We start from the raw sequence: 144,179 nt of genomic DNA on the forward strand, positions 1-144,179 counted from the left end.
TCTTGGGATTTTGTACTGTTTTATTGAACAAGTAAAATGGGTGCTTTTATGAATATTAGTGGAATTATGTTATATAAAAATTGAAAATTTTGTTTGAAAAAAAATCAGTGTTACAAATTGGTATCAGAGCCTTGGTTTGAGGGATTCGGGTACACCTTCGGGAGTATTTGAACTTAAACTGAGGAATTAAAGGGATATTTTCAAAAATAAAAACCAAAATTTTCTAAGAGTAGAGGGTTTTCCAGGAAGAAACGTGTGTACGATCAGTCAGCGCCCGAACGGTGAATTCCCAAAATACCTTTTGTTATGAAATAATTAATACTGTGATGTGTTTGCATGCTAGAGCAGGCTAGGTATTGCTGATAGGACTAGAGTGGCCTGTTTTGTGATGCCTTAGCTTAGGGAATGGTGAGCTGCTATGAGGTGCTAAGAGTAATTAGGTAGCAGCTAGGGCTTTGTGTGAGATTTGTTCCAGAGTGATTTGAGTATGATAGAGTACTTGGGGACTGGGATCCGAAGAGGACGATTTGGGGTGTGTACTGACACGGTGCGGACAGTAGTATTGGGCCCGTACTACTCAAAGCACCGGTGCGGTACACAGTCCAAATAAGAATCTGGGGATGCGAAGAATCAAGGAGGGATGGATTGTTGAATGTAAGAGTATTCGAGTGAATTCTAATCATCGCATGTTGTATTTCAGAGGTTGATCATGGTGAGGACACGACACATGCCGGAGGATGCCGGATCTAGTGATGAGGACATTCGGCAGATCATTCATGAGGAGGTGGCTGCGGTCATCAGAGCCGAGATACCAGAGATGTTCGGGTCTATTAAGACCGCCTTGATAGAGACATTCGACGAGCGCTATGCCACTCTTTCTGAGGCTGCGGTCGCAGCAGCTACCGCAGCGATTGCTGCGGCGAGACCCCAGGGAGGTGATGCGATGTTGTTCAGGGAGTTCAGCAACACCAAGCCACCAGAGTTTGATGGTACGCAGGACCCGGTGGCAGCTATGAGGTGGATATCTGATATGGAGGGATGCTTCTTCACTTGCTCGTCCCCTGAGCATTTGAAGGTTCAGTTCGCATTGAACCAGCTTCGCTTGGGAGCGAAGGACTGGTGGAAGTTTGTGACTGCGCATTTCACACCGACTGAGCTTTCGGCAGTGACCTGGGAGAGGTTCACTTCCATGTTCCGGGATGAGTATGTTCCTCAGGTGGAGAGGGAACGTCTGGCGCAGGAGTTTCTGACCCTCAAGCAGGGTACCGAGTCGGTTACAGCGATTACGAGGATGTTCCAGGAGAGGGCGATGTTTTGCCCTGAGCACGTGTCCACCGAGCAGGCACGTATGAGCCGTTATCTGAGCATCTTGAGGCGGGATATTCGGGAGTTCGCTGCGAACTCCTCGTACCGGACATTTGCCGAGCTTCAGGCAAATGCTCGGAAGAGGGAGATTGAGCTTGAGACTCAGGCCAGGGAGGAGGCGGAGTCTATGGGGAGGGATCGGCGACCGGCACAGTCCCAGATGGCAGCCAAGCGGGCTAAGCCCGCTGATCCCAGACCCGGGAGCCAGAAGGGCCGCACTTGTGGGAAGTGCGGCAAAGGTCACGATGGCGCCTATCGGGCAGGGTCTTGCTACAAATGTGGCAAGGAGGGGCACATGGCTAAGGACTGCCCCAAGGGATTTGAAGTGTGCTTCCACTGCAACCAGACTGGACACCGGAAGGCGGAGTGTCCGCTACTGCGCGGGGCATCTCAGGGGTCTGCTCCCGCCGCCATCAGAGCTACTGCTGCAGAGAGTCGGCCCGTGAAGGCCGAGGCACCGAGGGCTCGGGGAAGAGCCTTCCAGTTGACTGCGGAAGAGGTCCGCGCCGCGCCCGACGTTGTGGCTGGTATGTTTCCTTTTCATTATTGTTTATGGTGTTGAGATATTATGCTTATATCATGCTATGCTTAGGTACCTTCCTTGTGAATTCTGTACCTGCTTTAGTGTTATTTGACTCGGGTGCGAGTCGATCTTTTGTATCCTTGGCATTTAGTCAGCGTATCAGTGTTAGTCGTGGAGTATTGAGTCGGCCTCTGCGGGTTTCCATAGCCGCCGACAGGGTGATTTGTGCTACAGAGGTCTTCTGGGGATGTGTATTGGAGATATTCGGGGTCGAGTTTCCGATCGACCTGCTTCTGATTGCGATGGGTGATGTTTGTGTTATAGTGGGCATGGATTGGTTGAGCCGATTCGGTGCGGTTATCGATTGCGAGCGACAGCTGGTGACTATACGAGATCCTAGTGGGGGAGTTCTTTCAGTGTACGGCGAGGGTACACGTTCTGGATCAGCCTTTTGTTCGGCTGCTAGGGCGAGGCAGTGTTTACAGCAGGGCTGTAAGGGTTATGTAGCGTTTGTGATGGATACGCGAGTGATCTCCGAGAGACCAAGCTCTGTGGAGGAAGTTCCGGTGGTGCGGGAGTTTACTGATGTATTTCCCGAAGAGTTACCAGGAGTGCCTCCCGCGAGGCAAGTGGAGTTTGGGATCGATTTGGTTCCGGGGGCTGCACCTATTGCTAAGGTGCCGTATCGCCTTGCACCTCCAGAGATGCAGGAGTTATCCTCGCAACTTCAGGAGTTGCTGGGGAAGGGGTTTATTCGGCCGAGTAGCTCGCCATGGGGAGCACCCATCTTGTTTGTGAAGAAGAAGGATGGTTCGCATCGCATGTGTATTGATTACCGGGAATTGAATAAGCTGACGGTCAAGAACCATTACCCGCTGCCGAGGATCGACGATTTATTCGATCAGCTACAGGGAGCATCTTGGTTCTCCAAGATTGATTTGAGGTCGGGCTATCATCAGGTGAGAGTGCGGGACGAGGACGTCCAGAAGACAGCATTCAGGACACGTTATGGGCATTATGAGTTTGTGGTGATGCCTTTCGGGCTCACTAATGCCCCGGCTGTGTTCATGGACCTCATGAACAGGGTATGTCGGCCGATGTTGGATCGGTCGGTGATTGTTTTCATTGATGATATTCTGGTATATTCGAGATCTAGTGAGCAGCACGAGGAGCATCTGAGGGAGGTGCTTGGGGTTTTGAGAGCGGAGAAGCTTTACGCAAAGTTCTCCAAGTGCGATTTCTGGTTACGAGAGGTCCAGTTTCTAGGACATCTCGTTAACCAGAAGGGGATATTGGTCGATCCGGCCAAGGTTGACGCAGTGATGAGGTGGGAGGTGCCGAGGTCACCTTCTGAGATACGGAGTTTTCTCGGGTTGGCGGGGTATTATCGGAGATTTATTAAGGATTTCTCCAAGATTGCGGTTCCACTCACCAGGTTGACCCGGAAGGGTGTGGCATTTGCATGGGGTCCCGAGCAGCAGACCTCCTTTGAGACGCTTCGCCAAAGGTTGTGTGAAGCCCCAGTATTAGCCCTTCCGGAAGGTATGGAAGGTTTTGTGGTATTCTGTGATGCATCGATCCTAGGACTGGGAGCGGTATTGATGCAGAAGGGTCATGTGATAGCTTATGCATCGAGGCAGTTGAAGCCTCACGAGACGAGGTACCCCACACATGATTTGGAGTTGGGGGCAGTGGTGTTCGCCCTCAAGATTTGGCGGCACTACTTGTATGGGGTTCGTTGTACGATTTACACGGATCATAAGAGTTTGAAGTACTTGATGGATCAGCCTAACTTAAATATGCGGCAGAGGAGATGGTTAGATGTGGTCAAGGACTATGATTGTGAGATCTTGTACCACCCGGGCAAGGCTAATGTGGTAGCTGACGCGTTGAGTCGCAGGGCGGAGAGTGCTCCCCTGCGAGATGTATGTTTGAGACTGACCGTGATAGCTCCAGTTCTGGGTACCGTTTGTGGGTGGTACCCGTGTTACATTGATGGAGGAGGCTCATAGATCGAAATTTTCGATCCATCCCGGGGCCACGAAGATGTATTTGGACCTAAGGAAGGAGTATTGGTGGCCCTGTATGAAGAGGGATGTAGCATGGTTTGTCGAGAGGTGTTTGACCTGTCGGAGGGTATAGGCCGAACATCAGAGACCGCATGGCAAGTTGCAGCCATTGGAGGTTCCCGAGTGGAAGTGGGAACAGATCACTATGGACTTTATCACCAAATTGCCGAGGACTACCAGAGGAGTTGATGCAATTTGGGTGATCGTGGATAGGTTGACAAAGAGCGCTCATTTTCTGGCCATCAGTGAGAGTTCTTCAGCAGAGAAATTGGCAGAGATTTACGTGAGAGAGGTTGTATCTCGGCATGGGGTGCCGGTCTCGATTGTTTCAGACCGCGATGTGCGGTTCACTTCCCGTTTTTGGAAGAAACTTCATGAGGAATTGGGTACTAAGCTGCATTTTAGTACCACATACCACCCCCAGACCGACGGTCAGAGTGAGCGGACGATACAGACACTCGAGGACATGCTTCGAGCTTGTGTATTGGATTTTGGGGGTAGTTGGGACTCGTATTTGCCTCTAGCGGAGTTTTCCTACAATAACAGCTATCATTCGAGCATTGGTATGCCGCCCTTTGAGCTGTTATATGGTAGGAGGTGTCGGACTCCCATATGTTGGGGAGAGGTTGGGCAAAGGGTAATGGTAGTACAGAGATCGTGAATCAGACGACAGAGCAGATACAGCTGGTCAGGCAGAGGTTATTGACCGCTCAGAGCCGGCAGAAGAGTTACGCGGATGGGCGCCGGTCCGAGTTGGAATTTCAAGTCGGCGACTTTGTTCTCCTGAAGGTCTCTCCTTGGAAAGGAGTGATCCGGTTCAGGAAAAGGGGTAAATTGGGACCCCGGTTTATTGGCCCGTTTCGGGTGATCGCCAAGGTGGGCCGGGTAGCCTATCGGCTGGAGTTACCAGCAGAGTTGGGACAGATTCACAACACTTTTCATGTATCGCAGTTGAGGAAATGTATAGCCGATGAGTCGGCAGTGGTTCCACTTGAGGATATTCAGGTTGATGCAAGCCTGAACTATGCGGAGAGACCAGTGGCTATTAGGGATCGGAAGATCAAGGTTTTGAGGAACAAGGAGGTACCTCTGGTATTGGTTCAGTGGCAACATCGGAAGGGATCAGAGATGACCTGGGAGCCGGAGGATATGATGCGGGAGCAGCATCCGGAGCTGTTTTAGAGCAGGACTTCGAGGGCGAAGTCCAGTTCTAGTGGGGGAGAGTTGTAACATCCGGATTTTTACCAGGTATAATGAAAGTTTAATTATGTTATTTTGTAGAGGGACTCGGCGAGTCGGGGCTCAGACTCGCCGAGTAGAGACGCGGGATTGAGCGAAGGTGCGCGCTTGGACTCGGCGAGTCCAAGGTATGGACTCGGCGAGTCTGCGCTGTGTAGTGAAACCCTAAATCTCCGGGTTTGTGGCCTATTTAAAGGGCCTTATGGCCGTCATTTGCGCTCATCCAACCCCCCAGAGTGTGTCCCTAGAGTTCTTGAGCGTTTGGTGAAGGATTGAGAGCAAATCTTGACCTTGTAAGCGTTGTTTAGCAAGAAGAAGGAGGCTCTAGGCAAGAGGAAGCAAAGGAGGTTGCTATTTCGTGGATTTGGAGCTTGGATCATCACTCTAGAGGTATTATTTTCGGACCATTTCCTGTTTGATGAACTTGATGCAAGTTAGGGCTTAATATGATCATTTTTGGGGTGATTTGGTGTCCTTTTCATTCCCTCTTTGAGTTGAGACCATGGATCTGGATCCATAGAGGTCCAGAGGGCCTCACTCATCAAGCTTTATGGGTGAAAATGGAGTCCTTGGCCTTGTGTTGAAGTAATAGAGTCAAAATCATCATTTGTGGTCATGTAGAGGATATTTATGCATCAAGATTGTGACTTTACGTGCTAAATAAGCATGGGGGGACTGGATCTATGGATTAGTGGACTGGATCTAGCCTTTTGAGCAAGATTGAGTCAGTGCATGGCATGGACTCGCCGAGTCCGAAGAACAGACTCGGCGAGTAGCTTGAATGTTGCACGACCACTCAGTGAGTGGCCTCGCCGAGTTGGGATGAGTGAACTCAGTGGGTCAAAGGGGGAGTCAGGATGGACAGGAGGACCGATTCAAACTGGACTCGCCGAGATGTTCTTGAGACTCGCCGAGTTGAGTCGTGGTGGCCCCACAACTCGTGCCAGGAGAAGCTCGTCGAGTTGGGGGAAATACTCGACGTGTCAAGGGAGGATTCCAGGGAAGTTGGTGCATGCGCACGGACTCGCCGAGTCGCCATAGTGCACTCGCCGAGTCCGGTCAAAGTTGACCGTTGACCAGCGTTGACCAAGAGTGATTTGTTATAGTGTGATCAACTCTAGATTGGGAGAGTGTTAATTAGAGATGTATTGTGCTATAGGGGGACTACAGCTCGGCGGATCGATTGTTTAGTGATTTCAGGGTTACGAGTTACCGAGACACACGAGGTGAGTCTCCTCACTGTACTTTACCTTGAGTAGGTAACCAGAGTTATGTGTTAGAGTATTTGTATGCTATGTATGTTATGTGTTGTACTGCATGATTTATATGTGAATTATGTGGTGCATGTTTATCAGAGCTAGAACCTGAGGGTTCATAGAGTTTGGGTGCACGGACCCACAGAGTTATAGCCTCGAGTGGCTAATATGTGTTTTATGTGGTATTTTGGGGAACTCACTAAGCTTTGTGCTTACAGTGTTGATGTTATTTGTTTCAGGTGTTAGTGACGACCGCGGGAAGGCGCCGACTTGATCCGTACACACACGTTTGAAGTTTTACATGTTGATCTTGGGATTTTGTACTCTTTTATTGAACAAGTAAAATGGGTGCTTTTATGAATATTAGTGGAATTATGTTATATAAAAATTGAAAATTTTGTTTGAAAAAAAATCAGTGTTACAGGGGGGTAATTGTGGCCTGTAATTGCTCTTGACAGAGTTTTCCTACAATAACAGCCATCATTAGTGCATCGGTATGCCACCCTTTGTGCTGTTGTAGGGAAGGAGATATCAGACACCATTTGCTGGGGAGAGGTAGGGCAACGTGTGATGGGAAGTACAGAGATTGTGCTTCAGACATCAGAACAGATATAACAGGTTAGGCAGAGGTTGTTGACCGCTCAGAGTCGCTAGAAGAGTTATGCGAATAGGCATCGATCCTAGCTTGAGTTCCAAGTCGGCGACTTTGTGCTCCTGAAGGTCTCTCTTTCGAAAGGAGTGATTCGATTCAGGAAGAGGGGCAAGTTGGGGCCCCCTATATATTGGTCCATTCCGGGTGGTCGCGAGGGTAGATAGGGTAGCCTATCGATTGCAATTGCCAGTAGATTTGCGGCAGATTCACGACACTTTCCACGTGTTGCATTTACGGAAGTGTATAGCTGACGAGTCGGCGGTAGTGCCATTTGAGGTCATTCAGGTGGATGCGAGCCTAAACGATGCAAAGATACCAGTCGCAATTGTGGACCGGAAGGTCAAGGTTTTAAGGAGAAAGGAGGTACCCTTGGTTTTGGTTCAGTGGCAACATCGGAAGGGGTCCGAGATGACTTGGGAACCGGAGCGTGAGATGCGTGAGCAGCATCCGGAGTTATTTGTAGAGCGGGTTCCCAGGTATTAGTTATTTGTATTTTGTTGGTGATTTGTGAGGAGACTCGGCGACTTGCAGTCCAAACTTGCCGAGTATGATCGCGGTTACGGGCGCGGGTTCATGTCCGGACTCGGCGTGTCCATGCTGTTTAATGAAACCCTAATTTCCAGGGTATGAGACTTATTTAAAGGGGCTTATGGCCGTCATTTGCAGCCACCAACCCCAGAGAGAACCCTAAATAGTCTTTGAGCGTTTTATGAGAGAGAAGAGGAAGATCCTTGATTATTTGTGGGTGTTTTACTTATAGAAGAGGACCAAGGCAAGAGGAGACCAAAGAAGGTGCTAATCCAGAGATTTCTGAGCTCAGAGAGTTCATTTGACGTAATCATTCGTTCCTTTCTCAGTCCTTGGTGTAAATCATAGAGATAGGGTTTCTTTGTGGCCTTTTTGGAATGATCCATGGAGTAAATGGCCTCTTCTCGTGTTGATGCTTTAGATCTAGACCCAAAGAGGTCCAGAGACCCTTTTTCCCTCAAGCTTTATGAGTGTTAATGGAGGCCATAAGCTTAGAATAGCATTCTAGAGAAGATATCTTCAAATATGGCCTTTGAACCTTTCCATGAGCACCAAGATAGTAACTTTATGTGATGTATGAGCTTGGAAGGACTGGATCTCTGAGTTATTGGAACGGATCTGACCTCTGGAGTGAGTCTGAGTTGATGCATGGCATAGACTCGCCGAGTCTGAAGAACAGACTCGACGAGTAGCATGAAGATTGTCTATAACCACTCAACGAGTGGTCTTGCCGAGCTAAGGGGTTGACTCAGTGAGTCAGGGAGAGTCAGATAGGGTTGATGGGTGGGCTGAGTCAAGCTGGAACTCACCGAGTTGTTCTTGAGACTCGGCGAGTTGAGTCGTGGTGGCCCCGTAACTCATGCCAGGTGGAACCCGTCGATTTAGGAAAACACTCGACGTGTCGAGAGAGGATCCCAAAGAGTTAGTGGACATGTGTGTACTCACCGAGTCACCGAAGTGCAGTCGGCGAGTTGGGTCAAAGTTTGACCGTTAACTTTTGTTGACTTTTAGGGTTGGTCAACAATGTGGCCTTTGGGCCAACACGGGGGTAAAATGGTCTTTTACCCTTGAGAGGATGCCAAGAGAGGATAGAGTCTAGTCTCGAGAGTTATGTTCATGAGAGCATTTGTCTTATGTGATAGATGGTGGCGAGTTCGAGATGCAAGCGTGTGGATATCTGCTTCCTACTTGCCAAGTGAGTCTTCTCACTATACTTTACCTTGAGTAGGTAACAAGAGTTATGTGATAGAGTATTTGTATGCTATGTATGTTATGTGTTGTACTGCATTATTTCTATGTGATTTATGTTGTGCATGCTTACAGAGTTAGAACCGGAAGGTTCCGAGAGTTAGAACCTGAGGGTTCACAGAGTGTGGGTGCACTGACCCACAGAGTTATAGCCTCGAGTGGCTAATATGTGTTATATGTGGCATTTTGGGGAACTCACTAAGCTTCGTGCTTACAGTGTTTTGTGTTATGAGTTTCAGGTTTCTTTCAGGATCACGGAATGGCACCGGCATGATTATACACACCAGTGAAAGAGTCATATTTTGAGGATCCTGGTTTATTATGCAAGTGAAAACGGAGTTATGTTTTGTAATTTGATTATGAATGAGATTTTAAGAAAAGTGTTTTTAAGAATTAAACCATTATTTTTAAATGGAAAATTGTTTTGAAATTTACGGCGTTACAGTAATATGAAGAGATACATAATTGTATCTAATTAGACTTTGAACTACTAATTAAGGAAGATAATACACTCCGAGGTGCGAAAACACTTTATCTCAAGTGTTAGGAGTGATCCGGGTTTCATCTAAAGAGGTGTAAGGCCTAGATATGGCGTTTGCTCTTCAAGAGTAAACTTCTAAGGGAGATTACGACCCATAGACCATATCAGCATGAGTTTACGGCCGTAAACTCATGGGTGGTGTGTTCTTGGATGCTTAAAGGTCTTACAACACATGTGGAATTAGGCTAGGTTACGTTCTAGGGCATAGGAAGTGATTTGATCAACAAATGGACTATTTTAAGGAGTTTACGGCTGTAAACAAGGAGTTTACTGTCACACCCCGGCAATCGGCAGAAACACCGGGCAATGTAACATCATTTCTCGTATCATAGTTATCAACTTCCTGAAAACATATGCAATTTAAAATACGTCAACATAAAGTTTGTGAGTTCACAGGTTTTGACTCCATATGAAAATAATACATGTTCCAAGTTCAAAAGTATAGCTTTGAAAGTATTATTTTGAGTTTCCAATGTTTAGTATATATATCCTAGGTATAATGGTTTGCTTACCAAATAAGTATATACCTATAAGTCTCATATATCATAAATATAAGTGTTTGTAATTCCATACAAACAAAAGTTGCTACATATAAATCTTATTTCAATTCTATACGAGAAAAACCACTACGTATAAATCTATTTCAATTCTATACGAGTATGTGTGCTAGGTATAATTATCTACTTAATATAAGTAGTACCTAGGGTATAAGTAGGGGAAACTTATACTTAACATTAATACTTATATAATGACAAAGTATAATGTTTCTAACAATTTGCTACCATGAGTCCGTAACCACAGCTATATGAATAGCTTCAAACCTCTGCTTGATGCTACAAGTTTCGCATCTTGAGATAGGTTCCACACACTTCATCAACGTCGGAACAATAAACAAACAAAAGGATAGTTCGTCACTCGCACACGGTTTTGTTGTAGCTAGCAACCACGAGTGCGGTTGTCAACCCGTATCTTATTCATACACGACTTCCTCGCTCACTCGGGATTAACGGTTACAAGTTAGAGGATTCTCCCTAAGATTTCCAATCTTAGTTGATGAATACAATAGCTCATGTAGACTTGTCAAGTTCCGTTAATTCTAGTAGTAAAATCATATTCGTGTCTAAAACCCTAAGTTATTAGAGTAGGCTTTTAACATTGCTCTTAATATTTATAATACATAGGTAGTACAACAACTATAATTAGAATTAAAACCAGGTTTTATCTTGACATCAAACCAATAATAACAACATATAACGTTTATAGTTTTATCTTGACATAAAAATAACAATAACAACATATCCAATTTTATCTTGATATAAAACTAATAATAACAACATATAACTTATCTAGTTTTATCTTGACATAAAAACTAATAATAACAACATAACATATCTAGTTTTATCCTGACATAAAACTATTAATTGCAACATACTATATAACTTAACATATAAAACTTCCGAATATAACTTCGGAACTATATCGCACACAATATATATAGAATCTTAAGTATAACTCAAGATCTACATTAATATATCCGATAAGTTGATAATACATGTATATATTCAAAATACTATATTTAGGACAACTATATCTTGGCTATTATAACTATATATTATCATATAGACATAATAATAACATATATACAATGACTAGCATGCGTTTTCTCCCGAAATATTAGAAAGTGGGACCGTGAAACTCACCTTAGTAGCGTGATATTTATGTTATCTAAGCGAAACAGTCAGCGTGCGAGTTCGTCGGGGCCCGAGAAGCAAGAGAGCTTCAGCAAGTTAGAGAGGAGAAAGGAAATGGTGTATGGAAGTGAATGGGTCGAAGCGTCTATTTATAGTAATATTTTATGACGCTGACGTCATGAGTGTCATAAAACTCACGTCGTGAGTTTCATGATTCACTCCGTAGACTTGCCATGTGCGTCCCAAGCTTCGAAAGGTGGCCATATGACACCTCGCATCGTGTCTGTCATAAAGCTCACCTCGTGAATTTTGGATCTTATCCTCTCGCATCTTCTAGATTCCGATTTATGACAGAATTACTCCTCACGTCTTGAGTGTCATAAAACTCACGTCGTGAATTGGATCTTATCCTCTCGCAGCTTCTAAATTCCGAATTATGACAGAATGTCGCGATCGTCATAAAATTCACGTCGTGAATTAGCTACTTTAGGGTTTTTAAAAGCTAAATCTTCGGAATGCCATAACTTTTGCATACAAACTCCGTTTTTGACGTTATTTATATGCATGCGTAGGTATTTATGAGAACTACGACTCGCTTTTAGACTTAAATAGCTAATTCTAAGTCTATTTTAAATTCCTCTTATTGTAAATATTTATAGTGTTCGGTTTATCATAACTTCTTCATGCGAAGTCAAATTCAAACGTTCTCTATTTTTTTTTGGAATCGTGTGGATGTATACTTTGAGTTGTATCATAAATTATGTTTGAAAGTTCATACTTTATCATGAATTATATAGAAAGTTTGTCACTTTACTTGTTTAACAAAATCACATTACATGATTGGCATAATCACATGTGATTGTTTTTGACCTATTTTGACTGGTGTTACATTCTCCCCCCGTTAGAATAATTTCGTCCCAAAATTTATCTTGTGGATGGGAAATTGTTAACTAGTTTGGGGAAAATTTTGTGGATATTGGTTAGCACTTGATGTAACTTAAGTTGATATGCGACATAACCAATTCTTTCTTGAATTTAAATAGGTTCTATGTATCGCGGGTGTAGCTTGCCTCGTTTCCCAAATCAATTCATGCCTTTCCAAGGAGAGACCTTAAATATTACTTTATCTCCAACTTGGAGTTCTAAAGGCCTACATCTTACATCAGCATAGCTCTTTTGACGATCAATTGCTGCCTTTAATCTTAATTTGCACAAGCTTTTGAGTTGTATCGTGGATTATTTCTAGCACGGCACATAAGGTATCACCTATATGTTATCCAGCTGACTGTGTGTCTCCAACTTCCCAGTGTAAAAACTACAGCTCCAAGTTCAAGGTCATGGGTAGTGTAATGCACCTTAAGTTGTCGTGATGCGTTGGTGATAACTTTTCCTCTTTGCATCAACACATCCCAATCCTTGATTTGATGCATCGCAGTATATGAAGAAATCATTTGTCCCATCTAGAAGGGAGAGGATTGGTGCAGTTCACAACATTTGCTTCTGTTTCTGAAAAGCAGCTTCTTGTTTGTCTTCCCAGTTAAACTTCGTATCCTTCTGGATTAGTGTTGGCTATTTTGGAGAAATTCTCCATGAATCTAAGGTAATAGCCAGCAAGTCCTAGGAATTGACGCACCTCTGTTGGCGTCTTTAGTGCTTCCCAATTCTTAATTGCTTCAATCTTGGAGGGTTGGACATGAATCCATTTGTTGCTAACTACATGTTCTAAAAATTTGTACTTCTCTAATCCAAAATTCACATTTGGAGAATTTGGCGTACAACTATTCTTTTCTTAGTAGTTCCAAGATTATTTGCAAGTGTTGACCGTGTTCTTCCTTGGTTTATGAATATATCAATATATCATTGATAACTAGTATCACAAATTTATCCAAGTACGGTTTGCAAACACTATTCACGAGGTCCATGAGCGGTGGTCAATCCAAAGGCTTAACTAGGAACTCTTAATTACGATACGGAGTCCTAAATGTTGTTTTGAGAACATCATCTTCTCGTAGTCCGAGTTGATGGTATCCTGATCTGAGATCTATCTTGAATCTTCTAAAATCTTCAAATGTTTTAGTCTATCAACCACCGTATCCAAGTTTAGTTGTGCATCAGCCTGACCATAATTAAACATAGGTGATCAGTCTTCGTTTAGTTGTGGTTCGGCCCATGTACAATAAAACTCGACTAAGTAGTTTGACCTAAAACTTTGCATTGAATTATTATCGAGGGTTTGGGTTTTCTATATTTTTGGTTTATACATGTGTTCTCATCGTGGGATTGAGTTTATACATAACTATATATATTTGTGTTTGTTGTATTCACGAGTATTATTAATTATTGTTTGTTACTTTAGGTCTAGCTGATAAGGCACCGACTAGTCATGACAGTTGAAAGGGCAGGATCATTTTAGCATATAGCCGTTCTGAAATCTAGCAACCCAGATCAACGTGTCTATCCTTGTCACCGCTCCCATAAGTAGTCCTTCAGTAGTATAATTTTATAATAATTTTTATTTGTAAGTTAAGGGATATACCTAAACCTAACAGAGTAAGCCCTAAACTATAGTCGTGCTTTCCTACGAAACTACTAATTCACTATAGTTAATAGCTCTGATACCAATCTGTCACACCCCGGCCGTCGGCGGAAACACCGGGCAGTGTAACTTCATTTCTCGTATCATAGTTATCAACTTCCTGAGAACACATGCAATTTAAAATATGTCAACTTAAAGTTCGTGAGTTCACAGGTTTTGACTCCATAGAAAAATAATACATTTTCCATGTTCAAAAGTATAGCTTTGAAAGTATTATTTTCAGTTTCCAACGTTTAGTATATATATCCTAGGTATAATGGATTACTTACCAAATAAGTATATACCTATAAGTCCCGTATATCATAAATATAAGTGTTTGTAATTCCATACAGACAAAAGTTGCTACGTATAAATCTTATTTCAATTCTATACGAGAAAAACCACCACATATAAATCTATTTCAATTCTATACGAATATGTGTGCTAGCTATAATTATCTACTTAATATAAGTAGTACCTAGGGTATAAGTAGGGGGAAACTTATACTTAACATTAATACTTGTATAACGACAAAGTATAATCTTTCAAACAATGTGCTACCATAAGTCTGTAACCGTGGCTATATGACTAATTTCAAACCTCTGTTTGATGCTACAAGTTTCGCATCTTGAGATAGGTTCCACATGCTTCATCAACGTCGGAACAATAAACAAACAAAAGGATGGTTCGTCACTCGCACGCAGTTTTGTTGTAGCTAGAAACCACCAGTGGGGTTGTATACCCGTATCTTATTCATACACGACTTCCTCGCTCACACGGGATTAACGGTTACAGGTCAGAGGATTTTCCCAAATATTTACAATCTTCGTTGATGAATATAGTAGCTCATGTAGACTTGTCGAGTTCCGTTAGTTCTAGTAGTAAAATCATATTCGTGTCTAAAACCCTAAGTTATTAGAGTAGGCTTTTAACATTACTCCTAATATTTATAATACTTAGGTAGTACAACAACAATAATTAGAATTAAAACCACGTTTTATCTTGACATAAAACCACTAATAACAACATATAAAGTTTCTAGTTTTATCTTGACATAAAACTAACAATAACAACATATCCAGTTTTATGTTGATATAAAACTAATAATTACAACATATAACTTATCTAGTTTTATCTTGACATTAAACTAATAATAACATCATATAACATATCTAGTTTTATCTTGACATAAAACTATTAATCGCAACATACTATATAACTTAACATATAGAACTTCCGAATATAACTATATATTATCATATAGACATAATAATAACATATATACAATGACTAGCATGCGTTTTCCCCCGAAATATTAGAAAGAGGGGCTGTGAAACTCACCTTAGTAGCATGGTTTTTATGATATCTAAGCGAAACAGTCAGCGTGCGAGTTCTTTGGGGCTCGGGATGCAAGAGATCTTCAGCAAGTGAGAGGAGAAAGGAAATTGTGTAAGGAAATGAATAGGTCGAAGCCTCTAATTATAGTAAGATTTTGTGACACTCACGTCATGAGTGTCGTAAAACTCACGTTGTGAGTCTCATGATTCACTCCGTAGACTTGCCATGTGCGTCCCTAGCTTCGAAAGGTGGCCATGTGACACCTCACGTTGTTAGTGTCATAAAACTCACGTCGTGAATTTTGGATCTTATCCTCTTGCAGCTTCTAGATTCCGATTTATGACAGAATTACTCCTTTCGTCGTGAGTGTCATAAAATTCCCGTCATGAATTGGATCTTATCGTCGCGCAGCTTCTAGATTCCGAATTATGACGGAATGTCATAATCGTCATAAAATCACGTCGTGAATTAGCTAGTTTAGGGTTTTTAAAAGCTAAATCTTCAGAATGCGATAACTTTTGCATACGAACTCCGTTTTTGACGTTCTTTATATCCATGCATAGGTATTTACGACCAATACAACTCTCTTTTAGACTTAAATAGCTAATTCTAAGTCTATTTTAAATTTCGTTTATTATAGAGATTTATAGTGTTCGTTTTATCATAAGCTCTTCATGCGAAGTCAGATTCAGACGTTCTTTGTATTTTTGGAATCGTATGGATGTATACTTTGAGTTGTATCTTTAATTATGTATGAAAGTTCATACTTTATCATGAATTATATAGAAAGTTTGTTACTTACTAGTTTAACAAAATCACATTACGTGATTGGCATAATCACATGTGATTGTTTTTTACCTATTTTGACTAGTGTTACATTCTGTAACACCGTAAATTTCATAACAATTTTTTTTTTGAAATTTTTATAAAACATAATTCCATCAATATTCATCAAACAACCATTTTAATTATCCAAATAGGTCAATACAAAATCCCAAGATCACAATGTAAAACTCCGAGCGTGTGTGTGTACGGCTCAAGCCGGCGCCTTCCCGCGATCGTCACTAGTACCTGAAACAATAACATCAACCACTGTAAGCACAAGGCTTAGTGAGTTCCCCAAAATACCACATATAACACATATTAGCCACTCGAGGCTATAACTCTATGGGTCCGTGCACCCAAACTCTGTGAACCCTCAGGTTCTAACTCTGATAAACATGCACTACATAAATCACATAGAAATAATGCAGTACAACACAAAACATACATAGCATACAATACTCTGTCACATAACTCAGGTTACCTACTCAAGGTAATATAGTATAGTGAGAAGACTCACCTCGCGTATCTCGGTATCTCACAAATTCTGGAAATCCCTTGTGCTCGATCCTCCGAGCTCTAATCCTCCTATAACATTATATGCTTCTAATTAACACTTTGTATCTCTAAGGTTGACTATTTATAAGGAGTCAACACAGGTCAACTCTGGTCAACGGTCAACGGTCAACCCTGACCGGACTCGGCGAGTACCAAGGCGACTCGGTGAGTCTAGACGTTTTTTACCAACCATCTGAACCCTCTTACTACACGTCAAGTATCCCCCCCTTTACTCGACGAGTTTCACCTGAATGAATCGCGGGGCCACCCCGACTCAACTCGCCGAGTCTCAAGAACAACTCGGCGAGTCCAGGTTGACTCAGTCCACCCGTCACCCTCCTCCAACTCACCCTGACTCACTGAGTCTACCCATGACTCGATTAGACCACTCGCTGAACAGTCCCGAGGCAATCTTCAAGCTACTCGCCGAGTCGGATGAACAGACTCGACGAGTCCATGCCATGCAACCACTCCAATTCGCTTCTAAGGTCAGATCTGCTTCTATAGATCTGGCCTCCCTTGACTGATTCATCACGTAAAGCTCCTATCTTGGTGCTCATAACACCCCCTTTAGCTCCATAATGGAGTTTTTGACCTAAGGCATGAGGATTCCAATTCAAAGCCTCCATTGATCCCCATAAAGCTTGGGTAAAGGGACACTCTGGACCTCTAATGGTCCAGATCCATGGTTCCAACCTCATAAGGGACCAAAAGAGCATCAACTCTTGTCATAAAAGGGTTCAACAAACCCTAAATCTAGATAAGCAATAACAACAAAAGAGTAACTCAGATTTATTACCACCAAAATGATGCTCTGGACTCAAAACCCACAGAAATGGCTCCTCCTTGCTTCCCTTTTGGCTAGCTCTTCTCTTCCTTGCAAAGATGGCACCTCCAAGGTCAATAATGGCCTCCTACTAAGCTCCAAGGGCTCTCACACGATTAGGCTTTCACTCAAGAGGCTGGTGGGCACAAATGACGACCATTAGGCCCTTTAAATAAGTCTCAAACCCGAGAAATTAGGGTTTCATTACACAGCGCAGACTCGCCGAGTCCATATCCTGGACTCGCCGAGTCCATATCCTGGACTCGCCGAGTCCAGGCGCGATCCTTCGTCCAAATCCGCGTCTCTACTCGGCGAGTCTGAGCTCCAACTCGCCGAGTCCCCCTCACAAATCAACAAAATACAATTCACACGATACCTGATAAAAGTCCGGATGTTACAACTCTCCCCCACTAGAACTAGACTTCGCCCTCGAAGTCTCGCTCTAAAAACAGCTCCGGGTGCTGCTCCTGCATCATACGCTCTGGCTCCTAGGTCATCTTTGATCCCCTCCGATGTTGCCACTGAACCAACACCAGAGGTACCTCCTTGTTTCTCAGAACCTTGATCTTCCGATCCCTGATGGCCACTGGTCTCTCGACATAATTCAGGCTTGCATCTACCTGAATATCCTCTAGTGGAACCACTGTCGATTCATCGGCTATACACTTCCTCAACTGCGATACATGAAAGGTATTGTGAATCTGTCCCAACTCTGTTGGCAACTCCAACCGATAGGCTACCCGGCCTACCCTTGCAATCACACGAAATGGACCAATAAACCGGGGCCCCAACTTGCCCCTCTTCCTGAACCGGATCACCCCTTTCCAAGGAGAAACCTTCAGGAGAACGAAGTCCCCGACCTGAAATTCAAGCTCAGACCGGCGTCTGTCCGTGTAACTCTTCTGTCGGCTCTGGGCGATCAATAACCTCTGTCTGACCTGCTGTATCTGCTCTGTCGTCTGAATCACGATCTCTGTACTGCCCATTACCCTCTGCCCAACCTCTCCCCAACAAATGGGAGTCCGACACCTCCTACCATACAACAGCTCAAAGGGCGGCATACCGATGCTCAAATGATGGCTATTATTATAGGAAAACTCTACCAAGGGTAAATACGTATCCCAACTACCCCCAAAATCCAATACACATGCTCGAAGCATGTCCTCGAGCGTCTGAATCATCCGCTCACTCTGGCCGTCTGTCTGGGGGTGATATGCAGTACTAAAATGCAGCTTAGTACCCAACTCCTCATGAAATTTCTTCCAGAATCGGGAAGTGAAACGCACATCACGGTCCGAAACAATCGAGATCGGCACCCCATGCCGAGATACAACTTCCCTCACATAAATCTCCGCCAATTTCTCCGCCGAAGAACTCTCACTGATGGCAAGAAAGTGAGCGCTCTTTGTCAACCTATCCACAATCACCCAAATTGCATCGACTCCTCTGGCAGTCCTCGGCAATTTGGTGATGAAATCCATAGTGATCTGTTCCCACTTCCACTCGAGAACCTCCAATGGCTGCAACTTGCCATGCGGTCTCTGGTGTTTGGCCTTTACCCTTCGACAGGTCAAACACCTCTCGACAAATCATGCGACGTCCCTCTTCATACAAGGCCACCAATACTTTTTCCTCAAATCCAAATACCTCTTTGTAGCCCCGGGATGGATCGAAAATTTCGATCTATGAGCTTCCTCCAACAATGTAGTATGCGTACCGCCCACAAACGGTACCCAAATCCGGCCCTGATAAGTCATAAGCCCTCGACTATCCGATACAAACTCATAAACCAACCCAACGACCCGTTCTCTCTTCTGCATCTCTGGATGCACAGCCTCGGCCTGTGCCCCACGAATGGCATCCAGAACTGGAGCTATCACGGTCAATCTCAAACATACATTTCGCAGTGGAGTACTCTCCGCCCTGCGACTTAACGCGTCGGCTACCACATTAGCCTTGCCCGGGTGGTACAAGATCTCGCAATCATAATCCTTGACCACATCTAACCACCTCCTTTGCCGCATATTTAGGTTAGGCTGATCCATCAAGTACTTCAAGCTCTTATGGTCCGTGTATATCGTACAACGAACCCCATACAAGTAGTGCCGCCAAATCTTTAGAGCGAACACCACTGCCCCCAACTCCAAATCATGTGTGGGGTACCTCGTCTCATGAGGCTTCAAGTGCCTCGATGCATATGCTATCACATGTCCCTTCTGCATCAGCACCGCTCCCAACCCTAAAATCGATGCATCACAGAATACCACAAAATCTTCCATCCCTTCCGGAAGAGCTAATACCGGAGCTTCACACAACCTTTGGCGAAGCGTCTCAAAGGAGGTCTGCTGCTCGGGACCCCATAAAAATGTAACACCCTTCCGGGTCAATCTGGTGAGTGGCACTGCAATCTTGGAGAAATCCTTGATAAACCTCCGATAGTACCCCGCCAACCCAAGGAAGCTCCTGATCTCAGAAGGTGACTTTAGCACCTCCCACCTCCTCACTGCGTCAACCTTGGCCGGATCGACCAATATCCCTTTCTGATTAACGAGGTGCCCCATAAATTGGACCTCCCGCAACCAGAAATTGCACTTGGAAAACTTTGCATAAAGTTTCTCCGATCTCAAAACTCCAAGAACCTCCCTCAAATGCTCATCGTGTTGCTCTCTAGATCTCGAATATACCAAAATATCATCGATGAACACAATCACCGACCGATCCAACATCGGCCTACATACCCGGTTCATGAGGTCCATGAACACAGCCGGGGCATTGGTGAGCCCAAAAGGCATCACCACAAACTCATAATGCCCATAACGCGTCCTGAATGCTGTCTTCTGGACGTCCTCGTCCCGCACTCTCACCTGATGATAGCGCGACCTCAAATCGATCTTGGAGAACCAAGATGCTCCCTGCAACTGATCGAATAAATCGTCGATCCTCGGCAACGGGTAACGGTTCTTGACTGTCAGCTTATTCAATTCTTGGTAATCAATACACATGCGATGCGAGCCGACTTTCTTCTTCACAAACAGAATGGGTGCTCCCCACGGCGAGCTACTCGGCCGATTAAACCCCTTCCCCAGTAGCTCCTGGCGCTGTGAGGATAACTCTTGCATCTCGGGAGGTGCAAGGCGATAAGGCATCTTAGCGATAGGCGCGGCTCCCGGAACCAAATCGATACCGAACTCCACTTGCCTCACGGGAGGCACACCCGGTAACTCTTCGGGAAACACATCTAGAAACTCACGCACCACCGGAACTTCATCAACTGAACTCGGTCTCTCGAAGATCACTCGCGTATCCATCACATACGCCACGAAACCCTTACAACCCTGCTGTAAACACTGCCTCGCCCTAGCGGCCAAACAAAAGGCTGACCCAAAACGTGTACCCTCGCCGTAAACTGAAAGAACTCCCCCACTAGGATCTCGTATGGTCACCAGCTGACGCTCGCAATCAATAATCGCACCGAATCGGCTCAACTAGTCCATGCCCACTATAACACAGACATCACCCATCGCAATAGGAATCAGGTCGATCGGGAACCCAACCCCAAAAATCTCTAACACGCATCCCCGGAGGACCTCCGTGGCACAAATCACTTTGTCGGTGGCTATGGAAACCCGCAGAGGCCGACTCAATGCCTCACGACTAACACTGATATGCTGACTAAAGGCCAAAGATACAAAAGACCGACTCGCACCCGAGTCAAATAACACTAAAGCAGGCACAGAGTTCACAAGGAAGGTACCTATGCATAGCATAATATAAGCACAATATCTCAACACCAAAAGTAAATATATAAAAGGAAACGTACCAGCCACAACGTCGGGTGCCGCGCGGACCTCTTCCGCAGTCAGCTGAAAGGCTCTCCCTCGAGCTCTCGGTGCCTCGGCCTTCACGGGCCGACTCTCTGTAGCTCTGATGGCGGCGGGAGCAGATCCCTGAGATGCTCCACGCAGCAGCGGACACTCCGCCTTCCGGTGTCCGGTCTGGTTGCAGTGGAAGCACACTGCAAACCCCCTGGGGCAGTCCTTGGCCATTTTCCCCTCCTTTCCACATTTGTAGCAAGACCCTGCTCGACAGACTCCATCGTGACCCTTGCTGCACTTCCCACAAGTGCGGCCCTTCTAGCTCCCGGGTTTGGGATCAGTGGGCTTGGCCCGCTTGGCTGCCGGCTGAAACTGTGCCGGCCGCCGATCCCTCCCTAGAGACTCCGCCTCCTCCCTGGCCTGAGTCTCAAGCTCAATCTCCCTCTTCCGGGCATTTGCCTGAAGCTCAGCAAATGTCCGATACGAGGAGTTCGCAGCGAACTCCCGAATATCCCGTCTCAGAATGCTCAGGTAACGGCTCATACGTGCCTGCTCGGTGGACACGTGCTCAGGTTAGAACATCGCCCTCTCATGAAACATCCTCGTGATCGCTGTAAGTGACTCGGTACCCTGCTTGAGGGTCAGAAACTCCTGTGCCAGATGCTCCCTCTCCACCTGGGGAACATACTCATCTCGGAACATGGTAGTGAACCTCTCCCAGGTCACTGCCGAAAGCTCAGTAGGCGTGAAGTGCGCCGTCACAAACTTCCACCAGTCCTTCGCTCCCAAGCGAAGCTGGTTCAGCGCGAACCGAACCTTCAAATGCTCAGGGGATGAGCAAGTGAAGAAGCACCCCTCCATGTCAGATATCCACCTCATAGCTGCCACCGGATCCTGTGTACCATCAAACTCTGGTGGCTTGGTGTTGCTGAATTCCCTGAACAGTGACGCATCACCTCCCTGGGGTCTCGCCGCAGCGATCACTGCGGTAGCCGCTGCTACAGCAGCCTCAGAAAGAGCGGCATAACGCTCGTCAAATGTCACAATCAGCATGGTTTTAATAGACCCGAACATCTCTGGTATCTCAACTCTGATGACCGCAACCACCTCCTCATGAATGATCTGTCGAATCTCCTCATCACTAGCTCTAGCATCCTCCGGCATGTGACGTGTCCTCACCATGATCAACCTCTGAAATACAACATGCGATAAATTAGAATTCACTCGAACACTCTTACATCCGACAATCCACCCCTCCTTGATTCTTGGTATCCCAAGATTCTTATTTGGACTGTGTACTGCCCCGGTGCTTTCAGTAGTACGGGCCCAATACTACTGTCCACACTGTCTCAGTACACATCCCAAACCTTCCTCTTTGGATCCCAATTCCCAAGTACTCTATCATGCGTAGACCACTTTCTAACAATTCTCTCACAAACCCCCTTGCTGCTACCTACTCACTCTCAGCATCTCATAGCAGCTCACCCCTCCCTAGGCTAAGGCATCACAAATCAGGCCACTCTAGTCCTATTGGCAATACCTAGCCTACTCTAGCATGCAAACACATCATATTAATATTAATTATCACGTAATACAAAGGTATTTTGGGAATTCACCGTTCGGGCGCTGACTGATCGTACACACGTTTCTTCCTGAAATTTGTTTCCTTTTCAAGAAAGTCTTTTACTCTTAGAAAATTTTGGTTTTATTTTGAAAATATCTTTTCAATTCCTCAGTTTGAGTTCAAATACTCCCGAAGGTGTACCCGAATCCCTCAACCCAAGGCTCTGATACCAATTTGTAACACCGTAAATTTCATAACAATTTTTTTTTGAAATTTTTATAAAACATAATTCCATCAATATTCATCAAACAACCATTTTAATTATCCAAATAGGTCAATACAAAATCCCAAGATCACAATGTAAAACTCCGACCGTGTGTGTGTACGGATCAAGCCGGCGCCTTCCCGCGATCGTCACTAGTACCTGAAACAATAACATCAACCACTGTAAGCACAAGGCTTAGTGAGTTCCCCAAAATACCACATATAACACATACTAGCCACTCGAGGCTATAACTCTATGGGTCCGTGCACCCAAACTCTGTGAACCCTCAGGTTCTAACTCTGATAAACATGCACTACATAAATCACATAGAAATAATGCAGTACAACACAAAACATACATAGCATACAATACTCTGTCACATAACTCAGGTTACCTACTCAAGGTAATATAGTATAGTGAGAAGACTCACCTCGCGTATCTCGGAATCTCACGAATTCTGGAAATCCCTCGTGCTCGATCCTCCGAGCTCTAATCCTCCTATAACATTATATGCTTCTAATTAACACTTTGTATCTCTAAGGTTGACTATTTATAAGGAGTCAACACAGGTCAACTCTGGTCAACGATCAACGGTCAACCCTGAGCGGAATCGGTGAGTACCAAGGCGACTCGGCGAGTCTACACGTTTTTTACCAACCCTCTGAACCCTCTTACTACACGTCGAGTATCCCCCCCTTTACTCGACGAGTTTCACCTGAATGAATCGCGGGGCCACCCCGACTCAACTCGCTGAGTCTCAAGAACAACTCGGCGAGTCCAGGTTGACTCAGTCCACCCGTCACCCTCCTCCAACTCACCCTGACTCACTGAGTCTACCCATGACTCGATTGGACCACTCGCTGAACAGTCCTAAGGCAATCTTTAAGCTACTCGTCGAGTCGGATGAACAGACTCGGCGAGTCGATGCCATGCAACCACTCCAACTCGCTTGTAAGGTCAGATCTGCTTCCAAAAACTATAGATCTGGCCTCCCTTGACTGATTCATCACGTAAAGCTCCTATCTTGGTGCTCATAACACCCCCTTTAGCTCCATAATGGAGTTTTTGACCTAAGGCACGAGGATTCCAATCCAAAGCCTCCATTGATCCCCAAAAAGCTTGGGTAAAGGGACACTCTGGACCTCTAATGGTCCAGATCCATGGTTCCAACCTCATAAGGGACCAAAAGAGCATCAACTCTTGTTATAAAAGGGTTCAACAAACCCTAAATCTAGATAAGCAATAACAACAAAAGAGTAACTCGGATTTATTACCACCAAAATGATGCTCTGGACTCAAAACCCACAGAAATGGCTCCTCCTTGCTTCCCTTTTGGCTAGCTCTTCTCTTCCTTGCAAAGATGGCACCTCCAAGGTCAATAATGGCCTCCTACTAAGCTCCAAGGGCTCTCGCACAATTAGGGTTTCACTCAAGAGGCTGGTGGGCACAAATGACGGCCATTAGGCCCTTTAAATAAGTCTCAAACCCGAGAAATTAGGGTTTCATTACACAGTGCAGACTCGCCGATTCCATATCCTGGACTCGCCGAGTCCATATCCTGGACTCGCCGAGTCCAGGCGCGATCCTTCGTCCAAATCCGTGTCTCTACTCGGCGAGTCTGAGCTCCAACTCGCCGAGTCCCCTTCACAAATCAACAAAATACAATCTACACGATACCTGATAAAAGTTCGGATGTTACACATTCTCCCCCCGTTAGAATAACTTCGTCCAGAAATTTATCTTGTGGATGGGAAATTGTTAATTAGTATGGGGAAAATTTTGTGGATATTGGTTAGCACTTGATGTAACTTAAGTTGATATGCAACAGAACCAATTCTTTATGGAATTTCATAGGTTCTATGTATCGCGGGTTTAGCTTGCCTCGTTTCCTGAATCAAATCGTGTCTTTCCAAGGAGAGAGCTTCAATATTACTTTATCTCCAACTTGGAATTCTAAAGGCTTACATCTTACGTCAATATAGCTCTTTTGACGATCAATTGTTGCCTTTAATCTTAATTTGAACGATCTTTTGAGTTATCTCATGGATTATTTCTAGCTCGGCACATAAGGTATCACCTATATGTTCTTTGGCCAATTGTGTGTCTCCAACTTCCCAGTGTAAAAACTACAGCTCCAAGTTCAAGGTCATGGGTTGTGAAATGCACCTTAAGTTGTCGTGATGCGTTGGCGATAACTTTTCCTCTTTGCATCAACACATCCCAATCCTTGATTTGATGCGTTGCAGTATACGACGAAATCATCTGTCCCATCTACAAGGGATAGGATTGGTGCAGTTCATAACCTTTGCTTATGTTTCTGAAAAACAACTTCTTGTTTGTCTTCCCAGTTGAACTTCGTATCCTTTTGGGTTAGTGTTGGCTATTTTGGAGAAATTCTCTATGAATTTACGGTAATAGCCAGCAAGTCCTAGGAATTGACACACCTCTGTTGGCATCTTTAGTGCTTCCCAATTCTTAATTGCTTCAATCTTGGAGGGTTGGACACAAAGACCATTGTTACTAACTACATGTTCGAAAAATTTGTACCTCTCTAATCCAAAATTCACATTCGGAATTTGGCGTACAAATTTTCTTTTCTTAGTAGTTCCAAGATTATTTGCAAGTGTTTACCGTGTTCTTCCTTGGTTTATGAATATATCAATATATCATTGATAACTACAATCACAAATTTATCCAAGTATGGTTTGCAAACACTATTCATGAGGTCCATGAGCGGCGGTCAATCCAAAGGCTTAACTAGGAACTCTTAATTACCATACCGAGTCCTAAATGTTGTTTTCAGAACATTGTCTTCTCGTACTCCAAGTTGATGGTATCCTGATCTGAGATCTATCTTGAATCTTCTAAAATCTTTAAGTGTTTTAGTGTCTCAAGCACCTTATCCAAGTTTAGTTGTGCATCAGCTTGACGATAATTAAACATAGGTGATCAGTCTACGTTTACTTGTGGTTCGGCCCATGTACAATAAAACTCGACTAAGTAGTTTGACCTAAAACTGTGCATTGAATTATTATCGAGGGTTTGGGTTTTCTATATTCTTGGTTTATACATGTGTTCTCATCGTGGGATTGAGTTTATACATAACTCTATATCTTTGTATTTGTTGTATTCACGAGTATTATTAATTATCGTTTCTTACTTTAGGTCTAGCTGATAAGAAACCGGCCAGTCAGGACAGTCGAAAGGGCAGGATCATTTCAGCATATAGCCATTCTGAAATCCAACAACCAAAATCAACATGTCTATCCTTGTCAGCTCTCCCGTAAGTAGTCCTTCAGTAGTATAATTTTATAATACTTTTTATTTGTAAATTAATGGATATACCTAAACCTAACAGAGTAAGCCCTAAACTATAGTCGTGCTTTCCTATGAAAATACTAATTCACCATAGTTAATAGCTCTGATACCAATCTGTCACAACCCGGCGGTCGGCGGAAACACCGGGCAGTGTAACGTCATTTCGCGTATCATAGTTATCAACTTCATGAAACCACATGCAATTTAAAATACGTCAACATAAAGTTGGTGAGTTCACAAGTTTTCACTCCATATAAAAATAATACATTTTCCAAGTTCAAAAGTATAGCTTTGAAAGTATTATTTTGAGTTTCCAATGTTTAGTATATATATCCTAGGTATAATGGTTTACTTACCAAATAAGTATATACCTATAAATCTCATATATCATAAATATAATTGTTTGTAATTCCATACAAACAAAAGTTGCTACGTATAAATCTTATTTCAATCCTATACGAGAAAAAGCACTACGTATAAATCTATTTCAATTCTATACAAGTATGTGTGGTAGGTATAATTATCTACTTAATATAAGTAGTACCTAGGGTATAAGTAGGGGGAAACTTATACTTAACATTAATACTTGTATAACGACAAAGAATAACGTTTCTAAAAATTTGCTACCATGAGTCCGTAACCACATCTATATGACTAGTTTCAAACCTCTGTTTAATGCTACAAGTTTCACATCTTGAGATAGGTTCCACACGCTTCATCAATGTTGGAACAATAAACAAACAAAAGGATAGTTCATCACTCGCATGCGGTTTTGTTGTAGCTAGCAACCACGAGTGGGGTTGTCAATCCGTATCTTATTCATACACGACTTCCTCGCTCACACGGGATTAACGGTTACAGGTTAGAGGATTCTCCCTAAGATTTCCAATCTTAGTTGATGAATACAATAGCTCATGTAGACTTGTCGAGTTCCGTTAATTCTAGTAGTAAAATCATATTCGTGTCTAAAACCCTAAGTTATTAGAGTAGGCTTTTAACATTGCTCTTAATATTTATAATACATAGGTAGTACAACAACTATAATTAGAATTAAAACCAGGTTTTATCTTGACATCAAACCAATAATAACAACATATAACCTTTATAGTTTTATCTTGACATAAAAATAACAATAACAACATATCCAGTTTTATCTTGATATAAAACTAATAATAACAACATATAACTTATCTAGTTTTATCTTGACATAAAACTAATAATAACAACATAACATATCTAGTTTTATCCTGACATAAAACTATTAATTGCAACATACTATATAACTTAACATATAAAACATCCGAATATAACTTCGGAACTATATCGCACAGAATATATATAGAATCTTAAGTATAACTCAAGATCTACATTAATATATCTGATAAGTTGATAATACATGTATATATTTAAAATATTATATTTAGGACAACTATATCTCAGCTATTATAACTATATATTATCATATAGACGTAATAATAACAAATATACAATGACTAGCATGCGTTTTCTCCCAAAATATTAGAAAGTGGGACCGTGAAACTCACCTTAGTAGCGTGATATTTATGATATCTAAGCGAAACAGTCAGCGTGCGAGTTCCTCGGGGCTCGGGATGCAAGAGAGATTCAGCAAGTGAGAGAGGAGAAAGGAAATGGTGTAAGAAAGTGAACGGGTCGAAGCCTCTATTTATAGTAAGATTTTATGACACTCACGTCGTGAGTGTCATAAAACTCACGTCGTGAGTATCATGATTCACTCTGTACACTTGCCATATGCATCCCTAGCTTCGAAAGGTGGCCATGTGACACCTCATGTCATGATAGATGGTGGCGAGGATATCTGCTTCCTGCTTGCCAGGTGAGTCTTCTCACTATACTTTACCTTGAGTAGGTAACAAGAGTTATGTAATATAGTATTTGTATGCTATGTATGTTATGTGTTGTACTGCATTATTTCTATGTGATTTATGTTGTGCATGCTTACAAAGTTAGAACCGGAAGGTTCCCAGAGTTAGAACCTGAGGGTTCATAGAGTTTGGGTGCACTGACCCACAAAGTTATAGCCTCGAGTTGCTAATATGTGTTATATGTGGCATTTTGGGGAACTCACTAAGCTTCGTGCTTACAGTGTTTTGTGTTATGTGTTTCAGGTTTCTTTCAGGATCACGGAACGGCACCGGCATGATTGTATACACCAGTGAAAGAGTCATATTTTGAGGATCCTGGTTTATTATGCAAGTGAAAACGGAGTTATGTTTTGTAATTTCATTATGAATGAGATTTTAAGGAAAGTGTTTTTAAGAATTAAACCATTATTTTTAAATGGAAAATTGTTTTGAAATTTACAGTGTTACAGTAATATGAAGAGATACATAATTGTATCTAATTAGACTTTGAACTACTAATTAAGGAAGATAATACACTCCGAGGCGCGAAAACACTTTATCTCAAGTGTTAGGAGTGATCCGGGTTGCATCTAAAGAGGTGTAAGGCCTAGATATGGCGTTTGCTCTTCAAGAGTAAACTTCTAAGGGAGATTACAACCCATAGACCATATCAGCATGAGTTTACGGCCGTAAACTCATGGGTGGTGTGTTCTTGGATGGTTAAAGGTCTTACAACACATGTGGAATTAGGCTAGGTTACGTTCTAGGGCATAGGAAGTGATTTGAACAACAAATGGACTATTTTAAGGAGTTTACGGCTGTAAACAAGGAGTTTACTGTCACACCCCGGCAATCGGCAGAAACACCGGGCAATGTAACGTCATTTCTCGTATCATAGTTATCAACTTCCTGAAAACACATGCAATTTAAAATACGTCAACATAAAGTTTGTGAGTTCACAGGTTTTGACTCCATATAAAAATAATACGTGTTCCAAGTTCAAAAGTATAGATTTGAAAGTATTATTTTGAGTTTCCAACGTTTAGTATATATATCCTAGGTATAATGGTTTACTTACCAAATAATTATATACCTATAAGTCTCATATATCATAAATATAAGTGTTTGCAATTCCATACAAACAAAAGTTGCTACATATAAATCTTATTTCAATTCTATACGAGAAAAACCACTACGTATAAATCTATTTCAATTCTATACGAGTACGTGTGCTAGGTATAATTATCTACTTAATATAAGTAGTACCTAGGGTATAAGTGGGGGAAACTTATACTTAACATTAATACTTGTATAATGACAAAGTATAATGTTTCTAACAATTTGCAACCATAAGTCCGTAACCACGGCTATATGACTAGTTTCAAACCTCTGCTTGATCCTACAAGTTTCGTATCTTGAGATAGGTTCCACACACTTCATCAACGTCGGAACAACAAACAAACAAAAGGATAGTTCATCACTCGCACACGGTTTTGTTGTAGCTAGAAACCACGAGTGGGTTTGTCAACCCGTATCTTATTCATACACGACTTCCTCGTTCACACGAGATTAACGGTTACAGGTCAGAGGATTTTCCCTAAGATTTCCAATCTTAGTTGATGAATACAATAGCTCATGTAGACTTGTCGAGTTCCGTTAGTTCTAGTAGTAAAATCATATTCGTGTCTAAAACCCTAAGTTATTATAGTAGGCTTTTAACATTACTCCTAATATTTATAATACTTAGGTAGTAAAACAACTATAATTACAATTAAAACGAGGTTTTATCTTGACATAAAACCATTAATAACAACATATAACATTTATAGTTTTATCTTGACATAAAACTAACAATAACAACATATCCAGTTTTATCTTGACATAAAACTAATAATAACAACATATAACTTATCTAATTTTATCATGACATAGAACTAATAATAACAACATATAACATATCTAGTTTTATCTTGACATAAAACTATTAATTTCAACAAACTATATAACTTAACATATAAAACTTCCGAATATAACTTCGGAACTATATCGCACACAAAATATATATAGAATCTTAAGTATAACTCAAGATCTACACTAATATATCAACATACCGATAAGTTGATAATAGTTGTATGTATTCAAAAAATTATATTAAGAACAACGATATCCCGGCTATTATAACTATATATTATCATATAGACATAATAATAACATATATACAATGACTAGCATGCGTTTTCCCCTGAAATATTAGAAAGTGGGACCGTGAAACTCATCTTAGTAGCGTGTTTTATATGATATCTAAGCGAAACAGTCAGCGTGCAAGTTCGTCGGGGCCCAGGATGCAAGAGAGCTTCAGCAAGTGAGAGATGAGAAAGGAAATGGTGTATGGAAGTGAATGGGTCGAAGCCTCTATTTATAGTAAGATTTTATGACACTCACGTCATGAGTGTCATAAAACTCTCGTCGTGAGTTTCATGATTCACTCCGTAGACTTGCCATGTGCATCCCTAGCTTCGAAAGGTGGCCATATGACACCTCGCGTTGTGTGTGTCATAAAGCTCACCTCGTGAATTTTGGATCTTATCCTCTCGCAGCTTCTAGATTCCGATTTATGATAGAATTATTCTTCATGTCGTGAGTGTTATAAAACTCACGTCGTGAATTGGATCTTATCCTCTTGCAGCTTCTAGACTCAGAATTATGACAAAATATCATAAGCGTCATAAAACTCATGTCGTGAATTACCTAGTTTAGGGTTTTTAAAAGCTTAATCTTCAGAATGCCATAACTTTTGCATACGAACTCCATTTTTGACGTTCTTTATATGCACGCGTAGGTATTTACGAGCACTACAACACTCTTTTAGACTTAAATAGCTCATTCTAAGTCTATTTTAAATTCCTCTTATTATAGAGATTTATAGTGTTTGGTTTATCATAACTTCTTCATGCGAAGTCAGATTCAGACGTTCTCTATATTTTTGGAATCGTGTGGATGTATACTTTGATTTGAATCATAAATTATGTATGAAAGTTAATACTTTATGATGAATTATATAGAAAGTTTGTCACTTTACTAGTTAAGAAAATCACATTAGATGATTGGCATAATCACATGTGATTGTTTTTGACCTATTTTGACTGGTGTTACATTTATGGCTGTAATGTAACAGCCCGGAATTTCTAGGTATTTATTTTTGGCTTATTTTTGGGAATTGTGAGTGGACTCGGCGAGTTGGAGCTCAAACTCCCCGAGTAGGATCGCGGTCTTGGGCACGGGTTCGCGTCCGGACTCGGCAAGTCCATGCTGTGTGGTGAAACCCTAATTTCCAGTGTTGGAGACCTATTTAAAGGGCCTTATGGCCGTCATTTGTGCTCACCCAACCCTTAAAGAGAAACCCTTGAGTGATTGAACATTTTGAGAGAGAAAGGAAGCATTTCTTGACCTTGGTGTGTTATTTAGCAAGAAAGAGGAGGTTCTAGACAAGAGGAAGCAAAGTAGGTTGCTATACTATGGATTTGAAGCTTAGATCATTGATCTGGAGGTATGATGTCGGCTCATCTTTTGTTTTGTGAAGTATAACAGGATTTAGGGTTTCTTATGGACATTATTGGGTTGATTTGATGCCAAATAGTTCCCTTCTTGTGTTGAGGCTCTGGATCTAGATCCATATAGGTCCAGAGACCCTCACTCATCAAGCTTTATGTATAGCAATGGAATTTATGACCTTGAGTTGTAGTTTATGGGTCAAAAGCATCATATATGGTCATATAGATATGCTATGTGCATCAAGATAGTGACTTTACGTGCTAAATAAGCTTGGAAGGACTGGATCTATGGGTTAATGGGCTGGATCTGACCTTATAAGCAAGTTTGAGTCATTGCATGGCACAGACTCGCTGAGTCCGAAGAACAGACTCGGCGAGTAGTATGAATATTCTCGACCACATAGCGAGTGGTCTTACCGAGTTGGGGAGGGTTGACTCAGTGAGCTAGGGGGAGTCAGAGTGGACAGGTGGAATGAATCAAGCTGGACTCGCTAAGTTGTTCTTTAGACTCGACGACTTGAGTCGTGGTGGCCCCACAACTCATGCCAAGTGGAACTCGTTGAGTTAGGAGAATACTCGACGTGTCAAGGGAGGATTCCAGGGAAATCAGTGTATACACTCAGACTCGCCAAGTCGCTATAGTGCACTCGCTGAGTCCGGTCAAAGTTGAACGTTGACCGTGATGGGTTTTGAGCATTCTAACACTTCCTAAGTGTACATGCAACCCTAATAACCTTGGATCTATGTTTGTCTAATTATCATGCAAAGTTGAATTCCAAGGTTATATTCCTATCTAGCATACATGGGGAACGATTTTAACTTAAAGTTGTTGGATTAATGTCTAAGTCCATAACTATAATTGGTAAGACTTGACCCGACCCGGCATGGTCCATTTGGGTTGCATGGCATCATGCACTTGGATAGACTATAATGAGAGAAATAAGACATTTACGGTTATTAATATATTATAAGTTCTAGTATATTAATAATAAGAATAATGAGATTATTTAATTAGTATTGATCAAGAATTAATTTGGAATTAATTAAGTGATCAAAAGAAGACTAATTAAATATATGGGTTGATTGTGTAAATCATTCATTCTTATATATGTGGGCTTGTGATCCAAGATTCCTTATGTTGGACTAAGTCCATGGGGTGACCCATGAATACTCCATGGAGGTTAAAATCCATGGAGCATAAGGAATGGGTAAAGTCATGAGTTACATGGTGTAACCCTAATAGCCACCATATAAAAGAAACCCATGGCTCAAGAAATCGTGACTACACTAACACTATGTGTGTGTATGAGGGCTAGACGATTTCATGAAGTGTTCTAATTTCTCTCTAAGTTATTCCAAGCGCTTATGGTGTTGTGTGAACCATTTGAGGTGTCACACTTGGGGCACTAGGCACTCAAGCTTCATGAAGACAAGCACTATCAAAGAGGTATGTATTCTATCTTGTTATATCCATTATTTTGTATGCTAGATTAGGATAATACCTTGGATGTTCATATTTGCATGTATAATAGAGAAAACATAGATCCAAGGTATTTAGGGTTGCATGTACACTTAGGAGTGTTAGAATGCTCATAACCCAACAGTGGTATCAGAGCCTAGGCTTGTTTTCTTGTTATACCTGCAATAGAAGCTGAAAAATCGAGTTTTGATGCTGTCAGCCCAGCTGACTCGCCGAGTCCATGAAGGGACTCGACGAGTCCAAGGCAAAATGCATCCCACTCGACGAGTTGGACCCCAGACAACATATCTTCGAGGTTTTTGGCTAGAAATGGACTAGGAACATTACCCTAAGTTATTTTGATCTTATAAACTTGTTTTTAAATGTGGTAATGTTCATGCTAATCCATTTTCAAGATAATTGTCAATAGATTCATGTTTTGTATTAGTTTAAAGGTTAGACTAATTACATGAAAAAGTTTGATTTGAATTATCTTGTTCTTATGAGTTGCTTAGATTAATAGAAAAGTTGAGTGAAAAAGTTGTTTTCAATCCAAATTAATCTAAGAGTTGAGTATAAAATGTGTTTGTGTAACTTATCCTTAAGTTACATGAAGAGTCACATTAAAGACTCATAAAACTCATAAAGTTGGCAAAGGTTACAAAAAAGATGAAGAGTCTTGTCCTTAAGTTATGGAGGTTCAAGAGTCACTTCATTAATAAATAAATAAATAAATAAAATATGTAACCTTAATTAATTCCATAAGTTATAAAATAAAGAAAAGATTAATTCTTTATTAGTTTAAAGTCTTCCATAATTTGTCCACAAGTTATGGAACTTGAAGAGTTTTTGGATTAAAACTACTTTAAATACATAAGTTATGGAATTAATTAGTTTTGAATAGTTTCAAAACTTGCCCTCAAGTTTTGGAATTTGTAAAGTTTTCTCTTATGAATACTTTAATTCCAAGTTAGCCCTTAGAATTTTAAAAGTTAAAATTCAACGCTTATACTTTATAATATTATAAGTTAATAATATTTATATGTATAAGAGTAAAGTCGGTCTTACCGCTAGTACGCCTCATTCACGAAGCCGGTCTATAAGTTGGGTATAAGGTTGTTGCCTATAAAATGGCAACTTAATGGGTGTTCACTCTCACCCACCGCTCGCTTGACTGGTGGAGGGTCGTTAGCCGAACGGGTTTGACATGACTATAATTCTCCCTTCATTAAAAGTATTAATGATAAATACTAAGTAACTAAACTTTTTAATAATACCCAATCTTAGTTACTTAGAAAAATGTGAATAAGGTGCTAATCCACGAAATTACACTTTGCACTTTGTTTGAGTCGGTTAGTGGAGCGCGTGTGGTTAACCAGCACACTAACTCGTATTTACCAAGGTAGGCAAAGGGTAACTTAATGTTTATCATAGTATCGATGGAGTGTGTGTGGTTAACCGGCACATCGATTGAGGGATAAACACTTAAGGGTACCCAGTAATTTGCATGGTTACTTCACACCTTGTTTTGTGATCCTCGGCATCCCAGTCACAAAACCTGAAGGGCACACTCGAGATTGAAACATGCCATTGAACAGTTCAATGAATCTCAAAAGATCTAGGAGTTTCAAAACCAATTAAAACCTAATAATACATTTCGTTTATCTTGGTGGAAATTGGTGAATCGTCATTCACCTACCTTCAAATTGTTTTATAGCTTGGATTACGGCATACCTCTTCTAAGTTATAAAATAGTTTGTTGGGTCCTAGCCTTAATATTTTCATATTGGGTGTCATATTAAGGACTCAAAGATCAACTATCTTGAATATCTCCCATAACATGTCTAAATTAGACATTTATGATATCCCAAATCTCTTGAAACAAGCTTTCCTAAATGAAGATGATGTCCCATGGATATCATACTTCTCTCTCCTCCTCCAATTATTCTCCCTAACCCACAAGTTCTTGAAAAGTTTAAGGTCACTCGAACCCTATTGGCAAGACAAGGTCTAGGTGTGATCACATCTTGGAGATGTAGACACATATTGACAAGCCGGGAGAGTTGGGTGTCAAAGTCTTGAGAAAGTTGGTGGTTCAATCACTTTCTAAGTCACATAGTGAGTTCCTTTTGGGGCACCTATGAAATAGACTATGACAAGACCCTTAATGATCTTATCTATTGTGAAGATCAACTTCCTGAAACTTTATGGACATTGACAATGGTGACACTGGAAATATAGAAAAAGCATTCTCTTCCCAATGGAAAGGGATTGGCCATAGTCAACTCGGTTGAACAAATGGTAAAGAGAAAAGCTAAGTCTGTGATAGTCCCGTGTACCATTATCAAAGGGTCCATATGTTTATATTGCCAAAGAAAGGGTCATTATTTGCGAAGCTGCCAAATTTACCTAAGGGTGTTAAAGTCAATAAGGTTGACTCTACTTCAGGTAAAGTCCACTACTCTAACTCTGTTAAGTTTCTATTCTGAGATTCTTGATGCATGATGTGACTGGGTCACATGGTAATGTTTTAAGAATCAAAGAAAAGTAAAGGAACTTAAAGAAAGAATATGCTGAATCTGATCGCATAGATGGATTTCTATCGCGTAGTTTGAAAATCGGATTCTTAAGCTACTTCTTAGGAGTTATGAGATATTGCTTAGGAATAGATAACAACAAGTTTTCATATGGGTTGTAAGGATAAGTTTTTCCGCATAGTTTTAAAATAAAAGAAATTTTTGATTTTAATTATTTTAAATATCCTTACAATGGCATTTGAGGAAAAATTGTTGCTTATATGATTCCATTAATAGCAAGAGTGGAAATATGAAATTGATTCCTTCATTTGTGGTAATGTCTAAATTTACCAAATAAGGAAAGACTCTCATCATCCAAAGTCTCAATTGGACCGGGACTTGGAATCATGCAAGTTGTATAGCATGATGAATGAGAACTTTCAAGTATTGGAAAATTAAGACTAATTACTTATTCACATGGTTGTGTGAGTCAAGTAATGGACTAAGGGATCGAGCACATAGTCATGTGCACTGATTAAGTCCACCACAAAAGATATAAGGCTATTCGCCATAGTTTACTAAAGCTCAGTAAATATGATTATACTTACAAGCTTAAGTGTAACTCTGAGACATTGGAAAAAGGTTCCAATGTATGACAGAGCGAATAAGAAGAATCAACTGAGGCAGAAGGATAAAAGTTTCTCAAATCTGAAAAGATGGGAGAGTACTTTAGTATCAGCTTTGTGATCATCTTAATGATTAAGAAACCATATCAAAATTTGTTCTCTAAGAAAGTCTTAGTGCATTCTTATGACTAAGAAGAAGGGATCTTGAATTGTTGAAATGGTTAAATCAAGAAGATGAGTCATACTTCGTTCCAATACAAGTCTTAGAGTCGTACTCCAAGATTGTAATTTGAGTGACATGTCTTAAAGAAGGTTTAAAACACTTATCAAATGTAAGAGTAAAAGTTTTCTACTCTTGTACAATTGAAATTGGTAAGTTGTGATGTTTTGGGTAAAACAAAGACCAACTAAGGCCAATTGTGTGAAGTGTTTGTCTTGATTAGAATCCGCACTATCTCTTGGATGTTTGACAAGGGAGTCTTATAGGTCAAGAGGAAAGTGGGAGTCTTAAAGGTCTTGAAATTCTCAAGAACTAATCAAGAATGAAACCTGAAGTTCTTCACTAGCACACGACTTGAGGTTTATAACCTATCGTGTTGACATATTCTGTGCCCATTCTAGTTAAAGTTGGCTTTGCATATGAGTTCTTAGAGTTCTCAATGTGTTGCACAACAACTTGGAAGCAATGGTAGGCCCTTGAGCTACCAGGTGGCAAGAAATTAAGATTGAGTTCAGTCCATATGAGTTTGGATTTGTCATTAACCTTGTCTTGTGACTATGGTTTTGACAATTCACATGGATAAGAACACATACACCATTAAATCTAAGTGTCATAAGGTTTCTCTTCGATTCATGAAAATGATGGTGAGGAAACACTTTCACTAAGTAGATTTTAGCTAGATAGCAATTGTGATATTTGCATTCTCAAAGTAGTTAGTGGAGCGCGTGTGGTTAACCGGCACACTAACATGGACTTGTGAGAAATGGCAAAGGTCAAAACGATCAAGACTATGATTACGGCATCCCTTTTCATAGTTCTTAAAATTGTTTTGACACACACATGAGCTATCTAAGGGAAGGTGTATGTTTTTGATAAAGTCTTATCAAAACAATCTAGTATCAGAAATCTGAACTTTGGTAAGAAAGTCAATAAAGTATTGATTTCTAGAAGTCGAGCTTTCTGAGTATATGTCAAAGCTAGTGGGAGCATAAGTGTTATGCTAATAATCATCATGTTAGTGGGAGCATGATAATTATGATAAAGATTGCAAGTTAGCAATGTTAATTATAGAAAACAAAAGGTTTCAATTGGGAAAAAGTTGTTTTGCTATAATTAAGGGAGAGGAAATTATACTTCATCTCAAATCTATAAGCTTAGATCGTGAGGTTTTAATCATTTAGTCAAGGATATATATGAATTTCATGTTGGAATGGCTCAACATAAGGAAATTCTGTATATGGGTCCATTATTTGCGTTCTTAAATTCGATTATGATTACGACATCCCTTTTCATAATTTGAATTATGAGAACTTGGCAAATAGAAATGGAAATGTTATAGCAAAAGACTGGTTTAGTCTTTATGTGAGACATCATGAATCGCGTCCCATATGCTTCGGATATAGGATCGATTACATGTGCTATATTCATCCTTTCTAAAAATTTCCAAATGCCTGGGGCATTAAGAATGGAAAAGGTTTAGAACTGGATATGACTAAAAGGATTAAACAATTGTCGAGGACAATCTAAGGATTACCAAAGATTGGTTTCTCAAGGACAGTTGGAAGTATAGTGATAATTCTGGAAGGACCATATTGACATAATCTGTAAGGAGGCAACTCTTGTTCAAAAGTGATAGTCGAAATGGAATCTGGAAATGTTTCAAAGTTAGAATTTTCAATCTGTGTAAGATTAAGGAAACTTAATGCAAGAAGGATGGTTCCAAGGACTTGATCTCCTTTGGAATGCTCTGTAATGATTGTTGTTAAGTCTTTCTGACTTTGTGCATAATCATTACAAGAGGATCGATGCATATAAGTTTAGAATCTAACAGATTTCAGTAAATGACATGAATTTGGAATTCTTGCATTTGCAGTAAGGATTTGGGAGTGTGAAAAGAGAATCATTGAAGTTATGCTCAATTGATCTAGTTCACAAAATAAAGATCATAGACAAACATATTATGCATACTTGGTGTATGGCATGACTATTGTTTAGAAAACATAGTGTGCATGCTTGGAGCATGGGACAACTATTGCTTTAAATTCAAGAATAATGTTGATAGCTGAAACAATATACAATGAATAATGTGTAATCATAAGTTCTGAGACCATATTGGATTCAATTATTATTGTGTTTCACTTTGCATGTTTTGACTTCCCGAATAAACTAGGTTATTCTTCCGGAATGACTAAGTTATTCAAACCATCCACAGTCGGTCATATGTTGGAAGTAGATATGAATTAAGACTGTCATGGGTTGGCTTGTAGAGGTCTAAGTTGTTGGACAAAGGGCTACAACACTCATGAGTGCTCATAAGTTCTGAGTATTGGATTCAACCCGCGCTCATTGGAATCACTTCATGGGTTTTATCACGAGTGATCATGAGACGATAATATCTTATATTCTTCAAACCTAGAGATATGAGTTGTTACTATGAGTTGATAGTACATTGATTACATGAAACGCATTGGTAACTCGATGTTATAAAACGTGTCTTTGTGTATGATTCAATAAGTAGTAGAACATGCCATATGAGTCGAAGTTTATCCATTCCTTTTACCTTCGGGATAAAAGCGATATCTGTGGGCCCCTCGATGATTTGATGATGACAAATGGAAGTGCTCGGCCGGGCCAGGACTGATTTGATTTGTTCAATTAGTCATTCGTCATAAATCGGAAATCGGGAAACAACTAATGGACAGAGAGAATGATTATAATCCATGTCTCAGTCCATATGATATCTAGAATGGAGGAATATATGATCCCTTATCTAATGGACAAGTCGTTGACAAAGATCAGAGTTCATCTACAAGGTCAGAGTTTGACAGAAGCTTTTGAGAGCTACGATTGCTAGTTGGTTCCTGAAGTCATACGCAATAATAGTTTTTGACTTATCCAAGTGGGAGACTGTTGGATTAATGTCTAAGTCCATAACTATAATTGGTAAGACTTGACCCGACCCGGCATGGTCCATTTGGGTTGCATGGCATCATGCACTTGGATAGACTATAATGAGAGAAATAAGACACTTACGGTTATTAATATATTATAAGTTCTAGTATATTAATAATAAGAATAATGAGATTATTTAATTAGTATTGATCAAGAATTAATTTGGAATTAATTAAGTGATCAAAAGAAGACTAATTAAATATATGGGTTGATTGTGTAAATCATTCATTCTTATATATGTGGGCTTGTGATCCAAGATTCCTTATGTTGGACTAAGTCCATGGGGTGACCCATGAATACTCCATGGAGGTTAAAATCCATGGAGCATAAGGAATGGGTAAAGTCATGAGTTACATGGTGTAACCCTAATAGCCACCATATAAAAGAAACCCATGGCTCAAGAAATCGTGACTACACTAACACTATGTGTGTGTATGAGGGCTAGACGATTTCATGAAGTGTTCTAATTTCTCTCTAAGTTATTCCAAGTGCTTATGGTGTTGTGTGAACCATTTGAGGTGTCACACTTGGGGCACTAGGCACTCAAGCTTCATGAAGACAAGCACTATCAAAGAGGTATGTATTCTATCTTGTTATATCCATTATTTTGTATGCTAGATTAGGATAATACCTTGGATGTTCATATTTGCATGTATAATAGAGAAAACATAGATCCAAGGTATTTAGGGTTGCATGTACACTTAGGAGTGTTAGAATGCTCATAACCCAACAAAAGTATAGATAGAATAACTTACCTTGTTGTTGTTTGTGTTCCTTGAAACCTTGTGAGCCTAGCACCCCAAGTGTGATGCCTCAAATGCTTCACACAACACCAAATGCTCTTGGAAGAACTTATGAGAGAACACACACTTCTGAAAAATCGGCTAAGCCCTCTTGTTTCTTAGTGTAACCGATTTTGGTGGAGAATATGTTTCTTATATAGTGTTGACACATCTAGGGTTAAACCCTAATGTGTCATGACTCTTCATTTCCATGACCCATGGGTTTGTAACTCCCATGGAGCATCCATGGAGCATCCTATGGGTGGAACCCAACTTGATAATCCATGGAGCCTCTTAGCCCACTATACAAGATATGGATGATTTACATAATCAACCCATATATTTAATTAGTTATCTTTTGATCACATAATTAATTCTAAATTAATTCTTGATCAAACTAATCAAATAATATTATTAATATATTAGAACTTATAATATATTAATAATCTCCAAGTGTTATTTCTCTCATTTAGTCTATCCAATTGCACGGTGCCATGCAACCCAAATGGACCATGCTGGGTCGGGTCAAGTACATACCAGAAATAGTTATGGACTTAGACACTTTATCCAACAGTCTCCCACTTGGATAAGTCTAATAACTATTACTGCAAGTATGACTTCTGGAACTGATCGGCAATCGTAGCTCTTTACAAGGTTTCTCGGAACTGAGAAGATGATGGTACGCCATTTAAGATAAGTGATCATATAATCCTATGTTCTAGATATCAATCGGACAAATACATGGAACAATGTCTTACTTATTGTCCAACAGTTTGTTTCCCGATTTCCGATTTGTTTGACAAAGAACTTCATTGAACAAATCAATTTAGTTCTGACCGGGCCCGGTACATAGGTCAAAACAAAATCATCGAGGGGCCCAGATATCAGCTTCTAATCCAAGAAGGAACAGATAAACTTCGACTCATATGTTTGTTCTACCACTCATTGAATTACACACAAGAGCGCGATTTATAACATCGAGTTACCAATGCGTTTTTTGTACAATCAATGCATAACCAACTTGTAAGTAACAAATCATATCTCTAGGTTTGAAGACTTATACGATATTACCGTCTCACGATCACTCGAGATAGAATTCCATGAAGTGATTCCAGTGAGCGTGGGTTGAGTCCAATGCTCAAAACTTATGAACACTCATGATTGTTGTAGCCTTGTTCAAGACCTCTACAACCAAACATGATAGTCTTGATTTATACCTACTTCCGACATATGACTGACTGTGGAGGTTTGAATAATATGTTATACCAAACAAAATTATTCTGGAAGTCAAAACATGCAAAAGAAATATAGTAAACGATCGACAAGAGATAGAAACACTTTACTCATAAATAAAACATTTTTTATTCATCATCAAATGTCAATTACACTTTACAAATTTCGAGGTTATCTAACTACTAAATCTAATATCATCCTTCAGCCCTATGCTCCGAGCATGCTGAAGATGCTTAACCCGAGTCAGTCCCTTCGTGAGGGGATCTGCCGGATTCTCATCTGATGATACCCTCTTTGCCACGAGGAGTCCTTCTATTCGATGTCTAATAAAATGGTATTTTCTGTCGATGTGCCTGGATCTCCCGTGATCCCTTGGTTCCTTGGCTAAGGCAACAGCACTTTCACTATCACAGAAAATTTCCATTGGCTATTTAATAGCTGGTACAACTCCAAGGTCTCTAATGAAGTTCCTCAGCCATAATAACTCCTTTGCCGCCTCGCTAGCTGCAATATACTCTGATTCACAAGTAGAATCTGCCACTGTCTCTTGCTTGGAACTCTTCCAAGAAATTGCTCCTCCATTTATGGTAAAGACCCAGCCCGACTGAGAGCGGAAATTATCCCTATCAGTCTGGAAGCTAGCATCACTATACCCTACAACTCTCAAGTCATCACTCCCACCGAGGGTAAGGACCCAGTCCTTAGTCCTTCGTAGGTACTAGAGAATATTCTTTACCGCAGTCCAGTGTGCCTTGCCAGGGTTCCCCTGAAACCTGCTAACCATGCTCAGGGCAAAAGCTACATCAGGTCGAGTACACGTCATAGCATACATGATCGATCCTACAGCCGAAGTATAAGGTACTCGACTCATTTGTGCTATCTCAGCCTCAGTGCTAGGGCTTTGTGTCTTACTCAGTATGGCGTTACTCTGGATGGGCAACTCTCCTTTCTTGGAGTCTTGCATTCTGAATCTCTTCAGCACCTTATCCAAGTAGGTACTTTGACTAAGTCCAATTAGTCTTTTACTCCGATCTCTCAAGATCCTTATCCCTAAAATATAGGCAGCTTCACCAAGATCCTTCATAGCGAAACACTTTCCAAGCCAGGACTTTACTTCCTGCAGGGTTGGAATGTCGTTTCCTATGAGTAGTATGTCATCCACATACAATACCAAGAAGCTAACTATACTCCCACTAGCCTTGACATACACACAAGATTCATCTTCACTCCTAGAAAAGCCAAATTCCTTGACCTTTTCATCAAAGCAAAGATTCCATCTGTGAGGTGCTTGCTTTAACCCATAAATGGATTTCTCAAGCTTACACACTCTATTGGGGTACTTGTTGCTGACAAAACCCTCTGGCTAACTCATGTAAACATCTTCAGCCAACTTTCCATTAAGGAAAGCGGTTTTGACATCCATTTGCCAAATTTCATAGTCATGAAATGCGGCTATGGCTAACAGAACCCGAATAGACTTAATCTTGGCTACCGGAGAAAAGGTCTCATCATAATCCACTCCAGGAATCTGAGAGAAGCCCTTTGCAACCAGTCTAGCCTTATAAGTGTGTACTTTACCATCCATGTCGGTCTTCTTCTTGAAGACCCATTTGCACCCTACAGTCTTTCGCCCTGGTACATTCTCAACCAAGTTCCAAACTTGATTGTCATACATAGATTGTATCTCGCTATCCATAGCCTCTTTCCATTTAGCAGACTCGGGGCCTGCCATGGCTTCCTTGTAGCTGTTAGGGTCATCTTGACTTACTAGTGTTCCATCACTAATAAGTGTCTCACCTTCTACAGTAATATGGAATCCATTGTAATGCTTAGGTGCACTCCTAACTCTCGTGGAACGCCTCAGAGGTACAGATTCGTCAATTGGCTCAACAGGAGTTTCCTCCTCAAGTTGAGGGCTAGAGTTTGAAGTTCCATCACCACTTGACTCTTGAATTTCTTCAAGATCAATTTGTCTCCCACTGTCTCCTTGGCTTATAAACTCTCTTTCTCGAAAGACTCCTCTTCTTGCTACAAAGACCACATTGTCACTAGGTCTGTAGAAGAGGTAACCAAAGGATTGTTGTGGGTAGCCGATGAAAATACACCTCTCGCTTCGGGGTTCGAGCTTATCATGAGTCTCGCGTCTCACGAAAGCCTTGCAACCCCAAATCTTGATGTGGTCTAGTTTAGGTACTTTACCAGTCCACATCTCGTGAGGAGTTTTGGCAACTTTCTTTGTAGGGACTCGATTAAGCATATGGGCTGCAGTCTCTAAGGCATACCCCCAGAATGAGATTGGTAGCGAAGCTCGACTCATCATGGAACGAACCATGTCCAACAAGGTTCGATTACGCCTCTCAGCTACACCATTTAACTGCGGTGTCCTGGGAGGTGTCAATTGTGAGACAATCCCACATTCCCTTAGATAGTCGAGGAACGCTGAACTAAGATACTCACCACCCCGATCGGATCGAAGCATCTTAATGTTCCTGCCCAATTGATTCTCGACTTCCTGTTTAAATTCCTTAAACTTCTCGAAAGTCTCTAACTTATGCTTGATTAAGTAGACATATCCATATCTACTGTAATCATCAGTAAAAGTCAAATAATAACGATTAGCATCCCTTGTGGCATGTTTGAATGGTCCACACACATCCATGTGTATAAGGTCCAACAAACCTTCACCCCTTTCACACGAGCCTGTGAAGGGTGACTTTGTCATTTTTCCAAGTAAGCATGATTCGCAACTATCATTTGACTTTAGGTCAAACGACTCCAAGACTCCATCCTTTTGGAGTTGGCCTATGCGTTTCTTACTTATATGTCCAAGACGACAATTCCATAATGATGCTTTATCCAAGTTATTATTATTAGTAGAATCAATACACAAAACATCATTTCCTAAGTTATCTACAACAGACACAGCTTCATACACACCATCACAAGGTAATGCTTTAAAATAAAGAACATTATTAAAGAAAGCATCAAAAGAACCAACTTCATTATTAAACGAAAAGGTAAACCCTTGTTTGTACAAAGCATGAAAGGAAATAATATTTCTTGCCATTCCTGGCGAGTAACAACACTTATTCAAATCTAAACTAAACCCACTACTTAGCGATAAAGTATAAACTCCAATCTTGGTGACAGGTGAAGTTTTCCTGTTCCCCATGATCAAGTTTATTCTTCCTTGCTCCACATCCTCACTTCTTCTTAGTCCCTGCAAGTCACAACAAATATGAATACCACAACCGGTATCAAGGACCCAAGATTTCGAATGGGGTGAGTTATTAGAAATGATAGTGTAAATACTTGCATGGTTGGGTTTGACTTTCCCATCCTTCACATCCTGCTGGTACTTTGGGCAGTTCTGCTTCCAATGAGCTTTTTCATGGCAATAGAAGCATTCAGCCTCTTTTGGGTCAGAAGAAGGAGTAATGAAACCTTTCTTGGTTCCACTTGAAGAAGAGCCATCAAGGGTCCGAGCCTTGGTACCCTTCGAAGATCTCTTTCTCTTCCTCCCTCGATTTTTCCCGATTGCCAAAACCGGAGTTGAGTTTGGAGTAGGAGTGATAGCAACCGACTTCCCCTTAAGACCTGTTTCTGCAGTCTTGAGAAGTCCCTGAAGTTTGCTGAGAGTGACCTCTTCCTTATTCATGTGATATGTCATGCGGAATTGATCATAGCACGATGGTAAGGAGCGCAAAATTATATCTATTCCTAGCTCCTTAGGGAGGTTCACATTAAGTTTCAGCAATCGATCCACATACCTTTGCATTTTCTGCATGTGGCTCGTGACGGAATCCCCATCCTTCATCATGGTTGTTATCATGGAGCAGATGATTTCGTACCTCTCTTGTCGTGCACTTTGATGGTATCTTTCCATCAAATCTTGGTGCATTTCATAAGGGTAGAAATCCTCATAGGACTTTTGGAGTTCTGCTGTCATTGTGGCCATCATGATGCATGCTACTTTCATAGCATCCCTTTCATGTGCCTGAAAGTCAGCGATCTCCTGAGGAGTTGCAGTGGTCTCATCAATCTCCTTAAGCTCCTTGTCAAGGACATATTCTTTGTCCTCGTAGCGGGTAATCATCCTGATGTTTCTGATCCATTCATTGAAGTTGGATCCATCAAAGGTGACTTTCCCACACAAACTCATAAGAGTAAAGGAGCCATTAGGATTTGAGCCAGAAGCATTATTTGAAAACATCTGAAAGAGGAGAACAAGTTTAGTATAGATTTAATAGAGTCCTTAATAAAACACCCAAATGTAATATTAAGGCTATGATCCAATCACAACATAATATAACTTAGAAGAGGTATGCCATAATCTAAGCTATACCATATTTGAAAGGTAGGTGAATGATGATTCACCAATTTCCACCACGAAAACCGAAATATTAGATATTAGGTTTTATTGGTTTTTAGAAATTCCTAGATTCTTTGAGATTCAGTGAATTTTTCAAAGGCATGTTTCAATCTCGAGAGTGCCCTCCAAGTTTTGTGACTGGGATACCGAGGATCAAAAAACGAGGTGTGAAGTAACCATGCAAATCACTTGGTACCCTTAACGTTTATCACTCAATCGATGTGTCGGTAAACCACACACGCTCCACCGATACTATAATAAACCTTAAGTCACCCTTTACCTACCTTGTTAAGTCCAAGTTAGTGTGCTGGTTAACCACACATGCTCCACCAACGACTTAGACAAAGTGTAAAGTGTAATTTCATGGATTAGCACCTTATTCACATTTTCCTAAAGTAACTAAGATTGGGAATTTAATAAAACATTTAGTTACTTTATAATATTCATCATACTTTGAATGAGAGTTTATATGTCCTTGTCTTACCCGTTCGGCTAACGACCCTCCACCAGTCAAGCAAGCGGTGGGTGAGAGTAGACACCCATTAAGTCACCATTTTATAGGCAACAACCATATACCCACCTTATAGACCGGCTTCGTGAATGAGGCGTACTAGCGGTAAGACGACTTTATTCTTATACATATATATATATAATTATTAAATCATCATAATATAAGTATAAGGATTGAATTTTAACTTTTAAAATTCTAGGGGTTGGAACTTAAAGTTTTAACTTAACTTTTCTTGTTCCAAAACTTGAGGGCAAGTTTTGTAACTTTCAAAACTTTTCATTTCTTGTAACTTATGAGTTTAATAGAGTAATAAAATGAAAACTCTTCATTTTTCTAACTCTTGTGTTCTTTTAATGGTTTTAATTCAAGTGTGACTCTTGGTTTTCCATAACTTGAGGACAAGTTATGGACTCCATTAAAACACATTATGATCAAGAATTAGTCTACCACATAGGTTACAAATAATTCCTATGATCATCTAAAACATCATAAGAACAAGAACATGAATATGAACACAATCAAAAATTACATTTAAGACTTTGTAATTTTGATAACTAGTTGTTGTGAATGAATTAGAAAGAACATTACACCATCAAAACAAGTTTTCAAGTACCAAAACAATTTAGGGTAATGTTTCTAGTCCATTTCCAGCAACTAAAATCGAAATTCTGCAATCAGTCGATCCTACTCGCCGAGTGCATGAATTTACTCGCCGAGTTGGTTGAAGATACACGTGAACTCGCCGAGTCCCCCCTATAGACTCGACGAGTCCACTCGTAGACAGCAAGATTTTCGACTTTTTTCCAACTTTTAAGCACAAATAAAAAGCAAACAAACCTGGCTTTGATACCACTGATGGGTTTTGAGCATTCTAACACTTCCTAAGTGTACATGCAACCCTAATAACCTTGGATCTATGTTTGTCTAATTATCATGCAAAGTTGAATTCCAAGGTATATTCCTATCTAGCATACATGGGGAACAATTTTAACTTAAAGTATAGATAGAATAACTTACCTTGTTGTTGTTTGTGTTCCTTGAAACCTTGTGAGCCTAGCACCCCAAGTGTGATGCCTCAAATGCTTCATACAACACCAAATGCTCTTGGAAGAACTTATGAGAGAACACACACTTCTCAAAAATCGGCCAAGCCCTCTTGTTTCTTAGTGTAGCCGATTTTAGGTGGAGAACATGTTTCTTATATAGTGTTGACACATCTAGGGTTAAACCCTAATGTGTCATGACTCTTCATTTCCATGACCCATGGGTTTGTAACTCCCATGGAGCATCCATGGAGCATCCTATGGGTGGAATCCAACTTGATAATCCATGGAGCCTCTTAGCCCACTATACAAGATATGGATGATTTACATAATCAACCCATATATTTAATTAGTTATCTTTTGATCACATAATTAATTCTAAATTAATTCTTGATCAAACTAATCAAATAATATTATTAATATATTAGAACTTATAATATATTAATAATCTCCAAGTGTTATTTCTCTCATTTAGTCTATCCAATTGAATGGTGCCATGCAACCCAAATGGACCATGCCGGGTCGGGTCAAGTACATACCAGAAATAGTTATGGACTTAGACACTTTATCCAATAGACCGTTGACCAACGTTGAATTAAGTTGACTTGTTAAAGAGTAGTCAACCTTAGTTGGGAAAGTGCTAATTAGAGATGTATTGTGCTATAGGAGGACTATAGCTCGAGAGATTGAGCACTAGTGATTTCAGGATTTACGACTTACCGAGACACGCGAGGTGAGTCTTCTCACTATACTTTACCTTGAGTAGGTAACCAGAGTTATGTGATAGAGTATTTGTATGCTATGTATGTTATATGTTGTACTGCATTATTTCTATGTGATTTATGCTTTGCATGTTTACAGAGTTAGAACTTGAGGGTTCACAGAGTTTGGGTGCACGGACCCATAGAGTTATAGCCTCGAGTGGCTAATATGTGTTATATGTGGTATTTTCGGGAAACTCACTAAGCTTTGTGCTTATAGTGTTTGATGTTATTTATTTCAGGTACTAGTGACGATCGTGGGAAGGCGCCGACTTGATCAGTAGACATGCATGGGAGTTATGATTTGAGATCTTGGGATTTTGTATTTACTTGAATTGGATAATTAAATGTGGTTGTTTTCTGAATATTAAATGAATTTTGTTTTATAAAAATTAGAAAATTTTGTTTTGAAATTTACGGTGTTACAATTTGGTATCAGAGCCTTGGTTTGAGGGATTTGGGTACACCTTCGGGAGTATTTGAACTCAAACTGAGGATTTGGAAAAATATTTTCAAGAGAGAACTAAAATTTTCTAAGAGTAAAAGATTTTTAGAGAAATTCAAAGAAGAAACGTGTGTACGATCAATCAGCGCCCGAACGGTGATTTCCCAAAATACCCTTATATTATATGTTTATGGAATTCATATGATGTATTCTCTTGCTAGAGTAGGGTAGTTATTCTTATTAGGACTAGAGTGCCCTGATTTGTGATGCCTTAGCCTAGGGAGATGTGAGCTGCTATGAGATGCTTGAGAGCGAATAGGTAGCAGCGAGGAGCTTATGAGAGATCTGTTAGAGAGTGATAGAGTACGTGGAATTTGGGATCCAAAAAGGAGGATTTGGGGTGTGTACTGAGATGGTGTGGACCGTAGTATTGGGGCCGTACTACTAAAAGCACCAAGGCAGTGCACGGTCCAAGTAAGAATCTTCGGTATACCAAGGATCAAGGAGGGATGATTTATCGAGTGTGAGTATGATCGATCGGATTCTAATTTATCGTATGTTGTATTTCAGAGGTTGATCATGGTGAGGACACGTCATGTGCCAGAGGGTGTCGGGGCTAGTGATGAGGAGATCCGACAAATCATTCATGAGGAGGTGGCTGCGGTCATCAGGGAAGAGATACCAGAGATGTTCGGGTCTATTAAGACCATGCTGATTGAGACTTTTGACAAGCGTTATGCTGCTCTTTCTGAGGCTGCTGTTGTGGCGGCCACCGCAGCTGTTGCTCCTGCTAGGCCGCAGAGTGGTGACGCGTTGCTGTTCCGGGAGTTCAGCAACACGAAACCACCAGAGTTTGATGGGACCCAGGACCTGGTGGCGGCTATGAGATGGATTTCTGACATAGAGGGGTGTTTCTTCACTTGCTCATCTCCTGAGCATTTAAGAGTACGATTCGCGCTGAACCAGCTTCGACTTGGAGCGAAGGACTGGTGGAAGTTTGTCACAGCACACTTTTTGCCTACTGAGCTTGCGGCAGTGACCTGGGAGAGGTTCACTGCCATATTACGAGATGAGTACGTTCCCCAGGTGGAGAGGGAGCATTTGGCCCAGGAGTTTCTGACCCTCAAGCAGGCACTGAGTCTGTTACGGTGATTACCAGGATGTTTCACGAGAGGGCGATGTTCTTCCCTGAGCACGTGTCCACTTAACAGGCATGTACGAGCCGGTATTTGAGTATCTGGAGACGAGACATTTGGGAGTTCATGGTGAACTCCTCATACCGGACATTTGTTGAGCTTCAGGAAAATGCCCGGAAGAGGGAGATTGAGCTTGAGACCTAGGCTAGGGAGGAGGCTGAGTCTCATGGGAGGGATCGGCGACCGGCACAATTCCAGCCGACAGCCAAGCGGGCCAAGCCCGCTGATCCCAAATCAGGGAGCCAGAAGAGCCGCACTTGTGGAAAGTGCGGAAAGGGTCATGATGGAGTGTGTAGAGCGGGATCTTGCTACAAATGTAGCAAAGAGGGGCATATGGCCAAGGACTGCCCCAAGGGGTTTGCAGTATGTTTTCACTGCAACCAGACCGGACATCAGAAGGTGGAGTGTCCATAGTTACGGGGATCAGCTGAGGGAGCACCTAAGGGATCTGCCCCAGCCACCATCAGAGCTACTGGGAGTGGGCTAGTGAAGGCCGAGGCACCGAGGCCATGTGGGAGAGCATTTCAGTTGACCGCGAAGGAGGTCTGCGCAGTGCCCGATGTCGTGGCTGGTATGTATTCTTTCGTGTATTTATTATAATGTTGAAATATTATGCTCATATTATGTTATGCGTAGGTACTTTTCTTGTAAACTCTGTACCTGCGTTGGTATTATTTGACTCGGGTGCGAGTCGGTCGTTTGTGTCTTTAGCTTTTAGTCAGCACATCAGTGTTAGTCGCGAGGCGCTGAGTCGACCTCTGATAGATTCCATAGCTAACGAGAATGCGATATATGCCACAGAGGTGATCCGTGGGTGCGTACTCGAGATTTTCGGTGTTGAGTTCCCGACTGATTTGGTTCCTATTGCCATGGGAGATGTTTGTGTCATTGTGGGCATGGATTGGTTGAGCAAGTTCGGTGCGGTTATCGACAGCGAGCGGCAGTTAGTGACCAGACGAGACCTTAGTGGGGGAGTTCTTACAGTGTACGGTGAGGGTACCCGTTCTGGATCAGCATTTTGTTTGGCCGCTAGGGTGAGGTAATGTCTACAGCAGGCCTGTAAGGGTTTTGTGGCGTACGTGTCAGATACACGGGTTGATTCCAGGAGGCCGAGGTCGGTGGAGGAGGTTCCTATAGTGCGTGAGTTCCCGGATGTCTTTCCAGAGGAATTGTCGGGGGTGCCTCCCGTGAGGCAAGTAGAGTTCGGTATTGATTTGGTCCCGGGGCCGTGCCTATCGCTAAGGTGCCTTATCATCTTGCACCTCCAGAGATGCAAGAGCTATCCTCGCAGCTTCAGGAGCTGCTGCGAAAAGGGTTTATTCGGCCGAGTAGCTCGCCGTGGGGAGCGCCCATTCTGTTTGTAAAGAAGAAAGATGGTTCACACCGGATGTGCATTGATTACCGGGAGTTAAACAAGCTGACGGTCAAGAACCGTTACCCGTTGCCGAGGATCGACAATTTGTTCGACTAGTTGCAGGGAGCATCTTGGTTCTCCAAGATCGATTTGAGGTCTGGATACCATCAGGTGAGGGTACGAGATGAGGACATCCAGAAGACAACGTTTAGGATGCATTATGGGCATTATGAGTTTGTGGTGATGCCTTTCGGGCTCACCAATGCTCCGGTAGTGTTCATGGATCTCATGAACCGGGTATGCAGGTTGATGTTGGATCAGTCGGTGATCATATTTATTGATGAAATTTTGGTATATTCGAGATCTAGGTAGCAGCATGAGGAGCATTTGAGGGAGATCCTCGAAGTTTTGAGATCGGAGAGGCTTTATGCCAAATTCTCCCAGTGTGATTTATGGTTGCGAGAGGTCCAGTTCCTAGGACATCTTGTTAACCAGGATGGGATTATGGTCGATCCGGCCAAAGTGGAGGCAGTGATGAGTTGGGAGGTGCCGAGGTCACCCTCCGAGATCAGAAGTTTTCTAGGGTTGGTCGGTTATTATCGGAGATTTATCAGGGATTTCTCTAAGATCACAGTGCCACTCACTAGGTTGACCCGGAAGGGTGTTACTTTTTCATGGGGCCCCGACCAGCAGGCCTCCATTGAGATGCTTTGCCAAAGGTTATGTGAGGCCCCGATGCTAGCCCTCCCGGAGGGAATGGAAGACTTTGTTGTATATTGCGATGCATCGATTTTGGGGTTGGGAGCGGTACTGATGCAGAGAGGGCATGTGATAGCTTATGCATCGAGGCAGTTGAAGCCTCATGAGTCAAGGTATCCCACCCATGACCTAGAGTTGGGGGCAGTGGTGTTCGCCATCAAGATTTGGCGCCATTATTTGTATGCGGTTCGGTGTACGATATACACGGACCATAAGAGTCTGAAGTATTTGATGGATCAGCCCAACCTAAATATGCGGCAGAGGAGGTGGTTGGATGTGGTTAAGGATTGTGATTGTGAGATCCTGTACCATCCGGGTAAGGCTAATGTGGTAGCCGATGACCTGAGTCGTCGGGCGAAGAGTGACCCGTTGCGAGGTGTATGTTTGCGTTTGACCGTGATAACTCCGGTGTTGGACACCATTCGAGGAGCACAGGATGAGGCAGTAGGGTCGGAAAACCAAAAGAGAGAGCGAGTTTTTGGATTGGCATCGGAGTTCGTTACCGATGGTCGGGGGCTCATGACTTTTCAGGGGCGTATTTGGGTACCGTTTGTGGGAGGTGTGCGTGCCATTTTGATGGAAGAGGCTCATTGGTCGAAATTCTCGATCCATCCTGGGGCCACTAAGATGTATTTGGATTTGAAGGAGTATTGGTGGCCCTGTATGAAGAGAGATGTTGCGTGGTTCGTTGAGAGGTGCTTAACCTACCGTAAGGTTAAGGCCGAACATCAGAGGTCACATGGTAGTTGCAGCCATTGGAGGTTCCCGAATGGAAGTAGGAACAGATCACCATGGATTTCATCACCAAATTGCCAAGGACTGCTCGGGGAGTTGATGCAATTTGGGTGATTGTGGACAGGTTGACGAAGAGCGCTCACTTCCTTGCCATCAGTGAGAGTACTTCCGCGGAGAAGTTAGTAGAGATATATGTGAGGGAAGTGGTATCTCGGCATGGGGTGCCGATCTCGATTGTCTCCGACCAGAATGTGTGTTTCCCTTCTATGTTCTAGAAGAAGTTCCATGAGGAGTTGGGTACTAGGCTGCATTTTAGTACCGCATATCACCCCCAGACAGACGGACAGAGTGAGCGAACGATCCAGATCCTCGAGGACATGCTCCGAGCATGTGTATTGGATTTCGGGGGAAGTTGGGATACGTATTTACCGTTGGCCGAGTTTTCTTACAACAACAGCCATCATTCGAGTATCGGTATGCCACCCTTTGAGCTGTTGTATGGGAGGAAGTGTCAGACCCCCATTTGCTGGGGAGAAGTCGGGCAGCGTGTTATGGGCAACACGGAGATAGTGCTTCAGACGACAAAGCAGATCCAGTAGGTCAGACAGAGGTTACTGACTGCTCAGAGTTGACAGAAGAGTTATGCGGAGAGACACCGGTCCGAACTTGAGTTCCAGGTCAGTGATTTTATGCTCCTGAAGGTGTCTCCTTGGAAGGGAATGATCCAATTCAGGAAGAGGGGGAAGTTGGGGCCCCGATATATTGGACCATTTCGGGTAGTCGCGAGGGTAGGCAGGGTAGGTTATCCCTTGGATTTTCTAGTAGAGTTGGGGCAGATTCACGACACTTTCCATGTGTCGCAATTGCGAAAGTGTATAGCCGATGAGTCGATAGTGGTTCCACTAGATGATATTCAGGTGGATGCGAGCCTGAATTATGCTGAGAGACCAATGGCCATCAGAGATTGGAAAATCAAAATTCTGAGGAACAAGGAGGTACCTTTGTTCTTGGTTCAGTGGCAGCATCGGAAGGGTCCGAGATGACGTGGGAACTGGAGCGTGAGATGCAAGAGCAGCATCCAGAGTTATTTGCAAAGTCTAGTTCTAGCGGGGGAGAATTATAACAGCAGCCGGAATTTCCAGGTATTTATTTTTGGCTTATTATTAGGAATTGTGAGTGGACTCGGTGAGTTGGAGCTCAAACTGACGAGTAGCATCGCGGTTTTGCGCATTGCTTTGCGTCCGGACTCAGCGAATCCAAGAGTGGAATCGGCGAGTCCACGCTGTGTGGTGACTTTACATGCTAAATAAGCTTGGAAGGACTGGATCTATGGGTTAATGGGCTGGATCTGACCTTATGAGCAAGTTTGAGTCATTGCATGGCACGAACTCGCCGAGTCCGAAGAACAGACTCGGCGAGTGGTATGAATATTGCCCGACCACACAGCGAGTGGTCTTGCCGAGTTGGGGAGGGTTGACTCAGTGAGCCATGGGGGAGTCAGAGTGGACAGGTGGACTGAATCAAGCTGGACTCACCGAGTTGTTCTTGAGACTCAGAGAGTTGAGTCATGGTGGCCCCACAACTCATGCCAGGTGGAACTCGTCAAGTTAGGAGAATACTCGACATGTCAAGGGAGGATTCCAAGGAAATCAGTGTATACACTCAGACTCGCCGAGTCGCTATAGTGCACTCGCCGAGTCCAATCAAAGTTGACCGTTGACCGTTGACCAGCGTTGACCTAAGTTGACTTCTTAAAGAGTAGTCAACCTTAGTTAGGAAAGTGTTAATTAGAGATGTATTGTACCATAGGAGGACTATAGCTCCGGAGATCGACCACTAGTGATTTCAGGATTTACGACTTACCAAGACACGCGAGGTGAGTCTTCTCACTATACTTTACCTTGAGTAGGTGACCAGAGTTATGTGATAGAGTATTTGTATGCTATGTATGTTATATGTTGTACTGCATTATTTTTTTGTGATTTATGTTGTGCATGTTTACAGAGTTAGAACCTGAGGGTTCACAAAGTTTGGGTGCACGGACCCACAGAGTTATAGCCTCAAGTGGCTAATATGTGTTATATGTGGTATTTTGGGGAAACTCACTAAGCTTTGTGCTTATAGTGTTTGATGTTATTTGTTTCAAGTACTAGTGACGATCGCGGCAAGGCACCGGCTTGATCAGTACACACGCATGGGAGTTATGATTTGAGATCTTGGGATTTTGTATTTACTTGAATTGGATAATTAAATGTGGCTGTTTTCTGAATATTAAATGAATTATGTTTTATAAATATTTGAAAATTTTGTTTTGAAATTTACGGTGTTACATGTAAACTCTTACATACCCTTTTCTTTTGTGTTTTGATGATCCTAGGTTAAGCACAAATGATTCTAGTCCAATGTACAAGCCATGGAAGTAAGTTAGGGCAACTTTTGACCTCTTTATAGGAGTTTACGGCTAAGGAACCATTCCTTGGGGGGTGGGGGTTTACGGCCATAATCTCCTAAGAACATGGTTTCCTTCAAGGTTAATGTCCTTAATGCAATGGTGGTTGGTTCTAGACATTATTACAAGCCATAGGAGGTGTTTAAGGGGCAATTTTACACCTTAAATGGTGTTTACGGCCAATGAAGGAGGGTTTATGGTCCAAGCATGATCTAGGGCTGTAAACTCATGTTTACACCCCAAATATCAAGTTTTTAGTGTTCTAAGTTCGTACATGTAAGCCCCTATGTGATAATTAAGCACCAGAAGTGATTTGGAAGGGTTTTGGGGCTTCAAAGCCCCATTTATAGGTGTTTATGGTTTGGGGCTATTCTAGAGCCATAAACAAATGTTTTTGACACTTTTAGATGATTTAAACACGTATTTGTATGCTAAAGAAGCTAATCTTAAAGCTAGGATGGATTACCAATTTGGAGCTTGAAATGGGTGATTTTGGGTCAAGATTTGGCTTGTAGAGAGAGAATAGTGAGAGAGACTAAAAAAGCTTCAAATGAAATCCACTCACCCTTATCTAGGGTGTAAGTTTGAGGCCCGGTGAAAATCTACCCGATACCAACGTTAAACGGAGCTTATGGTTGTACTCGATTAAGTTGTCGTATCCCGACTTAATTGTAACTAAATTTTTTTTCCAACTGAATATTAGAGGTGTTTTCACGTGTTTCTAATGTGTTTGGACACTCATGATGTCATAATATAAGTCTCAATTTAATTAACTTAATGAAAATTTTAACAGAAAAATTGAAATACAAACGGGTTTTATTAACAGAACAGGTTACAGTGACGGAATAAATTTCAGGTTGTCACATTATCCCCCCGTTAGAGGGAATTTTGTCCCGAAATTTAGAACTAAGATACAAATCATAGATTTGGAAAGAGATGCGGATATTTCTGTTTTATCGACTCTTCGTGCTCCCAAGTGAATTCGGGTCCCTGATGGGTATTCCAGTGAACCTTCACTATCGGGATACAACTTTATTTCGTATGTTTGATCTCTCGATCCATGATTTCAATTGGTTCTTCTACGAAGTTCAAAATCTCGTTGATCTTGATCTCATCAAGAGGGATTACGAGGGTTTCATCGGATAGCCACTTCTTAAGGTTAGAGACATGGAAGATAGGATGGATGTTGCCAAGTTCTTGAGGTAGTCGGAGTTTATAGGCTACAGGACTGATCCTAGCGAGGACCTCGAATGGTCCTATGTACCTCGGGTTGAGTTTTCTGCATTTTCCAAAGTGTATCATGCCTTTCCAGGGCGAAACCTTCAACAAGACACGGTCTCCAACCTGGAATTCCAAGTGTTTCCGTCGTTTATCGGCGTAACCCTTTTGTCTGCCTCGTGAAGCTTTCAGTCGTTCTTGGATCTGGATGATCTTCTCGGTGGTTTCGCAGATGATTTCAGGACCATTGAGAGCACTGTTGGGGACTCGACTCTTTGCTAGTTGTGTGTCCCCTACCTCGGCCCAACACAGAGGGGATCTGCACTTGCGACCGTAGAGGGCTTCGAACGGGGAAGCCTTGATACTGATGTATTAGTTGTTGTTATACGAGAACTTGATCAAGGATAAATGGTTGTCCCACGACTTTCCAAAATCAATGTACATGCTCTCAGCATGTCTTCCAGGGTCTAGATAGTTCTCTCACGCTGTCTGTCAGTCTGAGGAATATAATTTGTACTCATATCCAGCTTAGTTCCAAGAGCTTTCTAAAGGGACTACCAAAACCTTGAGGTAAACATGCTATCTCGACTGGAGATAATGGACACAGGCACGCCATGCAGTTGGACTATCTCTTGGATGTAGATTCGTGTGAGTCTTTCCATCTTGAATGATTCTTTGATCGGAAGTAAGTGAAATGTTTTTTTCAATCGGTCGAAAATTACCCAAATTGTATCGTGCCCACTCAGAGATTTGGGTAACTTAGTGATGAAATCCATAGTAATCATCTCCCATTTCCACTCAGGTATCTCAGGCTGCTGGAGTAGAGCCGAGGGTTTCTGATACTCGACCTTTACTTTGGCACAAGTCAGACACTTAACCACGAAGGTAGCGACTTCGGCTTTCATGTTTGGCAACCATTATTGTTTCTTGAGATCAGGTAAATCTTATCCAATCCCGGGTGAACAGAGTATCTAGTCTTGTGAGTTTCATTCATGACAACTTCCCTGAAACCTCCGAACTTTGGGGTCCAAATTTGATCCATGAAATAGTAGACTCCATCACCTCTGATCTCAAGTATCTTATAGATTCCTCTCAAGGCTTCATTTGACACGTTCTCTGGTTTTAGGCCTCCTAACTGGGCTTCTCGGATTAGTACGGATAAGTGGGAATCAATGGTCATCGTCAATGTATTCGCCTATTTTCTTGAGCTTTCCTTTCGGCTAAGGGCATCTGCTACCACATTGGCCTTGTCGGGATGCTAGTGGATTTCGCACTCATAATTGCTGAGCAGTTCTACCCATCGTGATTGCCTCATGTTTAAGTCTTTCTGATCGAAGATATGTTGTAGGCTCTTATGGTTAGTGAAGATTGTGCACTTGGTTCTGTAGAGATAATGTCTCTAAATCTTCAGTGCGAAGGCCACTGCTCCTAACTCTAAGTCGTGATTCGTATAGTTAACTTCGTGTGCCTTCAGCTGTCTCGAGGCATAAGCGATAACTTTTGCTCTCTACATAAGCACACAACCTAAGCCGTGATTGGACGCAGCGCAATAGACAACGAAGTCCTCTGTCCCTTCAGGCAGGGATCGGATAGGTGCACTGCACAAGGCTTGCTTTAATGTTCGGAAGGTAGTGTCTTGCTTTTCACTCAACCAAAAGGGTACACGTTTCTGTGTCAGAGTGGTTAGGGGTTTGGCGATTCTTGAAAAATTATGAATGAATCTACGATAGCAGCCGTCGAGACCAAAGAATTGATGTATTTCTACGGGTGTGTTCGGTGCCGACTAATTCTCTATCGCCTTGATTTTGGATGGGTCCACGTATATAACCTCCTCGCTTATCACGTGACCAAGGAAAGCTACTTTCCGAATCCAGAATACGCACTTCGAGAATTTCGCGTACAACTTCTCTAATCTAATAGTTTCCAACACTTCCCGGTTCATTAGATCCATGAACACGTATGTCGTCAATGAACACGATAATGAAAGATACTTTCCGATCTAAGTGTTGTTTGTGATCTTCTTCACTTCTGGAATAGACAAGTATGTCGTCAATGAACACGATAATGAACTTGTCTAGAAAAGCGCGACACACCCGGTTCATTTAGATCCATGAACACTGTCGGTCCATTGGTTAGACCGAAGGGCATCACTACAAACTCATAGCGACCGTATCGAGTCCTGAATGCTAGCTTCGAAACATCATTCTCGTGAAGTCGAAGTTGATGGTACCTTGATCTGAGGTCTATCTTCGAGAAGTAGCTGGCTCCCTGAAGTTGATCGAAAAGGTCATTTATTCGAGGAAGAGGATAACGGTATTTGATGGTCAATTTATTTAACTCGCGGTAGTCTATACACATCTGAAAGGATCCATCTTTCTTCTTCACAAATAATATCGGGGTCCCCAGGGTGAGGAACTCGGTCTGATGAACCCTTTGTCGAGTAGCTCCTTGAGCTGACTAGATAACTCCTGCATATCTGTTGCAGCTAAGCGATATGGAGATTTGGCTACAAGATTTGCTCTAGGAATTAGGTCGATGCGAAACTCGACTTGGCGTTCTGGAGGAATTCCTTGAAGCTCTTCAAAAAAGACATCAAGGAAATTGCAGACTTCGGGGATGCTCTCGAGGTCTTTAACTTCCTATTTCTCATAATTACAGGGGCTAGGAATGCCTAACAATCGTTTCGAAGAAGCTTTTGAGCTTCGATGCATGAAATGATGCGAAGACTGGAACTAGCTTTATCGTAGTAGATCATGAGAGTTTGGCCAGAGGGGATATTGAGACGGATGGCTTTTTCGTAACAAAGGATATCAGCATGATTAGGACTCAACCAATCCTTGCCAATTATAACATCAAAGCTCTTTATGGAAACTGGCGTTAGGTCAACGGGAAAATAATGATCATTCAGGGTAAGGGTACATCCTATAAATATGTCGTTAGCGTTCTCTTTCTCACCGTTATCCATCTCGACGGTAAACATTTCGGTTAATGGTTGAGGATTAGGTTTAAGGAGATGTTTGGATGAATGGCTAACAAAACTTCTTTCAGCACCTGAATCAAAAAGGATGTAAGCATAAGAGTTGTCGAGAAGGAACGTACCCGAAACAACAGTGGGATCGGTGACTCCCTCATCTCGTCCCATAGTTAGAACTCTCCCAATGTTTCCAGTTGTTGTTGCTTTGGGGTAGTTTCGCTTGCAATGTCGGACTTCACCGCAATCATAGCAGGCCTGACCAACACCCATTCCGGAAGCTTGACTGGTTGATTGGGGTGGGTTTCTGCAGTTTTGAGCAATGTGGCCCTTCTTGCTACAGTTGTTGCAAAGCACCTCCCGGCAAGGGCTGGAAGTGAGATGATGATAGTTGCACTTGTTGCACCTAGGGAGGGGACCACCATACCTACTGGTAGGTGCTTGAGATGTAGAAGCGGCGGCAGGAACAGTAAAAGGGGTAGTAGCAGTGTGGAGTACCACAGTTTGCTGTTCCTTGGAAGATCCTTGCAAACTCTGACTCTTTCGTTTGCTCCAAGATTTCTTCTTATTTTCACTGCTCCCTTTAGCGGGTTCAGGAGCAGTAGTCACTTCCTCGAGGTCATCACCATGGTCAATCAGAGTTTGCGCTAGGCATTTTGTGCTATCGTAGGTGTCTGGCTTCACAACCAAAACATTTCCCTTGGTTGGTTGTGTCAACCCCCAGATGAATCTTTCAATCTTTTTGCTTTCCGAGGTACCCATTCCCGGACAGAGAAGCGCCAAGTCATCAAATCTGGAAGTGTAAGACGTCATATCGGAACCCTTCATCTTTAGGTTCTAGAGTTCATGCTCCAGCTTCTGCACCCCGTGGGCTGTACTTTGCAAGTAGAAGCTCCTTCATGTTCTCCGAACCCATAGTATTGGCAATGGGTAGGGTTAAGGATTTGACTCGGCCATTCTACACGGTCAGGGCTTGAGCAATGAAAGTACAGGCGGCAAACTTCACCTTATTAGATTCTGAACAGGCACAGATTTCGAAAATAGATTCGGATTTCTCGAACTATCGAGTTAGGGCAATGACACCTCCAGTGCCATTGAAAGGTGTGGGTTTCGCGTTCATAAAGTCTTTATAAGAACGCTCCTTCCGGTGTCCCTGATTACTTTCCTGGTTTTGGGGCTGAGTACCACCTCCTGGTCCGCCTGAACCACCAGGGTTCATTTGTGACATAGCAGCAACCACAACAGCAGTAACTACTGCTTGGAACATGGCGGGATTAAATGGAGAAGTAGGTGGTGGTGGAGGAGGATTGTTGTTCTTTGATCTGGGTCTTTTCATTGGAGGCATCTTGATCTAAAATGATCACGAAAGAGAGGATGCTAAGTCCACCAGATAGAATCAAGAGATATATAACAAGAGATATCTCATTACAATAGATATAGTGTTCTATTATGCGATAATGTACAGGAAAGCTACCAAAGCAAGGGAATTTATCGCTAAAGGAAATGAGTAGCAACACTTGAACAAGGATTTCTATAACGAAGTTGGCTCTAGAAAATACTCCCATAGTATTTTATGTTTCGCTGCAACGATGACTCATTGTTTGGATATTTGGTATGTTTTAGGCATGCTGCACACCACAGCCACTCTCAAGCACATGTTGGACGTGTCTCGAATAAATATAGTTGATCAGGCTATATTGACCCTAGACACGACTATATAACTGCTCAGGTTTAACCGCAGTACACAACACCAAATTACTTATGTTTTGTTCTAGTCGAGGTTACAGTCTCTAACGGTTAGGTATTGTTGTATACTTTTGAAAAATACTTATATTTTAAAGTATACTTTTATTTTAGAGCACTTCATCCCCTTATTGTTTATAGTTATATACCATGTAAGGTTTAGTATACTTAGTTCACTATAAACAACAGCTCAGATACCAATCTGTCACAGCCGAAACCGATGGCGGAAACATTCCGAGGCGGAGGACGTCATGTAAATTATCACAACCAATGTATATAGTAAGCATAGAAAACACAACCATTACATTACATAGGAATATTTACATTTTTTTGAAAGCAAAGTTACATGTTTAATATATACATCAGTATAACAAAAGTAAAGACGAGACTACTAATATGCTCCATCTTCTCCAAAAGTGTGCAGGATACCTGTCTAACGTTGACCTGAGAATACAAGCAGTTTCAAAAATATCAGCATAAAGCTGGTGAGTTCATAAGCAGTTTTGTTTTTTGTAAAAGAACAAGTTTCCTTTGGTTTTCTGAAAAAGTTGTTATCCAAGAAAATCCCATATTTTCTTATAAGAAAAGTTGGTTATTCTTTTAGTACACAGTCTGGTTAAGAACAGTTAAGTTATCCCAGGAAAAACCCTGATTTTCCTTAAAAGTTTGTGACTCGTTATCAATTCGGAATGCAGTGTACAAGTATCTACCATACTTGTAGTGTTAAGATAAGTATTCTGAAATCCTGGTTATCCTTGAAAGTACATTAGTTTTAACACGTATATAAAACTAATAAGTAAGTAGGAAAGTTTTCATAAACTAAGTTGCGAGTTCCATAAACATACAATAGACTAGATAAGGCTCGTAACGGGGCCATTATCATTTTATGACTTTTGTCACATGTGGACCAGTCGGTCCGACTGTAGATAGTAGCAAGGTGTGGGGCAGTGAATCGTGTATAGATCTATACACTAAATTCATGTTCTCCCTCCATGAGATTCTAGTTACAGGAGGTAGTCCTACACTCTTGTATCTAGGGGGAGTGTTACAAAGGACGTGTCTCCAATGTTAAGAGTAATGAATTTAAAAATAATAATACGGAAAATTCTTTTTTATTGGTCCTTCACTATCGTATCTAGGGGGAGTGTTATCAAGGACGTGTCTAAAGTTCGAAGTTTAATGTTATTAGTCCTTCACTCTCGTATCTATGGGGAAGTGTTATCAACGACGTGTTTAAAGTTCTAAGTTTAATGTTATTAGTCCTTCACACTCGTATCTACAGGGAGTGTTATCAAGGACGTATTTAAAGTTCTATGAATAATGTTATTGGTCATTCACTCTCGTATCTAGGGGGAGTGTTATCAAGGACGTTTTTAAAAATCTAAGGTTCATGCTTTTAACAACAATGATGTGGAAAATCACAAATAAAATATAGCATTTTATAATGAGTTTCACAAATATTGAAACCTAACTCTGCAAGTTAAATGGTTGGTTAATACGGTTTCCAGTGTTAAAAGCATACGGAATATGAAACATTTCAAATGAAATAATAAGTTTGAGTACAAGATTTGCTTGTATTTTTGCTTGTATTCCCCCATGAAAACATTGAAAAACACAGAAAAAGGTGTAGGGGTATGAACTCACCAGACGAGAAATGTGTCGGTTTGGATGCTAAGTGTCAGTTCAGGGATTGAACTCACGCGAGGTTACTATGTAATATGAAGAGATACATAATTGTATCTAATTATACTTTGAAATACTAATTAAGGAAAATAATACACTCCGAGGCGTGAAAACACTTTATCTCAAGTGTTAGGAGTGATCCGGGTTGCATCTAAAGAGGTGTAAGGCCTAGATATGGCGTTTGCTCTTCAAGAGTAAACTCCTAAGGGAGATTGCAGCCCATAGACCATATCCCCATGAATTTATGGCCTTAAAATCATGGGTGGTGTGTTCTTGGATGCTTAAAGTTCTTACAACACTTGTGGAATTAGGCTAGGTTCAGTTCTAGGGCATAGGAATTGATTTGCTCAACAAATGGACCATTTTAAGGATTTTACGGCTGTAAACAAGGAGTTTACAGCCGTAAACTCTTACATACCCTTTCCTTTTGTTTTTTGATGATCCTAGGTTTAGCACAAATGAATCTAGTCTAATGTGCAAGCCATGGAAGGAAGTTAGGGCACCTTTTGACCTCTTTATAGGAGTTTACGGCCAAGGAACCATTCCTTGGGGGGGTTTACGGCCGTAATCTCCTAAGGACATGGGTTCCTTCATTTTTAAGGTCCCTAATGCAATGGTTGTTGGTTCTAGAAATTATTCCAAGCCATAGGAGGTGTTTAAGGGGCAATTTAACACCTTAAACGGTGTTTACGGCCAAAGAAGGAGGGTTTACGGTCCAAGCATGATCTTGGGCTATAAACTCATGTTTACTCCCCAAATATCAATTTTTTGGTGTTCTAAGTTCGTACATGTAAGCCCCTAAGTCATAGCTAAGCACAAGATGTGATTTGGAAGGGTTTTGGGGCTTTAAAACCCCATTTATCGGTGTTTAAAGTTTGGGGCTATTATAGAGCCGTAAACACAAGTTTTTGACACTTTTGGATGATTTAAGCATGGATTTGTATGCTAAACAAGCTAATCTTAAAGCTATGATGGATTACTTACCAATTTGGAGCTTGAAGTAGGTGATTTTGGGTCAAGATTTGGCTTGTAGAGAGAGAGAGTAGTGAGAGAGTGTGAAAAAGCTTCAAATGAAATCCACTCACCCTTATATAGGGTGTAAGTTTGAGGCCCGGTGAAAATCTACCCGATACCGCCGTTAAATGGAGCTTATGGTCGTACCCGATTAAGTTGTCGTAACCCGACTTAATTGTAACTAAAAAAAATCTTCCAAATGAATATTAGAGGTGTTTTAACATGTTTCTAATGTGTTTAGACACTCATGAAGTCATAATAAAATTCTTAATTTAATTAACTTAATCAAAAAGCTAACGGAAAAACTGAAATACAAACGAGTTTTATTAACGGAACAAGTTACAGTGACGGAATAAATTTCAAGTGGTCATATTATCCCCCTGTTAGAGGGAATTTTGTCCCGAAATTTAGAATTAAGGTACAAATCATGGATTTGGAAAGTGATGTGGATATTTCTGTTTTATCGAATCTTCATGCTCCCAAGTGAATTCGGGTCCCTGCTTAGCATTCCAGCGAACCTTCACTATCGGTATATGGCTTTGTTTCGTACGTTTTTATCTCTCGATCCATGATTTCGATTGGTTCTTCTACGAAGTTCAGACTTTCATTGATCTCGATCTCATCAAGAGGGATTACGATGGTTTCATCGGATAGGCACTTCTTAAGGTTAGAGACGTGGAAGACAGGTTGGATGTTGCCAAGTTCTTGAGGTTGTCGGAGTTTATAGGCAACGGCACCAATCCTAGCGAGGATATCAAAAGGTCCTATGTACCTCGCGTTGAGTTTTCCGTGCTTTTCAAAGCGTATCATGACTTTCGAGGGCGAGACCTTCAACAGGAAATGGTCTCCAACCTGGAATTCCAAGGGTTTCCGTCATTTATCAGCGCAACACTTTTGTCTGTCTCGTGAAGCTTTCAGTCATTCTCGGAACTAGATGATCTTCTCGGTGGTTTCGCAGATGATTTCAGGACCAGTGAAAGCACTGTGGGGGACTCGACTCTTTGCTAGTTGTGTGTCCCCTAGCTCGGCCCAGCACAGAGGGGATATGCACTTGCAACCATAGAGGGCTTCGAACAGGGCAGCCTTGATACTGATGTGGTAGTTGTTGTTATACGAGAACTCGATCAAGGGTAAATGGGTGTCCCATGACTTTCTGAAACCGATGACACATGTCTTCCAGGGTCTGGAGATTTCTCTCACTTTGTCCGTCAGTCTGAGGATGATAAGTTGTACTCATATCCAGCTTAGTTCCAAGAGATTTCTGAAGGGACTGCGAAAACCTTGAGCTAAACCTGCTATCTCGATCGGAGATAATGGACACAAGCAACCCTGCAGTCGGACTATCTCTTAGATGTACATTCGCGTGAGTCTTTCCATCTTGAACGATTCTTTGATCGGAAGGAAGTGAGCGGATTTTGTCAATCGGTCGACAATTACCCAAATGGTATCGTGCCCAATCCGAGATTTGGGTAACTTAGTGATGAAATCCATAGTAATCATCACCCATTTCCACTCAGGTATCTCGGGCTGCTAGAGTAGACTCGAGGGTTTTTGATACTCGACCTTTACTTTGGCGAAAGTCAGATGCTTGCCCACGAAGGTAGCGATTTCAGCTTTCATCTTTGGCCACCAGTATTGTTTCTTGAGATCCAGGTACATCTTTTCCATTCCTGGATGAATAGAGTATCTACTTTTGTGAGATTCGTTCATGATAACTTCCCTGAAACCTCCTAACTTTAGAGTCCAGATTCGATCCATGAAAAAATAGACTCTGTCACCTCTGATCTCAAGTTTCTTATCCATTCCTCTCAAGGCTTCGTTTGACACGTTCTCTGGTTTTAGGGTTCCCAACTTGGCTTCTCGAATCTGTACGGATAAGATGGAATGGATGGTCATTGTCAATGTCTTCGCCTTTTTGCTTGAGCTTTCCTTTCGGCTAAGGGCATCTGCTACCACATTGGCCTTGTCGGGATGCTAGCGACTTTCGCACTCATAATCACTAAGCAGTTCTACCCATCGTCGTTGCCTCGTGTTTAAGTCTTTCTGATCGAAGATATGTTGTAGGCTCTTATGGTCAGTGAAGATCGTGCACTTGGTTCCGTAGAGATAATGTCTCCAAATCTTCAGTATGAAGACCACTGCTCATAAATCTAAGTCGTGAGTCGTATAGTTAACTTCATGTGTCTTCAGTTGTCTCGAGGCATAAGAAATAACTTTTCCTCTCTGCATAAGCACATAGCCTTAGCGCTGATTGGACACATCGCAATAGACAACGAAGTCCTCTGTCCCTTTAGGCAGGGAGAGTATAGGTGCATTGCACAAGTCTCGCTACAATCTTTGGAAGGTAGTGTCTTGCTTTTCACTCAAACAAAAGGGTACACCTTTCTGTTTCAGTGTGGTTAGGGGTTTGGCGATTCTTGATAAATTCTGAATGAATCTACGATAGTAGCCAGCGAGACCCAAGAATTCAATAATTTTTGTGGGTGTCTTCGGTGCTGACTAATTCTCTATCGCCTTGATTTTGGATGGGTCCACGTGTATACCCTCCTGGCCTATTGAGTGACCAAGGAAAGTTACTTTCCGAATCCAGAATTCGCACATGGAGAATTCCGCATACAGTTTCCCTGATCTAAGAGTTTCCAACACTTCCCTCAAGTATTGTTTGTGATCTTCTTCACTTCTGGAATAGACAAGTATGTCATCAATGAACACAATGACGAACTTGTTCAGAATAGGGCGACACACTCGGTTCATTAGATCCATGAACACTGCCACTGAGTTGGTTAGACCGAAGGGCATCACTACGAACTCGTAGTGACCATATCGAGTCCTGAATGCTGGCTTGGACATATCATTCTCGTGAACTCGAAGCTGATGGTACCCTGATCTGAGGTCTATCTTCTAGAAGTAGCTGGCTCCCTGAAGTTGATCAAAAAGGTCATCTATTCGAGGGAGAGGATAGTGGTTTTTTAAGGTCAATTTATTCAACTCGCGGTAGTCTATACACATCAGAAAGGATCCATCTTTCTTCTTAAAAAATAATACCGGGGCTCCCCAGGGTGAGGAACTCGGTCTGATGAACCCTTTGTCGAGCAGCTTATTGAGCTGACTGGATAACTCCTGCATTTATGCTAGAGCTAGGAGATATCGAGATTTGGCTACAGGTTTTGCTCCAAGAATTAGGTCGATGCGAAACTCGACTTGGCGTTCGGGAGGAATTCCTTGAAGCTCTTCACGAAATACATCAGGAAAATTGTAGACTTCGTGGATGCTCTCGAGATCTTTAACTTCCTATTTCTTATTGATTACATGGGCTAGGAATGCATGACACTCCTTTCGTAGAAGCTTTTGAGCTTTGATGCATGAAATGATGCGAAGATTGGAACTAAGTTTATCGCCGTAGATCATGAGAGTTTGGCCAGAGGGGAGATTGAGACGGATGGCTTTTTCGTAACAAAGGATATCAGCATGATTAGGACTCAACCAATCCATGCCAATTATAACATCGAAGCTCTTTATGGAAACTGACATTAGGTTAATGGGAAAATAATGATCATTCAGGGTAAGGGTACAACCTATGAATATGTCATTAGCGTTCTCTTTCTCACTGTTTGGCATCTCGACGGTAAACATTTTGATTAATGGTTGAGGATTAGGTTTAAGGAGATGTTTGGAGGAATGGCTAACAAAACTTCTTTTAGCACCAGAATCGAAAAGGATGCAAGAATAAGAGTTTTCGAGAAGGAACGTACCCGAAACAACGGTGGGATCAGTGACTCCCTCATCTCATCCCATAGTCAGAACTCTGCCGATGTTGCCAGTTGTTGCTGCTTTGGGGAAGTTTCAATTGAAATGCCCGAATTCACTGCAACCGTAGCAGGCCTGACCAACACTTAATCCGGAAGCTTGACTGGTGGATTGGGCTGGGTTTTTGCAATTTCGAGCAATGTGGCCCTTCTTGCCACAGTTGTTGCAAAGCACCTCCCGGCATGGGCTGGAAGTGAGATGATGATAGTTGCACTTGTTGCACCTAGGGAGGGTACCAGCATACCTATTGGTAGGTGCTTGAGGTGTAGAATCGGCGACATAAATAGTAACAGGGGTGGTAGCAGCGTGGACTGCCACAGTTTCTTGCTCCTTGGAAGATCCTTGCGAACTCTGACTCTTCTGTTTGCTCTAGGAGTTCTTCTTATTTTCACTGATCCCTTTAGCCGGTTCAGGAGTGGTGGTCACTTCCTCAAGGTCGTCACCATGGTCAAGCAGAGTTTGCACTAGTTATTTGGCACTATCATAGGTGTCTAGCTTCACAGCCAAAACATTACCCTTGGTTGGCTGGGTCAAACCCCATATGAATCTTTCAATCTTTTTGCTTTCCAGGGTAACCATTCCCGGACAGAGAAGCCCCAAGTCATCAAATCTGGAAGTGTAAGTGGCGATATCGGAAACCTTCATCTTCAGGTTCCAGAGTTCATGCCCTAACTTCTGCATTTTGCCCCTTGGGCAGTACTCTGTAAGCAGAATGTCACACCCCGAAACCGAAGGCAGAAACATCCCGGGGCGGAGGTGATTTCATGAGAATATCATAACCAATGTACATAGTAAGCAAAGTAAAACACAAAACATTACATTACATAGATTTCATTACATCAGTTGAAAAGTAAAGTAGTACATGTTTCATAGATACATAGTTTAAACAAAAGAAAGACGAGTCTTCTACGCACTCCGTCTTCACCAAAAGAGATCGTCGGGTACCTGTCTAATGCTGACCTGAGAATACAAGGGGTTTGAAAATCAACATAAAGTTAGTGAGTTCATAAGCGGTTTGTTTTTATGAAAATGCACGAGTTCCTTTGGTTTCCTGAAAAAAGCAGTTATCCAAGAAAATCCCATATTTTCTTAAAAGTAAAGTTTACCAATTTCAAATTGTAATGTAAAAGATGTACACTGAAATCATAATTGTTCTTGTGAATTGTAAGGTTTAGTTATCTAACTTGTTACACTTTTGTGGTTACGTACTACTATTACTCAGGAAAATCCTATATTTTTCTACATGTGTGTGTGTGAACTGTTACCGGTTCTGATTATGTTCAATGTTATCGCCAGGAAAACCCCATGTTTTCCTGAATGTGTGTGTGTGTCAACTGTTACCGATTCTGATTATGTTCAATGTTATCCCCAGGAAAACCCCATGTTTTCCTGAATGTGTGTGTGTGAACTGTTACCGATTCTGATTATGTGCAATGTTATCCCCAGGAAAACCCCATGTTTTCCTGAATGTGTGTGTGTGTGAAATGTTACCGATTCTGATTATGTTCAATGTTATCCCCAGGAAAACCCCATGTTTTCCCGAATGTGTGTGTGTGAACTGTTACCGATTCTGTAGGTGCGAACTATTACTGATTTCCAATTATCCTTAAACGTACATTAGTTTTACTACGTACATAAAACTAATAAATAAGTGTAAAGCGTTAATAATATTGATTGCGAGTCCTTAACCATACTTCAGACTAGATATGACTCGGGTCGTGGCCAGTATCCTTTCTATGACTTTCGTCACCCTTGAACCTTTTGGTTCGGCTGTAGCTAGCAGCCAGGTGTGGGATTGTCAGTCTCATATAGATCTATACACTCAAGTCACGTTCTCCTACGTTTGGAGATTCTGGTTAAAGGGGTAGTCCTCCACTCTCTCGAGCCAAAGAAGTGTTACAGAGGACGTGTCTCCAACCTTTAAGATTTCCCTTTAGTTCTCATGCCTAGAGAAGTCGTATCTATGACTATCTAAGTTCTAATGGATAATGTCCTTTACACTCGAGCCTAGGTGTTTTATTTAGGACATTTCAATGTTTTATGTATTCTTAAGGTGCCTATCCTTCACACTCGAGCCTAGGTGTGTTATTAAGGACATGACGATTGATTTATGTTTTCTAATGGTGTCTGTCTTTTACACTCAAGCCTAGGTGTGTTATTAAGGACATTACGATTGATTTATGTTTTCTAATGGTGTCTGTCTTTTACACTCGAGCCTATGTGTGTTATTAAGGACATTACGATTGATTTATGTTTTCTAATGGTGTCTATCTTTTATACTCGTGCCTAGGGTATTTTATTACAGACATTACATATGATTTATAATCTCAATCAATATAAGTGTGAACAATCATTTGTAAAGTATACAACATAACAGTATATAATAAGAATTGAAAATCAGTTTAAACAAACAACTCTACGAGTTAAAACAGTTTGTTAGTAAGTTTTCAGTTCTTAAAAGTGTGAAAATTATGAAACCATTTAAAATGAAATAATGAATTTAAGTACAAGATATCCTTGTAGTTTTTCTTGTATTCCCCCCTGAAAACATTTAAAAATCATTGAAAAAGGGTAAGGGTATGAACTCACCGGTCGAGAAGCGTGTCGGATTGGATGCTAAGTATCGGTTCGGGGCTTGATAACGCGTGAGGTTCCTATGTAATATGAAATGATATGCAAATGTATCTAATTAGACTATAAATCACTAATTAGATATGACTATACACTCCAAGACGCGAAAACACTTCAAATCATGTGTTTGGAGTGACCTGGGTGACATCTAGGGACGTATAAGGCTCGGATATGGAGTTTACTCCTCAAGAGTAAACTCATAAGTGGGTTTACGGTTCTATGACCATATTACCATGACTTTATGGCCATAAACTTAGGGGTGGTGTGTTCTTGGATGCTAAATGTTCTTACAATGCACAAAGGAAAGTTCTAGGGTTGATTCTATGGCTTAAGAAGTGATTGGGACTTGAAAGGGCCTTGGAAAAGGAGTTTACGGTTTATGAAGATGCTCTTGGGGAGTTTACTACCTTAAACACATGAGTTTACTACCTTAAACTCATATTTGTCCATGAATCATGCGTTTTTGTGGTTGAAGGTTAAGCATACAAGGTTCTAGGTTCAATTCCAAGCCATACAAGGTGTTAAAGGCACCTTAACACCCATTTGAAGAGTTTATGGTCCAAGAAGATGGGTTTATGGTCCAAGAAGATGAGTTTACGGTATAAGAATGTTCTTGGACCGTAAAATCAGGTTTGATTCATTTACATATGTTTTGTGCATCATTTGAAGGATTATAAGGTTCTACACTCTCATGGAAGCATCATGGAAGCATTTGGAAGTGTTTAGGGGCATTTTGACACATTAACAGGAGTTTATGGTCCATGAATGTGGTTTTGCGGTCCTAGCATGTTCTTGGACCGTAAACTCATGTCCAATACTCAAATGGTACGAATTTGGGGTCCTAAGTTCATGCATGCAAGTTTCTAAGCCATATCCAAGCACTAGAATGGGTTTGGAGGGGTTTTAGGGCTTCAAAACCCTCTCAAGGGGTGTTCACGGTTTTGGGAGGGTCCCTAGACCGTAAACACTTGTTCTTGGGTGTTTTTGTAAGTTTCAAACATGAATTTGCATGCCAAACAAGTTAAACAACAAGCTAGGATGAAGTACTTACCAAATTAAAGCTTGAAATGGGGTTTTTGGATGAATTTCGAGTTCTAGAGAGAGAGTAGTGAGAGAAAGTGTTTAGAGAGAGAGAAAAAGCTTCAAAATGATGTCACTCACTCCTTTATATAGGGGTTGAGTTTATGGCCCTGTGGAATTCTACTCGATACTGTCGTTAGGCAGTGCTTTTGGTCGTACCCGATAGATTGCCGTAATCACGACTTAAATGGAACTAATAGTTTTCCAAATAAATATGGAAAAATATTTTAATGGTTTTAACACATCCCGACACTTATGAAACTGAATTAAAAGTCGCGATTAATTTAATTTAACTCTAAGGTTAACGAAAAAATTTGAATACGAACGGTTTTATTTACCGGGAATGGTTTATAGTGACGGAATAAATTACGGGTTGTTACATTATCCCCCCGTTAGAGGGAATTTCGTCCCAAAATTCAAAAATTAAGATAAAATTTATTGAAAAGGATGTGGATGTGTCTGCTATATCTAGTGTTTGCGCTCCTAAGTGAATTCAGGTTCTCTCTTGGAATTCCAGCGAACCTTCACTAACGGGACGTGATTTGTCCAAGAGAGATTACTAAGGTTTCACCGGATAGGAACTTCTAAAGATTCGGGATATGGAAGATAGGATGGATGTTGCTAAGTTCATAACGTACTCGGAGTTTGAAGGCTATGGGGTTGATCCTAATGAGGATCTCGAAGGGTCTAATGTACCACTAGTTAAGCTTTCTGTGCTTTCCATAGTGTGTCATGTCTTTCCAGGACAAGACCATTTAACAGGTCACGATCTCCAACCTGAAATTCTAGAGGTTTCCATTGTATGTTGACGGAATTCTTCTATCGATGTAGTGAAGTTTTCAATTGTTCTCGGGTCTAGATGATCTTCTTGATGGTTTCGCGGATGTTTTCAGAATCAGTGTGGGTACTACCGGCGAATTGACTCTTGGCTAACTGCGTGTCTTCTACCTTGACCTAACACAAGCGAATCTGCAGTTTTTACTCCAACAAAAGGGTACATCTTTATGTGTCAAAGTGGTTAAGGGTTTGGTGATTCTGGAAGAATTTCTGAATAGGTCTGCAATAATAGCTGGAGAAACCCAAGAATTGACAGGTTTTCTATGGGTATCTTCGAAGCTGACCAATTCTCTATTTCTTTGACCTTATGAGGATCCACGTGTATGTTTTCATTGCTCACTACATGACCAAGGGAAAATGGTTTGACCAAAGGGTATCAACACGAACTCTTAGTGATCATATAGAGTACTGAATACTGTCTTGGAAGCATTATCCTTGCGAGCTCGTAGCTGATGATGTCTCGACCTAAGGTTTATGTTTGAGGAGTAGCTAGCTCCTGAATTTTATCGAAAAGTCATCTACTCAGGAAAGAGGATATCGATTTTGGCGGTTAACTCATTAAGTCGAATGGATAACTCCTGCATTTCTGCTGGTGCAAAAATGGTACGAAGATTTGGCTGCGAAGGTAGTTCCAGGTATTAAGTCGATACGAGACTCTACTTGATGTTCGGAAATAAATTCTCGGGAGCTCTTTGGGAAGATATCAGGAATATTACAGTTTTTGGGGATGCCCTAGAATTCTTTAACTTCTTGATTCTCGCTGATTACATGGACTAGGAATACCTAACACTCCTTTTTGCATAACTTTTTCGAGCTTTGATACAGAAAATGATGCGAAGATGTGGGCTAGGTTTGACATCATATATCATGCAAGTTCGGTCAGAGAGGAAATTAAGATGAATAGCTTTTTTGTAGCAAAGTGTATTAGTATGATTAGGACTCAATTGATACATGCCAAAGATAAAATCAAAGATCTTTATTGAAACTGACATATGGTCAATGAGGAAAGAATGATTACTCAATGTAGGGATATAGCTTAAGGATAAGTTGTTAGTGTACTCATTCTCACTGGTAACCATATTGATGGCAAAAGTTTCGGTTATTAGACAAGGACTATGTTTACGAAGATAATTGAATGAATGACTAATAAAACTTTCTTGACACTAGATTCGAAAAGAATCTGAGCATAAGAATTGTCTAGAAGAAATATACTCGCGGCGGTGTTGGGATCAGTGGATGCCTCCTCTTGCTTCACAGCTAAAACTATCTCGGTGTTGCAAACGTTGTTAGTGGTTGCTGCCTTTGGGTAGTTTCGCTTGAAATGCCCGATCTTTCCACAACCATAGCAGGCTCGAACAGTACTCGATCCATAAGCTTGATTGATTAGACGAACTGGTGTTTTGCAGGTTCGAGTGGAGTGGCCCTTTTTGCTACATCTTTTGCAGATTAACTCACAACATGGGCCAGGGATACAATGCACATGTTGCACCAAGGGTGATTGCCAGCATACCCAGTGATAGGTGCTTGAGTTGTAGGCGCAACTACTGGAGTAACGGTAGCTTGATCTATAGACAAAGCAACAGGAGTAGCGGCAGCTTGAACTGCCATAGCTTCATGCCCCTTGGAGGGTCCTTGTGAACTCTGACCCTTTCGCTTTTTTCCAGAAAGCCTTCGTACTCTTTTTACGCTCGTTCTGATGCTCTTGAACATTTTCATGGTTTTGGGGGTTGGTGATACTTCCTGGTCCACTGAATCTGTTAGAGAGCAAATATGCCAGTATGGCAGCCACTTCGGCAGACATAGCCAACTGGGTCATCATTGGATAGGATGGAGGAGGTGACGAAGGAGGGCTGTTGTTACTTGAAATGGATCCTTCCTTCGAAGACATTTTAATCTAAAGTCATTAGGAAAAAGAGGATGATAAGTCCTCTGCATTAATTCAAGAGATATGAAACAGGGATATCTGTAACAGCCCGGATCCCCAGGTATCTCCATTTCCTTATATTTTGGCATTCTGTGAGGGGACTCGGCGAGTTGGTGGTTGAACTCATCGAGTCGGATCGCGGTTTTTAGCGGGGGTTCGCGTCCGGACTCGGCGAGTCCAAGGGATGGACTCGACGAGTCCGTGCTGTTTAATGAAACCCTAATTCCCCGGCCCTAAGCTCTATTTAAAGGACCTTATGGCCCTCATATGCGGCCACCTTGAACCCTAAGAGCCTCCATACATCTGTAAGCCCTTGTGTGTGTGTTTGAAGGCCTCTTGTTCTTCATTTTGTGTGTTAGTGCAAGGAAAGGAGGGAGAGGAGCAAGCTTGAAGTGTTGGGGAGCTTAGATCTGTTGCCATTTCATCAAGGGGGTCTTCTTGAGGTAACTTTCTGAGCCAATCTTCGTGTTTTGTGTTTATGGGCCAAATCTAGGGTTTCTTCTTGCCTTTCTTGGCTTGAATAAGAAGTATGAGAGGTCCCATGGAGACATGGAACCTAGATCTGGACTTTAGCAGGTCCAAGAGACCCCTTATGACAAGCTTTTTGCCCATCCATTTGAGTTAGAAGCTATACTTGCCATATTGAAGGTTGTTTCTTCAAAATAAGCCTTGTATGCATTGCATGGCAACCAAGACTGAGACTTTACGTGACAAATAAGCTTGGGAAGGCCAGATCTATGTATTTATGGAACGGATCTGACCGCAAGAGCCAGTTTTAGCTGGTGCATGGCATGGACTCGCCGAGTCTGAAGAACAGACTCGACGAGTCACTTGAAGATTGTCCTTGAGACCATCTTGTGTGTAGACTGGACCGAGTTGTGAGCGACTCAGTGAGTCGCAGAGAATTGGAAAGGTTTTGACAGGTGGACCGAGTCAGGATGGGACTCGCCGAGTTGGCCTTAGACTCGGCGAGTTGAGTCGCGGTGACCCTGCGATTCAGGCCCAGGTGGAACTCGTCGAGTCAGGGGAGTACTCGACGAGTCAAAGGGAAAATTCTTGAGAGTTGGTAAAAACGCGTAGACTCGCCGAGCCACTATTGTGCACTCGCCGAGTCTAGTCCAAATTAACTAAAGACTGCTGACCGGGTCAGCCGGTGTTGACTTGAGTTGAATGGTCCACCTTAGTGGTACAAGTAATATTTATAGATTTATATATATATATCGTAGGAGGATTTCAGCTCGGGGGTTCGAGCCCGAGTGATTCCAGGATTTACGGGTAGCAGCTTAGCAAGGCATATGAGGTGAGTCTTCTCACTATACTGTACCCGGAAGGGTTTTGACTATGTGACCGGAAGGTCGATTATGATACGGAATATATGCTTTATGTGTGTTAAGTTATTTGCTATATGTGACATGTATGATATGTTTGATATGGGCTGGAAGGCGTGGTCATATGGACTGTGAGGGTTGATGTGGGTAGGACCGGAAGGTTTACCCAGTCGGGACGGAAGTCCCCTGAAATACATGGACCGGAAGGTCAAGGCCTGGAAAGGCGTATGTGCGTATGTTGTATTTTGGGAACTCACTAAGCTTTATGCTTACAGTTGTTGCTTATGTGTTTCAGGTGCGAGTGAGGACCGTGGGAAGGCGCCAGCGTGATCGTACACACACTCGGGGAAAACTATTTATCTTTTGTTATGTAATCGTTGGAGACTACAACGTTATTTTGGAAATCTAAATTAATTGCTCATGTCTTAATGGTTGTAAAAATGAAAATTTTTGGTTGGAAATTTTATGATGTTACAAGTTGGTATCAGAGCCTTGGTTTGAGGGATTCGGGTATACCTTCGGGTGTAACTGGACTCAAACCGGGGATTGGAGAAAATTGTTTTTACAAAAAAAATTTAATTTAAATAATCAAAATTTAAATCTTGAAATGTGAGACAACCGAAGAAGAAAAAAGTGTGTACGGTCAGCTAGCGCCCAAACGGTAAAAATCCCCAAAATACTCTTATTACATGTGTTACGATATAAGATATGATATGATACGCATGCTAGTAGACTAGGTATACATATTAGGGCTAAAGTGGCCTGATTTTCTGATGCCTTAGTCTTGGGAAAAACTTGCTTCTTTGGGATGCTCAAGAGCGAGTGAGTAACAAGAGTATGAAAAGAATAGAGTGCTCAGGATTCGAGGTTGGGGAGGATGACTTGGGTGAATGCCGACGCGGTGTAACTGGCAGTATTGGGCCCATACTGCCAGGGACACCGAGTCAGTAGGCAGCCAAGTGGGAACCCCTGAGTATCGAAAACTGAGCAGGGCTGCGTTATCGAGTGCGATTTTTGCCCGATAGGGTCTCTGATATTCTTTTGTTGTATTTCAGAGACATCATGGTTGGACCACAACACAGACCTGGCACGAGTGGGGTGACTGACGAGGAGCTCCGTCAGATGATCCATGAGGCTGCAGCGATCCGGGCCGAGATTCCGGAAATGTTTGGGTCTATGAAGACCACGCTGATGGAGACGTTTGATGAGCGGTATGCCGCGTTGTCTGAGGCTGCCGCTGCTGCAGCTACCGCAGCTGTGGCTGCTGCCAGGCCACAGGGGGGTGACTCGTTGCTGTTCCGGGAGTTCAGCAACACGAAGCCACCAGAGTTTGACGGGACTCAGGATCCGATTGCTGCAATGAGGTGGATTGCCGATATTGAGGGATGCTTCTATACTTGTTCATGTCCGGAGCATCTGAGGGTGCGGTTCGCCCTGAACCAGCTCCGCCTGGGAGCGAAGGATTGGTGGAAGTTCGTGACGGCGAACTTCACTCTCGCGGAGGTTTCAGCCTTGACTTGGGAGAGATTTACTACTATGTTCAGAGACGAGTATGTTCCCCCGGTAGAGAGGGAACGGTTGGTTCAGGAGTTCTTGACCCTCAAGCAGGGTAATGATTCAGTTGCAGTGATCACGCGGAAGTTTCATGAGAGGGCGATGTTCTGCCCCGAGCAGGTGTCCACGGAGCAGGCTCGGATGAGCCGGTATTTGGGAGTGCTGAGGAGAGACATCCGGGAGTTTGTATCGAACTCATCATATCAGACTTTTGCTGAGCTTCAGGCGAATGCCAGGAAGCGGGAGATCGAGTTGGAGACCCAGGCCAGGGAGGAGGCCGAGTCTCAGCGGATGGATCGGCGGCCGACGCAGTCGCAGCCGGCAGCTAAGCGGACCAAGTCCGCTGATTTGAGATCCGGAGGACAGAAGGGCCGTACTTGTGGGAAGTGCGGCAAGGGTCATGAGGGGGCATGTCGATTGGGTGCTTGCTACAAGTGTGGCAAGGAGGGGCACATTGCGAGGGATTGCCCCAAGGGATTTATGGTCTTATTCCATTGCAACCAGACTGGCCATCGGAAGGCCGAGTGCCCCCAGCTTCGCCAGGGATCTTCGCCTGCTGTCAGGGTTCCTGAGGTTCGGCCAGTGAAGACCGAGGCCCCGAAGGCTCGTGGGAGAGCTTTCCAGTTGACTGCGGAAGAGGTCCGCGCGGCGCCTGATGTAGTGGTCGGTATGTATTCTTTCATGTATTTACATTTATGCTGAGACATTATGCTTATATTCCTATATGCGTAGGTACTTTTCTTGTGAATCATGTGCCTGCTTTGGTATTGTTCGACTCAGGTGCGAGTCGGTCCTTTGTTTCGCTGGCCTTTAGCCAGTACATCGATATCGATCGGGAGACGATGAGTCATCCCCTGCGAGTTGCTATAGCAAACGAGAGAGCAGTATACGCCACCGAGGTGATTCGAGGATGCGTACTCGAGATTTTTGGGGTCGAGTTTCCTATAGACTTAGTCCCTATAGCTATGGGGGATGTTTGCATTGTCGTGGGCATGGATTGGTTGAGTAAGTTTGGAGCTGTCATTGACTGCGAAAGACAGCTGGTGATGATTAGAGACCCTAGTGGGGGAGTGCTCACGGTTTATGGCGAAGGGACCCGGTGTGGGTCAGCATTTTGTTCGGCGGCCAGGGCAAGGCAGAGTTTGCAGCACGGCTGTGATGGATTCATAGCCTATGTGATGGATACTCGTGTGACCGCGGAGAGGCCCAATTCGATTGATGACGTTCCGGTTGTACGCGAGTTTGCGGATGTGTTCCCCGAGGAGTTACCAGGCGTGCCTCTGGAGAGGCAGGTGGAGTTTCGTATCGATTTGGTTCCGGGGGCGGCGCCCATCGCCAAGGCGCCTTACCGTCTCGCTCCACCGGAAATGCTGGAATTATCCTCGCAGCTTCAGGAGCTGTTGGGGAAGAGATTCATTCGACCCAGTAGCTCGCCTTGGGGAGCGCCGATTTTGTTCGTAAAAAAGAAGGATGGTTCACATCGGATGTGTATCGATTATCGGGAGTTAAACAAGTTGACGATTAAGAACCGGTACCCGTTACCTAGGATCGACGATCTATTCGATCAGTTGCAGGGGCATCTTGGTTTTCCAAGATTGACTTGAGGTCGGGATATCATCAGATGAGGGTTCGCGAGGAGGATATCCAAAAGACTGCTTTCAGGACTCGTTATGGGCATTATGAGTTTGTAGTGATGCCTTTTGGGCTCACCAATGCCCCGGCTGCATTCATGGATCTCATGAACAGGGTGTGCCGACCGATGCTGGATCGGTCGGTGATCGTATTCATCGATGATATCTTGGTATATTCGAAGACTAGGGACCAGCATGAGGAGCATTTGTGGGAGATTCTTCGGGTTTTGAGATCGGAGAGGCTGTATGCCAAGTTCTCCAAGTGTGATTTCTGGTTGCGAGAGGTCCAATTCCTCGGGCATCTTGTGAACCAGAAAGGGATATTGGTCGACCCGGCCAAGATTGAGGCGGTGCTGAGGTGGGAGGTGCCGAGATCGCCCACCGAAATCAGGAGTTTTCTTGGTTTGGCTGGTTATTACCGCAGATTTATCAAGGATTTCTCCAAGATCGCTGTGCCACTTACTAGGATGACCCGGAAGGGTGCTGTGTTTTCATGGGGACCGGAGCAGCAATCTTCGTTTGAGACGCTTCGTCAGAAATTGTGTGAGGCTCCAGTGCTTGCACTCCCGGAAGGGATGGAGGACTTTGTGGTATATTGTGATGCCTCTATATCGGGTTTGGGGGCGGTACTTATGCAGAGGGGTCATGTGATAGCGTACGCTTCAAGGCAGTTGAAGCCTCACGAGTCGAGATATCCCACGCACGACCTGGAATTGGGGGCGGTGGTGTTTGCCCTCAAAACCTGGCGACACTACTTGTACGGGGTTCGGTGTACGATTTACACGGACCATAAGAGCTTGAAATACTTGATGGATCAGCCAAATCTGAATATGCGTCAGAGGAGGTGGTTGGATGTGGTGAAGGATTACGATTGTGAGATCCTGTACCACCCGGGCAAGGCTAATGTGGTAGCCGACGCTTTGAGCCGCAGGGCGAATAGCGCCCCGATCCGAGACATTTGTATGAGGTTGACGGTTTTGACCCCGATTCTGGACATTATTCGAGGGGCTCAGATGGAGGCTGCAAAGCCGGAACACCAGAAGAAGGAACGGGTGGTGGGTCAGGTACCAGGATTTGTTACGGATGGTCGGGGGCTTATGACTTTTCAGGGGCGGATTTGGGTGCCGTTTGTGGGCGGTGCGCGCACTACTTTGATGGAGGAGGCACATCGATCGAAATTCTCGATTCATCCTGGTGCTACGAAAATGTATTTGGATCTCAAGAAGGAGTACTGGTGGCCATGTATGAAAAGGGATGTCGCTTGGTTCGTCGAGAGGTGCTTGACTTGTCGGCAGGTCAAGCCCGAACACCAGCGACCGCACGGTAAGCTGCAACCGCTAGAGATTCCTGAATGGAAGTGGGAACAAATCTCTATGGATTTCATTACCAAGTTACCGCGAACGGCGAGAGGAGTCGATGCGATTTGGGTAATTGTGGATCGACTAACAAAGAGCGCTCATTTCCTAGCTATTAGTGAGAGCTCTTCTGCGGAGAAGTTGGCCGAGTTATATGTGAAGGAAGTAGTATCTCGACACGGGGTGCCAATCTCGATTATTTCGGACCGCGACGTGCGTTTCACTTCCAGGTTCTGGAAGAAATTCCATGAAGAGTTGGGTACTAGGCTGCATTTCAGTACGGCATATCATCCTCAGACGGACGGCCAGAGTGAGCGGACCATTCAGACGCTCAAGGACATGCTTCGGGCATGTGTGTTGGATTTCGGAGGGTGCTGGGATACCTATCTACCTCTAGCAGAATTCTCGTATAACAACAGCCATCATTCGAGCATTGGTATTCCGCCCTTTGAGCTGTTGTATGGGCGGAGGTGTCGCACCCCCATCTGTTGGGGTGAGGTGGGACAGCAGGTTATGGGTAGCACAGAGATCGTGCTTCAGACGACCGAGCAAATTCAGATGGTCAGGCAGAGGTTGCTGACCGCTCAGAGCCGGCAGAAAAGTTATGCAGACAGGCGACGGTCCGAGCTTGAGTTCCAGGTTGGTGATCTCGTGCTCCTGAAGGTCTCTCCTTGGAAAGGAGTGATTCGATTCAGGAAGAGGGGCAAGTTGGGGCCCCGGTATATTGGTCCTTTTCGTGTGATTGCAAGGGTGGGACGGGTAGCCTACCGTTTAGACTTGCCAGCAGAGTTGGGATAGATTCACGACACTTTCCATGTGTCGCAGCTGCGGAAATGTATAGCCGACGAATCAGCGGTGGTTCCGTTAGGAGATATTCAGGTGGATGCAAGTCTGAATTATGCAGAAAGACCTGTAGCCATCAAAGATCGGAAGACCAAGGTTTTGAGAAACAAGGAGGTGCCCCTGGTATTGGTTCAGTGGCAGCATCGGAAGGGATCAGAGATGACTTTGGAGTCGGAGCGGGAGATGCAGGAGCAGCATCCGGAGCTTTTTGACTAAGCGGGACTTCGAGGGCGAAGTCTTATTCTAGTGGGGGAGATTTGTAACAGCCCGGATCCCCAGGTATCTCCATTTCCTTATATTTTGGCATTCTGTGAGGGGACTCGGCGAGTTGGTGGTTGAACTCGTCGAGTCGGGTCGCGGTTTTTAGCGGGGGTTCGCGTCCGGACTCGGCGAGTCCAAGGGATGGACTCGACGAGTCCGTGCTGTTTAATGAAACCCTAATTCCCCGGCCCTAAGCTCTATTTAAAGGACCTTATGGCCCTCATATGCGGCCACCTTGAACCCTAAGAGCCTCCATACGTCTGTAAGCCCTTGTGTGTGTGTTTGAAGGCCTCTTGTTCTTCATTTTGTGTGTTAGTGCAAGGAAAGGAGGGAGAGGAGCAAGCTTGAAGCGTTGGGGAGCTTAGATCTGTTGCCATTTCATCAAGGGGGTCTTCTTGAGGTAACTTTCTGAGCCAATCTTCGTGTTTTGTGTTGATGGGCCAAATCTAGGGTTTCTTCTTGCCTTTCTTGGCTTGAATAAGAAGTATGAGAGGTCCCATGGAGACATGGAACCTAGATCTGGACTTTAGCAGGTCCAGGAGACCCCTTATGACAAGCTTTTTGCCCATCCATTTGAGTTAGAAGCTATACTTGCCATATTGAAGGTTGTTTCTTCAAAATAAGCCTTGTATGCATTGCATGGCAACCAAGACTGAGACTTTACGTGACAAATAAGCTTGGGAAGGCCAGATCTATGTATTTATGGAACGGATCTGACCGCAAGAGCCAGTTTTAGCTGGTGCATGGCATGGACTCGCCGAGTCTGAAGAACAGACTCGACGAGTCACTTGAAGATTGTCCTTGAGACCATCTTGTGTGTAGACTGGACCGAGTTGTGAGCGACTCAGTGAGTCGCAGAGAATTGGAAAGGTTTTGACAGGTGGACCGAGTCAGGATGGGACTCGCCGAGTTGGCCTTAGACTCGGCGAGTTGAGTCGCGGTGACCCTGCGATTCAGGCCCAGGTGGAACTCGTCGAGTCAGGGGAGTACTCGACGAGTCAAAGGGAAAATTCTTGAGAGTTGGTAAAAACGCGTAGACTCGCCGAGCCACTATTGTGCACTCGCCGAGTCTAGTCCAAATTAACTAAAGACTGCTGACCGGGTCAACCGGTGTTGACTTGAGTTGAATGGTCCACCTTAGTGGTACAAGTAATATTTATAGATTTATATATATATCGTAGGAGGATTTCAGCTCGAGGGTTCGAGCCCGAGTGATTCCAGGATTTACGGGTAGCAGCTTAGCAAGGCATACGAGGTGAGTCTTCTCACTATACTGTACCCGGAAGGGTTTTGACTATGTGACCGGAAGGTCGATTATGATACGGAATATATGCTTTATGTGTGTTAAGTTATTTGCTATATGTGACATGTATGATATGTTTGATATGGGCCGGAAGGCGTGGTCATATGGACTGTGAGGGTTGATGTGGGTAGGACCGGAAGGTTTACCCAGTCGGGACGGAAGTCCCCTGAAATACATGGACCGGAAGGTCAAGGCCTGGAAAGGCGTATGTGCGTATGTTGTATTTTGGGAACTCACTAAGCTTTATGCTTACAGTTGTTGCTTATGTGTTTCAGGTGCGAGTGAGGACCGTGGGAAGGCGCCAGCGTGATCGTACACACACTCGGGGAAAACTATTTATCTTTTGTTATGTAATCGTTGGAGACTACAACGTTATTTTGGAAATCTAAATTAATTGCTCATGTCTTAATGGTTGTAAAAATGAAAATTTTTGGTTGGAAATTTTATGATGTTACAATATCTCTTTATGACAGACATATAACTTTATTAAGCGATAGGGCAGGAATGAATTATCAAGGTAGATAAACTATCGCTAAAGGAATGATCGAAGGAAAATGCTTAAACAAGAATTTTCTATGACAAAGTTGGATCTAGAAATACTCCCATAGTATTTCATGATTCATTGTGACGACGATTCGTTGTTTGGGATATTTGGGTAAGTTTGAGGCATGTTGAACACCATAATCACTCCCAGACACATGTTGGCCGTGTCTCAAATGAATATAGTTGATCAGGCTATATTGACCCTAGACATGACTACATAACTGCCCAGGTTTAACCGCAGCATACAACACCCATTTACTTATGTTTTGTTCTACTTGTAGTTACGGATCTCAGCGGTTAGGTATACTTGTATGTTTTTGAAAATACTTATATTTTGACGTATACTTTTAGTTCAAAGCACTTAGTCCCCTTAATGTTTATAGTCTTATACCATGTAAGGTTTGGTATACTCAGTTCACTATAAACAAGGGCTCTGATACCAATCTGTCACACCCCGAAACCGAAGGCGAAAACATCCCGTGGCGGAGGTGACTTCATGAGAATATCATAACCAATGTACATAGTAAGCGAAGTAAAACACAAAACATTACATTACATAGATTTCATTACATTAGTTGAAAAGTAAAGTAGTACATGTTTCATAGATACATAGTTTAAACAAAAGAAGGACGAGTCAGGAAAATCCCATATTTTCTTAAAAGTAAAGTTTACCAATTTCAAATTGTAATGTAAAAGATGTACACTTAAATCTTAATTGTTCTTGTGAATTGTAAAGTTTAGTTATCTAACTTGTTACACTTTTGTGGTTACGTACTACTGTTACTCAGGAAAATCCTATATTTTCCTACATCTGTGTGTGTGAACTGTTGCCGGTTCTGATTATGTTCAATGTTATCCCCAGGAAAACCCCATGTTTTCCTGAATGTGTGTGTGTGTGAACTATTACCGATTCTGATTATGTTCAATGTTATCCCTAGGAAAACCCCATGTTTTCCTAAATGTGTGTGTATGTGAACTGTTACCGATTCTGATTATGTTCAATGTTATCCCTAGGAAAACCCCATGTTTTCCTGAATGTGTGTGTGTGAACTGTTACCGATTTTGATTATGTTCAATGTTATCCCCAGGAAAACCCCATGTTTTCCTGAATGTGTGTGTGTGTGTGAACGGTTACCGATTCTGATTATATTCAATGTTATCCCCAGGAAAACCCCATGTTTTCCCGAATGTGTGTGTGTGTGAATTGTTACCGATTCTGTAGGTGCGAAATATTACCGATTTCCGATTATCTTCAAACGTACATTAGTTTTACTACGTACATAAAACTAATAAATAAGTGTAAAGCGTTAATAATCTTGATTGCGAGTCCTTAACCATACTTCAGACAAGATATGACTCGGGTCGTGGCCAGTATCCTTTCTATGACTTTCGTCACCCTTGAATCTTTCGGTTCGGCTGTAGCTAGCAACCAGGTGTGGGATTGTCAGTCCCGTATAGATCTATACACTCAAGTCACGTTCTCCTACGTTCGGAGATTCTAGTTATAGGGGTAGTCCTCCACTCTCTCGAGCCAAGGAATTGTTACAGAGGACGTGTCTCCAATCTTTAAGATTTCCCTTTACTTCTCGTGCCTAGGGAAGTAGTATCTATGACTATCTATGTTCTAATGGATCATGTCCTTTACACTCGAGCCTAGTTGTTTTATTAAGAACATTCCAATGTTTTATGTATTCTAAAGGTGTTTGTCCTTTACACTCGAGCCTAGGTGTGTTATTATGGACATGATGATTGATTTATGTTTTCTAATGGTGCCTGTCTTTTACACTCGAGCCTAGGTGTGTTATTAAGGACATTACGATTGATTTATGTTTTCTAATGGTGTCTGTCTATTAGACCTGAGCCTAAGTGTGTTATTAAGGACATTATGATTGATTTATGCTTTCTAATGGTGTCTGTCTTTTATACTCATGCCTAGGGTATTTTATCACAGACTCTACATATGATTTATAATCTCAATCAATATAAGTGTGAACAATCAATTGTAAAGTATACAACATAACAGTATATAATAAGAATTGAAAATCGGTTTGAACAAACAACTCTGCGAGTTAAAACAGTTTGTTAGTAAGTTTTCAGTTCTTAAAAGTGTGAAAATTCTCACCAGTCGAGAAGCGTGTCGGATTGGATCCTAAGTATCGGTTCGGGGCTTGATAACAGGTGAGGTTCCTTCGTAATATGAAATGATATGCAAATGTATCTAATTAGACTTTAAATCACTAATTAGAAATGATTATACACTCCAAGACACGAAAACACTTCAAATCAAGTGTTTGGAGTGACCCGGGTGACATCTAGGGACGTATAAGGCTCAGATATGGAGTTTACTCCTAGAGAGTAAACTCATAAGAGGGTTTACAGTTCTATGAACATATTACCATGAGTTTATAGTCGTAAACTCATGGGTGGTGTGTTCTTGGATGCTAATTGTTCTTACAATGCACAAAGGAAAGTTCTAGGGTTGATTCTATGGCTTAAGAAGTGATTGGGACTTGAAAGGGCCTTGGAAAAGGAGTTTACATTTTATGATGATGCTCTTGGGGAGTTTACTACCTTAAATACATGAGTTTACTACCTTAAACTCATATTTGTCCATGAATCATGCGTTTTTGTGGTTGAAGGTTAAGCATACAAGGTTCTAGGTTCAATTCCAAGCCATACAAGGTGATAAACGCACATTAACACCCATTTGAAAAGTTTATGGTCCAAGAAGATGGGTTTATGGTCCAAGAAGATGAGTTTACGGTCTAAGAATGTTCTTGGACTATAAGATCAAGTTTGATTCATTTACATATGTTTTGGTGCATCATTTGAAGGATTATAAGGTTCTACACTCTCATGGAAGCATCATGGAAGCATTTGGAAGTGTTTAGGGACATTTTGACACTTTAAGAGGAGTTTATGGTCCATGAACGTGGGTTTGCGGTCCTAGCATGTTCTTGGACCGTAAACTCATGTCCAATACTCAAATGGTACGAATTTGGGGTCCTAAGTTCATTCATGCAAGTTTCTAAGCCATATCTAAGTACTAGAATGGGTTTGGAGGTGTTTTAGGGCTTCAAAACCCTGTCAAGGGGTGTTCACGGTTTTGGGAGGGTCCCAAGACCGTAAACACTTGTTCTTGGGTGTTTTTGGAAGTTTCAAACATGAATTTGCATGCCAAACAAGTTAAACAACAAGGTAGGATGAAGTACTTACCAAATTGAAGCTTGAAATGGGGTTTTTGGATGAATTTTGAGTTCTAGAGAGAGTAGTGAGAGAAAGTGTTTAGAGAGAGAGAGAGAAAAAAAGCTTCAAAATGATGTCACTCACTCCTTTATATAGGGGTTGAGTTTATGGCCCGGTGGAATTCTAACCGATACTGTCGTTAGTCGGTGCTTTTGGTCGTACCCGATAGGTTGTCGTAATCACGACTTAAATGGAACTAATAATTTTCCAAATAAATATGGAAAAATATTTTAATGTTTTTAACGCATCCCGACACTTATGAAACTGAATTAAAAGTCGCGATCAATTTAATTTAACTCTAAGGTTAACGGAAAAATTTGAATACGAACGGTTTTATTTACCGGGAACGGTTTATAGTGATGGAATAAATTACGGGTTGATACACAGAAGTTCCCATAGCATTGGCTCGACCATTCCACCAAGTCACGACTTTATCGGTGAAAGTGCAGGCGGCAAGCTTCACCTTATCAGATTCTGAACAGGCACAGATGTGACATCCCCAATTTCACGGCCAGAAAAGACCAGTTTTTAGTTTATACTTTATTTCAAAATCAGAGTAACCTTTTAATAAAAGAATTGCGGAATTTGTCCCAAAACAATAATATGATAAAGATTTATCAAAAGCATTTCCTTAGAAATGTATTTCATTAAAAGACTTGGGATGTCATGTTCGATACAATACATAAGTTTAAACAGTACACTATAAGCCTTACAACAGTTATTTACAACTAATGGCCTATAATCCAAAAGTCCCTCATCATCATCATAATTATCCTCTGAGTCCACTACCTGTAAAACAGAAAGCTGAGTAGGTTAGGCTTGGGATCCTGGTGAGCATATAGGGTTTTCAACCCACAAATAATAATACCTTTATTAATTTCATCGATCAACAATAAATTTATTAATTTCATCAACCAACAGTAACCCTGATTACCCATTCCCGTTATCCTCACTTTACGTCCCTAAACACCTATACAAGGGACCTAGTCTATGGATTTTATCATCGGGATGGACACTACTGCTAAGGGGGTTCCTCAAGAATAAATGTCCTAAAGGCAACCATGAGGGGGATGGAGTACATCGGTGAACACATCGTTCACAACACCTACAGGTTGCGAACCTGCCAGCGTTCCACTGAACTGTTTAGAAGAGTCCGTGGTCGTCATCCATACTCCGCTACATGACTGGAACAACAATAACATCGAGGCCTCTCATCATTTTAACACACATCAACTAATTCATCTACCCATGTTTTACCTAACATATTTGTAGATAAAATACATATACAGTTTATAACTTGTATAAAACATTATATTCAAAAATCATCTCAAATAAACAATCAATATAATTACACATAACACGTGTTATATAGAAAATACTTCATATCTATGTGTAAGATGAATGTGACTACACACTCACTTGATTTGATGATAATCGGGCAACAATTCGTTCCTTAAAATGATCGTTTCTGATAAAATCGGGAGTTTAATTGAGAAACCGGGCTTTGCGAGAGTTGGAGCTTCAAAACCAAAAAGATAAAATTCTGCGGGTTTTCAAGCACTTCGGGACGTATTCCAAGCTTTAAAAATGACACCGAGGCTTCAGGGGAAGTCAAAATAGTCAAAATATAAGTTTAGGGGTGAAAAATGTCAAGTTTCTAAAAGTAGTCGGGAGATCTCGCAGCCCCCCTATTTATAGGGTGCGAGGCCAAGGGCTTCGTGGCTGAGAATGCTCCACGTAGCAGCTTGCGAGGTTCGGACATGGAAAGAAGGACGTGGCATCGAAGGGGCGAGACGCGTGGCAGCAGCGAGGCGAGACACGGAGGCGGGATACGAGGCTCGGACGTGGCCATGCGAGACTCGGACACGCGGCGGCTTCTGATTGGCCGAGACTTCGGTCCGAGGGAATAGCAACATGTGTCGGATCCGGATTCGGCCACATCCTCGGTGACACAGCAACTTCGTGCGAGGTGAAGCGGCCGGCTACTGTTCATGCGGATTTTTTTGAATTTTGAGCCCCGAACTTCTAAAATCCATAACTTTCGCATATGAGCTCCGTTTTTGATATTCTTTATATGCACACGTAACTAAAATGATGCTCTACAACTTTCGTTTAGAATTCGTCGGCTAATTTTGATTTTAATTTTAATATTATTATTTTTAACAGACCGAGATAGGAAAATTCGTTAAAAATTCATAACTTCTTCATCCGACGTCCGTTTTCGTCTGTCTTTTTACCGTTGTACTACTATTGACGAGACCTTCGATTCTCGTTTAGGTTGTGTCGGCTAAATATTGCTCGATCTTAAATTCGAGTATTTAGCTGTCTATTGCTAAGCTAAAACTTAGAAAAATCATAACTTCCTCATACGAAGTCAGATTTGGACGTTTTTTTATCAAAACTATCGGTTTAACGAATACTATAACTTTAGCTTAGATTGTTAAGGCTAAAAAGCACTTTATTGCAATATTCACTTTTTATGCTTCCCGGTGCCATACCGGTTCCGTCGTGAAACTTCGACAGGTTATAACTTCTTCGTTATAACTCGGATTTCGGCGTTCTTTATATCTCCGAAATCCTTGTTTCTGCCGCTACAACTTTCTTAAAAGATATCGGCTTTTTCTAATATTTATTTTAAATGCTTATTTTCATTATTAATTAATTAAATCATAATAATTTAAGCAAATAAGCATATAATTCACATAATATTCACATAATTCCTCTTTATTACTTCAAAATGAGTTACAAAGGTTGACCTAGACTATTACAACTTTATTAATGCTTTTAGCCCAGAAACACTGGCATTACAATTCTCTCCCCCTTAGGATGATTCCATCCGCAAAAAATACAGGTAGCAACTCATCATGTCACTCTCCGTTTCACATGTGAGATTTGGCCCATTCGTATGTTTCCATTGCACAAGCACTAAATCGACCATATTGCATCGCAAATTTTTAGTCTTACGGTCAATGATTGCCTCTGGTTCTTCGATTAACCTCTTGCTTTCATCCAGCCTTAACTCGGATATTGGAATTACGTCGAGAACATCTCCCGTGAACTTCCTTAAATAACACACATGGAAAGTCTTATGAATACCATCTAGTTCTTCTGGTAATTCTAGTTTTTAAGCTTGATTCCCAATCCTCTTAAGAACTTTAAATGGTCCAATAAACCTTGGACTTAACTTTCCCCTTTTACCAAATCTTATAAGTCCCTTCCACAACGAGACTTTAAGAAAAACTAAATCACCAACTTCGAATGTTATCGGTTTTCTTTTCTGGTCAGCATAGCTCTTTTGACGATCCTGAGCTGCTAACATCCTTTCCGTAATCACTTTCAACTTTTTAGCAGTCTAATGGACTATCTCAGGTCCCATAAACTACTTTTCTCCATCTTCAAGCCAACAAGACGGCATATGACACTTTTGTCCATACAAAGCGTGATAAGGTGCCATCTTTATGCTCGAGTGGAAACTATTGTTATAGGAAAATTCTACTAAAGGTAAATGTTCATCCCAGTTACCCTGAAATTCCAGGGTAAATGCTCTCAGCATATCTTCAAGTGTTTGTATTGTTCTTTTGCTCTAACCATTAGTTTGTGGATGGTAAGATGTATTTAAACACAACTTGGTACCCATTTCCTCTTGTAGACTTTTCCAAAATCGTGACGTGAAAAGAGTATCACAATCTGATACAATTGTTAGAGGAACACCGTGAAGTCTCACAATTTCCTTCGCGTAAGCATTCGACAAGCTTATCCATAGACCATTTTTCATTGGTTGCTATTAAGTGTGCACTCTTGGTGAAACGATCCACGACCACCCAAATCATGTCGTGACCGCTCTTTGTTCTGGGTATTTTAGTCACAAAATCCATGGTGATGTCTTCCTATTTACCCATGGGTACAAGTAAAGGTTCTAAATTCCCATATGGTTTCTAATGATGTGCCTTGACTCTTCCACATGTCACACACTCGGCCACATACTTAGCAACTAGTAATCGGGTTTTTAATTCCTATACATTTTCGTACTGCCGGGATGAATCGAGTACATGGTCTTGTGAGCTTCTTCCATCAGAACATCTCTTACTCCTCCCGTCTTAGGTACCCAAATCCTATCTTGGAATACCTTCAACCCTTGGTTGTTTGTACCGAATACTAATGTTTTTCCCAAAAGTTCTTCTTTTCGGTCATTCTTCTCTAAAGCTTCCTCCTGAGCTTTCTTTATAGTCTCCACAATTGTTGAGAAAACCTCAATTCTCAACACTCTTGGCCTTTTCTTTTTCAAGGTTGACTTTCCGACTGAGAGCATCAGCAACAACATTTGCTTTACCAGGGTGATAAACTATCTCATAGTCGTAGTCCCTTAGTAATTCCAGCCAGCGTCGTTGGCTCATATTCAATTCCTTCTGATTAAAGAGATACTGGAGACTCTTATGATCAGTGAAAAGTTTGCAATTCGTATCATAGAGGTAATGTCTCCATATTTTTAGAGAGAAAACTACCACTGCCAACTCCAAATCATGAGTAAGGTAGTTCTTTCCATGCTCCTTCAGTTGTCTTGATGCATATGCTATCACTTTATCCCGCTAGGTCAGAACACAAACCAACCCAACTCCTGATGTATCACTATAGACTGCGAAGTCTTCAACTCCTTCGGGTCAAGAAAGAATTGGTGCTTCACATAATTTCTTCTTCAACTTGTCAAAGGCTTCCTTATGCTTTTCACTTGAAGTATAAGTATCTCCTTTGTGGGTCAAGGCTGTCAATGGAGCGGCTATCAAAGAAAATCCATTGATAAACCTTCGGTAATATCTAGCTAATCCTAAAAAGCTTCGAATCTCCGTAGGACTTTTTGGTTGTTCCCACTTCATTACAGCTTCAGTCTTTGCAGGATGAACCATTATTCCTTCTTGGTTAATGTAACAGCCCAGAATTTCCAGGTATTTATTATTGGCTTATTTTTGGAAATTGTGAGTGGACTCGGCGAGTTGGAGCTCAAACTCGCCGAGTAGGATCGCGGTTTTGGACACGGGTTCGCGTCTAGACTCGGCGAGTCCATGCTGTGTAATGAAACTCTAATTCCCGGGGTTTGAGACCTATTTAAAGGGCCTTATGGTCGTCATTTGTGCTCACCAATCCATAGAGAGAAACCCTAGAGTGCTTGAGCGTTTTGAGAGAGAAAGGAAGCCATTCTTGACCTTTGTGGTGTTATTTAGCAAGGAGAAGGAGGTCATAACCAAGAGAAAGCATATGAGATTGCTATACTGTGGATTTGAAGCTCTGATCTTTGAACTGGAGGTATTATTTCAGCTCATCTTCTGTTTTATGAAGTATATTTGGATTTAGGGTTTCTTGTGGCCTTTGTTGGGTTGATGTGATGCCAAATAGTCCCTTTCTAATGTTGAGGCTTTGGATCTGGATCCATAGAGGTCCAGAGAGCCTCACTCATCAAGCTTTATGAACAGCAATGGAGATTATGACCTTGAGTTGTGGTATTTGGGACTAAATCATCATATATGGTCATATAGATGTTGTATGTACATCAAGATAGTGACTTTACGTGCTAAATAAGCTTGGAAGGACTCGATCTATGAGTTAGTGGATCGGATCTGACCTTAGGAGTGAGTTTGAGTAATTGCATGGCATGGACTCGCCGAGTCCGATGAACAGACTCAGCGAGTAGCATGAATATTGCCCAGCACCACATAGCGAGTTGTCTTGCCAAGTTGAGGGTTTGACTCAGTGATTCAGGGAGAGTCAGAGTGGGCTGATAGGTGGACTGAGTCAAGCTGGGACTCGCCGAGTTGTTCTTGAGACTCGGCGAGTTAAGTCGTGGTGGCCCCACAACTCATGCCAGGTGGAACTCATCGAGTTAGGAGAATACTCGATGTGTCAAGAGAGGATCCCAGGGAACTCAGTGTATGCGCTTAGACTCACCGAGTCGCTATAGTGCACTCGCCGAGTCCGGTCAAAGTTGACCGTTGACCATTGACCAGTGTTGACCTATGTTGACTTGTTAAGGGATAGTCAACCTTAGTTGGGAAAGTGTTAATTAGAGATGTATTGTGTTATAGGAGGACTATAGCTCGGGAGATCGAGCACTAGTGATTTCAGGGATTTACGAATTACCGAGATACGCGAGGTGAGTCTTCTCACAATACTTTACCTTGAGTAGGTAACCAGAGTTATGTGATAGAGTATTTGTATGCTATGTATGTTATGTGTTGTACTGCATTATTTCTATGTGATTTATGCTGTGCATGTTTACAGAGTTAGAACCGGAAGGTTCACAGAGTTAGAACCTGAGGGTTCACAGAGTTTGGGTGCACGGACCCACAGAGTTATAGCCTCGAGTGGCTAATATGTTTTATATGTGGTATTTTGGAGAACTCACTAAGTTTTCTGCTTACAGTGTTTGATGTTATTTGTTTCAGGTACTAGTGACGACCGCGGGAAGGCGCCGACTTAATCAATACACACACGATTTATGATTTTGAGATCTTGGGATTTTGTATTACTTGGATTAAATGATTAAATGTGGTTGTTTTCTGAATATTAAATGAATTATGTTTTATAAAAATTTTAAAAATTTGTTTTGAAGTTTACGGTGTTACAGTTAACCACATGACCCAAGAATTGGACTTCTTGAATCCAAAATTCACATTTGGAGAACTTTGCTTACAAATTCTCCTTTTTCACGACTTCTAACACTTCATGTAGATGATTTTCATGCTCCTGCTTGCTTTTCGAATAACTTAAGATGTTGTCTATGAATACTATCACAGATTTATCTAGAAATGGTTTACAAACCCTATTCATCAAATCCATGAAAGTTGTTGGGGCATTGGTTAGTCTGAACGACATAATGAAAAATTCATAGTGTCCATATCTTGTACTAAATGCAGTCTTTCTGATATCCTGCTCTCTCACATTTAGTTGATGGTATCCCGACCTAAGATCGATCTTCGAGAAATAGCTCGAACCCTGTAACTGGTCGAACAGGTCATCAATCCTTGGCAACGGGTACTTGTTCTTTATCATTGCTTTGTTCAGCTCTCTGTAATCAATACACATTCTCATGCTTCCGTCCTTCTTCTTCACGAATAACACTGGAGCTCCCCAGGGCGATGAACTAGGTCGAATGAAACCGCTGTCCAACAGCTCCTGAAGTTGTGTCATGAGCTCCTTCATCTCCGTCGGTGCTAATCGGTAAGGTGCCTTTGCTATCGGTGTTGTTCCTGGTAACAAGTCTCTACGAAACTCCACTTGCCTATCAGGTGGTAATTCGGGAAGATCTTCGGGAAATACTTTCGGATAATCACACACACAACCGGTATATTCTGCACCTATTTCTTCTCCTTCTTAGCATCGATTAGGAATGCTATGTATGATGCACATCCTTTGGACAAACATTTCATGGCTTTCATCAGGGACATGATTCCAGAATTCACTCTGCGTTTGTCCTCGTATACCATAAATGATTCCCTTCCGGGTGGGTTTACCCTTACTATTTTCTTCTTACAAAGAATCTCAGCATCATTGGCGCTAAGCCAATCCATACCCAAAACGATGTCGAAACCGTTTAACTCTATGGGTAATAGCTCTTCATGGAATTCGTTTCCGTTTAGGTCAATGACGATGTTCCTAATACGATTACTAACAGGTATGAGTTTGCCACTGGCAACTTCTTCAATCAGGGCATTATCAAGTTTTTCTACAAGTAATGCTAATTTCCCACCAAATTTATGCAACACAAAGGAGTAGTTGGCTTCGAAATCAAATAGTATATTTGCAGGAAAATCATTTACAAGAAAGGTACCTGAAGCAACGTCTGCTGCCTCCTTCGTAGCCTCGAGCATCATCTGGAAGGCTCTCGCCTTCGGCTTCGGTGGTATGTTGGGTCTTCCTGCCATCTTCTTCTTTGGGCAATCCTTTGAAATGTGCCCCTCCTCATTGCACTCATAACAGACCTTCTTAGTGAATGTACATTCGTTGGCATAGTGCTCAGGCTTTCCACATTTATAACAAGTGACCCCTCCGTTACACTTCCAAGAGTGCTTCTTCTTACACTTGTCACACCACTTTGCTTCAGATCCTCCTCCTCTCGAACCAGACTTAGAGAATCTACTCTTCTTGTTAGACTTCGAGGATCCATTGAACTTTCGTTTCTCATCAACCTCAGCCCTTTCTAGACCTCTTTCCTTTTGTTGGGTCTCCACATTCTTAACTGCTCGAACAACTAATTTCAGAGTAGTTGCCATCTAGACTGTTGGGCCAAAGTCATCCGGCAGTCCGTTTGCGAACTTCTCAATTTTGGAAAGTTCGGTTGGCACTAGGTATGAAAAAAACTTCATCTTTTCTGTGAATGCAACAACATAGTCGTTGATACTCATTCTCCCATTTTTCAAAATTTGGAACTCATTGTTCAGATAAATCAGATCTATCTCTGAACAGTACTCTGCCTTCAGTTGTTCCAAGAACTCATCCCACGACATTTTCATAGCTTCTCCTCGCGGCATTGTATCTGTCAATAGCTTCTACCAGCTCAAGACTCCAGTTTTCAATTGTCTCACAGCGAAGATAGTCTTCTGCTTCTCGTTGCAATCGACACTTTCAAACACCATTTCCATATCGGAGATCCAGTCCATGATCTCAACAAGCTTTGGGCTTCCTGAGAGACTTGGTGGTTTCGCACCCAAGAAGTTTTTGTACATCCGTCCATCCTTGTTGTTTCTCCCTTCTAGGCCATCCCTTTGCTCACCTTGAGACCCTATTTGACTCACTTGGCGGTTGTAGTTCCCTTCATAAGATTGCTCGAGAACTGGCTCCATCCGTTCAACATGTATGGTAGATTCGTCCCTATTTTCGTGGAGAATACATCTCATTTCTTCCCTTTGTTCAGCTAGAATAGCCTGAATTATGGCTTGAACTCCTGCCATGGTGACTGGCTCCGGTGCAACTTCTTCAACAACAGGTATTTGCTGAACCTCTAGGGGTTGGTTCCTATCCCCATTTGCGTTTATGTTTCTGCTACGGGTCCTTGCCATCTTGATCTATACACCGAATAAGTTAAATTTAGATCTTTATTCAATATAGACTCCAAAACGTTTACATGCTAGTTCTAATATCGTAATCATACGCTTAGAATCCTACACACATAAGGTTTTCCAGATCCGGTCGGCCATAGACCATAGATCCGAACAATAATAAAATGTATAGCAAACACATAACATTTAGCACATCAAAGCATTTTAGGCATCTTTTCTAAAATATACTAGTGCTCACACCTCACAATCATTGCTTAGCATTCTAAGTTTAAGTCTAGAAATCATACAAATTCCTAGTTCGCTTAAACTAATGCTCTGATACCAACTGTGACATCCCCAATTTCTCGTCTAAAAAAGACCGGTTTTTGTTTATACTTTATTTCAAAATCAGAGTAACCTTTTAATAAAAGAATTGCGGAATTTGTCCCAAAACAATAATATGATAAAGATTTATCAAAAGCATTTCCTTAGAAATGTATTTCATTAAAAGACTTGGAATGTCATCTTCGATACAATACATAAGTATAAACAGTACATTATAAGCCTTACAACAGTTATTTACAACTAATGGCCTAAAATCCAAAAGTCCCTCATCATCATTATCATTATGCTCTGAGTCCACTACCTGTAAAATAGAAAGCTGAGTGGGTCAGGCTTGGGAGCCTGGTGAGCATATAGGGTTTTCAACCCACAAATAATAATAAATTTATTAATTTCATCGATCAACAAAAAAATTTTAATTTCATCAACCAACAATAACCCTGATTACCCATTCTCGTTATTCTCACTTTACGTCCCTAAACACCTATACAGGGGACCTAGTCTAAGGATTTAATCATTGGGATGGACACTACTGCTAAGTGGTTCGTCAACAATAAATGTCCTAAAGGCAACCATGAGGGGGATGGAGTACCTCAGTGAACACATCGTTCACAACACCTACAGGTTGCAAGCCTGCCAGCGCTCCACTGAACTGTCTAGAAGATTCTGTGGTTGTTATCCATACTCCGCTAGATGACTGGAACAACAACAACATCGAGGCCTCTCATCATTTTAACACACATCAACTATTTTGTCTACCCATGTTTTACCCAACATATTTGTAGATAAAATACATATATAGTTTATAACTTGTATAAAACATTCTATTCAACAATCATCTCAAATAAACAATCAATATAATTACACATAACACGTATTTTATAGAAAAAATACTTCATATCTATGTGTAAGATGAAAGTGACTATACACTCACTTGATTTGATGATAATCGGGCAGCAATTCGTTCCTTAAAATGATTGTTTCTGATAAAACCGGGAGTTTTATTGAGAAACCAGGCTCTGCGAGTGTTGGAGCTTCAAAACCGAAAAGATAAAATTTTTCTGGTTTTCGTGAACTTCGGGACATATTTCGGGCTTTAAAAATGATACCGAGGCTTCGGGGGAAGTCAAAATAGTCAAAATATAAGTTTAGTGGTGAAAATGTCAAATTTCTAAAAGTAATCGAGAGATCTCGCAGCCCCCTATTTATAGGGTGCGAGGCTGAGGGCTTTGTGGCTGAGAATGCTCCATGTAGCAGCTTGTGCGGTTCGGACACGGAAGGAAGGACGTGACAGCGAAGGGGCAAGGTGCGTGGCAACAGCGAGGCGAGACACGGAGGCAGTATACGAGGCTCAGATGTGGCCCTGTGTCACACCCCGAAAACCGAAGGCGGAAACATTTCCGGGGCGGACTCCACGTTGAGTATCAAATCCAATGCACATAGTAAGCGAAGTAAAACACAAAACATTACATTACATTACATAGATATCATTACATCGGTTGAAAAGTAAAGTAGTACAAGTTTCATAAGTACATAGTTTATACAAAAGAAAGAGGTGACTTCCATTCGCTCCGTCTTCAACAAAAGAACGCAGTGATACCTGTCTAAGAAGAACCTGAGAATACAAGCAGTTTGAAAATTAGCAAAGAGCTGGTGAGTTCATAAGCAGTTTATTTTCATGAAATTGTATAAGATTCCTCTTAAATTCTGAAAAAGGTTACGACCCAAGAAAATCCCATATTTTCTTATAAGTAATTATTAGTCAATTGATTTCTCACACAATACTAGATATATGAATTCACTAACCCAGGAAAAATCCCATAATTTCCTAAAAGTAAGGTTTTAGTTTTTAAGATCACATTGTATAGTTTAAAACTATAAAACTATCATCCAATACAAATTATAGATTCAAATCATGGGATTACCGTCCCACACCAAATATAGATTTAAAACCATGGGATTACTATCCCGTATAAGATATAGTTAAAATTCATGGGATTATTATCCCGTAATAGATATAGATAAAGACCATGGGGAAAAACATCCCGTACAAGTATAGATATAAAACCATGAGATCACTATCTCGGACTAGATACAAAATAGTTTGATAATACCATGGGATCACTATCCCGAAAGATAGATAGATTCTAAAACCCAAACTGTGAATAAATTAATATTAATACACGTTGTGAGTCGGGTAACCATACTAATACGACAACGTGACCTCCTTGATGTTTGTCAGACGTCGAAACGATATCCAGAAATTTGTTACCCCAGGCGTGCCCGCCTAACTGTAGCTAGCAGTTAAGGTGTGGGATTGTCAGTCCCGAATAGATGTATTCACAAATTCCGCGCTCTCCTTCCAGGAGACTCTGGTTACACTTCCGGGGAGGATTTACTGATCATCCATAAAGGGTAGTGACTATCTCACAAACCAGTACTAAACTACTCACAGGGTTCTCATAAGATATAGACATACAGAAGATTATGAAACATAGTACAGTAAATACAGATACATACAATGAAATTATCTGACAATACATTAAAATGATACGGAGATAAACTGAATCAGACATAGTTTATCTAAAAACTTGATATAGATATCAACATATGATAGAAAGAACAGTGAAGACCCCAAATTATTCCCATAATAATTTGATTAGTTTTGTTATTTCCTTAACTAAAATCCATTTAGTTGTAATTGATAAATCATTCCTTATGCTCAGCAAAATACATAAGGAGTAAAAGAGTTTATAAGTTTGTCAGATATAATTTGAAACGTATCAATGTTATGATTTGAAAACAGTTATAGTTTGCTTGTATTTCCCCCCTGAAAACATTGAAAACAGTGAAAAAGCCGTAGGGGTATGAACTCACTGGACGCGAAGTTGTGTCGGATGGAAAGCTAAACGTCGAACCGAGGTTTGAATATGAGTGAAGTTCCTATGTAATATTAAATAATACACACAATATATATCTAATTAGATTCAAATAACTAATTAGATACACTTGAACATTTTAAGACGCGAAAACACTCCAAAATGAGCGTTTGAAGGGACCCGGGTGGCATTTTAGGACATGAATGGCTAGGATTTAGAGTTTACTCTTCAATAATGGACTCTTAGGGAGTGTTTATGGCCTAAACACCACATACCCATGAGTTTACGGCCGTAAACTCATGGTGGGTGTTTTTATGTGCTAAATGGCTTTAAATCAAATAATGGGTGTTGTTAGGTTTGGATTTTGGACATTTGAAAGGGATTAAATCATTTTATGAATAAATAGAAGAGTTTATGGCTGTAAACTAAGAGTTTACGGCCGTAAATCTTACCCACATCCAACTAAATTAATTTGAAGGCCAAGGATTAATCACATGTGATTCAACTAATTTTTACAAGGCTTACGGTGAGTTTAGGGCTTCAAATGACATACATCTATGAGTTTACGGCCTTGGAGCATATGCTCTGGCTGTAAACTCTCAATTAGAGGGTTTATGATGTGTTTAAGGCTTCTAAACTATTTTTGGTTGGTTCCCTAATTTATTCCAAGGATTTTGGTGGTGTTGGATAGCATTCTAACACTTTAGAAATGATTTTATACCCATGTTTGAGGAGTTTACGGCCCAAGCATATGGGTTGGCCGTAAACTCATACAAATCTCTCAAAATTGATGTTTAATGAGTTCCAAGTCCATTACATAATTTCTAAAAATCATAACTAGGGCTTGATTGAGTTTAGGGAGGGTTTAAGGGCTTAAAACCCCTTTAAATGTGAGTTTACGGCCTAGGCACCTTCAATGGCCGTAAAATCATAAACAATGCTTCAAGTTATAGTTTAAGGCATTCTAAGTCCATTCCACAAAGTCATTTAGCCATGTCTAAGGTCCATTTGAGGTTTGCAAGGGTTTTGTTGCTATAAAAACCCCACTTTCTTGAGTTTACGGCCTAGTACTGTTCTAGGGCCGTAAACTCATAATAATGGTCCTAATTCAATGTTCAAACTCGAATTCTAAAGCTAGAGAGGTTGTACAACAAGTTATGGAAGGTACATCAAAGATTTGGAGCCTTAAATTGATAATTTGGACCCTTACCCTTGGATTTAGGAGAGAGGTGTAGAGAGAGAGTAGAGAGAGGAAGAAAAAGCTTCAAAAGGGTGCTTAAACACGTTTATATAGGTTCTAAAACTTGGACACAGTGGAATTCTACCCGATACTGACCTTAAACGGGGCTTTTGGTCGCACCCGATTAAGTTTCCATCACTCGGCGGGGACGTTTCCAAACTTTTTGAAATAAACATTTTTGAGCTAGTTTCATGAGTTCTTAAAGGGTTTGGACACTCAATGGATTAAAATAAATATATAAATTTAATTAATTTAACCCAAAATGGGAAAAGAAACGAATTGACTAACGGTGAATTTTTACAGGTAGAACGGGTTTTCGACGATGGAAAACTTCAGGTTGTTACATTATTCCCCCGTTAGAGGGAATTTCGTCCCGAAATTCAATGATTAAGATATAGATCATGAATTGGAATGAGATATGGATAGACTTGTTGCCTTGGATCTTCACATTCTCAAGTGGAATCGGGTCTCCGCTGGGCGCTCCAGCGAACCCTCAATATCGAGATGCGACTTTGTTTCGCAAATAGACTCTCTCTCGATCTGTGATCTCAACTGGTTCTCTCATGGGAGTTTCAATCCTGGAGGACTTCGGTTTCTTCAAAGGAAATCACTAGGGTTTCATCGGGCAAGTGCTTCTAAAGATTTGGGACGTTGAAGAAAGGATTGACGTTTCTAAGTTCTGAAGGTACTCGGAGTTCGAAGGCTACAGGGTGGATCCTAATGAGGACCTCGAAGGGCCTATTGTACCACAAGCTTCACTTTCCTTATCCTCGACAGTGTCATGCGTTCCCAGAGCGAGGCCATTAGTAGGACGCAATCTCCAACTTGGAATTTCTCAAGGTTTGCATTGGTCATTGGAATAACTCGGGTATCAATCTAGCAAAGTTTTAAATTGTTCTCATAATGGCTGACAAAACACAAGAATTGACCGATTTTCTATGGGCGTCTTTAGTGCCGATCAATTATTTATTACTTCGGTCTTATGAAAATCCACGTGTATGACTTCATTGCTAATTACATGACTAAGGGAGAATGGTTTTACCGAACGGTATCAATACGAACTCCTAATGATCATATTGAGCTTTGATTCAGAAAATGATGCGAAGATTTGGGCCAAGCTTGACACCATATTTCATGAGGGTCCAGTCAGAGGGAAAAGTTGAGATGAATGACTTTTTCATAACAAAGTGTATCAATATGATCGGGATTCAATCGATATGTGTCAAAGATAATATCAAAGTTCTTTATTGAAACTGACATTAGATCAATGAGGAAAGAATGATTAATCAATGTAAGGATGTAGCTCGAGGATAAGTCACTAGTACACTCATTCTCACTGGTAACCATATTGACGGAAAATGTTTCGGTTATTAGTCGACGACTATGTTTACGAAGATACTTGAGTAAATGACTAATAAAACTTTCTTGACCCTAGATTCGAAAGGGATGTGAACATAAGAATAGTCGGAAATAAATATACCCGCGATGTTAGTGGGATTGACGGCTGCTTCCTCTTGTTTCAAAGCTAAAACCATTCCGGCGTTGTTGACATTGTTGGGGGTTGCTGCTTTTGGACAGTTTCGCTTAAAATGTCCAATTTCTCTGCAACTATAGCAGACTTGCTTGATACTTGATTCAGAAGTTTGTTCGAGGTGTTGGACTAATGTCCTGCAGTTTCTAGCAAGATGACCTTCCTTGCCACAACGTTTGCAAATCATCTTGCGACATGGGCCAGAAATATAATGATGATAACTACACCTGCTGCACCAAGGGAGATTACCAGCATATCCAGTGACAGGTGCTTGAGCCTTAGACAAAATAACAGGAGTAGTAGTAGCTGAAACTATAGGAACAGCGGTAGGATTGGTAGCAACTTGGACTGCCACATTTTTGAGCTTCTTGGAGGGTCCTTGGGAACTCTGACCTTTCTGCCTTTTGCTCTTATCGTTGTCATTCTTATGCTCCTGAACATTTTCATGGTTTTGGGGATAGGGGTTATATCCTGAACTAATAGACTTGTTAGGGTTCAAGATCGTCATTACATCTGTCACTGCAGTAGAAACAGCCAGCTGGAACATCACAGGGTCGAAGCGAGATGAGGGTTGCGACGGAGGGCTGTTGTTTCTTGAGCTGGATTCTTCATTCGAAGACATTTCGATCTAAAGTGATTAGGAAAAAGAGGATAGTAAGTCGTCTACATTAAATCAAGAGATATGAAATAAGGAATATCTCTTTAAGACTAACATACAATTTTTATTAAGCGATAAAGCAGGATTAAATTATCAGGACTGATAAATTATCGTTAAAGAAATGATCGAGGACAACGCTTGAATGTGGAATTTCTACTACAAAGTTGGATCCGGAAATACTCCCATAGTATTTCACGATTTACCGTAACGACGACTCGTTGTTTGTGGTATTTGGGCAAGTTTTAGGTATGCTGCATTCCACAGTCACTCCCAAACACATGTTGGCCGTGTCTCGAATGAATATAGTTGATCAGTCTATATTGATCCTAGACACGACTACATAACTGCCCAGGTTTAACTGCAGCATACAACACCCAATTAATTATGTTCTATTCTACTTATAGATACGATTCTCGACGGCTAGGATACTTGTATACTTTTTGAAAATACTTATATTTTGAAGTATACTTTTAGTTCAGAGCACTTAGGTCCCTTAATGTTTATAGTCTTATACCATGTAAGGTTTGGTATACTCAGTTCACTATAAACAAGGGCTCTGATACCAATCTATCACACCCCGAAAACCGAAGGCGGAAACATTTCCGGGGCGGACTCCACGTTGAGTATCAAATCCAATGCACATAGTAAGCGAACTAAAACACAAAACATTACATTACATTACATAGATATCATTACATCAGTTGAAAACTAAAGTAGTACAAGTTTCATAAGTACATAGTTTATACAAAAGAAAGACGTGACTTCCATTCGCTCCGTCTTCAACAAAAGAACGCAGGGATACCTGTCTAAGAAGAACCTGAGAATACAAGCAGTTTGAAAATCAGCAAAAGAGCTGGTGAGTTCATAAGCAGTTTATTTTCATGAAATTGTATAAGATTCCTCTTAAATTCTGAAAAAGGTTACGACCAAGGAAAATCCCATATTTTCTTATAAGTAATTATTAGTCAACTGATTTCTCACACAATACTAGATATATGAATTCACTAACCCAAGAAAAATCCCATAATATCCTAAAAGTAAGGTTTTAGTTTTTAAGATCACATTGTAAAGTTTAAAACTATAAAACTATCATCCAATACAAATTATAGATTCAAATCATGGGATTACCTTCCCATACCAAATATAGATTTAAAACCATGGGATTACTATCCCGTATAAGATATAGTTAAAATTCATGGGATTACTATCCCGTAATAGATATAGATAAAGACCATGGGGAAAAACATCACGTACAAGTATAGATATAAAACCATGAGATCACTATCTCGGACTAGATACAAAATAGTTTGATAATACCATGGGATCACTATCCCGAAAGATAGATAGATTCTAAAACCCAAACTGTGAATAAATTAATATTAATACACGTTGTGAGTCGGGTAACCATACTAATACGACAACGTGACCTCCTTGACGTTTGTCAGACGTTGAAACGATATCCAGAAATTTGTCACCCCAGGCGTGCCCGCCTAACTGTAGCTAGCAGTTAAGGTGTGGGATTGTCAATCCCGAATAGATCTATTCACAAATTCCACGCTCTCTTTCCAGGAGACTCTGGTTACACTTTCGGGGAGGATTTACTGATCATCCATAAAGGGTAGTGACTATCTCACAAACCAGTACTAAACTATTCACAGGGTTCTCATAAGATATCGACATACAGAAGATTATGAAACATAGTACAGTAAATACAAATACATACAATGAAATTATCTGACAATACATTAAAATGATACGGAGATAAACTGAATCAGACATAGTTTATCTAATAACTTGATATAGATATCAACATATGATAGAAAGAATAGTGAAGACCCCAAATTATTCCCATAATAATTTGATTATTTTCGTTATTTCCTTAACTAAAATCCATTTAGTTGTAGTTGATAAATCATTCCTTATGCTCAGCAAAATACATAAGGAGTAAAAGAGTTTATATGTTTGTCAGATATAATTTGAAACATATCAATGTTATGATTTGAAAACAGTTATAGTTTGCTTGTATTCCCCCCCTGAAAACATTGAAAACAGTGAAAAAGCCGTAGGGTATGAACTCACCGGACGCGAAGTTGTGTCAGATGGAAAGCTAAACGTCGAACCGAGGTTTGAATACAAGTGAAGTTCCTATGTAATATTAAATAATACACACAATATATATCTAATTAGATTCAAATAACTAATTAGATACACTTGAACATTTTAAGACGCGAAAACACTCCAAAATGAGCGTTTGAAGGGACTCGGGTGGCATTTTAGAACATGAATGGCTAGGATTTAGAGTTTACTCTTCAATAATGGACTCTTAGGGAGTCTTTACGGCCTAAACACCACATACCCATGAGTTTACGGCCATAAACTCATGGTGGGTGTTTTTATGTGCAAAATGGCTTTAAATCAAATAATGGGTGTTGTTAGGTTTGGATTTTGGACATTTGAAAGGGATTAAATCATTTTATGAATAAATAGAAGAGTTTATGGTTGTAAACTAAGAGTTTACGGCCGTAAACTCTTACCCACATCCAACTAAATTAATTTGAAGGCCAAGGATTAATCACATGTGATTCAACTAATTTTTACAAGGCTTAGGGTGAGTTTAGCTTTTCAAATGACATACATCTATGAGTTTACGGCCTTGGAGCATATGCCCTGGCCGTAAACTCTCAATTAGAGGGTTTATGATGTGTTTAAGGCTTCTACACTATTTTTGGTTGGTTCCCTAATTTATTCCAAGGATTTTGGTGGTGTTGGATGGCATTCTAACACTTTAGAAATGATTTTATACCCATGTTTGAGGAGTTTACGGCCCAAGCATATGGGTTGGCCGTAAACTCATACAAATCTCTCAAAATTGATGTTTAATGAGTTCCAAGTCCATTACATAATTTCTAAAAATCATAACTAGGGCTTGATTGAGTTTAGGGAGGGTTTAAGGGCTTAAAACCCCTTTAAATGTGAGTTTACGGCCTAGGCACCTTCAATGGCCGTAAACTCATATACAATGCTTCAAGTTATAGTTTAAGGCATTCTAAGTCCACTCCACAAAGTCATTTAGCCATGTCTAAGGTCCATTTGAGGTTTGCAAGGGTTTTGTTGCTCTAAAAACCCCACTTTCTTGAGTTTACGGCCTAGTACTGTTCTAGGGCCATAAACTCATAATAATGGTCCTAATTCAATGTTCAAACTCGAATTCTAAAGCTAGAGAGGTTGTACAACAAGTTATGGAAGGTACCTCAAAGATTTGGAGCCTTAAATTGATAATTTGGACCCTTAACCTTGGATTTAGGAGAGAGGTTTAGAGAGAGAGTAGAGAGAGGAAGAAAAAGCTTCAAAAGGGTGCTTAAACACGTTTATATAGGTTCTAAAACTTGGACACGGTGGAATTCTACCCGATACTGACCTTAAACGGGGCTTTTGGTCGCACCCGATTAAGTTTCCGTCACTCGGCGGGGACGTTTCCAAACTTTTTGAAATAAACATTTTTGAGCTAGTTTCATGAGTTCTTAAAGGGTTTGGACACTCAATGGATTAAAATAAATATATAAATTTAATTAATTTAACCCGAAATGGGAAAAGAAACGAATTGACTAACGGTGAATTTTTACGGGTAGAACGGGTTTTCGACGATGGAAAACTTCGGGTTGTTACACCCTGCGAGACTCGGACACGCGGCGGCTACGAGGCGGCTTCTGATTGGCCGAGACTTCGGTCCGAGGGAATAGCGACACGCGTTGGATCCGGATTCGGCCACATCCTCGGTGACGCAGCAACTTCGTGCGAGGTGACGTGGCCGGCTACTGTTCATGCGAAAGTTTTCGAATTTTGAGCCCCGAATTTCTAAAATCCATACCTTTATATGCATGTGTAGCTAAAATCACACTCTTTAACTTTATATGCATGTGTAGCTAAAATCACACTCTTTAACTTTACGAGCTCCGTTTTTGACGTTCTTTATATGCATGTGTAGCTAAAATCACACTCTTTAACTTTCGTCTAGACTTCGTCGGTTAATTTTGAAGTTAATTTTAATATTATTATTTTTAACAGACCGGGACAGGAAAATCCATTAAAAATTCATAACTTCTTCATCCGACATCCGTTTTCGTCAATCTTTTTACCGTTGTACTACTATGGACAACACCTTCGATTCTCGTTTAGGTTGTGTCGGCTAAATATCACTCGATCTTAAATTCGAGTATTTAGTTGTCTACTGCTAAGCTAAAACTTTTGTTTAGATTGTTAAGGCTAAAAGCACTTTATAGCAATATTCACTTTTTACCCTTCCCGGTGTCGTGTCGGTTCCGTCGCGAAACTTCGACAGGTCATAACTTCTTCATTATAACTCGGATTTTGGCGTTCTTTATATCTCCAGAATCCTTGTTTCGGCCACTACAACTTTCTTAAAAGATATTGGATTTTTCTAATATTTATTTTAAATGCTTATTTTCATTATTAATTAATTAAATCATAATAATTAAGCAAATAAACATATAATTTACATAATACTCACATAATTCCTCTTTATTACTTCAAAATGAGTTACAATGGTTGGCCTAGACTATTACAAGTTTATTAATACTTTTAGCCCAGAAACACGGGCGTTACAACAGATTTCTAAAATACTTTCGATTTTCTCGAACCATCGTGTTAGGGCAATGACACCTCCAGTGGCATTGAAAGGTGTGGGTTTCACGTTCATAAATTCTTTATAAGAACACTTCTTCTGGTGTCCCTAACTACTTTCCTGGTTTTGGGGCTGAGTACCACCTCCTGGTCTGCTTGAACTACCGGGGTTCATTTGTGACATAGCAGCAGCCGCAGCAGTAGTAACTGCTGCTTGGAACATGGCGGGATCAAATGGAGAGGGAGGTGGTGGTGGTGGAGGATTGTCGTTCTTTGAGGTGGGTCTTTTCTTTGGAGGCATATTGATCTAAAATGATTAGGAAAGAGAGTATGCTAAGTCATCTAGATAGAATCAAGAGATATATAACAAGAGATATCTCATTACGGCAGATATAGTGTTCTACTATGCGATAATATACAGTAAAGCTACCAAAGCAATGGAATTTATCGTTAAGGGAAATGAGTAGCAACACTTGAGCGATGATTTCTATAACGAAGTTGGCTCTAGAAAAAAGTCCCATAGTATTTTATGTTTCGATGCAACAATGACTCATTGTTTGGATATTTGGTAAGTTTTAGGCATGTTGCACACCACAGTCACTCCCAAGCACATGTTGGTCGTGTCTCGAATGAATATAGCTGATCAGGCTATATTGATCCTAGACACGACTAAATAACTGCTTAGGTTTAACCGCAGTACACAACTATCACACCCCGAAACCCAGGGCGGAAACATTCCGGGGCGGAGGTGACTTCATGTTGAACATCATAACCAATGTACATAATAAGCAAAGTAAGCAACCATTACATTACATATGAAATTAAAAATTGTTTAAAAGTAAAGTGTTACAAGCATTATACATATGTATATACAAACAAAAGTAAAGACGTGAATTCTAAGCTCTGTCTTCTCCAAAAGATCGCGGGTACCTATCTAATGTGGACCTGAGAATACAAGCAGTATAAAAATCAGCATAAAGCTGGTGTGTTCGTAAGTGGTTTTTTTATGAAAATGAACAAGTTTCCTTCCGGTTTTTTGAAAAAGTTATAAATCTAAGAAAATCCCATATTTTCCTAAAAGTAAAGTTTAGTTACCCGTTTGTTACCCAGTTTGATTAAGAACAGTTTATTATCTGATTTTTACACACTCTGATTAAGAACAAGTTCAGTTATTCCAAGAAAAACCCTTATTTCCCTAAAATGTTTGTGAAGTGTTATCGAATCTGAAAGTAACGTACAAGTATCTACCATACTTAAATTGTGTGTGTGAAGTTTCCCGAAATTTTGGTTACCTTTAAATGTACATTAGTTTTAACACGTATATAAAACTAATAAATAAGTATAAAGTTTTCATAATCTTGATTGCGAGTTCCATAACCATACTACAGACTAGATATGACTCGGGACGAGGCCAATATCTTTTATGACTTTTTTCACCCTTGAACCTTTCGGTTCGGCTGTAGCTAGCAGCCAGGTGCGGGATAGTCAATCCTGTATAGATCTATACACTCAAGTCACGCTCTCCCTTCCGGAGATTCTAGTTACAGGGATAGTCCTCCACTCTCGTATCTAGGGGAAGTGTTACAAAGGACGTGTCTCGAATCTTATGATTTATGAATTTAAAACTGAAATTATTAAGACGAAAACTCTGTTTTATTGGTCCTTTACTCTCGTATCTAGGGGAAGTACTATCTAGGACCTGACTAAGTACTAATGATACATGTCCTTCACACTCGTATCTAGGGGGTGTTTTATTAAGGACAACACAAAATTTCTATGATTTCAAACAGTAAATGTGTGAACAATCAATTGCAAAGTATAAATTATAACAGTATATAATAAGATTTGAAATCGGTTTGAAAAAAACAACTTTGCAAGTCAAACCGTTTGTTAATATGTTTTCAATTTTTAAATGTGTATGGATTATGAAACCATTCAAATGAAATAATGAATTTAACTACAAGATATTATTGTACTTTTTCTTGTATTCCCCCCCTGAAAACACTGAAAAAGGGTAGGGGTATGAACTCACCGGACGAGGAGTGTGTCGACTAGGATGCTAAACGTCGGATAGAGGCTTGAAAATGTGTGAGGTTCCTATGTAATATTAAATGATACACAAATGTATCTAATTAGATGTTAAATCACTAATTAGATATGATTATACACTTCATGATGCGAAAACACGTCAAATCAAGTGTTTGGAGTGACCCGGGTGACATCTATGGATGTATATGTCTTAGATATGGAGTTTACTCTTCAAGAATAAACTCCCAAGAGAGTTCACGACCCTAATGACCCACTCCCCATGATTTTACGGCCGTAAACTCATGGTGGGGTGTTCTAGAGTGTTAAATGGCCTTATATCATTTTAGGTGGATGCTAGGTTTGGTTCTAGAGCATTGGAAAGGGATTAAACCACCATATGGACCACTTAAAGGATTTTATGGAAGTAAACTAGGATTTTATGGCTGTAAGCTCCCCCATATCCATTCCTTATATGTTTTGGTGGTGTTAGGACAATCACATGTGATTTAAACTCTTTTTACAAGCCTTGAATGGAATTTAGGGCATCATTTGACCATGTTTTAGGAGTTTATGGCGTAGGAACCCATTCTTGGGGGGTTTACGGCCATGAACTCCTAAAGGAGTTGTTTTCATCAAGTTTGAGGCTTCTAATTCGATTGTGGTTGTTTCTAGACTTTAATCCAAGTCTATTGGTGTGTTTAAATGGTATTTTAACACTTTAAATTGAGTTTACTATCCATGATATAGAGTTTACAGCCCAATCATGTTCTTGTTGGATAAGGTGTCTAAGTCCATAACTTATTTGGTTTATACTTGACCCAACCAGCATGGTCCATTTGGGTTGCATCTCATCCAAACTATTATGGATAATTTTATGAGAGTTATACACATATGTTTATTAATATATTATGAGTTATAATATATTAATATGAAGTTACGTTATTAAATTAGTTTTAGTCTTAAAATAATTATGAATTAATTTAGAGATTAAAAGGAAGACTAATTAGATTATGGGCTATTTGTTTTATATAGTGTGGGCTAATACTCATTTGTTAATGGGCTAGGCTTATGTGGAAGTCCATGGATGATCCATGGAGCTTTTAACCCATGGATCCTTGGACAGGAAAATACATGGGTTATTAGGGTTTTCACCCTAACCATGCACACTATATAAGCATGCTTATGGAGCATGAAATGGAGCCTAAGAGAAAACTAGTGAACTAGTGTGTGTGTGTGTGTGTGCATGTGTGTGGCCGATTTTATACAAGGTGTATACTCTCTCAAAGTTTTCCAAGAGTTTGTGGTGTTTGTGATTCCATTTGAGGCATTCACACTATTGGTGCTTGGCTCTCAAACTCCTTAGAACCAAACTCTCCAAAAGGTATGTAATCTCTTCTAACTCTTTTATGTTGAAATGTTCCCCATGTCATGTTAGATAGGTTATAAACCTTGGAAAATTATTATTTTGCATGTATTTAGACAAACATAGATCCAAGGTTTGTTAGGGTTGCATGCACACTTAGGAAGTGTTAGATTGCTCAAAACCCAACAGTGGTATCAGAGCCTAGGCTTGCTTGTTTGATACTTGATGCAAAATAGTGAAAAAAAGTCGAAATAGTTGCTATCTTCATGGTGGACTTGCCGAGTCCATTGGGGGGACTCGACGAGTCCAAGGCAAACTTCAACCTACTCGACGAGTCAGTTCATGCACTCGACGAGTAGGATCGAAAGAGTGCAAATTCTCGACTTTTGCTGCTCGAAATGGACTAGAAACATTACCCTAAATTGTTTTGGTGTTATAAAACTTATTTTAGTTGGTGTAATGGTTGTTCTAATCCATTTACAATAGCATATATCAAAATTCCATGATTTTATGTGTTCATATAATTCTTGAATTTTTGATGATCATGTTCATGTTCTTATGAATTTAGAAAAATGATAGGAATTATTTGCTGAATTGTTTAGGATTAATTCTTGATCATTTATGTGTTTTAATGGAGTCCATAATTTGTCCTCAAGTTATGGATTACCAAAGGTCACTTTTATTTAACACACACTTAAAACACATAAGTTACATGAAAATGAAGAGTCTTCATTTTTATGAACCTTTAATTCATAAGTTATGAAATATAGAGTTTTGCAAAGTTACAAAACTTGCCCTCAAGTTTTGGAATTTGTAAAGTTTCACCCACTTTAATAAACTTTAATTCCAAACCTTAGAGTTTTAATAGTTAAAATTCAACCCTTATACTATTTATAACATTAATGGTTAATTATTATATATATGTATAAGAATAAGTCGTTTTACCATTAGTAGGCCTCATTCACGAAGCTAGTCTATAAGGTGGGTATAAGGTTGTTGCCTATAAAATGGCGACTTAATGGGTGTATACTCTCACCCACCTCTTGCTTGATCGGTGGAGGGTCGTTAGCCGAACGGGTAGAACAATGACTTTAAATCCTCATTAAAAGTATAATGAATATTATAAAATAACTAAACTCTTTTAATTCCCAATCTTAGTTATTTTAGGAAAATGTGAACATGGTGCTAGTCCATGGAATTCACACTTTGTACCTTACCAAGTCGTTGGTGGAGCGTGTGTCGTTAACCGGCACACTAACTAGGACTAGTAAGGATCACGAAGGGTGACTTAATGTTTGTCATAGATCAATGGAGCGTGTGTGGATAACCGGCACATTGATTAGGTGATAATATTAAGAGTACCAAGTGAATTAGCATGGTTATTCACACCTTGTTTTGTGATCCTCAGCATCCCAGTCACAAAACTTGAAGGGCACAATCGAGATTGAAACATGCCATTGAAAAGTTCAATGAAACTCAAAAGAATCTTGGAATTTCATATCCAATTAAACCTAATAAATCATTTCATTTTCATGGTGGAAATTGGTGAATCGTCATTCACCTACCTTTCAAATATATTATTACTTAGATTACGACATCCCTCTTCTAAGTGTAATATATTGTGATTGGATCCTAGCCTTAATATTACATTTGGGTGTCTTATTAAGGATTATATATATCTAATCTAAACTTACTCTCTTTTCAGATGTCTTCCAACACTAATGCTTCAGGCTCTAACCCAACTGGTTATTTCTCTCTCATGAATCTTTGTGGGAGGGTCATCTTTGATGGTTCCAACTTCATGGATTGGATTAGGAACATCAGGATGGTTACTCGTTATGAGGACAAGGAATATGTCCTCGATAAGGAGTTAAAAGAACTTGATGAGTCTACTGCTACTCCTGAGGAGATCGCAGAATTCAGGAATCATGAGAGAGATGCTACTAAGGTGGCATGTATCATGATGGCCACGATGACAGCCGAGCTCCAAAAGTCATATGAAGATTTCTACCCTTTTGAGATTCACCAAGACCTGATGGAAAGGTACCATCAGAGTGCTCGTCAGGAGCGGTATGAAATAATCTCCTTCATAATAACTACCCGCATGAAGGATGGTGAATCCGTCATGAGCCACATGCAAAAGATGCAAAGATATGTGGACCGTTTGCTGAAGTTGAATGTTAACATCCCCGAGGAGTTGGCAATTGACATCATTTTGCACTCCTTGCCTTCTTGTTATGATCATTTTCGAATGACATATCATATGAACAAGGAGGAAGTTACCCTCAGCAAGCTTCAAGGACTCTTGAAGACCACGGAATCCGGTCTTAAGGGTAAAGCGGTTGTTACCTCTACTACTCCTACTCCAACATCTACCCCTGTTTTAGCTATTGGGCAAGGCAAAGGGAAGAAGAGGAAGCACCCTTCGAAGGGTACCAAGGGAAAGTCTCTTGAAGGCTCCTCATCAAAGACCAAGAGCGGTTCTGCCACTCCTTCTACCATTCCCAAGGCTGCTGAATGCTTTTATTACCATGAAAAGGCACACTGGAAGCGAAACTGCCCTAAGTACTTGCAGGATCTAAAGTATGGGAAAGTGAAACCCACCCATGCAGGTATTTACACTATATTGTCTAATTACTCAACATATTCTAACTCTTGGGTGCTTGATACAGGATGTGGTATTCACATATGTTCTGATTTGCAGGGCCTAAGAAGAAGTGAGAATGTGGAGCACGGAAAGATAAACTTAATCATGGGGAATAGGAAGGCTTCACTTGTTTCCAGGATTGGAGTTTATACTTTGTTGCTTAATAATGGGTTAAAATTAGATTTGAATAAATATGTGTACTCGTCTGAAATGGCAAGGAACATTATTTCTTTTCATGCTTTGTACAAACAAGGTTTTACCTTTTCGTTTGATAATGAATGTGGTGGTATTAATGCTTTCTTTATTAATGTGTTTTATTTTAAAGCATTACCTTGTGATGGTGTGTATGAAACTGTGTCGATTGTAGACAACTTAGGAAATAATGTGTTGTATATTGATTCTTCTACTAGCCTAGATAAAGCATCATTGTGGCATTGTCGTCTTGGACATGTAAACAAGAAACGCATAGGCCAACTCCAAAAGAGTGGAGTCTTGGAATCATTTGACCTTAAATCGGATGATAATTGTGAATCTTGTCTACTTGGAAAGATGAAAAAATCACCCTTCACTGGAACTTGTGAGAGGGGTGAGGGTTTGTTGCACCTAATACATACTGATGTATGTGGGCCATTCAAAACCGCCACAAGGGATGCTAATCGGTATTATGTGACTTTTATTGATGATTTTAGTAGATATGGGTATGTCTACTTAATCAAACATAAGTCAGAAACCTTTGAAAGGTTTAAGGAATTCAAACAGGAAGTAGAAAATCAATTGGGCAGGAACATTAAGATGCTTCGATCCGATCGAGGTGGTGAGTATCTTAGTACCGAGTTCCTTGACTATCTTAAGGAGTGTGGGATTGTCTCACAATTGACTCCTCCCAGGACACCACAGCTGAATGGTGTAGCTGAGAGGCGTAATCGAACTTTGTTGGACATGGTTTGCTCTATGATGAGTCAAGTTTTATTACCAATCTCTTTTTGGGGGTATGCCTTAGAGACTGCCACCCATATCCTTAATCTAGTCCCTACAAAGAAGGTTACCAAAAGACCTCATGAGATGTGGACTGGGAAGGTTCCCAATTTGGACCACATCAAAATTTGGGGTTGCAAAGCTTTCGTGAGGCGTGAAACTCATGATAAGCTTGAACCCCAAAGCGAAAGATGTATTTTCATCGGCTACCCACATAAATCCTTCAGTTACCTCTTCTACAGACCCAGTGAGAATGTGGTCATTATAGCATGATGAGGGATCTTTCGCGAGAAAGAATTTATAAGCCAAGGAGACAGTAGGAGGCAGAATGATCTTGAAGAAATTCAAGAATCAATTGGTGAAGGAACCTCAGACACTAGCAATCAACCTGAGGAGGAAACTCCTGTTGATCCAGCTGACGAGTCTGTACCTCCGAGGCGTTCCACACGGGTTAGGATCACACCTTCGTTTTATTATGGTTTTCATATTACTACGGAAGGTGATACATTTACCAGTGATAGTACATTGGTAAATTTGGATGAACCCAGCAGTATTCAGGAAGCCATGGCAGGCCCGGAGTCTGCTAAATGGAAGGAGGCTATGGACAGCGAGATACAGTCCATGTATGACAATCAAGTTTGGAACTTGGTTGACAATGTACCAGGCCGTAAAACAGTCGGGTGCAAATGGATCTTCAAGAAGAAGACCGACATGGAAGGAAAAGTTCATACTTATAAGGCTCGACTGGTTGCGAAGGGTTTTACTCAAACTCAAGGTATTGATTATGATGAAACCTTCTCGCCGGTAGCAAAGATTAAGTCTATTAGGGTTATGTTAGCCATTGTAGTATTTCATGATTATGAAATATGGCAAGTGGATGTCAAAACCGCTTTCCTTAACGGAAAGTTGGCTGAGGATGTGTACATGAATCAGCCAGAGGCTTTTGTCAGTGCAGAGTGCCCTAATAGAGTATGCAAGCTTGAGAAATCCATTTATGGATTAAAACAAGCATCTCGTAGTTGGAATCTTTGTTTTGGTGAGAAGGTAAAAGAGTTTGGCTTCTCGAGAAGCGAAGATGAGTCTTGCGTGTATGTCAGAGCTAGTGGGAGTATAGTTAGCTTCTTGGTACTGTATGTGGATGACATACTACTCATAGGAAATGACCTCCCAACCTTGCAGGAGGTTAAGTCCTGGCATGGGAAGTGCTTTTCTATGAAGGACCTAGGGGAGGTTACCTATATCCTAGGGATAAGGATATTAAGAGAAAGGAGTAGAAGACTAATTGGACATAGTCAGAGTATCTACTTGGATAAGGTGTTGAAAAGGTTCAACATGGAGAATTCCAAGAAAGGAGATTTACCAATGCAAAGCAATACCAAACTGAGTAAGACTCAGAGTCCGAGTACAGAGGCAGAGATAGCTGAGATGAGCCAATTACCGTATGCTTCCGCAGTTGGCTCGATCATGTATGCTATGACTTGTAACCGTCCTGATGTGGCATTTGCTTTGAGCATGGTCAGCAGGTATCAGGGGAACCCTGACAAGGCTCATTGGACCGTGGTAAAGAACATTCTTAAGTACCTGCGGAGGACTAAGGATTGGATCCTTACCCTTGGTGGCAGTGATGACTTGAAAGTATTAGGGTATAGTGATGCTGGTTTTCAGACTGATAGGGATAAATTCCGCTCTCAGTCGGGCTGGATCTTTACCTTAAATGGAGGGGCAATTTCTTGGAAGAGTTCCAAGTAGGAGATGGTGGCTGATTCGACTTGTGAATCAGAGTATATAACAGCGAGTGAAGCAGCGAAGCAGACGATATGGCTAAAGAACTTCATCGGAGACCTTGGAGTTGTACCAGCTATTAAGGAACCTATAGAGATTTTCTGTGACAACAATGGTGCGGTTATCTTAGCCAAGGAACCAAGAGATCATAGCAGATCCTGACACATTGACAGAAAATATCACTTCATAAGACATAAGATTGAAGAAGGACTCCTTGTGACAAGGAGGATATCGTCATATGAGAATCTTGCAGATCCCCTTACGAAGGGACTGACGAGGGTTAAGCATTTTCAGCATGCGAGACGCATCGGGCTGAGGGACGATATTAGTTTTACAGATTAGATAGTTTTCCTGAAACTTGTAAAATGTAATTGACGTTTGATGATGAATAAAATTTGTGATTTATTTATGAGTAAAGTGTTACTATCATTGTCAATTATTTACTATTGTTTCAGTTTTGCATGTTTTGACTTCCAGAATAATTAATTTATTCAAACCTCCACAATCGATCATACGTCGGAAGTAGGTATGAATCAAGATTGTCATGAATTGGGTTTGTAGATGCCTTAAAGGTGTTTAGACATGGCAATGGTTGCTGCAACATTCATGAGTACTCATAAGTTATGAGTATTGGTATAAACCCACGCTCACTTGTATCACTTCATGGAATTTATCTCGAGTGATCGTGAGACGATAACATCATATAAATCTTTAAACCTAGAGATATGAGTTGTTACCTATGAGTTGGTTGTGCATTGATTGCACGTAAACGCATCAGTAACTTGATGTTATAAAACATACCTTTGTGTACAATTCAATAAGTAGTAGAACAAGCATATCAGTCGAAGTTTATCTGTTCCTTCTAGAAATAGAAGCGATATCTGGGCCCCTCGATGATTTTGTGTTGACCCATGTACCAGGCCTAGTCAGAACTAAGCCGATGTGTTCAATGAAGTTCTTCGTCAAACAAATCGAAAAATTGAGAAACAACTGCTAGACAATAAGCAAGACATAGTTCCATGTGTTTGTCCGACTGATATCATGAGAACAGAGGATTATGTGATCATTTATCTAAAATGGCGCTTCATAGTTCGACAGAGTCTTCATAGTTCGAGGGAATTTTCGAGAGCTACGATTGCTGGTTGGTTCCTGAAGTTATAGGCAAATACAGTTATTAGACTTATCCAAGTGGGAGTCTGTTGGATAAGGTGTCTAAGTCCATAACTTATTTGGTATACACTTGACCCAACCGGTGTGGTCCATTTGGGTTGCATCTCATCCAAACTATTATGGATAATTTTATGAGAGTTATACACATATGTTTATTAATATATTATGAGTTATCATATATTAATATGAAGTTACGTTATTTAATTAGTTTCAATCTTAAATTAATTCTGAATTAATTTAGAGATTAAAAGGAAGACTAATTAGATTATGGGCTATTTGTTTTATATAGTGTGGGCTAATACTCATTTGTTAATGGGCTAGGCTTATGTGAAAGTCCATGGATGATCCATGGAGCTTTTAACCCATGGATCCTTGGAAAGGAAAAGACATGGGTTATTAGGGTTTTCACCCTAACCATGCACACTATATAAGCATGCTTATGGAGCATGAAATGGAGCCTAAGAGAAAACTAGTGAACTAGTGTGTGTGTGTGTGTGTGCATGTGTGTGGCCGATTTTATACAAGGTGTATACTCTCTCAAAGTTTTCCAAGAGTTTGTGGTGTTTGTGATTCCATTTGAGGCATTCACACTATTGGTGCTTGGCCCTCAAACTCCTTAGAACCAAACTCTCCAAAAGGTATGTAATCTCTTCTAACTCTTTTATGTTGAAATGTTCCCCATGTCATGTTAGATAGGTTATAAACCTTGGAAAATTATTATTTTGCATGTATTTAGACAAACATAGATCCAAGGTTTGTTAGGGTTGCATGCACACTTAGGAAGTGTTAGATTGCTCAAAACCCAACAGTTATTGGGTAGTAAAATCATGTTTATTCCACAAAATTTGAGTTTAAGGTGCTCTAAGTCCAATCCAATAAGTCCTTAAGCCATATCTAAGCTCCAATGTTGGTTTAGAAGGGTTTTAAGGCTCGAAAACCCATTTTATGTGAGTTCACGGCCTAGGACTATTCTAGGGCCGTAAAATCATGAAAATGGTCCTATTTCATAGATTAACCACGAATTTGAAGGCTAAAGATGTTATACTAGGAGCTAGGATAGTTACCTTGATGATTTGGAGCCTTAATTTGATGATTTTGGACTTAGAGTTTGGATTTGAGGAGAGAGTTTAGAGAGAGAGTGAAAAAGATTCAAATGAGGCTTAATCAACTTTATATATGGTTCGGGTTTGGGACACAGTGTAATTCTACCCGATACCGACGTTAAACTGGGCTTTTGGTTGTACCCGATTAAATTGTCGTAACCCGGCGGGACCGAATCTAAAAATTTTCAAATTAATGAATTGGGCCACATACATGAGTTCCTAATGGGTTTGGACACTCATGAGATTATAATAAACATATAGATTTAAATAACTCAGCCCAAAAATGAAATCGGAACAAATTGCTAAAGACAGGTTTTACGAGCAGAACGGGTTACGTTGGTGGAACAACTTTGGGTTGTCACAACAACACCCAATTACTTATGTTTTGTTCTACTCGAGGTTACGGTCGCTGACATTTAGGTATTTTTGTATACTTTTGAAAAATACTCATATTTTAAAGTATACTTTTAGTTTAGAGCACTTCGGCTTCTTAGTGTTTATAGTTATATACCATGTAAGGTTCGGTATACTTAGTTCACTATAAACAAGGGCTCTGATACAATCGATGGTGGAAATGTTTCGGGGCGGAGGATGTCATGTAAACTATCACAACCAATGTACATAGTAAGCATAGTAAACACAACCATTGCTTTACATTGGAATATTTACATTTGTTTGAAAGCAAAGTTACAAGTTTAATATATACATCAGTATAACAAAAGTAAAGACGAGACTACTTATATGCTCTATCTTCTCCAAATGTTTTCGGGATACCTATCTAACATTGACCTGAGAATACAAGTAGTTTTAAAAATATCATCATAAAGTTGGTGAGTTCATAAGCGGTTTTGTTTTCTGTAAAAGAACAAGTTTCCTTTGGTTTTTTGAAAAAGTTGTTATCCAAGAAAATCCCATATTTTCTTATAAGAAAAGTTGGTTATCTATTTGATACACAGTCTGGTTAAGAACAGTTAAGTTATCGCAGGAAAAACCCTTATGTTCCTTAAAAGTTTGTGACTGGTTATCGATTCGGAATGCAGTGTACAAGTATCTACCATACTTGTAGTCAAGGTTGCAGAACTCGTTACTCGGTACCTGTTCGGCCGACTACCGAGTAGCGAGTACCCGGGAGTACTCGGGGAGTACTCGGATTCAGTAATTCATGTAGAAATATTTTTAAGGAAATTATATATGTCAAAATCATAAGTTAAAATCATAAGTTGATTGAAATATATAACAAAATTAGATACATGTGAATACACAAAAGCTGAAAAATCACATAATGGTCTTACTTCACGAATAATTACTGAAAATTTAAGATATATATGTAGTAATAATCATATGTATGTGTTAAATAATAAATCATTAAGTATATTATACATATTAATCACCGAGTTGACCATGTTTTACAAAACTACTCAGTTTAGTAAATAGGCCGATTGGGGAGTACTCGGGATTTTGTAACTCGCCTCGGTAAGGGGCCGAGTAGCGAGTACTCGGAGGAGTAATCGGCCAACTCGGCGAGTTTTACAACACTGCTTGTAGTGTTAAGATAAGTATTCTGAAAGCCTGGTTATCCTTGAAAGTACATTACTTTTAACACATATATAAAACTACTAAGTAAGTAGGAAAGTTTTCATAATCTAAGTTGCGAGTTCCATAACCATAAAATAGACTAAATAAGGCTCGTAATGGGCCAGTATTGTTTTATGACTTTTGTCACCTGTAGACTAGTCGGTCCGACTGTAGCTAGCAGCAAGGTGCGGGGCAGTCAATCCCCTATAGATCTATACACTCAAGTCACGTTCTCCCTCCAAAAGATTCTAGTTACAGGGGTAGTCCTACACTCTTGTATCTAGGGGGAGTGTTACAAAGGACGTGTCTCCAATCTTAAGATTAATGAATTTAAAAATAATAATACGGAAAATTCTGGTTTATTGGTCATTCACTCTCGTATCTAGGGGGAGTGTTATGAAGGACGTGTCTAAAGTTCTAAGTTTAATGTTATTAGTCCTTCACTCTCGTATCTATAGGGAGTGTCATCAAGGATGTGTCTAAAGTTCTAAGTTTAATATTATTAGTCCTTCACTCTCGTATCTAAGGGGAGTGTTATCAAGGATGTATTTAAAGTTCTATGATTAATGTTATTGGTCATTCACTCTCGTATCTAGGGGGAGTGTTATCAAGGATGTTTTTAAAATTCTAAGGTTCATGCTTTTAATTCTAATGATGTGGAAAATCATTTGAGAGATATAAAATATAGCATTTTATAATGAGTATCACACATAGTTTGAAAACTAACTCTGCAAGTTACATGGTTGGTTAATACGGTTTCCAGTGTTAAAAGCATACGGAATATGAAAAGTTTCAAATGAAATAATAATTTTGAGTACAAGATTTCCTTGTACCTTTGCTTGTATTCCCCCTGAAAACATTGAAAAACACGGAAAAAGGTGTAGGGGTATGAGCTCACCAGATGAGAAATATGCCAGTTAGGATGCTAAGTGTCAGTTTAGGGCTAGAAACATGTGAGGTTCCTATGTAATATGAAGAGATACATAATTGTATCTAATTATATTTTGAACTACTAATTAAGGAAGATAGTACACTCCAAGGTACGAAAACACTTTATCTCAAGTGTTATGAGTGATCCAGGTTGCATCTAAAGAGGTGTAAGGCCTAGATATGGCGTTTGCTCTTTATGAGTAAACTCCTAAGGGAGATTACGGACCATAGAACATATCCCCATAAGTTTACGACTATAAACTCATGGGTGGTGTCTTCTTGGATGCTTAAAGGTCTTACAACACTTGTGGAATTAGGCTAGGTTCAGTTCTAGGGCATAGGAAGTGATTTGATCAACAAATGGACCATTTTAAGGAGTTTACGGCTGTAAACAAGGAGTTACGGCCGTAAACTCTTACATACCCTTTCCTTTTGTGTTTTGATGATCCTAGGTTAAGCACAAATGATAATAGTCCAATGTACAATCCATGGAAGGAAGTTAGCGCACCTTTTGACCACTTTATAGGAGTTTATGGACCAGGAACCATTCCTTGGGGGGTTTATGGCCGTAATCTACTAAGGACATGGTTTCCTTCAACTTTAAGGTCACTAATGCAATGGTGGTTGGTTCTAGACATTATTCCAAGCCATAGGAGGTGATTAAGGGGCAATTTAACACCTTAAATGGTGTTTACGGCCTACGAAGGATTGTTTATGGTCCAAGCATGATCTTGGGCTGTAAACTCATGTTTACTTCCCAAATATCAAGTTTTTTGTGTTCTAAATTGGTACATGTAAGCCGCTAAGTCATAGCTAAGCACCATAAGTGATTTGGAAGGGTTTTGGGGCTTCAAAACCCCATTTATAGGTCTTTACAGTTTGGGGATGTTCTAGAGCCGTAAATATAACTTTTTGACACTTTTGGATGATTTAAACACGGATTTGTATGCTAACCGAGCTAATCTTAAAGCTAGGAAGGATTACTTTCCAATTTGGAGCTTGACATGGGTGATTTTGGGTCAAGATTTGGGTTGTAGAGCGAGAGTAGTGAGATAGAGTGAAAAAGCTTCAAATGAAATCCACTCACCCTTATATAGGGTTTAAGTTTGAGTCCGAGTGAAAATCTACCCGATACTGACGTTCAACGGAGCTTATGGTTGTACCGATTAAGTTGTCATAACCCAACTTAATTGTAACTAAAATAAATCTTCCAAATGAATATTGGAGGTGTTTTCACGTGTTTCTAATGTCTTTGGACACTCATGAAGTCATAATAAAAGTCTCGATTTCATTAACTTAATCCAAAAGTTAACGGAAAAATTGAAATACAAACGGGTTTTATTAACGGAACGGGTTACAGTGACGGAATAAATTTCAGGTTGTCACATTCAAACATGTGGGTTAGGGAGAACTATTGGAGGACGTGGACGAAGTAAAGTTTCACTACAACACAAAGAAGGGATTCATCTTTTACCTTGATTGTCTTGTGGAATATCATCTTCATGAGGAAAGCTTTTTACATAAGATTCGGGAAGACCATAGTTGTCTGATCTAGACATCTATCATGGGAGATATTGAAGCTAATTTATTTAAGTCCCTAATATAACACCTAAATGAAATATTATGGATAGGATCCAACACAATATTCTACAATTCGGAAGATGGATATCGTAATCCAATTGTAAAATATTTGAAGATCGGTAAATGATGATTTACCAATTTCCACCATGAAAAACGTAATTGCTTGTTATGTTTTAAATGAAGTGAAATTCCTATATTCTTTTGAGATCCATTGAACTTTTCAATGGCATGTTTAATCTCAATTACAACCTTCAAGTTTGTGGCTGGGATGCCGAGGATCTAAAACAAGCTGTGAATAACCATGCAAATTAGCTTGGTATACTTAATGAAACAAATCATCCAATCAATGTGTCGGTTAACCACACATGCTCCATTGATCCATGATTAACATCAAGCTACCCTCCATACATTATCAGTCCCAGATTAGTATGTCGGTTAACCACACACGGTCCACTAACGAATAACAAGGCGTAAAGCGCAGTTTCCTGGGTTAGCACCAAATTGACATATATCCTAAGTAACTAAGATTGGGAATTTATAAGTGTATAGTTACTTTGTATTTTCATTATACTTTTAACAAGAATTATTATCCTATCCTACCCGTTGGGGTAACGACCTTCTACCAGTCAACGAAGCGGTGGGTGAGAATGGACACCTATTAAACCACCACTTTATAAGCAGTAACCTTATACCCCCCCCCCCCCTTAGAGACCGGCTTTGTGAATGAGGCGTATTAACGGTAAGACTAACCTTATACTTATACGTATGTACATACATACATACACATATATATATATATATATATATATATATATATAATATTATACTTTTAATTTTATATAGTATAAGCATGTATTTTAAACTTTTAAAATGCTAGATGGTTTACTCTATTAATAAATTATACTCTTAATCTAATTAATCTTAAACCATGTTACTATGGATTTGTTAAACTTCTCTTTTAATTAATCACTTCAATTTATTTAATAAAGTCCATAAGGTGTAATTGAACTATTCAAGGCATCTAGATTATTAAAAATTCGAAATTAAAACTATTTAATTAAATTTTAAGTTATGAACCCAAAAGATGCATCTTTTGAAACCTTTCAATTACTAGAGTTAATGTTTTCATAATTTGAGAATTTTCAAATACCAAAGCTTGAGGGAAAGTTTTGTAACTCTTGAAAACCTTTTGGATTCCAACTTGATGACAAGTTTTTTTAACCATTCAAGACTCTTGAATTCCATAACTTATGAGTTTAATGTTATTATAATGGGTGAGACTTTTCATGTTCCATAAATTGAGGACAAATTATGGAAGTCATTAAAAAAAATTTAGATCAATTTTAACAAATAGAATCATCATATAATCCAGGATTGATCTAATTTAACTCATAAGGTAAGATAAATCATATCAATAATTTACAAGTAACTTTGTTTATCATATAACCAACAATTATCTTAAAACTTTGAAAATTATCTTTTCATTGGATGAGTATAATCATTACCATACCAACCAAATCAAATTTTATGAACTACAACATTTTATGGAAATGATCCTAATCCAAAACAGGCCGAAAATCCAGAAAATCTGTCATTAGAAGCATCTACTCGATGAGTATATGATATGGACTTGGCGAGTTGCCCTTTTACTTAATGGACTTGTCGAGTCAGGCATTGGACTCGGTGAGTTCATCAGTCAGAGGCTAGAAAATCGATTTTTTTAGCTTTGAAAATTAACAAGCATTAAATATAACAAAAAACTATCATAGGCTCTGATACCACTGTTGGGTTTTGTGTGCATTAACACTCCTAAGGTACACATACAACCCTAATAACTTCATATCTAAGTTTTCTATATTTATACATGCAATAAATTTCCAAAGAATGAAGCCTACAACTAACATACATTTTTCGTACATGAATCATAAAAACTAGTTAGAATAATACCTCTTTATTATAACTTGTAGTTTTGGCCTTTCAAAATCTTAGCACCTCAAGTGTAATGCCTTAAATGGTTCACAAACACCATGAACAAAGGAAGACATTTAGAGTTAGGATAGATATACTCAAATTGGTTATGACTCTCTTAGAATGCATAAGGTGTCGATTTTTGCTAAGGGGTGATATTTATATAGTGTAGGATTCCAAGAGTCATGGGTAAACCCGAATGCATACACTTGGGTTATGATGAATACCTGATGTCGACTAACTCTTATGGATACTTACATAAACGTAGCCCATCATTGTGTTGGATTAGTGTCTAATTCCATAACTATAATTGGTATGCACTTGACCTGATTTGGCATGGTCCATTTGGGTTGCATGGCATCAGAACAATTTTGATAGACTTTTGTGAGAAAAGGATATTAATGATTTGTTAATATATTATAAGTTCTAATATATTAATATGAAATCATATTATTTAACTAGTATTTATCAAGAATTAATATAAAATTAATTTTGTGATCAAAAGGAGACAAATTAAATATATAGGGGTTGACTGTGTAAACATTCATTCTTATATATGTGGGCTTATGATCCATAGTTCTTCATGTTGGGCTAAACCCATGGAGTAAGCCATGGATACTCCATGGAGGTTTTAACCCATGGGACATGAAGAATATGGAAAGACATGAGTTACATGGTGTAACCCTAATAGCCACAATATATAAGGACCCCATGGCTCAAGAAATCAGACTAAGGGTTTCACATATGAGGGCTAGCCGATTTGAGAATAAGAACTTCTCTCTTAAGTTATTCCAAGTTGTTGGTGGTGTTGTGTGAACCATTTGAGGTGTCATACTTGAGGCACTAGGCTCTTAAGCTCCATGGAATCAAGCTACAACATCAAAAGGTATGTCATTCTACTAGATTCTTGTAGTATAGTTGCTTCATATTATGGTAGTTAGGGTGAAACCTTGTAATATCAATTATTTGCATGTATAATAGAGAAAACATAGATCCAATGTTTATAGGGTTGCATGTACACCTTAGTAGTGTTAGAATGCTCAAAACCCATCAGTGGTATCAGATCCTAGGCTTGTTTTTTATTATTCATGATGCATATTACTAAAAATCAAAGTTAGTATTCTGTCTGGACAGCTGAATCGCCGAGTCCATAAGGGAATCTGCGAGTTCATGCCTAAATTCATCCAACTCATCGAGTTGGTTCATGCATTCGACGACTTGGACCCCCGGATAGTGTATCTTTGAGTTTTAAGGCTGAATGGGTCAAGAATCATTACCTTAAACTGTTTTAGACTTATAAAACATGTTTTTGATGTGGTAATGATTATGGTAAACCAATTTCAAGGTTATTATCAAAATTTCAAGTATTATGTGTATTTATGTAATTCTTGAAATTGTTTATATGATTTTTCATACACTTATGAGTTTTGGTAGATCATAGGAATTATTTGCAAATTGGTTGTTAGTTAATTCTTCATCTAAATCTAATTTAATGGAGTCAATAATTTTTCCTCAAATTATGGATTACCAAAAGTCATTTCTTTTAAAGGTTCATTAAAATCCATAGGTTACACAATTGAAGAGTCTTTTTGTTTTATGAATTCCTTAACTTGTCCTCAAGTTATGGATGATCAAGAGTCTCTTCATTAAAGTTTTAAAAACCTTAATTAAACTCATAAGTTATGAAAATCCAAAAAGTTTTGAATAGTTCAAAACTTGGCCTAAAGTTTTGGAATTTGTAAAGTTTCCCTCATGAATACTTTAATTCCAAATTAACCGTTAGAATTTAAAAAGATAAAATTCAACCCTTATACTTTATATTATTATAAGTTATATATATATATATATATATATATATATATATATATATATATGTGTGTGTGTGTGTGTGTGTGTATGTATTTATAAGAACAAAGTCACTCTTACCGTTAGTAGGCCTCATTCACGAAGCCGATATATAAGGGAGGTATAAGGTTACTGCCTATACTCTGGCAGTTTAATGGGTGTCCACTCTCACCTACCACTTCCTTGACTAGTGAAGGGTCGTTAGTCGAACAGGTAGGACAAGGACTATAATTCTCCTTTCATTATAAGTATAATGATAAACATAAAGTTATTAAACCTTTTATAAATTCCCCATCTTAGTTACTTTAAGAAAATGTGAATTTGGTGCTAACCAATGAAATTACACTTTGTGCATTGCTTAAATTGATAGTGGAGCGTGTATGGTTAATCGACACACTAACCTGGATTTAACAAGGTAGGCAAAGGATAACTTAATGTTTATCATAGGATTAGTGGAGTGCATGTGGTTAACCGACACATCGATTAAGTGATAAATACTAAGGGTACCAAGAATATTTGCATGGTTATTCACACCTTGTTTTGTGATCCTCAGCATCCCAGTTACAATACTTGAGAGGGCACAATCGAGATTCAAACATGCCATTCAAAATTTCAATGAATCTTAAAAGATCTAGGAGTTTCAAATCCAATTAAAACCTAATAATTTATTTCATTTTTCAGTGTAGAAATTGGTGAATCATCATTTGCCTACCTTCAAATATTCTATAGCTTCGATTACGACTCCCCTCTTCCAAGTTATAAAGTATTGTCTTGGGTCCTAGCCTTAATATTTCATATTGGGTGTTATGTTAAGGACATAAATCAACTGACTTGAATATCTCCCATATTAGATGTTTGGTTTAGACATCTATGATAATCCCAAATCCCTTGGAACAAGCCTTCCAAATGAAGATGATGTTTCGTGGTTGGATAATGGAAATCATACTTCTCTCCCTCCACCTCCTCAAATTATTTTCTCTATCCCAAAAGTTCTTGAATGGTTCAAGGTCACTCAAGACCTATTAGCAAGCAATGTCTATGTGTTTTCACATCTTGGAGATGAAGTTACATATTGACAAGCCGGGAGAGTTGGGTGTGAAAGTCTTGAGAAAGTTGGTTGTTTTATAACTTTCAAAGTCACATAGTGACTTTCCTTTGGGACTATGTCACACCCTGAAAACCAAGGCGGAAATATTTACGGGGCGGACTCCACGTTGAGTATCAAATCCAATGCACATAGTAAGCAAACTAAACAACCATTACATTACATATGAAAATTTACATTTGTTCAAAAGTAAAGTTCTACAAGTGTGATACATATGTATATATATATATATATATATATATATATGAAAAAAAGCAAGACGAGTCTTTGACACACTCCGTCTTCATCAAAAGGATCATCGGGTACCTGTCTAATGCGGACCTGAGAATACAAGCATTTTAAAAATCAGCATAAACCTGGTGAATTCATAAGCGGTTTTGTTTTCTTAAAATGTACGAGTTTCCTTTCGGTTTCTAAAAACGTTACGATCCAAGAAAATCCAATATTTTCTTTTATGTAATGTTTAGTTATCTGTTATGTTACACGGTGTGACAGCCCGAAATTTCCATTCTCTACAAACTCTATCACTTCAATAGAAGTTGTTGCAGTCACAGTTAATTTTCAGACTCTTGGCGTAAGTTTGAGAAATTCAGGGTTTATACTTCAGGAAATATCAGGAGAGTGGGTGCACTAGGGTTTTGTGCAACACTGTTATTCCAATACTCTATTTTATTAGGGATCATTTCAGGAATAAAAATATTTTCTGCCAAAATATCTCAGGACTATAAGTAAATTTCTAAACCAAAATCATTCATTATTCACATTTCCGACTAGAGAAAAGCCATTTTCTCTCTGACGGATCTTCGGGTTTTTATACCAAAACGTGAGTAACTCTTTATAGTAATGTTAGAAAGCTTTATACGTGTCTATAACATGATTTAGAAGGCTAAAACATGAAATCTAGGAGTTTACACCCCAAGGTGTTCTTGAGCAGTAAACTCCCAAAACGAAGCCAAAACCGACACTTGTGTTAGGATAAGGCCTTAGATGTTTATGTATGCATGTTAGGGACAAGAAAGCAAGCCAAAATCCACCCAAGATTGGTAGTTTACGGCCCAGAAATCTCTTAGGCCGTAAACTCCATATTCTAACACTAAATGGTGTTTTGAGGACACTAGGACTTTAAGGCTTGTATCTAGGCTATTTTCCCAAGTAGCACAAGGTCTTAAACACATCAAATGACACAAACAAAAGTGAGTTTACGGCCCAAGAGAAGCTTAGGCCGGAAACTCCATTTAAATGGACAAAAGGGTGTATTAATGACACCTAAAACCCTAGGCCTTTACAAGAAATTGTTACACACTTAATGGAAGGACCAAACCACATCAAAATCACTTAACCAAGTGAGTTTACAGCCAAGACATGGTTCTTGGGCCGTAAACTCCTAAAAAGGGCACTAAGCTGTGCCTAATGCCTTCGTATGTTAGGAATAAAAGTCTAGAACATATCCCACAAGTGCAAGATGCTTGAAAGCAATAAAAACCCACATTTCTTAGAGTTGACGGCCGTAAAGTCTAAAGGGAATGGCCTTGAGGCCGTAAACTCCTAATTGGAGTACTTCTAGACCTTAAACCCTTCCAAGGACTTAGCCACTAAGTTAGAACAACTCTAGAAAGCATTTGGGACTTCAAAATACACCAAACACACATGTTTGGGAGTTTACGGCCCTAAACTCAATAGTTTACAACCGTAAACTCCATGTGTGATGGTTTATGGAGAGTAAACTCTCATATAGGGTCCTTTGGAAACCCTAAACACAAATACCCTGTCCCACAATAGCTTAGATGCAATCCTTAAGGCTTAAAACACTTATATAAAGTGTTTATTATGTCTAGGATGTCTTAAACATTTTCAATTAGTCATTTGAGTCTAATTGAGTGCATATATGTGTGATTATATGTTCATTAGGATCGTAGTGTGTGCACAAGCCATCGCTTGACACCTAGCCATCCTATACCGTTCAGTTCATTCCAATCACCAACTACAGGTGACTTCATACCCCTAATCAATGTTCTAAATGATTTTAAATGCTTTAAAGGGGGGAATACAAGTAGAAACAACCATGTTATTAAATCATTGTTATGTATTTTATCACGGTGTTTGTCATTTAACATATTTCACTTACTACAAAATGTGATACATGAAATGGTTTTAAATCTTAAAAACGCATTGTTATCAATGGTCTTACCTTTGAAATGTATATTATAAATGACACCAAGTCATTGTTAATTATTGTTCAAAACCCATAAGATGTCTTACAAAACCATTTTACATTATTGAACTAAACTATGCATGTACACTTATATTCTTATATATGTATGAATGTTATAGTTTACAGTTTTCATTAGTTTCTCACACCCTTGAGTAGTAAGAGTGTATAAACCTACTTGAACAACCAATTACCTTCCAGCGAACTATCATAGGGATAATTTGGAGATATCAAACATAATTCCTATTACAAGGAATCACACAAGAGTCAGTTCATTCATGCGTCTATACCAGTACATTACCTGATACATGAGTACCTTTACATTTGATTACATGATACATGAGTATGTATACATATACTTACATGATACATGAATAAGCGTACATGAACGCATTACATGAGTACCTTTACGTAGATACACTTAATTATGTACATTAACATGAATACTTGTATCTCGAATTGCGAGTATGATTTATTAGTACCTTCTGTTTAAATATTCCTGCATAACCCTAGTACCTCGGGATATCTAGACAGGAACCTATCCCCAGTACCTCGGGATACCTAGATGGGCCTCTATCTTACAGTACCTCGGGATATACGTACGGGACTAACCATTCCGGAACCCATCTGTTAACAACAGTGGGTGATGAACATCTACAGATGCCTACGGTTATTACTTATATTAGGAGTCAGTTACGGAACTAACCATTCCTCCATCTCCTGTTGCAACAGGGGATGAGATGAAAATCTTCGGATGATCATAAGGTTAACGTTGTTATGGGATTAACCCCCCTTCCACCCTGCTGTCGCTACAGAGGGTGAGTGTACAATCTTCGGATGTTCATTATGTTATATAAGTCGTGTTAACCCTAGTACGTTGGCATAACAGTGACATAAGATGTGTTAGTTCTAGTACCTAGTGACAACACCTACAGTAGTACATTTTCCTATTTACTTTATTTTGTGATTCTTTCACAAAAACGATGAGTTAGACTAAGTACTTTAGTACTAAACAATTAAAGGAAAACTATCATTTTACTTACAAAACATTCGGGTCTTGGTAGAAGACTACATTTCATACTTACATAATATAAGGGTTTTTCTAGGGTTTTCATACGTACATCAACATTTTCATTTAACGATTTACATGGCCTTTATAACAGATTTTCACAAACAAGGCAATGACACTTATATACTTAAGAATTCACCAACTTTAAAGCTGATACTCGCTTTCAAAATAACTTGTATTCTCAGGTCATCAGTAGACAGGTACGGAGGACAGGTTTTTTAGAAGATGGAGCAGACAAGTCTCGTCTTTTATTTTGATTGTATATTTTTGGTGTCTTACTACAATGAAAGAAACACACATGTATTAAAACTTTACTTATAATGCAATGGATGATGTTGTTTCTTGTTTATTATATTACAGTATTGTGATACTGTACATGACGTCCTCCACCCCTGAACGTTTCCGCCGTTCGTGGTTTTGGGGTGTGATAGATTGGTATCAGAGCATTGTTTATAGTGAATTAAGTATATCAACCCATAAAAGATATACTAACTATAAATACATGGGATTAAAACACTCTATCTAAGAGTTATACTTTTAAATAATAAAATATTTAACAAAGTATACATGCCTGCATTCATACTAAAACCAGTGTCACAATGACAACAATAAAAGTATTACGATTGTTGAACATCACAAGTGAGCCTGGGGATATATAGTCAGTCTTGACAATAGCATAGCCTGATCAACTATGCTGGTCCGAGGAATGATTAGCATATGCCCAAGAATGGTTGTGATGTGGCAACAAGTCTAAAAACTTAGCAACACAACCATAAAGAAATAAGATATGGGTATTTGATCTTACTGTAATATCTTAGTTAGTTCATCTATTTAAACTATTTCTTATATCCCTTTTCTCACGTAGATTAAGATGGCTGGATTTCACCATGGCGATCTGTACTTCGCAAACCACGGCAATGCTGGTTGGCTAGAGGCAGAACCAGAAGATGATCACCCAATTCCTTTGGATGATCACCATGCTGAGGGCTTTTCCGATAGTTCGGACTCGGAGCCAGAAGTCAACAACCTACCCCCAGCTGCGCAAAACCCAAACCTGAACCCTCGTCCTGTGTTTCAAGGACCCACACCCTTGTGGGCAATTAACTTGACTGAATGGAGTCAGGAACAGGGTCAACCCATTCCCTACAATGGAGACCGAAGTTTCTACAACCTCACTGAAGGAGGTTCTGCTGATAGAGTCCTACCAATCATGATGCGTAGGATTTCTCGAAACACGATCATGGCTCAAGCGACAATCAATCAAGTTTCGGAAGTTGACGCCAATTCTGGTGTTAACACTGTCCACATTCGCCAACTAGAGTCTGCTCATGAAAGGACTCTGGTCCGCAATGCAAATCTACAAAGGGAACTTGCTAAAACCTGAGCAGAAGTTAGAGAACTTCAAGCTCAGCAAGCAAGGTCGGACAGGCGTATAAGGGACATTGAACGTCTACTGTCAAGATTGAGGACTCATGCTAGCAGTTCCCGTCGCTGATAGAATATCGTCATCACATCTTTTGGATATAACCTAATTTATGTAAAACTTTGGGCTAATTTTCTATCTGTATAAATCTTAGACCTGTTAGGTCTTGATCTACTCTTATTTTTGTCAAAATTTTCCATCTTGGCTGATGCAAGGCCTACTTTTAGGCCATTTTTCCCGAACTTATTACATCTGTAATTCCAGTATCATTGACAGATATCTAATCATATGGAAATTATTATCCAAATGTTGTTGCTTTCAGTTAGTTATTCTATTCATCCTGCTGTTGGACTATAGGGAGTTAGTCCATGGGACACATTAATAAATCATTTATTCTTATCCATGTCGTCATCTTCTAAACGTATAGTTAAAGATGCCGCCACACAGAAGTACAAGGCGTAATCCAATCAACGAAACACCGATACCACCGCCTCCTCCACTACCACAACCGCAACCTCAACCTCCTCTACCACCTAACCCCTTTGATGCCAACGTGTTCCAAGCAACTTTCACAGCAGCAGTTGCAGCTGCTGTGTCAGCAATCAACACTCCTGTCCCTAGTGGATCGGGAACAGGTGTACCTCCCTCGAACCACGGCGAAAGCCATGGACACCCTCGGGAATGCACCAACAAGGACTTCACAAACGCCAAACCCCGCAGCTTCAATGGTACTGGTGGGGTTATGGTGTTAAGGCAGTGGATCGAAAAGATGGAATCTGTCTTTGAAATCTGCGCTTGCCAAGAAAGCAACAAGGTCAAGTTCGCAGCTTGTTCCTTCTCTGATAGAGCATTAACATGGTGGAACGGCCTTGTTAAATCCTTAACTCTAGTGGTGGCGTATTCCATCAACTGGGAACACTTGAAGGACATGCTGATGAGAGAGTATTGTCCTTGGGGAGAAATACAAAAACTCGAACAGGAACTCTGGAGCCTGCAAATGGTTGGATCTGACATAGGAACCTACACGAATAGGTTCTGTGATCTAGAAAACTTATGCCCTGACATGGTTGCTCCCCAGAGAAAAAAGATAGAGCGATATATCTAGGGGTTGTCGCCCCAGATCCAAGCAAGTGTTATAGCTTCCAGGCCAATTACTTTCGATAGCGCCAAGGAACTAGCACAATCCCTCATCGATCAACTGAAACCTCAGAACATAACAATCCCTACTCCTGTACCACAGAAGTCCAACCCCGACTACCACAAGAAGGGGTGGAATAAAAGGAAAAGAGGGGCTCCGCAAGGATCCTCTACTAAGCAACAACTTGTGGCGATCAATGCTGCCACAGTGACTCCTGATGTCCCTGCGAACCCCTTACCAGCAAAAACTTATGTTGGGACCCTTCCGAAGTGCACCAAGTGCAACTTCCACCACCATAGACCTTGCAAGGAGATGTTCTGCTCTAACTGCAACAGGAAGGGGCACACCGCCCGTTACTGCAAGGATCCAACAGCTCAAGCCGCCCAGGTTCCTAACGCCGGTATGGGCCAAACTTGCTACAGATATGGCGAGGTGGGCCATTACAAGAGGAACTGCCCTAAAGCGGGGATGGTTGGCGGAGTGGGAAGAGTTATGGCCCTAGTTCACGAGGAAGCAGTAGCTAATCCTACGATAGTTACTGGTACGTTCCTCCTTGATAACTCATATGCTTGCATACTTTTCGATAGTGAAACCGAGAAAAGTTTTGTAAGTCACAAATTTGCACACCTGCTTAAACAAAAACCATGTGCATTAGATAATTCATTCACGGTAGAAATGGCTAACGGGAAAATAGAGAGTACAAACTGCATATACGTAGGTTGTACCTTAGCTTTAGATGGCCATACTTTCAAGATAGATCTCATGCCAGTCACAATTAAATGTTTCGACGTTATCATCGGTATAGATTGGCTGAGTCTTCTTCACGCCGACATCTTGTGCTTTGAAAAATCAGTTCGTCTTAACCTTCCTAACAACGAAACCTTAATTATCTACGGCGACAAACCTAGTACGAGCCTTTGTATCATCTCGTGCATTCAAGCCCAGAAGTGCTTGCGAAAGGAATATCATGCATTCCTAGCACACGTCGTCGATACCAGTCAAGAACTGAAGGACATCCAGAAAATCCCAGAAGTACGCGAATTTCCCGACATATTCCCAGAAGAACTTCCCGGTTTACCACCGCAACGCCAAGTCAAGTTCAGAATCAACTTAGTGCCAGGAGCTACCCCAGTAGCCAAATCTCCTTATCGTTTAGCACCGACCGAGATGCAGGAACTTTCCAGTCAACTTTACAAACTTCTCAAGAAGGGATTCATTCGACCAAGCTTCTCACCATGGGGAGCACCGTCTTGTTCGTCAAGAAGAAAGATGGATCGTTTCGCATGTGCATCGACTATAGAGAACTCAACAAACTTACCATTAAAAATTGTTATCCCTTGCCCCGCATTGACGATTTGTCTGATCAACTTCAAGGAGCCAACTACTTCTCGAAGATAGATCTGCGATCCGGATATCACCAACTACGAGTGTTAGAGGAGGATGTTCCCAAAACAGCCTTCCGAACTCGTTATGGGCACCATGAGTTTGTAGTAATGCCATTCGGATTAACTAACACGCCCACAGTATTCATGGATCTGATGAATAGGGTGTGTCGTCCTTACTTGGATTAGTTCGTCATAGTCTTCATTGATGACATACTCATGTACTCTCGAAGTAAGGAGGAACATAGTCAACATCTCCGTAAAATCCTAGAAACATTGTGAGCGGAGAAGCTCTACGCGAAGTTCTCGAAGTACGAATTTTGGATTCGACGAGTCAAATTTTTGGGCCATGTGGTTAGCGAAGAAGGTATACACGTGGACCCCTCCAAGATCAAAGCCATTGAGAACTGGTCAGCACCAAAGACACCTACCGAAATTCGTCAATTTCTAGGTCTAGCTGGCTACTATCGCAGGTTCATTAAGAACTTCTCCAGCATAGCGAAACCTCTTACGACCCTGACCCAGAAAGGCGTGGCCTTTGACTGGGAAGAGAAACAGGAAAGAGCGTTCCAAACGCTCAAACGAGCCTTGTGCACCGCCCCGATACTATCCCTCCCCGAAGGGATAGAAGACTTCATTGTCTATTGCGATGCATCCAACCAAGGACTCGGATGTGTTCTGATGCAGCGAGGTAAAGTCATCGCCTATGCCTCGAGACAGCTGAAGACACATGAGGATAACTACACAACCCCCGATCTTGAACTAGGAGCAGTTGTGTTTTCTCTGAAGATCTGGCGACATTACCTATATGGTACAAAATGCACGATCTTTACGGACCATAAGAGTCTACAACACATTTTCGACCAGAAAGAGCTCAACATGAGACAACGACGATGGGTCGAGCTACTTAGCGATTACGAATGTGAAATTCGTTATCATCCGGGTAAAGCCAATGTAGTAGCCGACGCCCTAAGTCGGAAAGAATATACTAGTCGTAGAGTCAAATCTTTGACTCTAACTATTCAATCACACTTGTCCACGCATATTAAGGAGGCTCAGCTCGACGCTTTGAAACCTGAAAACGTGGCTGGTGAATCCCTTAGAGGGATGGATAAGAACTTGGAAGTCGAGTGTGGCGGAGCCTTATACCTCATGGATCGGATCTGGACACCGAAACACGGTGGCTTCAGAGACTTGGTCATGACCGAAGCTCACAACACTCATTATTCCGTCCACCCGGGTTCAGATAAGATGTATCTGGAACTTAAAAATCTATACTGGTGGCCTAACATGAAAGCAGATATTGCTAGCTTCGTGAGTAAATGTCTTACTTGCACAAAGGTCAAGGTCGAATACCAGAAACCCTCCAGCCTTCTACAACAACCGGAAATACGAGAATGGAAGTGGGAGCGAATCACTATGGACTTCATAACCAAGTTGCCCAAGACGATGGGTGGACTTGATTCCATATGGGTCATCGTCGATAGACTGACTAAGTCTGCACACTTCCTACCGATCAAAGAAACAGACAAGATGGAGAAACTTACCAGAACTTACATTAGGGAGATTGTAAGGCTGCACGGTGTTCCTTTATCTATCATCCCGGACCGAGATAGTAGATTCACATCGAGGTTCTGGCAGTCATTACAAAGTTCCCTAGGAACTAGGCTGGACATGAGTACAGCCTACCATCCACAGACCGACGGGCAAAGTGAGAGGACTATCCAAACCTTAGAAGATATGTTGCGTGCCTGTGTAATTGACTATGGAAAAGCTTGGGATACTCATTTACACCTAGTCGAATTTTCCTACAACAACAGTTATCACACGAACATAAAGGCAGCTCCATTCGAGGCCCTCTATGGCCGAAAGTGTAGGTCCCCTCTGTGCTGGGTTGAAGTGGGTGATACCCAGTTAGCTAAGGGACGAATTCCCAAAAGCACTCTCACGGGTCCGGAAATCATTCGGGAAATGACAGAGAAGATCATTCAAATTCGTGAACGATTGAAAGCCTCTAGAGACCGACAGAAAAGCTACGCTGACAAGCGTAGGAAACCTTTGGAGTTCCAGGTGGGCGACCGAGTCCTACTGAAAGTCTCACCCTAGAAGGGCTTGATACGCTTTGTAAAGTGTGGGAAGCTCAATCCAAGACACATAGGGCCTTTTGAGATTCTTGCGAGAATCGGCCCTGTAGCTTACAAACTCAATCTACCGCAAGAACTCAGTAACGTACATCCTACCTTCCACGTCTCAAACTTGAAAAAGTGTCTATCCGACGAGACTCTTGTTATTCCAGTCGACGAGATCGAGATCAATGAGAGCCTCAACTTCGTGGAGGAATCAGTAGAGATCATGGACCGAGAGGTCAAGCAAACAAAACAGAGTTGTATCCCGACAGTGAAAGTGCGTCGGAACGCAAAGCGTGGACCGGAATTCACTTGGGAACGTGAAGATCAGATGAAACTGAAATACCCTCACCTTTTCGCTTAGTTATTTGTAATTTCTTATTTGCTTAAATTCTAATTTTGTGACGAAATTCCTTCTAATGGGGGGATGATGTGACAACCCGAAATTTCCATTCTGTACAAACTATATCACTTCAATAGAAGTTGTAGCAGTCACAGTTAATTTTCAGACTCTTCGCGTAAGTTTGAGAAATTCAGGGTTTATACTTCAGGAAATATCAGGAGAGTGGGTGCACTAGGGTTTTGTGCAACACTGTTATTCCAACACTCTATTTTATTAGGGATCATTTTAGGAATAAAAAAATTTTCTGCCAAAATATCTCAGGACTATAAGTAGATTTCTAAAACAAAATCATTTAGTATTCACATTTCTAACTAGAGAAAAACCATTTTCTCTCTGACGGATCTTCGGGTTTTTATACCAAAACGTGAGTAACTCTTTATAGTAATGTTAGAAAGCTTTATACGTCTCTATAACATGATTTAGAAAGCTAAAACATGAAATCTAGGAGTTTACACCCCAAGGTGTTCTTGAGCGCTAAACTCCCGAAACAAAACCAAAACCGACACTTGTGTTAGGATAAGGCCTTAGATGTTTATGTATGCATGTTAGGGACAAGAAAGCAAGCCAAAATTCACCCACGATTGGGAGTTTACGGCCCAGAACTATCTTAGGCCGTAAACTCCATATTCTAACACTAAATGGTGTTTTGAGGACACTAGGACTTTAAGTCTTGTATCTAGGCTATTTTCCCAAGTAGCACAAGGTCTTAAACACATCAAATGACACAAGAAAAAGTGAGTTTACGGCCCAAGAGAAGCTTAGGCCGGAAACTCCATTTCAATGGACAAAAGGGTGTTTTAATGACACCTAACACCCTAGGCCTTTACAAGAAATTGTTACACACTTAATGGAAGGACCAAACCACATCAAAATCACTTAACCAAGTGAGTTTACGGCCAAGACATGGTTCTTGGGCCGTAAACTCCGAAAAAGGGCACTAAGGTGTGCCTAATGCCTTCATATGTTAGGAATAAAAGTCTAGAACATATCCCACAAGTGCAAGAGGCTTGAAAGCAACAATAACCCACATTTCTTAGAGTTTACGGCCGTAAACTCTAAATGGAATGGCCTTGAGGCCGTAAACTCCTAATTGGAGTACTTCTAGACCTTAAACCCTTCCAAGGACTTAGCCACTAAGTTAGAAAAATTCTAGAAAGCATTTGGGACTTCAAAACACACCAAACACACATGTTTGGGAGTTTACAGCCGTAAACTCAAGAGTTTACAACCGTAAAGTCCATGTGTTATGGTTTATGGAGACTAAACTCTCCTAATAGGGTCCTTTGGAAACCCTAAACACAAATACCCTATCCCACAATAGCTTAGATGCAATCCTTAAGGCTTAAAACACTTATATAAAGTGTTTATTATGTCTATGATGTCTTAAACATTTTCAATTAGTCATTTGACTCTAATGGAGTGCATATATGTGTGATTATATGTTCATTAGGATCGTAGTGTGTGCACAAGCCATCGCTTGACACCTAGCCATCCTATACCGTTCAGTTCATTCCAATCACCAACTACAGGTAACTTCATACCCCTAATCAATGTTTTAAATGATTTTAAATGCTTTAAAGGGGGGGAATACAAGTAGAAACAACCATGTTATTAAATCATTGTTATGTATTTTATAATGGTGTTTGTCATTTAACAGATTTCACATACTACAAAATGTGATGCATGAAATGGTTTTAAATCTTAAAAACGCATTGTTATCAATGGTCTTACCTTTGAAATGTATATTATAAATAACACCAAGTCATTGTTAATTATTGTTCAAAACCCATAAGATGTCTTATAAAACCATTTTACATTATTGAACTAAACTATGCATATTTGTATGAATGTTATAGTTTACAATTTTCATTAGTTTCTCACACCCTTGAGTAGTAAGAGTGTATAAACCTACTTGAACAACCAATTACCTTCCAGCGAACTATCATAGGGATAATTTGGAGGTATCAAACATAATTCCTATTACAAGGAATCACACAAGAGTCAGTTCATTCATGGGTCTATACCAGTACATTACCTGATACATGAGTACCTTTACATTTGATTACATGATACATGAGTATGTATACATAAACTTACATGATACATGAATACGCGTACATGAACGCATTACATGAGTACCTTTACATGAATACTTGTATCTTGAATTGCGAGGATGATTTATTAGTACCTTCCGTTTAAATCTTCCTGCATATCCCTAGTACCTTGGGATATCTAGACAGGACCCTATCCCCAGTACCTCAGGATACCTAGATGGGCCTCTATCCCACAGTACCTCGGGATATACGTACGGGACTAAGCATTCCGAAACCCATCTGTTAGCAACAGTGGGTGATGAACATCTACGGATGCCTACGGTTAATACTTATATTAGGAGTCAGTTACGGAACTACCCATTCCTCCATCTCCTGTTGCAACGGGGGATGAGATGAAAATCTTCGGATGATCATTAGGTTAACGTTGTTATGGGATTAACCCCCCTTCCACCCTGCTGCCGCTACAGAGGGTGAGTGGACAATCTTCGGATGTCCATTAGGTTATATAGGTCGTGTTAACCCTAGTACCTTGGGATAACAGTGACATAAGATGTGTTAGTCCTAGTACCTAGTGACAACACTTACAGTAGTACATTTTCCTGTTTACTTTATTTTGTGATTCTTTCACATAAACGATAAGTTAGACTAAGTACTTTAGTACTAAACAATTAAAGGAAAACTATCATTTTACTTACAAAACATTCGGTTCCTGGTAGAAGACTACATTTCATACTTACAAAAAATAAGGGTTTTTCTAGGGTTTTCATACGTACATCAACATTTTCATTTAACGATTTACATGGCCTTTATAACAGATTATCACAAACAAGGCAATGACACTTATATGCTTATGAATTCACCAGCTTTAAAGTTGATACTCGTTTTCAAAATAACTTGTATTCTCAGGTCATCAGTAGACAGGTACGGAGGCCAGGTTTTTGAGAAGACGGAGCAGACAAGTCTCGTCTTTTATTTTGATTGTATATTTTTGGTGTTTTACTACAATGAAAGAAACACACATGTATTAAAACTTTACTTATAATGCAATGGATGATGTTGTTGCTTGTTTATTATATTACACTGTTGTGATACTGTACATGACGTCCTCTACCCCTGAATGTTTCCGCCGTTCGTGGTTTTGGGGTGTGATACACGGTTCTGGTTATGTTCAATTGTTATCCCAGGAAAATCCCATATTTTCCTAAAAGTTGTCTACCGATCTGAAATGTAATGTGAAAGATGTATACTGAAAACCTCGTTATCCTTCTGAAGTGTATGTAATTTTTAACACGTATATAAAACTAATAATTACAAAGTAAACTAGTTACTAAACCCATTATTACTAAAAGTAAATCTCTGTTATCCAACTTGCGAGTTCCATAACCATACGATAGACTAAATATGGCAATAAGTATTCCATCTCACTTTATGACTTTTGTCACCCTTGAACCTTTCGGTTCGGCTGTAGCTAGCAGCCATGTGCAGGGTAGTCAGCCCCGTATAGATCTATACACTCAAGTCACACTCCCTATCTAAGAAGATTCTGGTTACAGGGGCGGTCCTCCACTCGCGTATCTCTGTGGAGTGTTCTCCGAAGACGTGTCTCCAATTTATAGGAATAACAAATTTACTAGTTATAATACAGAAAGATCAAATGATGATCCTCCACTCGCCTATCACTGTGGAGTGTTACCGAGGACAAACGGTTATCTATTATGATTATCAATGTTAAAACCATATGTAACATGAAACATAACACATATAAAACAAGTTTTGAGTACAAGTATTCCTTGTACTTTGCTTGTATTCCCCCTGAAAACACTGAAAAAACATTGAAAAAGGGTAGGGGTATGAACTCACCAGACGAGAAAACCTGTTGGATTGGATGCTATGTGTCGGTTCGAGGCTTGATAACATGCGATGTTCCTATGTAATATGAAATGGTATACAAATGTATCTAATTAGACTTTAAATCACTAATTAGATATGATTTTACACTCCAAGACGTGAAAACACTTCAAATCAAGTGTTTGGAGTAACTCAGGTGACATCTAAGGACGTATAGGGCTTAGATAATGAGTTTGCACTTCAAAAGTAAAATCCTTAGGTATTTTACGGCCCTAATACTATGACTACATGAGTTCACGGCCGTGAACTCTTGAATATGGGGAATTATGGTGTCAAATGGTCAAATAACACTTGGGAAGGGTTGTTATGATTTAATCTAAGGCATAGGAATGAGTTAAACCACAAAAGGGACCATCAAAGGTAGTTTACGGCCCTAAAGTAGGAGTTTATGGCTGTAAGCTCCTATATACCCATTCCTTTCATGATTTGGTAGCCTTAGATCAATCACATGTGATTCAAACCAATTTACAAGCCTTAGAATGAATTTAGGGCATCATTTGACTAGTGTATATGAGTTTACGGCCAAGGAACCCATTCTAGGGGGGTTTACGGCCGTGAACTCGTAAAGGGAGGGTTTTCATCAAGTTTAAGTCCCCTAAATCGATTGTGGTTGATTCTAGAGTTTAATCCAAGGCTATTGGCGTGTTTAAGTGGCATGTAAACACTTGAATTTGAGTTTACTCTCCATGGTAATGAGTTTACTACCCAAGCATGTTCTTGGGCAGTAAACTCAGGTTTACTCCCCAAAAGTTAAGTTTAAGGTGTTCTAAGTCCGATCCAATAAGCAATTTAGCCATATCTAAGCTCTAAAGGTGGATTGGAAGGGTTTTAAGGCTCAAAAACCCAATATATTTTTGTTTACGGCCCAAGCATGTTCGAGGGCCGTAAACACATGAAAATGGTACTAAATCATAGTTTGCACTCAGATTTGGAAGCTAGAAAGGTTGTACAACAAGTTAGGGAGGTTACCTTGATGAAATGGAGCTTAAATTTGATGATTTTGGACCTAAAGTTGGCTTGGAGGAGAGAGGTTAGAGAGAGAGTAGTGAGAGAGTGCAAAAGCTTCAAATGGAAGCTTAAACCACTTTAAATATGTTCCAAGTTCAGGACACGGTGGAATTCTACCCGATACCGACGTTAGACGTGGCTTTTGGTTGTACCCGACTAAGTTACCGTAACCCGATATGGTCGATTCTAAAAATTTTCCGATTACTAATATGGAGTGATAATATGAGTTCTAAACATGTTTGGACACCCATTAAGTCATAATAGAAATCTCTAATTTATGACTTAAATTAAATAACGGAAACGGAAACAAATTCAAAAAGGACGACTTTATTAACGGAATGGGTTACAAATGATGGAACGAACTTCGGGTTGTCACAGACTACTATGAAACAAACTATGACATGACTGTTAATGATCAAATCTATTTGTTTGGTGCTGCTGAATCAGCAATGATTTGGAGAACTGGTAAAGCGAATTTGATTGGAAGATCGACTTCCCAAACTTCCATGGACATTAACAATGGTGATGTTGGAATTCCAGAAAGCTTCCTCTTCCCAATGGAAAGGGATCAGCCATAGTCAACTCGATTGACCAAATGGTAAAGAGACATGTTAAGTCTGAGATTATCCCATTTACCATTCCCAGATAGTCCAAATGTTTATGTTGCCAAAGGAAGGGGCATAGGTTGCGAAGCTGACCTAACTACCTGAAAGACCTAAGAGAAGGTCAAGTACAAAAATTTGACTTTACTTCGGGTAAAATCCACTATCTAACTCTGTTAAGTTCCTAATTGATGATCCTCAATTACATTTTGATGTTTGGCAGACTCAAGCAAAGGGAAGGAAACTTAAGGGAAGACTATGTTGAATCTGATCACAAAGATGGATTTCAATCGCATGGTTCTAAGATCGGATTCTTGAGCTACCACTTAGGAGTTATGATAGATTGCTAGGAAATATGTAATAGCATAGTTTTCATTTAAAGTTGCATTGTAAGGAAAAAAGTTTCTTTGGCATGTTATAAAAATATAATTTTATTTTACTTTATTTTATCTCCTTGCAATGGAATTTATGGAAAATTGATGTCTGTATATTTCTAGCAATATTGGAAATATGACTTTGATTCTTTCTGTGACATCCCGAAGTTCGTTCCATTATTTGAAACCCGTTTTCGTTAACAAAGCCGTTAAGTTCCAAAATTTGCCGTTAACTTTGTTTTAATTAAATTATTGCGACTTCTATTAATGTTTTAATAATGTAAGAATAAATCTTAAAAAAAATAAAATATTTTCTATTTCATTTAGAAAATATTTAGTTTTATTTAAGTCGTAATTACGGCAATTTTATCGGGTGCGACCAAAAGCATCGTATAACGTCGGTATCGGGTAGAATTTCACCGTATTCCAAACTTTCAGCATATTTAAGGTTGAGAGAGTCTCATTTGAAGCCTTTTCATTCTCTCTCTACTTTCTCTCACTACTCTCTCTCTCTCTAGAACTTGAATTGGCCCAAAAACCTCATTTCAAGCTTCATTTTGGTAAGAACTCTATCCTAGCATGTTTCTAAGCTTGTTTATCATTCAAATTCTTGTTGGAATCACTCAAAAACATCCATAGACATGTGTTTAGGGTTCGGGACCCTCCCAAAACAGTGAACACCTCATATGAGGGTTTTGAAGCCTCAAAACCCCTCCAAAACACTTCTAGGGCTTAGATTCGGACTAGAAACTTGCATGCATGAGCTTAGGACCCCAAAATCGCACAAAATGAGGCTTGGACATGAGTTTACGGCCCAAACATGTTCTTGGACCGTAAACCCTCATTCATGGACCATAAACTCATGTTAATGAGTCAAAACGCCCTTAAACACTTTCAAAATGCTTCCATGGGAGTGTAGAACCTCATAAACCTTCATGCGATGCACCAAAACATCCTCAAATGCATCAAACTTGAGTTTACAGCCCAAGAACATTCTTGGACTGTAAACCCACCTCACTAGACCATAAACACCCAACAAAGGGTGTTAAGGTGCCTTTAATCCCTTGAAAAGCTTAGTTTGGGACCTAGAATCACATGTGATTGAATTACAACGATCAAAGGCCTTAATTCATGGACAAACATGAGTTTACGGTTGTAAAATCATGAGTTTAAGGTATTAAACTCCCTGAGAACATCTCCTTAGACCTTAAACTCATTTCCCAAGGCCATTTCAAGTCCCGATCACTTCCTAAGCCATGAAATCGATCCTAGAACCTTCCCGTGTGCATTGTATGACCATTTGGCATCCAAGAATCCACCACCCATGAGTTTACGGTCGTAAACTCATGGGGAGTGAGTCATTAGAACCGTAAACCCTCTAATGAGTTTACTCTTGAGGAGGAAACTCCATATCCGAGCCTTATACGTCCCTAGATGTCACCCGGGTCACTCCAAACACTTGATTTGAAGCGTTTTACCGTCTTGGAGTGTATAATCATATATAATTAGTGATTTAAAGTCTAATTAGATACATTTGCATATCATTTCATATTACATAGGAACCTCGCGCGTTATCAAGCCCCGAACCGATACTTAGCATCCAATCTGACGTGCTTTTCGACCGGTGAGTTCATACCCTTACCCTTTTTCAATGTTTTCGGGGGGGGGGGGGGGTGATACAAGAAAAAGTACAAGAATATCTTGTACTTAAACTCATGATTTCATTTAAATGGTTTCATAATTCGTACACTTTTAAGAATTGAAAACCTATTAACAAACTTTTTTAACTTGCAGAGTTATGTTGTATACTTTACAATTGATTGTTCACACTGTTGGATTAATGTCTAAGTCCATAACTATAATTGGTAAGACTTGACCCGACCCGGCATGGTCCATTTGGGTTGCATGGCATCATGCACTTGGATAGACTATAATGAGAGAAATAAGACACTTACGGTTATTAATATATTATAAGTTCTAGTATATTAATAATAAGAATAATGAGATTATTTAATTAGTATTGATCAAGAATTAATCTAGAATTAATTAAGTGATCAAAAGAAGACTAATTAAATATATGGG

This window comes from Lactuca saligna, chromosome 5 (assembly GCF_052625555.1).
Source record: "Lactuca saligna cultivar CGN05327 chromosome 5, ASM5262555v1, whole genome shotgun sequence".
In the NCBI taxonomy this organism is placed as follows: domain Eukaryota; kingdom Viridiplantae; phylum Streptophyta; class Magnoliopsida; order Asterales; family Asteraceae; genus Lactuca; species Lactuca saligna.